The 144,179-nt window shown below is 44.2% G+C and overlaps 1 protein-coding gene across 2 annotated transcripts; it reads right to left on the bottom strand.

The window, feature by feature from the left end:
* Positions 1 to 17,670: 17,670 nt before the first annotated feature.
* Positions 17,671 to 72,293, bottom strand: LOC134337862 (glycoprotein endo-alpha-1,2-mannosidase-like). 2 transcript variants are annotated; one of them, XM_063033181.1, is made up of 6 exons: positions 72,205 to 72,293; positions 58,664 to 59,740; positions 48,528 to 48,637; positions 26,361 to 26,434; positions 24,465 to 24,520; positions 21,620 to 22,043 (listed from the first exon to the last, which is right to left on the bottom strand). In XM_063033181.1, the coding sequence occupies exons 2-6, from the start codon at positions 59,211 to 59,213 to the stop codon at positions 21,751 to 21,753; spliced, it is 1,083 nt and encodes a 360-aa protein (XP_062889251.1). In that variant the 5' UTR covers positions 59,214 to 59,740; positions 72,205 to 72,293; the 3' UTR covers positions 21,620 to 21,750. The 2 variants fall into 2 exon arrangements, with proteins under 2 accessions (XP_062889248.1, XP_062889251.1); XM_063033178.1 differs by lacking the exon at positions 24,465 to 24,520 and having other exon boundaries at positions 17,671 to 22,043.
* Between the last annotated feature and the right edge of the window lie 71,886 nt (positions 72,294 to 144,179).

A 144,179-nucleotide genomic window follows, 5' to 3' on the forward strand; every position in this document is an offset into this window, starting at 1 on the left:
CTTTTAGTTTCCCTGTGAGCCTATCTCATACTTTATTTTATCCCTCTTTTATAATTCCATCATTAAGGATCTTCGTCACTCTCTTCTCATTGCTAGCATCAGGAAGGAGGTACAGAAGCCTGAAGACACACACTCAGCAATTCAGGAACAGCTTCTCCACTGTCAACAGATTTCTGAACAGACAATGAACCAAACCATGAACACCACCTCACTAAGGTTATTCAGGCAAACTATATGGTTGTACACACTGTATAAAGCTGAGGCTTCACATTATCGACTGATAGAAACCTGCACTGTAAGGTGACTGAGCCAACTGTTTCATTACCATGTTGCCTACCTCGTCACTGTCGTACCCCACTAGTCAACACTTGCCATCCTGAAAAAGATCCATTGATTCTTACCACCTCTTTCGGTACTCTGTAATGTAGATAGTCATAGTCATAGTCATACTTTATTGATCCCGGGGGAAATTGGTTTTCGTTACAGTTGCACCATAAATAATAAATAGTAATAAAACCATAAATAGTTAAATACTAATATGTAAATTATGCCAGGAAATAAGTCCAGGACCAGCCTATTGGCTCAGGGTCTGACCCTCCAAGGAAGGAATTGTAAAGTTTGATGGCCACAGGCAGGAATGACTTCCTATGACGCTCTGTGTTGCATCTCGGTGGAATGAGTCTCTGGCTGAATGTACTCCTGTGCCCACCCAGTACATTATGTAGTGGATGGGAGACATTGACCAAGATGGCATGCAACTTGGACAGCATCCTCTTTTCAGACACCACCGTCAGAGAGTCCAGTTCCATCCCCACAACATCACTGGCCTTACAAATGAGTTTGTTAATTCTGTTGGTGTCTAAGACCCTCAGCCTGCTGCCCCAGCACACAACAGCAAACATGATAGCACTGGCCACCACAGACTCGTAGGTCATACTCAGCATCGTCCAGCAGACGTTAAAAGACCTCAGTCTCCTCAGGAAATAGAGACGGCTCTGACCCTTCTTGTAGACAGCTTCAGTGTTCTTTGACCGGTCTAGTTTATTGTCAATTCGTATCCAGGTATTTGAAATCCTCCACCATGTCCACACTGACCCCCTGGATGGAAACAGGGGTCACTGGTACCTTAGCTCTCCTCAGGTCTACCACCAGCTCCTTAGTCTTTTTCACATTAAGCTGCAGATAATTCTGCTCACACCATGTGACAAAGTTTCCAACCGTAGCCCTGTACTCAGCCTCATCTCCCTTGCTGATGCATCCAACTATGGCAGACTCATCAGAAAACTTCTGAAGATGACAAGACTCTGTGCAGTAGTTGAAGTCCGAGATGTAAATGGTGAAGAGAAAGGGAGACAAGACAGTTCCCTGTGGAGCCCCAGTGCTGCTGATCACTCTGTCGGACACACAGTGTTGCAAGCACACGTACTGTGGTCTGCCAGTCAGGTATATCAAGAATCCGTGACACCAGGGAAGCATCCACCTGCATCGCTGTCAGCTTCTCCCCCAGCAGAGCAGGGCGGATAGTGTTGAACGCACTGGAGAAGTAAAAAAACATGACCCTCACAGTGCTCGCTGGCTTGTTCAGGTGGGCATAGAAATGGTTCAGCATTTAGACGATGGCATCCTTAACTCCTAGTCGGGGCTGGTAGGCGAACTGGAGGGGATCTAAGTGTGGCCTGACCATAGGCCGGAGCAGCTCCAGAACAAGTCTCTCCAGGGTCTTCATGATGTGGGAGATCAATGCCACTGGTCTGTAGTCATTGAGGCTGCTGGGGCGCGGCGTCTTCGGCACAGGGACGAGGCAGGACGTCTTCCACAGCATGGGAACCCTCCGGAAATCATCATGACCTTGGCTTTTCTTGGTTTCAGAGCCACCATTGAGCACACCTACAAGGAGCATTGTCGCAGGAAAGCATCATCAAGGACCTCCACCATCCAGGTCATTCTCTTTTCTCACAGCTGACATTAGGAAGAAGGTACAGGAGCTTCAGACCCCACACAACCAAGTTCAGGAACAGTAAATACCTTACAACCATCAGGCTCTTGAACCAGAGGAGGTAACTTCACTCAACTTCACTTGCTCCATTACTGAACTGTTTCCACAACCTATTGTCTCACTTTCAAGAACTCTTCATCTCATGTTCATGATATTTATTGCTTTTTTGGTTTTTTTCCTTATTATAATTTGCAGTCTGCTGCCTTTTGCACATTTGTTTGTTCACCTTGGGAGCGGTTTCTCATTGATACTATTATGTAGTTTTGTATTTACTGTGAATGCCCTTAAGAAAATGAATCTCAGCGTTGGATATGGTGACATGTATGTACTTTGATATTAAATTTACTTTGAACTTTGAACTCCCTGTGGTATTAGGCGAAAAACAAAACAATGCTGGAGGAGAAGGAAGAGTTAGCAAGATATTTATCATCATGGCATCTCAGCCAAGAAGCTCTGACAATCTTTTGTTGAGCTTTGAAACCAAAGATTTGTGTCAGTCAGTTGTGTGAAGTCTCAGCTTTACATGATATATACAACTGTATGGTTTGCCTGAAAGATCCTGGGCATAATTCTTCTGAATTCAAAATGGTTCTGCTTGAGGGAGTAATTTACAAGTTTACAGAATCAAACCCCAGCTAATGCAATTGTTAAGTGCAAATTTTAACCTTTGACAATTTCTGTTTATTTTAGTCAAAAATAAATTTTACAAATCAGAATTACATTAGTAACACCTTGTGATAAAGAAGCAATCCATTCTTCATTCTAATTACATAGTGTATATCTGTTCATTCTGGTGGATGAATCAAATTTAATTAAATGCCAAGTAAGCAAAATAATTCACTTAATAACAACAAATAAATCATAGACCCAAGTGAAGAATTAAGCAATGGGAGAGCTGAATAGCATTGGAGTTAGTGTAATGCTGCTACAGGGGTGTTTGGTGGGGTAGCACCTCTGGTGAAGGGGCTTGTGGAGTCCATTCTGGGGCAACTCACTCACCTTTGACTCCCCCCCCCCCAATGGACACTCCGCTCTCAACTGTGGCTCCGAGTAGCTGTTTGTATGTGACAGCAGCCACACCCCGGTACACCGTTTCGACAGGCAGGCTAAACCAGGTGGGGTGGCCAGTGCCCTCATGCTCTGGTGAGATAGGGACATGCTTGTCCAAGCATAGGAAGTCAGCTCCGGCAGACTGGACGGATGAGGTCTACAGTGAGATCCAGCGGCCAGGAAGCTGGCTCTGCAATGCTTCATCGAGAATAAAGGGCATAGTAAGGCTCAGAAGTCACGGTCATCCACTGCAACTGAGGAAGGTCCCAGCTGTGATGAGTACTTGTATCACTGGACCTGGACTTCTGAGATAAAGAGTATGGAACTGTCCCAGTGCAGTGGCTTTTCCACTTTAAAAACTCTCCTGCACAGGCTTCCTGCCATCTTCGGGTACAACAGACAGCCACCACCCACATTACAGTGCCAGTGACTTGGGTTCAATTCCCGCTGCTGTCTGTAAGTGTCTCCATGACTATGTGGATTTCCTCCGGGTGTCCTACATTCATCCCACATTCCAGAGACATATGGGTTGGTGGATTAATTGGTCACAGGGGTGTAATTAGGTGGTACAGCTCTTTGGGCCAGAAGGATCTGTTACCATGTTAATCTCTAAATAAACAAAATTAAAATTACAGTCATCTAATGTCCTGAGCTGCGTATATTTCAATATCATAGGAAAGGCGGATGAGCTCAGGGCCTGGATCAACACCTGGAATTGTGATATTGTAGCCATTAGTGAGACTTGGTTGCACGAGGGGCAGGACTGGCAGCTCAGTATTCCGGGGTTCTGTTGTTTTGGATGTGATGGAATGGGAGGGATTAAATTGGGAGGGGTTATGTCATGACAATGCTCATTCAGAACAGATTGAAGAACACGTCTATTGAAGTGTTATGGATGCAACTGAGAAATAGGAAAGGTGTGACCATGTTAATGGGGCTACATTACAGATCACCCAATGGTCCTTGGGATTTAGTGGAACAAATTTGTAAAGAGATTGCTGACTGTTGCAAGAAATATAAGGTTGTTATAGTAGGTGATTTTAACTTTCCACATATTGACTGGTACTGCCATACTGTAAGAGGGCTTGATGGGATAGAGTTTGTCAAATGTGTTCAGGGAAGTTTCCTCAATCAGTATATAGAAGTCCCAAAGAGAGAGTGTGCAATACTTGATCCCCTGTCAGATGAGGCAGGTGATTGAAGTTTGTGTAGCAGAACACTTTGCACCCAGTGCTCATAATACCATTAGTTTCAAAGTAAATATGGAAAAAGACAGGTCTACTCCTTGGGTTGAGATTATAAACTGAAGAACGGCTCAGTTTGATGGTGTCAGGAAGGATCTGGCAAGTGCGGATTGGAAGAGGCTGTTTCTGGCCAAGCTGGTCTTGGAAATTGGGAGGCCTTCAAAAGTGAAAATTAGAGAGTGAAAAACTTGTATGTGTCTGTCAGAATAAAAAGGCCAAGTTAACAGGCTTAGGGAACCTTGGTCTTCAAAAGACATTGAGGCCCTGATTCAGGGGGAGAAAAAGGTGTATGGGCAGGTAAGAACAAATGAGGTGCTTATGGAGTATGAGAAATGCAAGAGGATACTTATGAAAGAAATTGGGAGGGTAAAAGAAGGCATGAGGTTGCTGTAGCAAGCAAGGTAAAGGAGAATCCTAAGGATTGCAAAGGACAAAATTGGTCCTCTGGAAGATCAAAATGGTAAGCTATCCGTGGAGTCAAAAGAGATGGGGAGATCTTAAATGGATTTTTTTGCATCTCTATTTACTTAGGAGATGGATACAGGGTCTATTGAAGTGAGGCAAAACAGCAGCAAGGTCCTGGGTCCTATACAAATTACAGAGGAGGAGGTGTTTGGTGTCTTGAGACAAATTATGGTGGATAACTCCCAGGGCCTGGCATGGCATTCCTTCAGACCCCATGGCAGGCAAATGGGGAAATTGCTGGGGACCATAGCAGAGATGTTTAGATCATCTTTAGCGCCAGCTGAGTTACTAGAGGACTGAAGCATAGCAAATGTTTTTCCGCTGTTTAGGAAAGGCTCTAAAATAAACCAGGAAGTGACAGGCCAGTGAGCCTGGCATCAGTAGTTATTGGAATGTATTCTAAAGGATCAGATATATAGATACATATATTTGAAACATAGAAACATAGAAACATAGAAAATAGGTGCAGGAGTAGGCCATTCGGCCCTTCGAGCCTGCACCGCCATTTATTATGATCATGGCTGATCATCCAACTCAGAACCCCGCCCCAGCCTTCCCTCCATACCCCCTGACCCCTGTAGCCACAAGGGCCATATCTAACTTCCTTTTAAACATAGCTAATGAACTGGCCTCAACAGTTTGCTGTGGCAGAGAATTCCACAGATTCATCACTCTCTGTGTGAAGAAGTTTTTCCTAATCTCGGTCCTAAAAGGCTTCCCCTCTATCCTCAAACTGTGACCCCTTGTTCTGGACCTCCCCAACATCGGGAACAATCTTCCCGCATCTAGCCTGTCCAATCCCTTTAGGATCTTATACGTTTCAATCAGATCCCCCCTCAATCTTCTAAATTCCAACGAGTACAAGCCCAGTTCATCCAGTCTTTCTTCATATGAAAGACCTGCCATCCCAGGAATCAATCTGGTGAACCTTCTTTGTACTCCCTCTATGGCAAAGATGTCTTTCCTCAGATTAGGGGACCAAAACTGCACACAATACTCCAGGTGTGGTCTCACCAAGGCCTTGTACAACTGCAGTAGTACCTCCCTGCTCCTGTACTCGAATCCTCTCGCTATAAATGCCAGCATACCGTTCGCCTTTTTCACCGGCTGCTGTACCTGCATGCCCACTTTCAATGACTGGTGTATAATGACACCCAGGTCTCCTTGCACCTCCCCTTTTCCTAATCGGCCACCATTCAGATAATAATCTGTTTTCCTATTTTTGCCACCAAAGTGGATAACTTCACATTTATCCACATTAAATTGCATCTGCCATGAGTTTGCCCACTCACCCAACCTATCCAAGTCACCCTGCATCCTCTTAGCAACCTCCTCACTGCTAACACTGCCACCCAGCTTCGTGTCATCCGCAAACTTGGAGATGCTGCATTTAATTCCCTCATCCAAGTCATTAATATATATTGTAAACAACTGGGGTCCCAGCACTGAGCCTTGCGGTACCCCACTAGTCACCGCCTGCCATTCTGAAAAGGTCCCGTTTATTCCCACTCTTTGCTTTCTGTCTGCTAACCAATTCTCCACCCACACCAATACCTTACCCCCAATACCGTGTGCTTTAAGTTTGCACACTAATCTCCTGTGTGGGACCTTGTCAAAAGCCTTTTGAAAATCCAAATATACCACATCCACTGGTTCTCCCCTATCCACTCTACTAGTTACATCCTCAAAAAATTCTATGAGATTCGTCAGACATGATTTTCCTTTCACAAATCCATGCTGACTTTGTCCAATCATTTCACCGCTTTCCAAATGTGCTGTTATCACATCCTTGATAACTGACTCCAGCAGTTTCCCCACCACCGACGTTAGGCTAACCGGCCTATAATTCCCCGGTTTCTCTCTCCCTCCTTTTTTAAAAAGTGGGGTTACATTAGCCACCCTCCAATCCTCAGGAACTAGTCCAGAATCTAACGAGTTTTGAAAAATTATCACTAATGCATCCACTATTTCTTGGGCCACTTCCTTAAGCACTCTGGGATGCAGACCATCTGGCCCTGGGGATTTATCTGCCTTCAATCCCTTCAATTTACCTAACACCACTTCCCTACTAACATGTATTTCGCTCAGTTCCTCCATCTCACTGGACCCTCTGTCCCTTACTATTTCTGGAAGATTATTTATGTCCTCCTTAGTGAAGACAGAACCAAAGTAATTATTCAATTGGTCTGCCATGTCCTTGCTCCCCATAATGTTTCTGTTTGCAGGGGACCTACATTTGTCTTTATCAGTCTTTTCCTTTTTACATATCTATAAAAGCTTTTACAGTCCGTTTTTATGTTCTCTGCCAGTTTTCTCTCATAATCTTTTTTCCCCTTCCTAATTAAGCCCTTTGTCCTCCTCTGCTGAACTCTGAATTTCTCCCAGTCCTCAGGTGAGCCACTTTCTCTGGCTAATTTGTATGCTACTTCTTTGGAATTGATACTATCCCTAATTTCTCTTGTCAGCTACGGGTGCACTACCTTCCTTGATTTATTCTTTTGCCAAACTGGGATGAACAATTGTTGTAGTTCATCCATGCAACCTTTAAATGCCTGCCATTGCATATCCACCGTCAATCCTTTAAGTGTCATTTGCCAGTCTATCTTAGCTAATTCACGACTCATACCTTCAAAGTTACCCCTCTTTAAGTTCAGAACCTTTGTTTCTGAATTAACTACGTCACTCGCCATGTTAATGAAGAATTCCACCATATTATGGTCACTCTTACCCAAGGGGCCTCTCACGACAAGATCGCTAATTAACCCTTCCTCGTTGCTCAAAACCCAGTCCAGAATAGCCTGCTCTCTAGTCGGTTCCTCGACATGTTGGTTCAAAAAACCATCCCGCATACATTCCAAGAAATCCTCTTCCTCAGCACCTTTATCAATTTGGTTCACCCAGTCTACATGTAGATTGAAGTCACCCATTATAACTGCTGTTCCTTTATTGCACACATTTCTAATTTCCTGTTTAATACCATCTCCGACCTCACTACTACTGTTAGGTGGCCTGTACACAACTCCCATCAGCGTCTTCTGCCCCTTAGTGTTACGCAGCTCTACCCATATCGATTCCACATCTTCCCGGCTTATGTCCTTCCTTTCTATTGCGTTAATCTCTTTTTTAACCAGCAACGCCACCCCACCTCCCCTTCCTTCATGTCTATCCCTCCTGAATATTGAATATCCCTGAACGTTGAGCTCCCATCCCTGGTCACCCTGGAGCCATGTCTCTGTGATCCCAACTATATCATAATCATTAATAACAATCTGCACTTTCAATTCATCCACCTTATTACGAATGCTCCTTGCATTGACACATAAAGCCTTCAGGCGCTCTTTTACAACTCTCTTAGCCCTTTTTAATGCTTGCCCTGGATTTGTCGGCCTGCCACTTTTACTTTTCCCCTTTGTACTTTTTGCTTCTACGCTCACTTTACACCCCTCTGTCTCTCTGCACTGGTTCCCATCCCTCTGTTGTGAACTAACCTCCTCACACCTAGCCTCTTTAATTTGATTCCCACCCCCCAACCATTCTAGTTTAAAGTCACCTCAGTAGCCCCCGCTAATCTCCCTGCCAGGATATTGGTCCCCCTAGGATTTAAGTGTAACCCGTCCTTTTTGTACAGGTCACACCTGCGCCAAAAGAGGTCCCAATGATCCAAAAACTTGAATCCCTGCCCCCTGCTCCAATCCCTCAGCCACGCATTTATCCTCCACCTCATCGCATTCCTACTCTCACTGTCGCGTGGCACAGGCAGTAATCCCGAGATTACTACCTTTGCGGTCCTTTTTCTCAACTCCCTTCCTAGCTCCCTATATTCTTCTTTCAGGACCTCATCCCTTTTCCTACCTATGTCATTGGTACCTATATGTACCAGGACCTCTGGCTCTTCACCCTCCCACTTCAGGATATCTTGGACACGATCAGAAATATCCCGGACCCTGGCACCAGGGAGGCAAACTACCATCCGAGTCTCTGGACTGCGTCCACAGAATCGCCTATCTGACCCCCTTACTATCGAGTCCCCTATCACAACTGCCCTCCTCTTCCTTGCCCTACCATAGGGCAAGGAAGACATGAACTGATTAGGGATAGTCAGTATGGTTTTGTGTGTGGAAAGCAGTGTCTAACCAATTTTATGGAGTTTTTCAAGGAAGTTACCAGGAAAATTGATGAAAACAAGGCAGACAAATTGTCCACGTAGACTTTAGCAAAGTATTTGACAAGGTCCCTCATGTGAGGCTGGCCAAGAAGGTTCAGTCACTCAGCATTCAAGATGAGGTATTAAATTGGATTAGACACTGGCTTTGTGGGAGAAGCCAGAGAGTGGTAATAGATGGTTGTCTCTCTGACTGGAGACCTGTGACTATTGGTGTGCTGCAGAGATCGGTGCTGGGTTCCATGTTGTTTATCAACTATATCACTGATCTGGATGAGAATGTGCTTAATTGGATCAGCAAATTTGCAGATGACACCAAGAGTGAGGGTGTACTGAACAGTGAGGAAGACTATTAGAGGTTGCAGCAGGATCTGCAGTAGTTGGAAAAGTGGGCGGAAAAATGGCAGATAGAATTTAATGCAGACAAGTGTGAGGTGTTGCATTTCGGTAGGACCAACCAGGGTAGGACTTACACAGTGAATGGCAGGGCAATGAGGACTGTGGTAGAACAAATAAATCTGGGAATACAAATCCATAATTTATTAAAAGTTGCAGCAAAGATAGATAGGGTCTTAAAGCAACACACATAAAAGTTGCTGGTGAACGCAGCAGGCCAGGCAGCATCTCTAGGAAGAGGTACAGTCGATGTTTCAGGCCGAGGCCCTTCGTCAGGACTAACTGAAGGAAGAGCTAGTAAGAGATTTGAAAGTGGGAGGGGGAGGGGGAGATCCAAAACGATAGGAGAAGACAGGAGGGGGAGGGATGGAGCCAAGAGCTGGACAGGTGATTGGCAAAAGGGATATGAGAGGATCATGGGACAGGAGGCCGAGGGAGAGGGAGAAGGGAGAGGGAGGGGAAAACCCAGAGGATGGGCAAGGGGTATAGTGAGAGGGACAGAGGGAGAAAAAGGAGAGAGAGAAGAAGAATGTGTGTATATAAATAAATAACGGTGGGGTACGAGGGGGAGATGGGGCATTAGTGGAAGTTTGTAAAGTCAATGTTCATGCCATCAGGTTGGAGGCTACCCAGACGGAATATAAGGTGTTGTTCCTCCAACCTGAGTGTGGCTTCATCTTTACAGTAGAGGAGGCTGTGGATAGACATGTCAGAATGGGAATGGGATGTGGAATTAAAATGTGTGGCCACTGGGAGTTCCTGCTTTCTCTGGCGGACAGAGCTTAAAGCTTTTGGCGTTGGCCTTCTGAAATCAATATGTTGTGAACAGGAGATGGGATGTTATGTTGAAGTTGTATAAGACATTGGTGAGGCCTAATTCGGAGTATTGTGTGCAGTTTTGGTCACCGACCTACAGCAAAGATGTAAACACAGATGAGAGAGTACAGATAAAATTTACAAGGATATTGCCAGGTCTGCAGGATCTGAGTTATAAGGAAATATTGAACAGGTTGGGACTGTATTCTTTAAAACATAGGAGATTGAGAAGAGATTTGATAGTCATACAAAATTATGTGGGGTATAGATAAGGTAAACGCAAGCAGGCTTTTTTCACTGAAGTAGAGTGGGACAAGAACCAGAGGTTATGGATTAAAGATGAAAGGTAAAATGTTTAAGGAGGACAATATCCTGGCAGGGAGATTAGCGGGGGCTACTGAGGTGACTTTAAACTAGAATGGTTGGGGGGTGGGAATCAAATTAAAGCGGCTAGGTGTGAGGAGGTTAGTTTACAACAGAGGGATGGGAACCAGTGCAGAGAGACAGAGGGGTGTAAAGTGAGCGTAGAAGCAAAAAGTACAAAGGGGAAAAGTAAAAGTGGCAGGCCGACAAATCCAGGGCAAGCATTAAAAAGGGCTAAGAGAGTTGTAAAAGTGCGCCTGAAGGCTTTATGTGTCAATGCAAGGAGCATTCGTAATAAGGTGGATGAATTGAAAGTGCAGATTGTTATTAATGATTATGATATAGTTGGGATCACAGAGACATGGCTCCAGGGTGACCAGGGATGGGAGCTCAACGTTCAGGGATATTCAATATTCAGGAGGGATAGACATGAAGGAAGGGGAGGTGGGGTGGCGTTGCTGGTTAAAAAAGAGATTAACGCAATAGAAAGGAAGGACATAAGCCGGGAAGATGTGGAATCGATATGGGTAGAGCTGCGTAACACTAAGGGGCAGAAGACGCTGATGGGAGTTGTGTACAGGCCACCTAACAGTAGTAGTGAGGTCGGAGATGGTATTAAACAGGAAATTAGAAATGTGTGCAATAAAGGAACAGCAGTTATAATGGGTGACTTCAATCTACATGTAGATTGGGTGAACCAAATTGGTAAAGGTGCTGAGGAAGAGGATTTCTTGGAATGTATGCGGGATGGTTTTTTGAACCAACATGTCGAGGAACCGACTAGAGAGCAGGCTATTCTGGACTGGGTTTTGAGCAATGAGGAAGGGTTAATTAGCGATCTTGTCGTGAGAGGCCCCTTGGGTAAGAGTGACCATAATATGGTGGAATTCTTCATTAACATGGAGAGTGACGTAGTTAATTCAGAAACAAAGGTTCTGAACTTAAAGAGGGGTAACTTTGAAGGTATGAGACGTGAATTAGCTAAGATAGACTGGCAAATGACACTTCAAGGATTGACGGTGGATATGCAATGGCAGGCATTTAAAGGTTGCATGGATGAACTACAACAATTGTTCATCCCAGTTTGGCAAAAGAATAAATCAAGGAAGGTAGTGCACCCGTGGCTGACAGGAGAAATTAGGGATAGTATCAATTCCAAAGAAGTAGCATACAAATTAGCCAGAGAAAGTGGCTCACCTGAGGACTAGGAGAAATTCAGAGTTCAGCAGAGGAGGACTAAGGGCTTAATTAGGAAGGGGAAAAAAGATTATGAGAGAAAACTGGCAGAGAACATAAAAACGGACTGTAAAAGCTTTTATAGATATGTAAAAAGGAAAAGACTGATAAAGACAAATGTAGGTCCCCTGCAAACAGAAACAGGTGAATTGATTATGGGGAGCAAGGACATGGCAGACCAATTGAATAATTACTTTGGTTCTGTCTTCACTAAGGAGGACATAAATAATCTTCCAGAAATAGTAAGGGACAGAGGGTCCAGTGAGATGGAGGAACTGAGCGAAATACATGTTAGTAGGGAAGTGGTGTTAGGTAAATTGAAGGGATTGAAGGCAGATAAATCCCCAGGGCCAGATGGTCTGCATCCCAGAGTGCTTAAGGAAGTGGCCCAAGAAATAGTGGATGCATTAGTGATAATTTTTCAAAACTCGTTAGATTCTGGACTAGTTCCTGAGGATTGGAGGGTGGCTAATGTAACCCCACTTTTTAAAAAAGGAGGGAGAGAGAAACCGGGGAATTATAGGCCGGTTAGCCTAACGTCGGTGGTGGGGAAACTGCTGGAGTCAGTTATCAAGGATGTGATAACAGCACATTTGGAAAGCGGTGAAATGATCGGACAAAGTCAGCATGGATTTGTGAAAGGAAAATCATGTCTGACGAATCTCATAGAATTTTTTGAGGATGTAACTAGTAGAGTGGATAGGGGAGAACCAGTGGATGTGGTATATTTGGATTTTCAAAAGGCTTTTGACAAGGTCCTACACAGGAGATTAGTGTGCAAACTTAAAGCACACGGTATTGGGGGTAAGGTATTGGTGTGGGTGGAGAATTGGTTAGCAGACAGGAAGCAAAGAGTGGGAATAAACGGGACCTTTTCAGAATGGCAGGCGGTGACTAGTGGGGTACCGCAAGGCTCAGTGCTGGGACCCCAGTTGTTTACAATATATATTAATGACTTGGATGAGGGAATTAAATGCAGCATCTCCAAGTTTGCGATGACACAAAGCTGGGTGGCAGTGTTAGCAGTGAGGAGGATGCTAAGAGGATGCAGGGTGACTTGGATAGGTTGGGTGAGTGGGCAAACTCATGGCAGATGCAATTTAATGTGGATAAATGTGAAGTTATCCACTTTGGTGGCAAAAATAGGAAAACAGATTATTATCTGAATGGTGGCCGATTAGGAAAAGGGGAGGTGCAACGAGACCTGGGTGTCATTATACACCAGTCATTGAAAGTGGGCATGCAGGTACAGCAGGCGGTGAAAAAGGCGAACGGTATGCTGGCATTTATAGCGAGAGGATTCGAGTACAGGAGCAGGGAGGTACTACTGCAGTTGTACAAGGCCTTGGTGAGACCACACCTGGAGTATTGTGTGCAGTTTTGGTCCCCTAATCTGAGGAAAGACATCTTTGCCATAGAGGGAGTACAAAGAAGGTTCACCAGATTGATTCCTGGGATGGCAGGTCTTTCATATGAAGAAAAACTGGATGAACTGGGCTTGTACTCGTTGGAATTTAGAAGATTGAGGGGGGATCTGATTGAAACATATAAGATCCTAAAGGGATTGGACAGGCTAGATGCGGGAAGATTGTTCCCGATGTTGGGGAGGTCTAGAACGAGGGGTCACAGTTTGAGGATAGAGGGGAAGCCTTTTAGGACCGAGGTTAGGAAAAACTTCTTCACACAGAGAGTGGTGAATCTGTGGAATTCTCTGCCACAGCAAACTGTTGAGGCCAGTTCATTAGCTATGTTTAAAAGGAAGTTAGATATGGCCCTTGTGGCTACAGGGGTCAGGGGGTATGGAGGGAAGGCTGGGGCGGGGTTCTGAGTTGGATGATCAGCCATGATCATAATAAATGGCGGTGCAGGCTCGAAGGGCCGAATGGCCTACTCCTGCACCTATTTTCTATGTTTCTATGTCTATGTTTCTATGACATGAGGTGAAACTTCTTCACTCAGAGGATCACGAGTGTGGAACAAGTTGTTGGTATAAGTGGTGCTTGCCAATGTTTAGGAGAAGTTTTGGATGGGTAGGGATATGGAGGGTTATGGTCCAGGTTCAGGTGGATGGGAGGAGGCAGTTTAAATGAATGGCCAAAGAGCCTCTTTCTGTGCTGTACGTTCCTAAGACTCTGACATCAAAGTCATGATTGGAGCATTTGAAAAAGAAAGAAAGATTAGTTTTGACACATATACATTGCAGCATACAGTGAAATAACCAATACAGCTCAAAGATGTGCTGGGGGCAGCCTTCAAGTGTCCAAACCAATTCAGTATGCTCACAACTTATGGGTGATTCATAGGGGGGGGACTATTTAATACAACTTAGCATCAGGATCAGCATAAGATCACGGGCCGATTGGCCTGCCCAGTGTTGTGCTGTTCACTGTTTTGTGTCATAAGGAAACATGAAGCCATGTTGATTTCCAAGGACAGCTCTAACTAAGCAGCCACCCATTATATCTCAAAATGACAGGAATTATCAACTCCCAAAATATTGTGTATATTGCTAACTTGCAGAAGTACCGATCAGTAGATGTAAATAAAGATTTACCTCAGATGGTAAGAAAGTCATAAGATGAAAAGTTGAATTAGTTTGGAGCATGCTTTTACAAGCTACCTTCAATGGCAATGAAAAATAAAAATAATAAAACGACATTGATTTTCTCTGGGCCCTTCGATACATATTGAGCAACACTTCAGAGATTTTGCTCGATGCACTAGTAGCCTGGACCACGTGCATTAGAGCTGATCTCATGTTCCTTCCCGTGATATACTTAGTTCATCAAGTCAAGTCAAAGTTCAAAGCAAATTTATTATCAAAGTGCATATATAACACCCTGAGATTAATTCCTTTGCAGGCATTGCCAGTAAATACAAAGAAACACAATAGAATTGGTAAAAGACCACACACATCAAAGACAGACAAAAAACCAATGGGCAGAAGACAACAAATTGTGCAGATACAAAAGAAATAAATCAGCAATTTTGGGTAGAAGGAGCTCGTCAGCCTAGGAAGGCAGTCCATCTAAGAGAGGGAAAACTCTGATTTCAAACCTCCGCTGCCTTGCGGCCATACCCACTCATGGGAAAGGCTTTGGGAGTAAACCCTGAGGACAAATCCGGAGCTGGGGTCCCTAAGGCAGTCCGACGTTGCCTTCAGCTTCATTCTGGCAACTCCTGTGATGACACTGGTGCCAAGCTGTATCAGCCCTTGACCTTCCCTTGGACAATATTGGTGTCATGGAGAGGGGAGACTTGCAGCATGGGCAGCTGCCGGTCTTCCATACAACCTTGTCCAGGCCTGCGCCCTGGAGAGGACAAGCAAGACTTTCCAGGCGCAGATCCATGGTCTTGTGAGACTAACGGATACCACTGAAATGAGCAATATTAAATGAGTTCATTAGTTGTGGGATCAGTGTAGGGGGGAGTAAAGTTGAGTGAAGTTATTCCCCTGGTTCAAGAGTCTGATAGTTGAGGGGTAATAACTGCCTCCTGAACCTGGTGGTGAGAGTCCTGAGACTCCTGTGCCTCCTGCATGATGGTAATAACAAGAAGAGAGAATGTTCTGGATGATGGGGATCCTTGATTATGAATGCTGCTTTCCTGCCACCACACTCCTTCTGGAAGTTAATCGTGGGGAGGGCTTTACCCATGATGGACTCAGTCTATGCCAGGTCTTAGCAGTAACTCCAATGTTTTCCATTGTCTTTCCACTTGACCCGGGGGAGCTGGCTCCAGGACTCTCTCGATCCTCACACCTTAAAAGATGATTGCACCCCCATCCTCCCCAATAAGATTCTTAACATTATGGAGGAACAGATGGACCTTGGGCTCCATGTCCACAGATCCCTCAGCAACCGTGTAAGCTAATATGGTGGTTAAGAAGGCATATAGTGGGTTGGCCTCCATTAATCAGGGGGTTGAGTTGCATTTCTATAAAACCCTGGTTAGACCACACTTTGGAGTATTGTATTCAGTCTGGCTGACTCATTATAGGGGAGAATGTGGAAGCTTTAGAGAGGGTGCAGAGATTCATCAGGATACTGCCTAGTTTAGATAACATGTCTTATGAGGAAAGGTTGAGAGAGCTCTTTGGAATGGAGGGGGATGAGATGTGACTTGATAAGAGGCATAGATGGAGTGTACATCCAGTGCCTTTTCCCTGGGGGAAATGGCTCATATGAGGGGGCATAAACTTAAGGTGATTGGAAGAAAGTATTAAGGGGATGTTAGAGGTAGCCCATTTACACAAAGAGTGGTGGGTCAGGGTGGTGGTAAGAGACAGATACATTAGGGACATTTAGCAGACTTGTAGATAAGTACACGTGAAAGACAGTGGAGGATTCTGTGTGAGGAAGAGGTTAAATCAACCTTAAAGTGGGTTGAAAGTGTTGACACATTGTGCGCCAAAGGGCCTATACTGTGATCTATTGTTTTTATGTTCTAAAACCCTTCTAACCAGAGATCTGCCAACCCTTTGAACACACCCACCACCTTGCCAGACTGAACAGCCCAATCAATCTTAACCCTAATACACCTCCTAACCTCCCTTACCAACAATAGATTCTGATCCCTTTGCCTAGTAATTGACTTCAATTTTCCCACTGATCCATAACTCACCTCTTCCTAATCTCTGTCTCCTTCCCACACAACTTCATTCATCCCACCTCACTGTTGCTTACCCGACACCCTTTAAAGAGCAGGCTGATGGGAGGCCTTCAGTTGTGTAGGGACTGTTCATTCATGCACAATCCCATAAGGCTTGCCTGGACCATCTGCTTGCTGGCATGCCGTGAATTGGTAGTTTAACACACCTTTTAATTTCTGGACAATATTACGCTCTGTAGACGGTTTACACCGACAGCATAAGATTGGCACTATCACAGAGAATGCGATGGACTCAGTAGTAATCAGGACTTGAGTTCAAACTATACTCTGAGTAATGTTAATACACACAATCTCCAGTGGATGAAAATCTAACCACCTCCCTTTAAATTTCAAAATGCTAAATCTGCAGATGCAGGAAATCTGAAATAATAGTACAAGAAGTCCAGACATAAAGGATTAAGATTTAGCAAAAAAGATCTTGACCGTGTACCCTATCTATGCTAGATACAGAATCCCTGTCAATGATTTGGTCACCTCCTTCTTTATGCCTACCCCATCTACTCTTCTGGCTGCCTTGATGAAGCAGCCAGCATGATCAAAGATCCACCCACCTGGATTATTCTCTCTTCTCCCCTCTTCCGTCATGCAGAAAATACAAACCTGTGAAGCCGCATCCCACCAGGCCCAAGGGCAGCATTTATCCTGCCATTGGAAGACTACTGAATGATTTCTTTATATCATAAAATGGATTCTTGACCTCACTTCTCTTGGCCCCAGGCGTTGACTGTACTCTTCTTCAGATGCTGTCTGGGCTGCTGTGTTCCTCCAGCATTTTGCGTGTGTTCTATGCACCTCGCTGGACTTCACTGCAGCTGTACTTTACTCTGCATTCTTCCATCATGCAGAAAATACAAACGTGTGAAGCCGTGTCAATTCTGTTATTGTTTCACCTTGTACCATGTCAACGCACTGTGTAATAAATTGATCTGTATGGGTGACATTGTTAAAGACATCCACTCCCCAGGACATGCCCTCTTCTCAATACTACCATCAGAGAGGAGGTACAGGAGCTTGAAGACACATACTCAACATTTTAAGATCAGCTTCTTCCCCATTACCATCAGATTTCTGAACAGAAAAAGAACCCATGAACACCAGCTCACTATTTTTGCACTACAGGAATAATTGATACAAAGGCTTTGTTATCAAAAAAAAAACCTCATGACAATAAATCCCACACAACATATACCATTTTTCAAATGCATTAATACATTGAACACTTAGTTCTTCATGTGCAGGTAAATAATAACAAAGATCAAATTGTAGTGGTATTAAACTTTATTTTTTGAATTTTAAAGGTTCATGCACCATAAACATAGCACAAAATTTTACAATCTTTTGATTGGTTTTATATTATAGAAGTAGGAGTTCAGTCTATAAATGTATTTACATGATAGGGGTGACAAGTATGACTGAAGTGTTAAGTCTGAGATTTAGATGCACTCTGAAAATCTTTGATTGATTTATCGAGCTAGAGCCCAAGGCATTTACCCCTTTGACACATACCGTGACAATAAACATTTTTTCTTTACATAACATACATCTGACATCTTTAGCAATATTTCATCCAACAAAAACTTGGATTGTAAGTAATGGTATAGAAATGAAATAATTTATGATAAAGTGTGCTTGCTTGTGTTAAAATATTTGAAGCTCCACTACATTTACTACCCATACGCGAGCCTTTCTTCATAATTAAAACCCGCAAGAACATCTATAAAGACTGGAATACCAGACGATACAGTCATGTAAAGTTAAGCATAAGCTGGAATTTCACAAGCTTTCAATGTTAACCATCAATACAAAATATGATCAGTACGTTTCCAGAGCAACACACTCAAAATGCTGGAGGAACTCAGCAGGTCAGGCAGCACCTAACAGTCGATGTTTCAGGCTGAGACCCTTCATCAGGACTGGAAAGGAAGGGAAAAGATGCCAGAATAAAATGAAGGGAGGGAAAGGAATACAAGCTAGAAGGTGATAGGTGGGGCAAGTAAGAAACTGGGAGGTAACAGATGGAAGGTAAAGGGCAGGAGGAGGAGGAATCTGATAAAAGAGGACAGTGGACCATGGGAGAAAGGAGAGAGACCAACAGGGGAAGGTGATAGGCAAGTGCGAAGAGAAGAGGTAAGGGAGTCAGAGTGGTGAACTGAAGAGGGAAGGGGGAAGGGTGTGTAATGCTCTGTGAGGTTTCACTGCTAATGATATGGTTTCTCCGTAGCAGCACTGTTTGGGTTATGACTCGAGATAACGAGGGCTTTGGAATGTGTGCCACCCAATGAGAGGCGTGTTGTTTCTTTTGTGTGTCTGAGAGGAGGTATTCGCAGTCCTTTGTCAAGGACAGATGAAGAAAGAAGACATGACAGGAGCGAGCTGGTGGACTGCAGGATGGAGTAAGGGTTTGGGAGTTGATGACACTCGGAGGAAATGGATGGGACGGAAAATCGTGAGCTCCAAAGTGCACAACAGACTGTTTCATTAAAATGGGCCTTTTTTCTCTTTGTTTCTGTACTAACTTAAGAATTATAAAGCTCAACTGTTTGATTGCATCTGGTGTACCGTCTGATCTTTCGTGGTACTGAGTTGTAACGGGAACACATCACGCAGCATCCGTAGAAATGAGATTTCATCAGTTTGGCAGGGGAGGCGACTGTCTTCCCCTAGATTAACACAGCCCATCGAATCTGGCGGTTACAGGTGAAAATTACCAGAAATTTCCACTCTGGTCAATATATTTTCAAAATTAAACTTGGGGGAGAAAAATAAAACAAAATTATACTGAACTAGTCCACCCAAGTGCAATTGAAGGCTGTCCTTTGGCATGCATTAGTAGAGGTATAATTCCAAATGTTCAGGATGGTTTATTCAGTATGTGGGCATTGAGGTTAATACAAAAGGTTATCTACTAACAGAAAAAATGCATTTTTTCTTTAGTATTACTAAATGAACTTATATTGTAAAATATAACCACTATATACTGCAGCTTTTACTGTTAAAGCAGAGAACTGGGACTTGTGAAAAGTAGAGTAAACCCTCAGACAATTATGTATGCTAGTGTGCTAGAACACAGTTACCTCAATTCACAGACAAAATGAAAATATCCTTATTCATCGTTAAACAATAAAAACCTTGAACCTTCAGTTTACAATCTGACAGTAATCAATCCTTTACCAACAAATAAATGAGAAAATCCACAGGTACGGTAAAAAGTAACAACAAAAATTATTTCAAGTGTTAATTTCACATGTAGTAGCCCTCCCAATCATAAGTCTATATTTTAGCCACACAGTAGAGTACGGTAAGTTTAAATAATGCCAATATACAGTAGTTTTACATGTTGAGAAACATCTTAAGAAATGCAAGCCGGCATGCGGTTTCCATTGCCCAGCTGAAACCACGAGATAAACATTTTCTCAAATTCTTGTCCACAAGAAACACAAGTAAACTGTGACATTATCTGCATTGTAACAAAACAAAATTAAATGATTCTTTCCCCAACCCATTACATCGCTGAAAACATAGTGAAATTCTTCAATATTAACTGTGACTGATAGCCTAATCATCCCCAAAGGCATTCAGTGTCACAACAATTAAGCATTCATAATTCAAGTAATTTGATAGTTAGCGCCTACAAGTAGCTCAAAGTCATGATCCTCATGTTGTATGAACCGATTATCAAATGGTACAGGGAGGTCTAGAGTGGACACTTGGATTGTGCTGGGGTACTGAGCAACTGGGCGCTGAGTAGGAGAGATTACTCAGATCATTATGACACCATTAACAGGCAAAGGTGCCTGCAGCCTGCTCTCAATGGCGGAACTATTTGCAAACACTCAATTAAGATTGTATATTAACGGTAACTCAAAGCTGTTGACAACCATTAGATTGTACCTAGTTTTACGTTACCACTTCACAATTGGAGAAACTTATAACTTCTAAGTTTATAGTGCTTTGTAAAAGTACCCTAATTTCCATCCACTGTCATAGAATCTTTGTAAAACATCCCATGGAACTATTAAATAGCAGGAACACAAGAAAATCTGCAGATGTTGGAAATCCAGAGTAACAGACACAAAATGCTGGAGGAACTCAGTAGATCAAGCAGCATCTATGGAAAGGAGTAAACAGTTGACATTTCGGGCCAAGACCCTGCATCAGGACTGAAAATGAAGGGGGGGGGTGGAGTCAGACTTAAGGTGGGGAGAGGGGAGGAAGAAGTACAAGTTGGCAGATGATAGGTGAAACCGCAAGAGGGGAAGGGAGGGAGAAGAGCTGGGAGGTTGGTTGTGAAAGAGATAAAGGGCTGAAGAAGGGAGAATCTGATAGGAGAGGACAGAAGATCATGGAAGGAAGAAGAGCACCAGATGGAGCTGATGGGCAGGTAAGGAGATAAAGTGAAAGAAGGTAACAGGAATGGGGAATGGTGAAGGACAGGAGGGAGGGAGAAGGCAATTACAGTAAGTTCAAGAAATCAAAGTTATTGCCATCAGGTTGGAGCTACCCAGATGGAATATAAGGTGTTGCTCCTCCAACCTGAATGTTGCCTCATCGTAGCAGTAGAGGTGGCCATGAACTAACATGTCAGAATGGGATTAAAAGCAGAGTTATCTGCAATATCCTGGTTATTAGTTTTCTCTTGCTAGATTTACTAAAATAGACTACTTGGTCACTACCACATTGCTGTTTGGATCAGCTTGCTATAATCCAAGTAATTCCGACATTTTCTACAGCACTATTTTGGGATACTTGGACGTCATGCACTCTGGAATATCCTGAAATATACTATAAAGAATACAAGCATTTCCTCAACTCAGTACGAGTATGATTTTATCTAGTCACTGAACATTGAATTTTGACCCTTGGCTGACACCATTAAAGTACAAGACTGAGCGATGACTTCCATTCCCCCACCGCTATAAACCCTCCCCTCACCTGAAAAAAAACTTAGTTCTTGATTGCACAGATCAATATTACTTTATTCCTTTATGAAAGCAAGATTGAAAACATTCACATCAGCCACTGTTCTTTCTCTTTGTGAAACTTTTCTGCCCATTTCCGAGTTATCTCCAGGTAGATGTCTGGCTTATGAGGCAGGTAGTCCAGATAAACCACTTGACTTGTCTTCTTGGGAACAGCTTTCTCAATCTGAGTTCCTTCATGCCACTCATTAAATGAAGTTATAGTGATTATTTCTGGACGAATTAGAAGGGCTGTACTTAAAGCAGTCTCATAATATTTGCCATTGACACGGTTTCTTGTATTATGGTTGTTCCAAGCCCTAATGCTGGTGTCTATATACCCAGGTCCTACACTTGGGATAAACATAAGGTTATTGCTGTCACAGAAATCTTTTATTGCTTGCCAGTTTTGATGAGAGGAACCATGAGAGAATCCATTTGTTGCAAAGTATGTGTACATGCCATCAAATCCACCCTGTAAAATTTCATTTTTGTGTTGTTCTTCGACAATAAGGGCAATGAACAGTGCGTCGTATTGAGTGTTTCGAACTGAACTCGATCCTGAAGCAGAGAAAAGGTTGGCCCAAGATCCTGGGCTAGTGATATACGAATCATAAATGTAGAACATCGGAAGGGATTTTCCCGAGTTAGTTTTGTGTCTATAAAATGCAGGGTGGGATCCATACCTGTAAAAAGGAAAAGAAAGAAAACTAAGTTCACTTTCAAGTTTGATTGTCTTTCAACAGTACATAAATACCGATGAATGCAACCAAATGAAATAGCGTTAATCTAGGGCCACGGTGCTGACACAGTACCAACAGTCACACACAGCACAAAACATAGTCCAAGTCCCTGAGTCTATGGATGTTGCAACAGTCTACAGTTAAACACAATACAGGCTTTCTTCTGCTGAGCAAACACTGGAGGGCAGCACTGACTTTAGCATGGCCGCAGTGCCACACCACTTACAACATTTTGTCCTGGGCAGCTGCAAGCAGGTGATAGCGTGGTCTGAGGCCTATCCTCGCTAGGACCAAGGTTATGCAGCTTCCCCGCTGTGTACTAACAAAACAGTGAATCAAACTTGTAGTTTTCAATATTAGCAATGTCCAACAGGGTTTTGCAATCACCAGAAAATGAATAAGACGATCACCCGCTGTTCAACTGTACACCGCCTTGGCTGACTGACTCCTCTGTTGCAGGCAGCAGCACAATCCGCACCAAGTCCACTCCTGCAGTTTCTCTGCCAATGAGCAGCTTGCCAACGTTGTGGCTCAGACTGTTGTTTATTTTTAGGTTCGTAGGGAAGGTTTTGGGGACTGTGTGGGGAGTTAGGGGTCAGGTTGGCTTTAGGGAGGGTTAACGGCAGTAAACGAAGAGTCTGGGCAGGAGTTCAATTTCAGGTGATATTGATCCATGGTCGAACATCTGCGATCTCGGAGACAGGGTCAGCAGGCACTGACAAGATCAGCAGTCCCCAGGTTTGGTGAGTTCTGGATCTGGGTAAGAGGCCTGTATGGGCAGCAAGTCCCTAGTACGCGAAGGAGATACTAGGGATCATGCCCCAACAGCCCCAACTGTTGGAGTCAGCCCATGTGAGTCTGGGCATCAAGATCCAAAGGTCAAACCCATGTCCTTGAGTGAAGTCTGAAGTTGCAGGCCTGAAGTCTGCGAGTCTCAGAGTACAGGGTCAGGGCCTGGAGGTCTGTGTGTATGAGTAGGTGGATAGCGAAGGAGGGAAAAGGGCTGCTCCTAGCACATGCTTGCGTGCGTTGGTTGATAACATAAACGACACATTTGTATGTTTGAATGGACTGTACATGTGACAAATCAATCTGAATCTGAATCTAAACACTGTTGGGTGGTAGGCACATGTCTGGATTCCTGCCCTGCTGCCACCAAGCCCTGGGTGACAGGAGACAGGAGTGGAATAAGGTCATTCGGTCCATCGAATACTCCTCCATTTGATCATGGTAAAAGGTAGGAAGAGCAGCGTACCCATGGTCAGACTTTTCCCCCCAGAATGGAGGTAAAGTGTGGTGGGTCAATGAAATACATTAGGGCCTCTGCTGTTCACATTAGATTTTAATGACATGAAATTTGAGGATGTACAACTCAGTGAGGCAAAAGGAACAAGTTTCAGAATGAGACAAACAGTGAAGTTATGCATTTTTGGAGGAATACCCCAGTAGCGTAGCAGTTATCATGAGGCTATTGCAGCTTAGAACATCGGAGTTTGGAATTCAATTCCATCTCTGCCCGTACGGGATTTGTACATTCTCTCTGTGTCCACGCAGGTTTCCTTCGGATGCTCTAGTTTCGTCACACAGTCCAAAGATGTACATGGAGCTTAGAAAAATAGAGGGCTATGGGTAAGCCTAGTAATTTCTAAGGTAGGGACATGTTCGGCACAACTTTGAGGTCTGAAGGGCCTGTATTGTGCTGTAGGTTTTCTATGTTTCTATGGTTAGTAGGTTAACTGGTCATTATAAATTGTCCTGTGATCGGAGTCGACCATGGATGTGTTGTCCCAGCTGTGTACAGAACAGGCAAATCATTACACAAACCGGAGGAGGCGGCCCCCATCAGTCAGAGCTGACCATGGACACTGCAGCCCAGCTGCCTAGGTATGTGAATCAGGGCAGTACCTTATGGACACTGTTGCCCCCCCCACCCCCCACGCAGCTGATGGATCCAAAGGGATGGCAGAGACCGATAGAATTTGGTACCAGTGGCGACACAGGAATCGCTGGTCAGTGTTGAACTCAGCTTAGGACTGCCTTAGAACCCCGAGCTCTGGAATTTTCCATTGGGGGTTTACACCCGAAGCCTTCTTCATGAGTGGGCATAGCTGCAAGGCAGCAGAGGTTTGAGGTCAGAGTTTTCCTTCTCCTAAATGAGCTGCCAACCACGGCTGATGAGCCTGATCTGTCTGAAATGATTGGTTTTATGGTGCCAGTAATCCACCTTTGCCCCTTCTCTTGCTAGTAGCTTCCTGCGATTAAGCTAGGATTAAACAGACAGGTTGCTGGACAACACAGCTCGTTGGGCCTGTTTTGTACTGTATCTCTAAATAAAAATAAATACATAAAATGCAGCATACCCACCTCTCCACTCACCACTGGCTCTGTTGCTAACTAGCTTGAGGGTTACAGGAGGAAGCCTGGGGTATTGGGTTGAAAAAAAAAACAGCTGTGATTGAATGATGCACCATACTTGAAGCCTAATTCTGTTCCTATATCTTATGTTTTAACTTTACGTAGTGTTGTTTCAGGACGGCTAACAATATTGCCCGGGAGGACTGCCACTCTGGCCATTCCCTTTTCTCTCGTCTGCCTTCTAGGAGAAGATACAGGAGCTTGAAAGCTTGGATGGCAAGACTCAAGAACAGCTTTATCCCCGCTGCTATCAGACTCCTGAACCAATCACCCCTTTCACATCCTCTTCCCAGTGGTGTCACCACAAGAAAAATGGAGTACAATGTGCAGGGAAGATTCATGTATAGGTCAGCACAACACCGTGGGCCGAAGGGCCTGTACTATGCTTCGTGGCATTCTACGCACAGTGGCACAAAACTGCATATGAAATGCTTTGAAGTCCTTTGTGCAAGTCGCTCAGCGCATATGCAGAACAGGAGACCTGCACACATTTTAACTGGACTGCTAAGGTTTGTGGGGCCTCACCGGTCTGACGTCTGCTGCAGGTGAGAGGCCCAGGTGTCCCCTGTCTCTCACATCAGTTTTCTCTTTAGTGTTTTTCATCACTTATCCCAGCTCTACTCCATGTCATCAACCATACCCTCAACTATGACTGATTATCCCTAAACCCGGAGAAGCAACTAAGAAAACATGGACGACCATAACAAAATGTTTAATTTTATTATAGCAAGAGAATAAACCACTGATTGTTGAATTCAGGAAGAGGAAGGAGAGTGAAAAGGCCAATCTGCTGTGGGATCAGAGGTTGAGAGAGTCAGCAGCTTTAAGTTCCTGGCTGTTAACTTTCCGGTGACCTAGCAGCACAGAAGCAATCATGAGGAAAACGTGGCAGTGTCTCAGCTGGTTCATCAAACATGCTAACAAGATGTAAGTGATGTGAGGAACAGGGGACACCTGGGACTCTCACCTGCAGCAGAAAGGTGACGTCCAATTAAAATGTGTGTAATTTTCTTGAACTGCAAATGTTCTGAACAGTCTTGCACAAAGGATTTCAAAGTTGTAAGTATCCTGACTAGTTGCACCATGGCCTGATACAGCAATTTGCAAGAACACAAGAGGCTGCAGAGAGGATTGAAGTCTGCTTAATAAAACAGGGACACATCCATCCCCACCATTGGTTTAAATCTACAGGAGATGCTGTCTCAAGATTGCAACAACATACACCACTGGGCCATGGCATCTTTTCAGGTAGCAGGTACAGAAGTCTGAAGTACCACACTAACAGATTCGAGAAAAACTATTTTCCTTCAACCATTCGATATTGATCCAATTGGCAAAACCCTAATCACTACGGTTTGCAAACACTATGAACACTTTGTACTTAAACAGTTTGGTTTTATTTCGTCTAAAAGTGTTTACTTGTAAAAATTGTGTATAACTTATAATTTAATTTAATTTAGAGATAAAGCATGGTACACAGGTCCGACGGTCCCAATTACACGCATACGTCTTTGGACTGTGGTAGGGAACCAGAGCACCTGGGGAAACCCATGCTGTCACGGGATGGATGTTACATGCTCCTTACAGACAGCTGCAGGAAATGGACCCAGATTACTGGCGCTACAATACTGCTGTGCTAACCGCTACACTACTGTGCTGCCATACAAGCCACTTGCTCACGCAAACAAGGTTTTCCATCGCACCATTTATTGTCACGTATGCAAATGCAAATATGTACATATGACAATAAACTCAACTTTGATTTTGATTTACAAAAATGGCAACAAAAAAGTCATTGTTTTTTCCAGATGTAAATACTGAATTAAAATCGAGTAAAAGACTTACTTGTGAATGATGTATTTCAGATTACGGTGGAAAGTATGCTCTCTTCCTTCATACGGCTCAATGTGAAAGGTGACCTTTGAAAAGAAAAATGAAATACTGGATACATTGGCAGTCATCATTTCAGGATAATTACTGTTTCCTCATATCAATTTTCAAATGCTGGAAATCCAAAATAAAAGCAAAAAACACTAGAATAACACACACAGCAGCAGCCGAAGAGAAAACAGAATTGAAAAAGGAAACAAGCATGTTTCATGTTGTGAAGAATTAACACAGGGAGGGTCCATAATATTATCTCAAATGATTTCATTTATCCACCTTGCTCGTGTTACCCCAAGGTATCCACAATGGCTGTGACCATTTATTTCCATTTCTGATATCAATTTGGCCAGCTTGTTATCTGAATTGAATTAGCATTGTATGGAGCCTTTAATTTTGCCTTTCTGTCACCTTTTCCATGTACCAATTGCAACGGCACTTTGATAATTTGGCATTGAGGGTCCAGAGGTGGTTCACAAGGATGATTCCTGAGAGACCTCCAGCCTCCCTGATGGCCACATCTGCGCCAGGTGCACCGAGATGCAGCTCCTCAGAGACCGTGTTAGGGATCTGGAGCTGCAGCTTGATGACCTACTGCTTATCAGGGAAAGTGAAGAGGTGATAGACAGGAGCTACAGAGAGGTAGTCATCCCTCGGCTACAGGAGTCAGTAGTCATCCTTAGGCTACAGGGGTAAGAAAACTGGGTGACTGTCAGGAGAGGGAAGGAAAATGCCCAGATAGTGGAGAGCACACCTGTGGCTGTCCCCCTCAGCAACAAATATCTTGTTCTGGATGCTGTTGAAGGAGATGACCTGACAGGGGACGGCCACAGTGACCGGGTCTCTGGCACTGAGCCTGGCGCTGTTGTGCAGGAGGGAAGGAGGGAAGGAGGGAGAAGAGGAATGCGGTAGTCATAGGGGATTCCACGGTCAGGGGAACAGACAGGAGATTCTGTGAGCCTGATAGAGATACCCGCATGGTGTGTTGCCTCCCAGGTGCCAGGGCACAGGATGTCTTGGATCGGGTCAAGAATATTCTGAAGGGACAGGGCGAGCAGCCAGTTGTCTTGGTACATGTTGGTACCAATGACATAGCTAGGACAAAGGAGGAGGGCCTGAAGAAAGATTTCCGGGAGTTAGGATGAAAGCTGAGAAGCAGGACCTCCAGGGATTGGGATTGCTACCTGTGCCACGTGCCAGCGAGGGCAAGAATAGTAGGATCAGGCAGATGAATGTGTGGCTGAGAGACTAGTGCAGGGGGCAGGGCTTCAGAATCTTGGATCATTGGGATCTCTTCTGGGGGAAGTATGACCTGTTCAAAAAGGACGGGCTACACCTGAACCCAAAGGGGACCAATATCCTGGCGGGAAGGTTTAATAGAGCTGTTAGGGAGGGTTTAAACTAATTTGGCAGGGGGATGGGAACTGGAATGATAGAGTGGAAGAAGGGGAAAACAGAAATAAATCTAAGATAGTGAGTAGTAAAGATGTGAGGAAAGACAGGGAGGTGATGAGGCAAATTTGTAGCCATTGGGATGAGTTGCAGTGAAATCAAAGCAAAAAGTACCAAAATACTGGTCCTAAGGCGTTATACTTAAATGCACGCAGCATAAGGAATAAGGCGGATGATCCTGTCGTACAGCTACAGATTAGCAGGCATGATATTGTGGCCATCACTGAGACGTGGCTAAAGGATGCATGTCTCTGGGAGCTGAACGTCCAAGGATACACGGTATATCGGAAGGATAGGAAGGTAGGCAGTGGGGGTAGCGTGGCTTTATTGGTAAGAAATGATATTAAGTCATTAGAAAGGGGTGACATAGGATCGGAAGGTGCAGAATCTTTATGGGTTGAGCTAAGAAATCGCAGGGGTAAAAGGACCCTGATGGCAGTTATATACAGACCTCCTAACAGCTGCCGTGATGTGGACTACAAATTACAACAGGAAATAGAAAAGGCTTGTCAGAAGGGCAGTGTTATGATAACTGTGGGGGATTTTAACATGCGAGTGGATTGGGAAAATCAGGTCGGCACTGCATCTCAAGAGAGAAAATTTGTAGAATGTCTATGAGATGGCTTTTTAGAACAGCTTGTTGTTGAGCCCACTAGGGGATCGGCTGTACTGGACTGGGTATTGTGTAATGAACCAGAGATGATTAGAGAGATTGAAGTGAAGGAACCCTTCACTGAGGAAGACATCAGCAGTATACCGGACACTCAAGGGTGGCAGGGAAGAGAAGTGTGCGCAGTCACAATTACGACAGAGAAAGAACTCAGGAAGCTGAATAGTCTAAAGGTGGATAAATCTCCCGGGCCAGATGGAATGCAACCTTGTGTTCTGAAGGAAGTAGCTGTGGAAATTGCGGAGGCATTAGCAACGATCTTTCAAAAGTCAATAGATTCTGGCATGGTTCCGGAGGACTGGAAGATTGCAAATGTCACTCCGCTATTTAAGGGGGCAAGGAAGCAAAAAGGAAATTATAGACCTGTTAGCTTGACATCGGTGGTTGGGAAGTTGTTGGAGTCAATTGTCAAGGATGAGATTACACAGTACCTGGAGGCATATGACAAGATAGGCAGAACTCAGCATGATTTCCTTAAAGGAAAATCCTGTCTGACAAACCTATTGCAATCTTTTGAGGAAATTACAAGTAGGCTAGACAAGGAGGATGCAGTGGATGTTGTGTATTTGGATTTTCAGAAGGCCTTTGACAAGGTGCCACACATGAGGCTGCTAAACAAGATAAGAGCCCATGGAATTACAGTTAAGTTACATACGTGGATAGAGCTTTGGCTGATTGGCAGGAAACAGAGCGGGAATAAAGGGATCCCATTCTGGTTGGCTGCCGGTTACCAGTGGTGTTCCACAGGGGTCCGTGTTGGGGCCGCTTCTTTTTACATTGTACATCAACGATTTGGATTATGGAATAGATGGCTTTGTGGCTAAGTTTGCTGATGATATGAAGATAGGTGGAGGAGCCGGTAGTGCTGAGGAAACGGAGAGTCTGCAGAGAGACTTGGATAGATTGCAAGAATGGGCAAAGAAGTGGCAAATGAAATACAATGTTGGAAAGTGTATGGTTATGCACTTTGGTAGAAGAAATAAACGGGCAGAGAATGGGGAGAGAATTCAAAGTTCTGAGATGCAGCGGGACTTGGGAGTCCTCGTGCAGGATACTTTTAAGGTTAACCTCCAGGTTGAGTCCGTAGTGAAGAAGGCGAATGCAATGTTGGCATTCGTTTCTAGAGGAATAGAGTATAGGAGCAGGGATGTGATTTTGAGGCTCTGTAAGGTGCTGGTAAGACCTCACTTGGAGTACTGTGGGCAGTTTTGGTCTCCTTATTTAAGAAGGGATGCGCTGACGTTGGAGAGGGTTCAGAGAAGATTCACGAGAATGATTCCCGGAATGAGAGGGTTAACATATGAGGAACGTTTGACCGCTCTTGGACTGTACTCCCTGGAGTTTAGAAGAATGAGGGGGTACCTCATAGAAACATTTCGAATGTTGAAAGGCATGGACTGAGTGGATGTGGCAAAGTTGTTTCCCATGGTGGTGGAGTCTAGTATGAGAGGGCATGACTGAAGGATTGAAGGGCGTCCATTCAGAACAGAGATGTGAAGAAATTTTTTCAGCCGGAGGGTGGTGAATCTATGGAATTTGTTGTCACGGGCAGCAGTGGAGGCCAAGTCATTGGGTGTATTTAAGGTAGAGATTGATAGGTATCTGAGTAGCCAGGGCATCAAAGGTTATGGTGAGAAGGCTGGGGAGTGGGACTAAATGGGAGATTGGATCAGCTCAAAATGGTGGAGCAGACTCGATGGGCTGACTCCTTTGTCTTATGATTCCGGGAATTAAAGGGTTAGTGCACTAGGAGTGTTTGTCGTCTCTCGGCCTGTACTCACTGCAGTTTAGAAGAATGGGGGGGGGGGGGGTGGTGGCTGGGATCTGATTGTTCTATAAAATGTTGAAATGCCTAGATAGAGTGGATGTGGAGAGTATGTTTCTTATAGTGGGTGAGTCTAGGATAAGAGGACACAACCTCAAAACAAGGTGTCCCTTTGGAACAGAGGAGTAGAATCTGTGGAATTCATTGTCATTGATGGCTGTGGAGGCAAAGTCATTGGGTATATTCAAAGCAGAGGAGATAGGTTTTGATTAGCCAAGGAATCAAAGGTTACAGGGAGAAGGCGGGAGATGGGGTTGAGAGGGATAATAAATCAGCCATAAGACCATAAGACAAAGGAGCAGAAGTCGGCCATTTGGCCCATTGAGTCTGCTCCACCATTTTATCATGAGCTGATCCATTCTCCCATTTAGTCCCACTCTCCCGCCTTCTCACCATAACCTTGGATCCATCCTATCCTGAGTCCCTTCACTCTGGTTTCCAACACCCTGCCAAATTAGATCAAACTCTCCAACAGCTCTAACAAAGCTGCCAACGAGAATGTTGGTCCCTCCTCGGGTTCAGGTGCAACCCGTCACTTTTGAACAGGCCATACCTCCCCCAGAAGAGATCCCAATGGTGCAAGAACTTGAAGCCCTGACCCCTACACCAGCTTCTCAGTGACACATTTATCTGCCAAATCATCCTGTTTCTGTCCTCACTGATGCATGGCACAGACAGCAATCCAGAAATTACTACCCTGGAGGTCCTGCTTCTCAGCTTTCTACCTAGCTCTCTAAATTCTCTTTTCAGGACCTCTTTGTTTTTCTTTCCTATGTCATTGGTACCAGTATGTACCAAGATATCTGGCTGCTCTCCCTCCCCCTCCAAAATGTTGTGGATGCAATCTGAGATGACGCTGACCCTGGAACCTTGGAGGCAACATACCATCCGGGTGTCCATTCATGTCCACAGAATCTCCTGTCTGTTCCTCTCACTATTGAGTCCCCTATCACTACCACTCCCTTCTTCTCCCCTTTCCCTTCTGCACCACAGACCTATGCTCATTGCCAATAACCCAGTCTCAGTGGCATTCTCCTGAGAGGTCATCCCCCACAATAGTATCCAAAATGCTATACTTATTCTTGAGGAGAATGGCTACAGTGGTGCTCTGCACTAACTGCCTATTCACACTTCCATTTCTCCTGCCAGTCACCCAGCTACTTGCCTCCTGCAACTTCGGGGTGACTACTTCCCTGTACAGAGGCTGTGATCAATTATCTCCTTACTCTCCCGTACAAGCCGAATGTCATTCAGCTGCTGCTCCAGATCCCTAACACGGTCTTCAAGGAGCTGCAGCTGGATGCACTTCACTCTGGGTCTCCCAGGACTCCAACATCTGGCATGAAGAACACACAACAGCCACTTACTACGCTAGATACAGTAACAGGGAAAAAAGGGAACCTTAACAGAAGCTTACCCAGAACCAAGTCTCCTTTGAGTCAAAGCCTGACGTTGCTACTTTCAGCACTGGTCTGCTCCTGACAACGGCCACCCCGCTTGTCCCTTCCTTCCTTTAAACACGCGTTGCCAACCTGCGAGAAACCTCACTGCTGTAGCCTGGTGCTGTTGAATGGGCTTCCGAGACCATACCAGAATCAAGTGATTCTTGAAAGATCATGACCAATGCATTCATTATTTCTTCAGCAAAGTCCCTCAGGATTCTGGTATATCATCCATTTGGTCCAGGTGATTTATCCACCTTAAGACCTTCAAGTTTGTCTCTTCAATTTTACATACATCTGCTCTAACCCAATCCCCCAACCACCCTACCAGGGATAAGGTTCCTCTTGTCCTCTCCTACCACCAGCTTCCGCATCCAGCACGTAATTCTCCAAAACTTCCGCCATATCCAACAGGACCCACCACCAAGCATATCTCCCCCCTCTCCCCTCCCCACTTTCTGCTTTCCCCAGGGATTGCTCCCTACGCGACTCCTTTGGCCATTCGTTCCTCCCCACTGATCTCCCTCCTGGCATCTATCCTTGCAAGCAGAACAAGTGCTACACCTGCCCCTACATCTCCTCCCTTACTACCACTCAGGGCCCCAAACAGTCCTTCCAGGTGAGGTGACACTTCACCTGTGGGTCTGTTGGGGTTGTATACTGTGTCTGGGTGTGACCCTGTGTTTATCAGTGAGACCTGACATAGATTGGGAGACCGCTTCGCTGTGTACCTATGCTTTGTCCACGAGAAAAAACGGGATCTCCCAGTGGCCACCCATTTTAATTCCATTTCCCATTCCTACTCCGATACTCTATCCATGGTCTCCTCCACTGTAGTGATGAGGCCACACACAGGTTGGAGGAATAACACCTTATAATCTGTCTGGGTAGCCTCCAACCTGATGGCATGAACATTAATTTCTCGAACTTCCAGAAATGTCTCCCCCTTCACTCTCCTTCAGCATTCCGCATCCCCTTTCCCTTCCCTCACCTTATCTCTTTGCCTGCCCATCACCTCCCTTTGGTGCTCCTCCCTCCTCTTCTTTCTTCCAAGGCCTTCTGTGTCTTTCACCAATCAACTTCCCAGCTCTTTACTTCATCCCTCCGCCTTCTGGTTTCATTTATCACCTTGTGCTTCTCTCTCCCCTTCCCCCACCTTTTAAATTTACTCCTTAGCTTTTCGTCACCTATCCTGTCGATGGCTATCGGCCTGAAACATCAACAATATTCTTTTCCATCAATGCTGCTTGGCCTGCTGAGATCCTCCAGCAGTATGTGTGTGTAGTTTGGATTTCCAGCACCTGCAGATTTTCTCTTGTTTGAGTCGGCTAGTCCCTTTTCGTTTGTAATAACAATGGCACTCACTCTTGCTCCCTGACACTTATGGACCTCTGACACACTGCTGCAGTGAAGACTGATGCAAAGTACCCTTAAGTTCACCCATTACTATCTCACCAGCATCATTTTCCAGTGGTCTAATATCAACTCTTACCTCCCTTTTATTCTTCATTTAACTGAAAAAGAACTTCTGGTATCCTGCAAGCACCAGGAAATTTGCAGATGCTGGAAATTCAAGCAACACACACAAAATGCTGGTGAACGTAGCAGGCCAAGCAGCATCCATAGGAAGAGGTACAGTCGATGTTTCAGGCCAAGACCCAGATGCTGCCTCACCTGCTGCGTTCCATCAGCATTTTGTGTCTGTTGCTTTTGGTATCCTGCTTTATATTATTGGCTAGTTTGCCCTCATATTTCATCTTTTCCCTTCGTATAGTTTATTTAGTTAACTTTTGTCGGATTTTAAAAACTTCCCTATCATCCAACTTCCCACTCACTTTTGCTACCTTATATGCCCTTTCCTTGGCTTTATGTAATTTCCCTCGTCAGTCACGGTTGCCTACCCCTGCCATTTGAGAACTACTTCTGTGGGTCATATCTATCCTGTCACTGGAAAGCAGCATCCATCATCAGGGACCCCCACCACCCAGGTCATGCTCTCTTCTCACTGTTGCTATTAGGTAAAAGGTACAAGAGCCTCAGGACTCGTACCACCAGATTCAAGAACAGTTACTACCCCTTAACCATCAGGCTCTTGAATAAAAGGGGATAATTACACTCATTTTCCCCATCATTGAAATGTTCACACAACCAATGATTTCACTTTAAGAATCTTATTATCTCATGTTCTCATTATTTATTGCCATTTGTTTATTTTTGCATTCACACAGTTTGTTACACTCTGGCTGATCTTGCATTGATCCTGTTATAGTTAGTATTCTGCAGATTTGCAGTGAATGCCCAAAAGAAAATGAATCTCAGGGTTGTATACGGTTACGTATATATGTACTTTGATAATAACATTTATTTGAACTTTATACATTTGATAAATAAATCTGAACCTCTGATTCCTCGCTGTCCAGCATTAGTCATATTTCTTCCGCTCTAAATACCTATCAAAGCCCTTCCCCTATACACCAGGTACTTCAGCATCATGCACTCAATAGGACACTGCACTCTTGTGCCCTTCAGAATTGCTACTTGGTCCAAGGCCAACACTGTATTACTCATTTCTATATTTATTTGAATTTCAAAAGGGTCCTCCCTCAAGTTATTAGGTACTATTCAAGAATTAAAATTAACCTTAGCAAATTCTACCTACACAGTTAATTTTTCAAATGGCATACTTGGGCTTAGGTTACATAAATCCCTTTCAGGGCTGACATTTAACTTCAATGTTATTTTAGAGTCTACCAATAGATTGAAACAGTCATCAATTTTTGTTAAGATTTCCACTTCAGCGCATCTGGTTTTACAATATAGGATCAAACTAACGGCTGGCATAAACCTTGTGCTTCGCCTATTTAAGTGTTTTGTTCATATGTCAATAAAGTATGTTTAGTGGATCAATTTCAATAAAACTTCAAATTGGAGATCCTCTCCTATCTAAACCAGTGAGAACTCCGACCAAGAATTCAGGAACATCAAAAATGCCTGATTTGATGCAGAATTCCATGGGATCTCAGCACAGAAGTGATGTTCTGGACACCACTTGGGGCATTGGAGTTAAGAGCTCAATCCCAGGGTCCTTTGTAAGGAGCCTGCACATCATCCCGCTGAAATGTGTCAGTTTCCTCCCCAAGTCCAAAGACATACTGGTTAATAGGTTAATTGATCATTGGAGACCTTTCTGTGATGAGGTCAGGGTTAAATCAGGGGTTGCTGGACTGAAACACAATGGCTTTTATTGGGCCAACGAAAGATTTATTTTTAAAACTTAGTTTTAATGATCGCAAGACCATGCTGGACATTAAAAACTTAAAAGTACTGCAGGTCTACCGCATCAGCGAGTTGCTTGTTGGTGGAGAAACTGAAGGAGCTGGATGGTGCAGATCACACCATTGCCTGCCTACGTTGGAGAGTTGGACTCAGTGCACAAAAGTGGTGTGCAGTCTAACAGCAAGCGATGTTCACTTTTTATGTGATCACAAGATCCTGCTGAACACAGTCAATGTGGAATGCTGTAAGTCCAATTCGCTGATTTGTTGGCGAACGGCTGGGCTGGATGATAGGGGGAGGTGTGTGGCCTGAGTCGTGGCGAGGGCTCGTCCTCAAGCCGCAGTATTGCTTGTTTGCAGGCGCCTATGGGGGAGGCGTTGGAGTCGGTGCGCTCCACCAGAGAGTGACTGCGGTGTACATATTGGAGTTAGTGCTGCCCTCTGGTGTTTGCTTGGCAGAAGACAAGCTATATTGTGTTCGAATGGAGACTGCTGCAATATTTTAAAGAGAGAGGGTGAGCAGCCAGATGTCTTGGTACATAACAGTACTAATGATATAGGAAGTAAAAGCAATGAGCTCCTGAAGACAGAATTTAGACAGCTAGGCAGAAAGCTGAGAAGCAGGATCTCACAGATAGTAATTTCTGGATTTCTGCCTATGCCACTTGCCATTGAGGGTAGAAACAGGACAATTTGGCAAATTAATAGAAACTTAGAAAACCTACAGCACAATACAGGCCCTTCAGCCCACAGAGTTGTGCCGAACATGTCCTTACCTGAGAAATTACCTTGGGTTATCCATAGCCCTCTATTTTTCTGAGCTCCATATACCTGGCCAGGAGTCTCTTAAAAGACCCTATCGTTTCCACCTCCACCACCCTTGCTGGCAGCCCATTCCATGCACTCACCACTCTCTGCATAAAAAACTTACCCTTGATATCTCCTCTGTACTTACTTCCAAGCACCTTAAAACTGTGCCCTCTCGTGCTAGCCATTTCAGCCCTGGGGAAAAGCCTCTGACTATCCACACAATCAATGCCTCTCATCATCTTATACACCTCTATCGGGTCACCTCACATCCTCCGTCGCTCCAAGGAGAAAAGGCCGAGTTCACTCAACCTATTCTCATAAGGCATGCTCCCCAATCCAGGCAATATCCTTGTAAATCTCCTCTGCACCCTTTCTATGATTTCCACATCCTTCCTGTAGTGAGGCGACCAGAACTGAGCACAGTACTCCAAGTGGGGTCTGACCAGGGTCCTATATAGCTGCAAATTACCTCTCAGCTCCTAAACTCAATCCCACGATTGATGAAGGCCAATGCACCATATGCTTTCTTAACCATAGAGCCAACCTGCGCAGCTGCTTTGAGCGTCCTATGGACTCGGACCCCAAGATCCCTCTGATCCTCCACACTGCCAAGAGTCTTACCATTAATACTATATTCTGCCATCATATTTGACCTATCAAAATGTACAACTTCACACTTATCTGGGTTGAACTCCATCTGCCACTTCTCAGCCCAGTTTTGCATCCTATCAATGTCCCGCTGTAACCTCTGACAGCCCTCCACACTATCCACAACACCTCCAACCTTTGTGTCATCAGCAAACTTACTAACCCATCCCTCCACTTCCTCATCCAGGTCATTTATAAAACTCACGAAGAGTGAAGGCCCCAGAACAGATCCCTGGATCATGGAGGTCACTAACCTCCATGCAGAATATGACCCATCTACAACCACTCTTTGCCTTCTGCGGGATCCACAAAGCAAGATCCCCTTGGATCCCATGCCTCCTTACTTTCTCAATAAGCCTAGCATGGGTTACCTTATCAAATGCCTTGCTGAAATCCATATACATTACATCTACTGCTCTTCCTGCTTCAATGTGTCTTAGCATTAATACTATATTCTGCCATCGTATTTAATGTGTGGTTGAAAAGCTCATGCAGGGGTTCTAAGTTCTTGGGATCTCTTCTGCGGAAGGTATGATCTAGTCAAAAGTGACAGGTTGTAACTGAACCAGAAGGGAATGACTATTCTTGTGGGCAAGTTTGGTAGAGCTGTTGGGGAGGGTTTAAGTGAATTTGGCAGGGAGGTGGGAACCAGAGTGAAGGGACTCAGGATAGGATGGATAGTTAAAAAAAAGCAGGTGTAGTGTGCAGTCAGACTGTTAGGAAGGGCAGGCGGATGAAAGGATATAATTGCAGCCAGCAGGGTGAGTATCAGAGCATCAGAGATGCAGAATCAGAAAGGATAGCAAATACAGTACTCAAAGTATTATATCTCAATGCACGAGGTATAAGAAATAAGGTGGATGATCTTGTTGCACTATTACAGATAGTCAGATATGATAGTCATAGTCATACTTTATTAATCCCTGGAGAAATTGGTTTTCTTTACAGTTGCTCCATAAATAATAAACAATAATAGAACCATAAATAGTTAAATAGTAATATGTAAATTATGCCAGTAAATTATGAAATAAGTCCAGGACCAGCCTATTGGCTCAGGGTGTCTGACCCTCCAAGGGAGGAGTTGTAAAGTTTGATGGCCACAGGCAGGAATGACTTCCTATGATGCTCTGTGTTGCATCTCGGTGGAATGAGTCTCTGGCTGAATGTACTCCTGTGCACAACCAGTACATTATGTAGTGGATGGGAGACATTGTCCAAGATGGCATGCAACTTGGACAGCATCTTCTTTTCAGACACCACCGTCAGAGAATTGTGTTGTGATGTTGTGGTCATCACTGAATTGTAGCTGAAGGATGGTTATAGTTGGGAGCTAAATGTCCAAGGTTGTATTGGAGGGATACAAAGGTAGGCAGAAAAGGTGGCTTGACTCTGCTGGTAAAGAATGGCTTCAAATGGTAGAAAGATGTGACACTGGATCTTCAGATGTTAAATCCTTTTGGGTTGAGTTGAGAAACTGCAAGGTAAGAGGACCCTGATGGCAGTTATATACAGGCCTCCAACAGTAGCTGGGATGTGGACCACAGATTACAACAGGAAATAGAAAAGGCGTGTCAAAAGGGCAATATTATGACAGTTATGGGAGATTTCAACATGCAGGTTGATTGGGAAATTCAGGTTGGTAAATTAAACTACAAAGTTTAAATTTTTCAAGATTAAAAATATTGCGGAATGGAACCAAATTTGTAAAGAATACTTAATCACAGGATATAGGTTTAAATTAACAACATTAGCTAATTGCATAGGTAAAGCAGCTCCCAATAACGAGGTTAAATAAAACTGTTTTACAACTTTCAGTTCCAGGTCTACCCAAATTGGCCGATCACTCTTATCAACCCAGGATAACCAAAAAGACATGTATCGCACATTAACAGCCCAATAATACATTCTTAGATTAGGCAAAGCAAGACCTCCATCCTGTTTCAATTTTTGTAAATGACATTTACTACGCCTTTTTAAAGCCTACTTTGAGTGATCCAATGTTTCTACTTTGGAAAAATAAAGGTATTAATTCTTTTTTGGATTTACTTAAAGAAGATAGATTGATGTCTTTTGAACAATTAATTGATAAATATTCTCTTTCATACTCACACATCCAGTTGTTTACAATATATATTAATGACATGGATGAGGGAATTAAATGCAGCATCTCCAAGTTTGCGGATGACACGAAGCTGGGTGGCAGTGTTAGCTGTGAGGAGGATGCTAAGGGGATGCAGGGTGACTTGGATAGGTTGGGTGAGTGGGCAAATTCATGGCAGATGCAATTTAATGTGGATAAATGTGAAGTTATCCACTTTGGTGGCAAAAATAGGAAAACAGATTATTATCTGAATAGTGGCCGATTAGGAAAAGGGGAGGTGCAACGAGACCTGGGTGTCATTATACACCAGTCATTGAAAGTGGGCATGCAGGTACAGCAGGCGGTGAAAAAGGCGAATGGTATGCTGGCATTTATAGCGAGAGGATTCGAGTACAGGAGCAGGGAGGTACTACTGCAGTTGTACAAGGCCTTGGTGAGACCACACCTGGAGTATTGTGTGCAGTTTTGGTCCCCTAATCTGAGGAAAGACATCTTTGCCATAGAGGGAGTACAAAGAAGGTTCACCAGATTGATTCCTGGGTTGGCAGGACTTTCATATGAAGAAAGACTGGATGAACTGGGCTTGTACTCGTTGGAATTTAGAAGATTGAGGGGGGATCTGATTGAAACGTATAAGATCCTAAAGGGATTGGACGGGCTAGATGCAGGAAGATTGTTCCCGATGTTGGGGAAGTCCAGAACGAGGGGTCACAGTTTGAGGATAAAGGGGAAGCCTTTTAGGACCAAGATTAGGAAAAACTTCTTCACACAGAGAGTGGTGAATCTGTGGAATTCTCTGCCACAGGAAACAGTTGAGGCCAGTTCATTGGCTATATTTAAGAGGGAGTTAGATATGGCCCTTGTGGCCATGGGGATCAGGGGGTATGGAGGGAAGGCTGGGGCGGGGTTCTGAGTTGGATGATCAACCATGATCATAATAAATGGCGGTGCAGGCTCGAAGGGCCGAATGGCCTACTCCTGCATCTATTTTCTATGTTTCTATTCTGCAATACCTTCAAGTTAGACATTTTTTACAAAAATATTTAAGTAATTTTCCTTACATATTGGAGGCTGACCTGTTAGATACTATTATGAGTATGAATCCTTCGATCAAGGGTTCTATTGGAAGAATTTATAATGTATTATTACAATGGGATAAGTGTCCTTTATCTAAGATTAAACAGGATTGGGAAAAGAAACTTAATTTGACTTTTATGATGGAGGATTGGATGCGGATTTTCAAGTTGGTTAACTCTTCTTCAATTTGTGCTAGCCATTAATTGATTCAATTTAAAATTGTACATTGTTATCATTTGATGAAGGAGAGACTTTCTAAAATCTTTCCTAATGTTGATAGTCATTGTGATAGATGTAAAACTGAGATAGCTACACTGACACAGATGTTTTGGTCTTGTTCTATATTGGAACAGTCCGAGAAGTCGGTTTTTTCAACAATTTCTAAAGCACTTAAAATTAATCTACAACCTGATAAATTAATTGTGCTTTTTGGAATAATTCCTCAAAATATTCATGGTATTTCTGTGTCTGACCAACATGCTATTGCATTTGTTACATTGATAGCTAGAAGGGCCATTTTGTTGAAGTGGAAGGACACATCAGCTCCCACTTTGTCACGATGGTTCTCTCAAGTGATGTTATGTCTTAGTTTGGAGAAAATTAGAAGTCGGACCTTTGAATCTTTATTTGATTTTGAGAAAAGATGGGGCTCATTTGCTCGTTATTATCATTTGAGCTAATTGATAGTATTTTTCCATGATCTAATTGTAAATTTTTTAGTATATTTTCTTTTCTTGCTGGCGGTTTGATGTTTATTTTTAAAAGCTTTTTGTATGACGCATGACTCAGGGGTTGTACACCTAATGGGTTCTTTTTTTTTCTCACTTTTCTGCTTAGTAGGTTTTTTCTCGTTATCACAAAATTTTTTTTCAAACTTTAAGATGTCTTTTTTGAGACATTGTAAGTGTTGTTACTTCAATGTACTCACGTTATTTTTTTTGTATAACAATAAAAAGATTTGAAAAGAAAGAAAGGAAATTCAGGTTGGTAATGGACCTCAAGAGAGTGAGTTTGTTGAATGGCTATGAGATGGTTTTTTTAAAGCAATCTGTTGTTGAGCCTACTCGGGGATCAGTTATACTGGATTGGATGTTATGTAATGAACTGCAAGTGATTAGGGAGCTTAAGGTAAAAGGACCCTTAGGAGGCAGTGATTACAATATGATTGAGTTCAAATTGAAATTTCATAGGGAGAAAGTAAAGTCTGATGTAACAATTTTCAGTGGAGTAAAGGAAATTATAGTGGTATGGGAGAAGAACTGGCCAAAGTAAATTGGAAGGAGATGCTGGCAGGGTTGCCATCAGAGTAGCAATGGTTTGAGTTTCTGGGAAAAATGAGGAAAGTGCAGGACAGATGTATTCCAAGAACAAAGAAATACTCAAATGGAAAACTGTGTTTGACAAGGGAAGTCAAAGCTGATGTAAAAGCAAAAGAGAGGGCATACAACACAACAAAAAGTAGGTGGAAGACAAAGGATTAGGAAGCTTTTACAAATTTACAGAGAACAACAAAAAGAGTCATTAGGAGGGAAAAGATGAAACATGAAAGCAAGCTTGCAAACAATACCATAATGGATAGTATAATTTTCTTCCAAGGATGTAAAAAATAGAGATGAGAGCAGATACAGGACTGCTAGAAAACAAGGCTGGAGAAATAATAATGGGGGACAAGGAGATGGCAGATGAACTAAATGAGTATTTTGCATCAGTCTTCACTGTGGAAAACACTAGCAGTGTGCCAGATGTTGAAGGATGTGAGGGAAGAGAAATGAGTGCAGTAATTTTTACAAGGGAGAAGGTGCTCAAAGAACTGAAAGACCTAAGGGTACGTAAGTCACCTGGACCAGATGATCTGCACCCTAGTGTTCTGAAGGAGGTAGTGGTAGAGCTTGTGGAGGCATTAGTAATAATCTTTCAAAAATCATTGGATTCTGGCATAGTGCCAGAGGACCAGGAAACTGCAAATGTCACTCCACTTTTTAAGAAAGGAGGAAGGCAGCAGAAAGGAAATTATAGGCCAGTTAGCCTGACCTCAGTGGTTGGGAAGATGTTGGAGAAAATCATTAAGGGTGAGCTTATGGCGTACTTAGGACAAGATAGGACAAAGTCAACATGGTATCCTGAAGGGTAGGATAGATAAAGGGGATGCAGTGGATGTTGTATATTTGGACTTTCAGAAAGCTTTTGACAAGGTGCCACATGAAGCTGTTTACCAAGTTAAGAGTGCATGGTATTACAGGAAGGTTACTGGCATGATTAGAGCACTGACTGATTGGTAGGAGGTGTGTGGGAATAAAAGGATCCTTTTCTGGTTGGCTGCCAGTGACTACTGATCTTCCACAGAGGTCGGTGCTGGGAAAGCTCCTTTTAATGCTGTGTATCAATGATTTAGATGATGGAATAAAGGGCTTTTTTGCTAAGTTTACAGATGATACGAAGATTGGTAATGTTGAGGAAACAGGTAGGCTGCAGAAGGACTTTGACAGACTAGGAGAATGGGCAAGAGAGCGACAAATGACATACAATGTTGAAAAATGCATGGTCATGCACTTCGGCAGTATAAATAAATGTGCAGACTATTTTCTAAATGGGGAGAAAATTCAAAAAAAAATGAGATGCAAAGGGACTTGGGAAGTTCTTGTGCAGAACACCCTAAAGGTTATCTTGCAGGTAGAGTCAGTGGTGAGGAAGGCAAAGTTATCATTCATTTCAGGTTTACTAGGATATGATACTGAGGCTGTATAAGGCAATGGTGAGGCCTCACCTTGAGTATCAGGAACATTTTTGTGCTCCTAATCTAAGATGTGCTAGCATTGGAGAGGGTTCAGAGGAAGTTCACAAGGACGATCCAGGAATGAAAGGGTCAGCATACAAGGAACGTTTGATAGCTCTGGCTCTGTACTTGCTGGAATTCAGAAGGATAAAGGGGAAACCTTTCCAATGCTGAAAGGCCTGGACAGATTAGATGGGGAAAGGATGTTTCCCATGGTGGGGGAATCTAGGACAAGAGGGCCTAGCCTCAGGAGAGAGGGGTTGTCCATTTAAAACAGAGGTGCAGAGAAATTTCTTTTGCCAGAGGGTAGTGAACTTATGGAAACTGTGGCAGCTGTGCAGGCCAGGTTGTTGGGTGTATTGAAGGCAGAGGTTGATAGGTTCTTGTTTGGACATGGCATCAAAGGTTACAGGGAGTGGGGATAAGGAGGGGATAAAAGAATCAGCCATGATTGAATAGCGGAGCAGACCTGACAGGCCAAATGGACTAATTCTGCTCTTATGTCTTATGGTCTTAATATTCATGATCTCAGGGATCTGGATTTTTTTTTGTATCTTAATGCCATCTTACATGTGCTCTCGGTGCCTTGTGCTGTGTGTGACTGTTGGCACTATGCTTTGCACCTTGGGCATGAAGTAACGCTGTTACGCTTAGCTGTATTCATGGGTATTCATGAGTGGTTGAATGACAATTAAATTTGAACTTGGCCCAAAGGCCATTTGCCATGCTCTCTCTCTCTCTCTCTCCAAATAAACAAACATAAATATCCAGGGAAGTCACAAGGTTGGTGACTCACACCTTCTAAATAAAAATATTGTTCTATTCCGACAGATACAGCTATAATTGACGGTTGGTAGATTAGATGATCTGGCTCATTATTCAGTGAGTGATGTTCTTGGCAAAGCATTTGGCTCTTTGCTTCCTCTTCAATAAACAAATTAGAACATAGAAACATAGAAAACCTACAGCACAATACAGGCTCTTCGACTCATAAAACTGCCCTGAACTAGGCTTACCCATAGCCCTCTATTTTTCTAAGCACCACGTATCCATCCAGGAGTCTCTTAAAAGACCCTATCGTTTCCGCCTCCACCACCGCCACCGACAGCCCATTCCATGCACTCACCACTCTCTGCATAAAAAAACTTATCCCTGACATCTCCTCTGTACCTACTTCCAATCACCTTAAAACTATGCACTCTCGTGCTAGCATTTCAAGCAGTTTTAGCTATATCTGAAGCAGTGCTATACATACAAGTTCAAGTTTATTGTCATATTGTTTATAAAACTAAACAAAACACTGCTTCCCCGGATCACAGTGCACCCATAAAACATCTATTGCACACAGAACATAAAATAAATTATTATTAAAGTTAATAAAATGAAGAAAAATGACACAACTGTGGCTAACAACAGAAGTCAAAGCCAAAATAAAAGTCAGAGAATGCACATAATAGAGCAAAAATTATTGGGAAGTTAGAGGATTGGGAAGCTTATAAATTCCAACAGAAAGCAACTAAAGAAATCGGTAAGGTGGAGTACAGAAGTAAGCTAGCCAATAATATTAAAGGAGATACCAAAAGTTTCTTCAGATATGTAAAGTGTAAAAGAGAGGTGAGAGCTGGAAAATTATGCTGGAAAGGTACTTATACTTTATTGTCGCCAAACAACTGATACTAGAACGTACAATCATCACAGCGATATTTGATTCTGCGCTTCCCGCTCCCTGGATTACAAATTGATAGTAAATATTAAAAATTGAAATTATGAATCATAAATAGAAAATAGAAAAATGGAAAGTAAGGTAGTTCAAAAAAATCCGAGAGGCAGGTCCGGATATTTGGAGGGTACGGCCCAGATCCGGGTCAGGATCCGTTCAGCAGTCTTATCACAGTTGGAAAGAAGCTGTTCCCAAATCTGGCTGTACGAGTCTTCAAGTTCCTGAGCCTTCTCCCGGAGGGAAGAGGAACGAAAAGTGTGTTGGCTAGGTGGGTTGTGCTTGATTATCCTGGCAGCACTGCTCCGACAGCATGCAGTGTAAAGTGAGTCCAAGGACGGAAGATTGGTTTGTGTGATGTGCTGCACCATGTTCACGATGTTACCCAGTCTGGCAGCTCTAGTCCTGATGGGAGTGGGTGAAAAAGATTGTGGGATGGGTGGTAGGAATCTTCAACAACGCTTTGAGCCTTTCGGCTGCAACGTGCTTGGTAAACGTCACAATGGGGGAGGGAGACCCCGGAGATCCTTTCGGTGCCTTTTACTATTACATATTTAATAGCAAATATTTATAATGATTTCCAGAGGATCTTGCCCGTACGGATTCAAAATGGACTTGCTCATAGAAGAGAGGGTAGTTGTAGATGTAATGCATTCTGCCTGGAGGTGGGTGACCAATGGAGTTTCAAAGGAGTCTGTTCTGGGACCCCTGCTCTTTGTGATTTTCATAAATGACAAGTCAAATGGTTCGCAGATGACACCAAAGTTAGTGGTGCTGTGATAGTGTAGAAGGTTGACGAGGGATATAGCCAGAGTGCATTGCCACAGACTTTTTCCCTAATATGAGGAGGCATTATTTTAAGGTGACTGAAGGAAAGTGTAGGAGGATGTCAGAGGTATTTTCTGTTCTTTTAAACACAGTGGTGTGGAACACAATGCCAGAGGTGGTGGAGCAGGCAGACACATTAGGAAAATTTAAGAAACACATGGATAAAAGAAAAACAGAGGAAGTGCTAGATCAGGGGTTCCAACCTTTTTTATGCCATGGAACTTTACCATTAACCAAGGGGTTTGTGGACCCCAAGCTGGGAACCCCTGTATTAGATTGATCTTATTGTTGTATGTTGTATACTAACAGATGAGTAGTATTAGTTTCAGTCATTCTAACACTATCACGTGTTTATCTATTGACCCTTTCAAGGTTCTACAATCAGTTTCTGCACTAAGTGATTATTCTGGACCACAATCCTGCACACTGTAGTCAGACCTGTTGATACGCAATCGCTGCCTACTTCGCAGCACTGTCTTTTGTACTTCCAATCACCAAATTTGCCTGCAAGGGCTCTGTCAACGTGTCTTATATCAGGGGAACTCTGTGGATCGGGAAGTAAACAGCAGTTCATCAGAAACTGCAAAACAAATCTTGGAAACCGTACCAGTGCAATTGGCCCTGCAGAAATACCATGTTTCAGATTCATTTATGTATCTCATGTACATGGAAACAGTGAAATGCGTCATTTGTGCTAAGAACCAACACACTAAAGTGTGTGCTGAGGGTAGTCACATATCATGCCCACAATACTCAGAAGAAGCAACAAAGCAACTTCCAGACTTCTGATTGACAAAGGAGAGTCAGTGGATGCCATTTACTTAGATTCTCAGAGGCATTTGAGTCATACCTGGGGATGTTTAAAATCCTATGGCGTTACAGGAAAGATACTGGCACGGATAGAGGAATGGCTGACTGGGAGGAGGCAGCCAGTGGAAATAAAAGGGGCCTATTCTGATTGGCTGCCAATGACTAGTGGTGTCCCTCGGGGTCAGTATTGGGACTGCTAGTTTTCACATTGTCTGTCAATGAACTGGATAATGGTATTAATGGCTTTTGGCACAGTTTGTGGATGATACTAAGTTAGGTGGAGGGGTAGGTAGTGCTGAGGAACAATGTGATTGCAGCAGGACTTGGACAAATTGGAAGAATGGGTAGAAAAGTGGCAGATTGAGTAGTGTTGGGAAATGTATGATAATGGTAAAAGAACAACAGTGTGGACGGTTACCTACGTGGGGGGAAGGTTCAAACATCAGCAAGACTCCCGTAAGGTTAATTTACAGGTCGAGTCTGAGGTAAAGAAGGCAAATGCAATGTTGGCATTTATTTCAAGGAGAATAGAATATAAAACCAAAGGGATAATGCTGAGGCTTTCTAAGACTCTAGTCAGGCTGCTCTTGGAGTGTTGTTAACAGTTTTGGGCCCTGTATCTCAGAAAGGAAGGGTTGTCATTGAAGAGAGTCCAGAGGAGGTTCACGAGAATGATTCCGGGAATGAAGAGGTTAACATGTGAGGGGTGTTTTGGTAGCTTTGGGACTGTACTCACTGGAATTTAGAAGAATGCATGGGAATCTCATTGAAACCTACTGAATGTTGAAAGGACTAGACAGGGTGGTTGTGGAGAGGATGTTTCCTGTGGTAGGGGTATCCAGAACTAGAGGGCACAAACTCAAAATTGAGAGGTGACCTTTTAGAACAGAGGTATGGAGGAATTTTTTTTTAGACAATGTAGTGAACTTTTTTTAGACAGTGTAGTGGAATGCTCTGCCACAGTCTGCGGTGGAGGCAAGTCTGTGCATATATTTAATGTGTAAGTTGATGCTTCCTGATTGGTCAGGGCTTCAAAGGATATGGCGAGAAGGCAGATGTATGGGGTTGAGTGGGATCTGGGATCAGCCATGATGGAATGACAGAGCAGACCCGATGGGCTGAATGGCCTAATTGTGGTCTTATGGACCCTTGTCCTAGCTGATGATAAGATGCCAAACTCTCATCTTGCTGACTGCTCGACCAGACATCCAATCCCAGAACCAACAGACCCGACATCCATAGATGCCCTTCATTCCCAGGAGTGGAGGCCTGACCTCTAACTCTTTTACATCCCTTTTCCTGGATTCAGAATTGGCTTGTCTGCAGAAAGCAGAGGGTCGTGGTGGAGGGAGTACATTCGGATTGGAGGGTTATGACTAGTGGTGTCCCACAAGGATTGGCTCTGGGGCCTCTACTTTTCATGATTTTTATTAACGACCTGGATGTGGGGGTAGAAGGGTAGGCTGGCAAGTTTGCAGACGACACAAAGGTTGGTGGTGTTGTGGATAGTGTAGGGGATTGTCGAAGATTGCACAGAGATATTGATAGGATACAGAAGTGGGTGGAGAAGTGGCAGATGGAGTTCAACCCGGAGAAGTGTGAGGTGGTACACTTTGGAAGGACAAACTCCAAGGCAGAGTACAAAGTAAATGGTAGGATACTTGGTAGTGTGGAGGAGCAGAGGGATCTGGGGGTACATGTCCACAGATCCCTGAAAGTTGCCTCACAGGTAGATAGGGTAGTTAAGAAAGCTTATGGAGTGTTAGCTTTCATAAGTCGAGGGATAGTGTTTAAGAGTCGCGGGGTAATGATGCAGCTCTATAAAACTCTGGTTAGGCCACACTTGGAGTACTGTGTCCAGTTCTGGTCGCCTCACTATAGGAAGGATATGGAAGCATTGGAAAGGGTACAGAGGAGATTTATCAGGATGCTGCCTGGTTTAGAGAGTATGCAATATGATCAGAGATTAAGGGAACTCGGGCTTTACTCTTTGGAGAGGAGGAGGATGACAGGAGACATGATGGAGGTGTACAAGATAATAAGAGGAATAGATAGAGTGGATAGCCAGCGCCTCTTCCCCAGGGCACCACTGCTCAATACAAAAGGACATGGCTTTAAGGTAAGGGGTGAGAAGTTCAAGGGGGATATTAGAGGAAGGTTCTTTACTCAGAGAGTGGTTGGTGTGTGGAATGCACTGCCTGAGTCAGTGGTAGAGGCAGATACACTAGTGAAATTTAAGAGACTACTAGACAGGTATATGGAGGAATTTAAGGTGGGGGGCTTATATGGGAGGCAGGGTTTAAGGGTCGGCACAACATTGTGGGCTGAAGGGCCTGTACTGTGCTGTACTGTTCTATGTTTTACAACTCTACCTTCCCTCTATATCCCCACATCAGTGTTCCTTAAACCTTAACCTAACCCTTAACTCCCCTCTGTCCCTAAAACCATCCCGATGAACTTCAAAACCATCTAGGTTTGAGTACGATCTCAGCATAGACCACAGCTTGACATCTTCTTGACTGAAATGAGATTACCCAAGGTAGTCACATGGATTAGTCCTCAAAACTACTGGAGCTACATTGTCAAACTGCTTTGCAAGACAAGTTCTGCTTCTTTGAGTTTTTACACCAGGTGCGTCCCACATGGGTAATAAAGCCTTTTATTTTCAGCTTAAGGTGTAAAAATACATTTTAAAAATACCTTTAATTGATATTTATGTGCAGCTTCCAGTATGGCTGGCACTAGATCGTCGGTGGGCTCGCCATTATCATCGGACAATCCAGGTGGATACCAGGACAGGGCCAACACACCTACATGGTTGCAGGGAACAGAATGGATACCCTTACCAGTACCGTTTTAATAGACACGGTGGGAGCTCTGCTAAATATACTGAAGAATATTAATGTAAACCAAATAATTCTGTATTAGGTCAGTTCAGTTTATGAAACACTAATATTCCCATTAAGCACTTGCAGTTTAGAGAGCTGGAGGGGTAGAGGAGAGAGTAGTGTTGAGGGAAAGTGGGGTGGAAGGAAGATGGGGGTTCAAAGGAGACGAGGAGGAATGAAGGAGTAAAGGAGAGACTGAGAGACCATGGCTGAGATCAACTGCAAGCTTTTGTTAATGATACAATTGAATCACAAAACATATTGGCAAAGGTATTCATGAAAGACTCCATATCATGTACACAGCAAACAAGAACTCAATATATCTTTAATAAAGCTAAAAAAAATCTTTGTCATTGTTATGAAACTTTCAACTCTGAACTCTTCCCCACGACTTGCACAATATAACTTTGATGTGAAGGATGTGTCAGGGAGCATGTATAACACCCATAGTATATGCATTCTGAGTGATAAGTGAACCAAACATTTAGCTAGTTTTGTAAACCCCCCTTTTCTGTAGTGCATTACATGGACACAGTTTGGACTGATTTCTCTGATGTGCACCTCCACCCTCATTCCCTGTAAAGATTAAAGATTAAATCTATTTGTCACATGTCAGAAGCCACAGGGTTAATCAACCATCTGTTGGCCCAGGATAGAGAACACTTGTGAGCTGCAGCTGGCGGCCTATGCCAAGTAGGAGTGATGGGTTTAAGAAAAATTTGTCACATGTACTTGGAAGCACATAGTGGAATATGTCTTGAGACTTCCGGTAGCGCTCATGGAGTGAAGTCGCGTTCTTGACTCGCTCCATTACCTCTGAGTTTTTTTTCTCTATGGTCAGCTATACTTTAATTAACCATTAAGGCATCAACTCTTACAATACTTTGAATTAAACTGAATTCTCCGACAACTGGATGGAACTTAGATCTGCTATGTCTAAGAACGAGAAAGACGGCAAGGATGGTAAACCTCCGGTTAAACCGAAAGCTACGGATCTCCCTCCGACTGAATCACCGGTGACTTTGAAAGCGATATCGGAGTTAATTCAGAGGGAAATCTCAACCTCTGTTAGGGAGATGATTCGTGCGGAAATTGCAGGCCCTGTTAAAGACCTGATTCATACGGAAATCTCAACTAATTTCCAGAAAATTGCCGCTTTAATTGATAAGATGCAAACATGTATTGCGGAACATCAGTCGGCTATATCTGATCTTCAAAAATTTGCGCAACAAAGTGAGCTTAAGATGGGGAAAATCGAAGAAACAATTAATGTAATGAAGAAGAAACTTGACTTTTTGACTTTTAAAAACTCTGACTTGGAATCTAGAATGCGACGGCAGAATTTACGAATGATTGGCGTGAGGGAAGCCGCTGAAGGTAACAACCCCATGAAATATTTCTCCCAACTTTTAAAAGATGCATTCCCTACTGTATTTCCTGACCAACCACCGCTACTGGATCGTGTTCACAGAATCCCATCATACTCGTCTAGGTCAGATAGACCTAGGCATGTTATCTTACGTTTTCATTACTTTCAAGACAAGGAGAGACTGTTTCGATTCGCTCGATCTAAAGGTTTCATTGATTTTTCGGATCTTAAGTTCCGATTCGTGGAAGATTTCAGTAAACCAATCTGGGACCAACGGGTCCGTTACAGATCCGTGATGTCGGAATTCTATAAGATGGATTTAAGACCAGCGCTGCTGTACCCTGCACGTCTAAGGATTCGCATGGCAGATGGAGCCCTTCGTTTTTTTGATTCTCCATCGGATGCCCAGAGTTATCTGGATCAACTCTCATCTCCAACATCTTAATTGCTTTCTTTTTAATTTTCTCCGTCGATCGGAGGCTGTGAATTGGTTGGTTTTAACTTTTCTGTGCCCTATTTGGGCAGAAAAGTTTACTTTCGATTTCTTAATATGGCTACTAAACTTTCTTTTTAACTGCGTCATTTCTTTCTTTTCCCAGGGGATTCTGGGTGGTTACTTCCCTTTTGTCATCTTACGTATTTCCTGTGCGGCCTTAAATTTTGTAGTTTTTGTTTAAATTTTATTCTGTTTTGCTTTCTATAATCACTTTATGTTAATAATCCTATTTTTTTTTGTTGCTGTGTCTATTCATGAGTTTGAGGTTTATTGTGGTTTTTTTTAATATATATTTTCCGGCTTTTGTTCTGTTCTGTGTGTATTCTAATTGAGTTAACTTTTTTTTACTTATTTTTTTACTGTTTTACAATTAGCTGATCCTTTTCATATTTATACCTTTTTTTTAGGGAGCGTATACCGGAAGTCATGGGGGTAGTTTTAGCGCTTGCTTCTTTCTGGCGGGTCTGCTTTAGATTTTGCCTTGGGGTCTTGGGCTGGGGGGTGGCGGGAGGGGCTTCACGTTTTAGTTTGTTTTTCTTTGGGCTATATACATTATTGAAGTACTGGTTGCGTCCTTTTCCCCGGTATCTTTTGTATGTTCTGTTTCCTCTCCGGGTTTGTGGGTCGTGCCTATTGTCAATCCTCCTTGTCGTGGGTTGACTTTAGGATTTATGGAGTCTATTATTAATTTTGTCTCCTGGAATACTAATGGTCTTAATCATCCTATTAAAAGAAAAAAAGTTTTTAAAGTGTTCCGGAGACTTAAAGCACAAATTTTATTTTTACAAGAGACCCATGTACGGAGGGGGGACAGACTACGTTTTTTCAAATTCTGGAAGGGACAACAATTTCATTCGAACTCCAATGCTAAGATTCGAGGCGTCTCTATTTTTATAGATTCCTCAGTTACTTTTATACAACAGGATATTATCTCTGATCCGAATGGTAGATTTTTATTGGTTAGTGGTTTACTATTTAATAAAAAAGTAGTTTTGGTTAATGTTTATGCTCCTAATATGGATTGTCCGGAATTTTATAAATCATTGTTTGATCAGTTTCCGAATTTGAACGAGTTTTCATTGATTTGGGGCGGAGATCTTAATACCTGTTTATCTCCAGCTTTGGACCGTTCGGCTCCTTTACGGACTTTACCTAATAAATCTGCAAATTTGATTAATTTTTTCCTTTCTGATTCTGGGTCGACGGATATTTGGCGTTTTCTGCATCCTCAGGAAAAAGATTTTTCCTTTTTTTCACATGTTCATCATTCCTATTCAAGAATTGATTATTTTTTTATTGATTCTCGTCTCATTCCTTCAGTGATTAAATGTGATTATGATTCTATAACCATTTCGGATCATGCTCCACTTAAGCTTTCTATTAAAATTATGGCCAATATACCAAACAATAGACAATGGCGTTTTAATTCGCTGTTGCTTCAGGACTCGGACTTTGTTAATTTTACGAATGAACAGATTGAGCTTTTTTTTATAATTAACCATACAGAAGATATTTCGGTTAACACTCCTTGGGACACTTTTAAAGCCTATATTCGGGGTCAGATTATTTCGTATTCCGTTGCTTTGAGGAAGAAACAGAAGCAGGAGGAGATGGCAATTGTGGACAAGATTAAAGAAATTGATAAGAAATATGTTATGGCTCCTTCTGAGGAGCTATACAAACAAAGAACTGAACTTCAAATGGAACACAGTTTACTACTCTCGTCCTTGATTGTAAACCAATTAAAGAAAACAAGAAGTGATTTTTATGTTCACAGTGATAAAATTGGCAAGCTGCTGGCTAATCAATTGAAATCTAATTATGTTAAATCTCAAATCAATCAGATTTATAACCAAAATGATCGATTGATATTGGATCATGTGGGGATTAATCAAACCTTTTGTGATTTTTATTCTTCTTTATATCAATCAGAGTCTCCTCGAGATTCTAAATATATGAATGATTTTTTAGATAAGTTAAGACTTTCCTCAGATTTCACAGGATATGTCTTCTTTATTAGATACTTCCATTACAATGGATGAGATTAAGAATGTTATTTTTTCTATGAATCTGGGGAAAGCTCCTGGCCCTGATGGGTTTACCGTTGAATTTTATAAATGTTTTGCTTCTTTATTGATTCCTTGGCTCTATAAGGTTTTTGAGGCTTCTTTGAAACTTGGTAAACTTCCGGAATCTTTTAATAGAGCATCAATTTCTTTAATACTAAAGAAGGATAAAGACCCTGCTCAATGTGCATCTTATAGACCAATATCTTTATTAAATGTTGATTCTAAAGTTTTTTCTAAGTTATTAGCAAATAGACTAGAAAAAGTACTTCCTTCTATTATTTCGGAAGACCAAACGGGTTTTATTAAAGGTCGTTACTCTTTTTATAATATTCGTACATTGTTAAATATCGTTTATACTCCCTCACAAAATGTTCCTGAGTGTGTTATTTCTTTAGATGCCGAGAAAGCTTTTGATAGAGTAGAATGGCCTTATTTATTTAAGGTGCTTGAAATGTTTAATTTTAGCCTGAAATTTATATCCTGGATTAAACTGTTATATCACTCCCCTGTAGCCTCGGTTCGTACTAACTCTTTAAACTCACCTTTTTTTCCTCTCTTTCGTGGTACTCGACAAGGCTGTCCTCTTAGTCCCCTATTATTTGATATTGCATTAGAACCTCTTGCAATTGCTATTCGAGAATCTTCAAATATTACTGGGATAACTCGGGGATTAAAGTCCCATAAATTATCACTCTATGCTGATGATTTACTTTTATATATTTCCAATCCTGAGAGATCTATTCCTGCTGTTTTAGAGTTATTAGCACAATTTGGTCTTTTCTCAGGTTATAAATTAAATCTTAGTAAGAGTGAACTTTTTCCGATTAATAAACATCTTCCCTTATATTATAAATTTCCATTTAAATTGATTAATAATTACCTTTCATATCTTGGGATTAAAATTACTTGTAAACATAAAGATTTATTTAAGACTAACTTTTTACCATTAATAGACCATATTACTCAACTTTCATCTAAATGGTTTCCTTTATATTTAACTTTGATTGGTCGTATTAATGCAGTTAAGATGTTTTTTTTGCCAAAATTTTTATATGTGTTTCAGGCATTACCAATTTTCGTTCCTAAATCTTTTTTTGATAAAGTCGACTCTAAAATTTCTTCATTTATTTGGCAGAATAAGAATCCGAGACTGGGTAAAATACATTTACAGAAAGCTAAGAGAGATGGAGGTTTAGCATTACCTAACTTTAGATTTTATTATTGGGCTATTAATATTCGACATATGAAATTTTGGTTACTTGACCGGGATATACTATCTATTCCTAAATGGGTAGCATTGGAATTACAATCTGTTCAGGGTTATACACTTGGTTCTATTTTAGGTTCATCTCTTCCTTTTGATTCGAAACGCCTTAAGCAGGTCTCTAACCCGATCGTTAAATATGCTTTGCGTATTTGGTTTCAATTCAGAAAATTTTTTGATCTTAATCAATTCGGGTTAGCGATTCCTATTTTAGGTAACATATTTTTTCCTCCCTCTTTTACGGATCGCGCTTTTCAAACTTGGAAGACTAAGGGTATTTTACGGTTTTTGGATTTATTTTTAGATGGTTCCCTTATGTCTTTTGAACAATTATCTAATAAATATAACCTATCAAGAATACATTTTTTTAGATATTTACAAGTTAGAAATTTTCTAAGTACTATACTTCCTTCCTTTCCAATGCTTCCTCCTATATATATTTTAGATTCGATAATTAACCTTAATCCATGTCAGAAAGGTGCATCGGCTATGATTTATAATATTATTATGAAACTCAGGAAAGCTCCATTTGATAAGATTAGGGTAGATTGGGAACAGGAATTGGGGCTTACCATTTCTGTGGATGATTGGGGGCAGATTTTACAATTAGTTAATACTTCCTCTATTTGTGCTAAACATTCCCTAATTCAATTTAAAGTGGTGCATAGAGCACATATGTCCAAAGATAAGTTAGCGCGTTTTTACTCGCATATTAATCCTTTTTGTGACAGATGCTCGGGGCAGATAGCCTCTTTAATTCATATGTTTTGGTCTTGCCCTACTTTGGAAACTTTTTGGAGAGATATTTTCAATATTATTTCTAAGGTATTAAATATAGATATCTCTCCTCACCCTATTACTGCTATCTTTGGACTACCTAAAATTTCTAGTAATCTTTCCCCTTCAGCCCGTAGAATGATTGCATTTCTTACTTTAATGGCGAAAAGATGTATTTTACAACATTGGAAAGAGCTTAATGCTCCAACTACCTTTTTTTGGTTCTCTCAGACGATTTTATGTTTGAATCTGGAGAAAATTAGAAGTAACCTTTATGATTCTTCATTTAAATTTGAACAGATTTGGGGACCTTTTATTCGATATTTTCATTTAATGTAATATTTACCCTTCTTGTTTTTTTTTCACTGTTTTAATGGAGGTCGGGATTGAGGACGTGATTTTAAGGTTAACTCTGTTTGGTTTCAAGTTAGCCCATTGCTTTGCTTTGCTTTTAGTTAGTTGCACGGTGGGTTTTTTTTTGGGGTTTTTTTTTTCTTTTTTTCCATTGATATATATAAAATCTTGTATACTATTATGTTATCTTGGTTTCTTATGCTTAAATTACATTGTTTGTAGTATTTTCTTTTTGGTATTGTTATCTTTTGGAATTTTATTATACTTTAACATTGTATTAATGTTTATATGGCTTACCTTTTTTGTATACTTACTCAATAAAAAGATTTAAAAAGAAAGAAAGGAATATGTCTTTATGGTCAACAACTAACACAGTCCGAGGATGTGACAAATCACAAACACAAGGAAATCTGCAGGCACTGGAAATCGAAAGTAACACACACAAAATGCTGGAGGAACTTAGCAGGTTAGGCAGAATCTATGGCAATTAATACCCAGTCAACGTTTTGGGCCGACACTCTTCAGCAGGACTGGAAACTATGGGGGAAGACGCCAGAATGAAAAGATGGGGTGAGGGGAAGGAGGATAGCTACGTGACAGGTGAAGCCAGGTGGGTATGAAATATAAAGGGCTGGGGAGGAAGGAATCCGAAGATCTGCTGCGGATAGCCTGCAGGTGTCACCATGTTTCTAATGCAGCATGCCCACAAGTTACTAACCCAAATCCATACGCCTTCAGAATGTAGGAAGAAACTGGAACATACAGAGGAAACCCACACAGTCATGGGGAGAACAGACAAACTCCTTACAGACAGTGGCAGGAATTGAATTCCCATCACCAGTGCTGTAAAGTATTGTACTAACCGTTATGCTAGAATGTGGCTTCACTATCACAATATCGCACAGCTACAGGTTGTAGAGATAGTTGCCAATCTTTTCCCTCAAAATGATTCCAGGATCGCACTGCATGTCATTTGAAGAACGTTTGGTGGCTCTGGTCCTATATTCACTAGATTTCAGAAGATTGAGGGGTGACCTCATTGAAATCTATCAAGTAGTGAAAGGTCTTGATAGAATGGATGTAGAGACGATGTTTCCTATGATGGGAGGTAGTGAAAGGGGGATTGAACATCGATTTCTTAAAATTCCACTAAAGCCTCCATCCTCCTTCACCATTTCCTACTGTATAACCATATAACAATTACAGCACGGAAACAGGCCATCTCAGCCTTTCTAGTCTGTGCCGGACTCTTACTCTCACCTAGTCCCACCGACCTGCACTCAGCCCATAACCCTCCATTCCTTTCCTCTCCATATAGCTGTCCAGTTTAACTTTAAATGACAACATTGAACCTGCCTCAACCACTTCTGCTGGAAGCTCGTTCCACACAGCTATCACTCTCTGAGTAAAGAAGTTCCCCCTCATGTTACCCCTAAACTTTTGTCCTCTAACTCTCATCTCAAATACTGTAATTGGTATACTTATTTATTTTTTTTCTTCTTCTAGATTATGTATTCCATTGAACTGCTGCTGCTAAGTTGACAAGTTTCACGTCACATGCCAGTGATAATAAACCTGATTCTGATGGGGAAATTGAGTTGCCAGTGACAATACTCTCTGGAAATCAGAAAAATGAGAGGGGATCTCATAAAAAAAACATTTAAAATTATGAAAGAGATTGATAAGAGAGTCTGGGACCTTATTTCCACTGGTAAGCAAGAATATAACTAGTGGACATAGCCTCAAGATATAGGGGAATAGGTTTAGATCAGAGATGAGGAGAAACTGCTTTTCCCTGTGAGGAATTCTGTGCCTGGGGAAGCAATGGAGGCCAGCTCATTAAATATAATTAAAACACAGTTAAGTAGATTTCTTGCATAGCAGGTGAATTAAGGGTTATGGTGAAAAGGTAGGTAGGTGGAGCTGGCCACAGCCAAATCAGACAACCTTATTGAATGGAAGAGCAGGTCTGATGGGTCAAGATGGCCGACTCCTGTTCCTATTTCTTTTGTTCTTACAGTATGTCCACAGAAAACATTCTGTCTGAATACATAACAGCTATCTGACCACAAGAAACTGCTGAGAGTTGTGGCCACAGCTTACAGGAACCTGCCTTGCCCTCTATGCACTCTGTCTATACTTCTTGCTACCTCAGGAAGCAGTCAGCATAATCAAAATCTCCACTCACCCATCTCCCATCGGGCAGAAATACAAAACCCTGAAAGCACATACCACCAAACTCGAGGACAGCTTCTATCCCACTGTTACCAGATTCATGTACGATAAAGTGAACCCTTGGCCTTACAATCAACCTCGTTATGATCTTTCACTTTACCATTTACCTACACGCCACTCTTTTGGTAGCTTTTACACTTTACTCTTTTACAGCTATATAGGACCCTGGTCAGACCCCACTTGGAGCACTGTGCTCAGTTCTGGTCACCTCACTACAGGAAGAATGTGGAAACTATAGAAAGGGTGCAGAGGAGATTTACAAGGATGTTGCTTGGATTGGAGGGCGTACCCTATGAGAATAGGTTGAGTGTACTTGACCTTTTCTCCTCGGAGGATGAGAGGTGACCTGATACAGGTGTATAAGATGTTGAGGAGGATTGATCGTGTGGGTAGTCAGAAGGTTTCTCCCAGGGCTGAAATGGTTAACACGAGGGGGCATAGTTTTAAGGTGCTTGGAAATAGCTAACGAGGGGATGTCAGGGGTAAGTTTTTCACACAGAGAGTGGTGGGTGCGTGGAATGCACAGGACCCTCTTAGATAGATACATGGAGTTTAGAAAAATAGAGGACAATGTACTAGGGAAATTCTGGGCAGTTTCAAGAGTAGGTTGTGGGCCGAAGGGCCTGCAATGTGCTGTAAATTTCTATGTTCTATGTACTCTGCACTGGGTAACGATTTGACACTGTACATGTGACAATAATAAATCAATCCCAACACCACTGCACCTTCACTGTAACCATAACAACATGCTCTGCATTCTGTTATTGCTTTTCCCTTGTACACCATGGTTAAAAGACTATTAAGTAGTTCCCTAGTACAGTAAGTTGGATTCTTGACTTCACAATCTACCTCATTGTGAACTTGCACCTTATTGTTTACCTGTGCCTGCACCTGTAGCTTTTACACTTTACTCTGCATTCTGTTATTGTTTTACTTTGTTCTACCTCAATGCACTGTGTAATGATTTGATCTGTATAAACAGTATGCAAGACAAGCTTTTCACTTTATCTTGGTACATTTAACAATAATAAACCAATTCCAATGTTCTAAAGTACAGAGATATTTGTTTTGTAATTACCTAGTTTTCTTGTGCTTAAGTACCAATTTCAATAGTTGGGCCATGCATAAAAATGTCAGAGCAACTTCTGCCATTTTTCAATTACTTTTCACTTAATAGGGTTTTGCCTGCAGGCTGGTCAACAGTGTTCAAAGCACAACAAATATGAATCTTTCTAGTAAGCTGTCTTTTCTCACAATACGAGCAACATTTTACCTGCCAGCTATTCAAAAAGGCAAGTGTGGGGAAAGAGAACTGATAGTTACTTTAAATTAAAGATATATACATCAACAAATTGCTCAACTTTAACGATAAGAGTTACATTACCTATTGCTGCCGCTCGAAATTGTCTCATGTGCTCATCGAGGACTGCTGGATCCCTGGAACTGTAAGGTCCTAATTCAGGATAGAAATTGGAGCTAATGTCGTCAGGAGGATTATGCCTTCCTTTGGGATAGCTGCTTGCTATTTTAGGATCCCAGTGGGGAACTAGTGGATGATTCCAGTGTATGTATTTACCATCAATCTGTTGATTTCCATACCACGAGTAATAAAATGCATGTAGATCATAATTCACTGCAGGAAGCTGGTCACGTTTTTCATCAGACATGGGACTGAGTGTCGCATGCTGCCGTCCGTCCATATTTGAATTACCAGGAAGAGGGCCACTTTCCGCTGACCTTTCAGTACTGGGGGTATTTGCTTTCCGGTTATTGACTGCAGCTCGATGTCGAATTTGTGGCAATAGTTCAAGTCCTACACCATCTATAAATCCAGCGCCCTCAGGTCTCAGGGCCTTCAAGCCCATCATGACACCAAAAACAAACAAAAGGAAGAGCAGTAAGGTGATCCACATTTTCCTCCGAAATCTAGCCATGATGACATGCTCCAAATGTTGACGATATCCACGAGTATATATTGAGTTCAAGAAAAAGTGATAGGGAAAAAGAAAATACCTCTCTTGGAGTCTCACAAGCACTTTAAGGGAGTGGTTTAGTAGGTGGACAAAAATTAGTTCTCAAACCAAGCAATTGATCAGGGAATGGAAGAGGAATTTTCTGATGATTACATTAAAAATCTGGATTTTTCTGAAAATCTAAAAAATTTATAATTTTTCTCCAAAGCCAGTTAGCAAAGAAACTAAGCAATTGTTTTGCTGTACTGAGCCACTTGACATGAAGTTCTGGTTTTTGAATAGATTATTTCCTGATCATTAGTTCCAGTACACTTAAAAACATAGTGATTATCAGTTACCTCTCACAAACCTTCTTGAAGGTTCTATGCTGGAGATTTTTAATGCTGCATTTGTTTGAATGGATGCTTAAGCTTGTGGAGGTTGAAACTGGAGAAATCGTATCTAAGTTAAAATGGCCTTTCTGCAAATGTATTTCATGGGTTTACAACCTGCAATAAAACAAAAATAGATTTCAGTTCATTTCCTCTCTTGCCCAAAAATTGAACACCTTTTCAGAATACACAGGGAATATGAATGAAATGGGCAACTGTGAATGTGAAGGGATTATGAAGGATCTGATATTGGAAGCAAAGTGGAAACTAACCACAGTAAAGGGAAGAGGAGTTAAAACAAGTACAGTGGACTCCGATTAATTGAGCCATTGGTTAATCAGAGCAGCCGCTGATTTGGGACAATTCTTAAAGAACAAAAACTAAAGAAAACAGCGTTTAGGGCGGCAATGAAGGTCCTCCACCTCTGGAGGTATTCCGGGCTTCCTCTCAGTTTTCACTACTGTCAATCATGCAAGTCCCTTGTGGAGACTCAGGAACACCATCGCACTCAGATGTATTGCTTTCCCGTAACAATTTTGTTTTTCCAGTTGTTAGCCCTGAGCTGAACCCCAAACCTGGAGAACCGGTGGACTATTCATAGTCATGCGTCTACTCTTTGACCTGTCTGGCATGGGTGACCCTACCAAGAACCACAACATAAAGCCCTGACTCCAGCCAATGGAGCTCTCCAGGATCTTGAAGCATGCAAGCCTCCAAACCCAGTGGCAAGGTTGTGGTCTTGTAGGATTTGGAACACTATGTCACTTAATTGAAGGAGAATGTTGCTGAACAGTTTCTAACTAGCATCAGTCACATGCACTTGTGTGATCATTACACACTAAGTGCTTAGAGTGAACAGATTTTAAGTAGCATCAGTTGAGTGTGCTTGTGTTCAAACAGGATTTTTTGTCACTGATAGGTGAGAAATAAGCAAGACAATTTAGAATTATATTGTTCACTGCACTTTTAAGCATTCAGGCTTGGAGATGCCATAAACAGCCAGGAGTGAAGATAAAATGATTTCACTACTTCAAGTTAGGAACAACAAAGAATTTGAAGATATCAAAAATCAACTTGAATGTTGCAATGAAAATGAAGATATGTAGGATGCAACTATTGATAGCATTATTTGAAGGCAGTCTATTATCTACACTAGGTGTCTGCACTGATATTCATTTACGGTCAATCAAAAGAACATAGTAGTGTACTCTGGATAAATTCATCTCTCTATAACTATTAGGAACTAATGTACACTTCTATACAACTATAATAATATTGATAGTGTTCTAGTTTTTCTGAATTTCATTTAAGTACATAATTTTATATCAGTTAAACAATAGTTTATCATTTCTATATATCTTTAACTATTTTCTCTCTATCAAAGGAGGAGTAAGGCACTCTTTCCCTCCACTAGCCTGCAGATCACCCTTGGGCAAGGTGTAAACACACTGCCCAGAAGAAGGCAATGACAAACAAATTCTGTGGAAAGATTTGCCAAGAACAATCATGGTCATGGAAAGATCACCCACGTCATCAGCATGCTACGAACGAATGAACAAACTATTTCCATGAAACCTCGGATAATTGGGGCAGACGCTTAATTGGGCCAAAATATCTCCCAATTAATGAGAATCCACTGTATTCTGATTAGGAGATAGGACTTTAAGTGACACAGGGAGGCCAACTGGTAGTAGATTTACATTGCATAATTTTACACAAACACTAACCTATTAACTATACAAAAGAAAAGAAATCCATTATTGCTTCTGGAAGAAACGCTAAAATGAGCAAAAATATACTTTTGATCAATAGGTGTTACAAAGATCAACAAAACTACATTTTCACTAGAAGCAACCGTACTACTTAATAATTTTGCAATAGAATAAACAGATCCACAAACTTCTGGTTAAATGTTGTGATCATTCAGTCATAGAACACTACAGCAAAAAAAACTGCCCTTCAGTTCATCTAGTCTATGCTGAACTATTTCCAGTGACCTACATCCAAACCATAGCCCTCCACACCCTACCATCCCTGTAGCTATCCAAATTTTTCTTGAACGCTGAAATCAAACTCACATCCACCACTTCCGCTGCCAGCTCGTTCCACACTCTCACCATTAGCTGAGTGACAAAGTTCCCCTTAAACATTTCACCTTTCACCCTTAACTCAAGATCAGCTTTGCTCAGCATATCCTTCCCAGGGTAGTACAAGTAACTTTTCATCTGGGAGCCTGGTATAAGTGAATGACAGCATAAACTCCAGCGAAAACGAGCCACTGTGGCCTGAGTGCAACTGCACCAAAGATGCATCAGAAACTGGTGGACACAACTCTGAACATCACAGAAAAAGTCCTCACACCATTGAGCACATCTACAAAGAGATTGGACAGCAGCGCAGTTGAAGTAGAAGCATTCACGCGCAGGTCTAGAGCGGAACTTGAAAAGCCCAGTCTCCATAAAAGAGGTACTGTCTAGTGGAGTAGGAGTGGTCTGAATCAGGCTTTGACTCAACAGGCAGAGGTGAGTTTATTTCTTTTTTTCTCATTTAATTCTTGGGAGAATAGTGGGCATGTCTGCAGGGCCAGTCTTATGTTCTGGGTGTCAGATGTGGGATTTCCAGGAGACTTCCAGAATCCCCTGTAGCCACATCGCACCAGGTTCATCGAGATACAGCTCCTTAGAGACCGTGTCAGGGAACTAGAGCTGCAGCTTGATGACCTTCAGCTTAAGGAAAGTGAGGAGGTGATAGACAGGAGCTACAGGGAGGTAATCATACAAAGCTGCAGGAGACTGTCAAGAGAGGGAACGGAAAATGTCAGAGTGGAGAGCACCCTGTGGCCATCCCCTCAACAGTAAGTACTCCATTTTGAGTACTGTTGGGGGAGGGAGGGGGCGACCTACTTGGGGGAAGCAACAGTGGCCATGCCTCTGGCAGAGTCTGGCCCTGTGGCTCAGAAGGGTAGGGAAATGAGGAGTATGGCAGCAGTAACAGGGGACTCTATAATTAGGGGAACAGACAGGTGATTCTGTGCCCCCCAAGTCCGTGATGTTTCTGACCGTGTTCTCAATATCCTGAAAAAGGAGGGTGAGCAGCCATAAGTCTTGGTACATATTGGTACCAATGACATATGCAGAAAAAGGAAGAAGGTCCTGAAAAAAAAAAATACAAGGAGTTAGAAAGGAAGCTGAGAAGCAGGATCTCAAAGGTAGTAATCACAGGACTGCTGCCTGTGCCACACGACAGTAAGGAAAGGAATAGAATGAGCTGACATGTTAACCGTTATTAATGTAATCCCAATCTCTTTGTATCATTACTATTATCGTTATGTTTATCAATTTCGAAACTTAATAAAGATTGAAAAAGAATGAGGTGACAGATAAATGTGCGGCTGAAGGATTGGAGCAGGGGGCAGGGATTCAGATTTTTGAATCATTGGGACCTCTTCTGGGGCAGGTGAGACCTGTACAAAAGGGGCAGGTTGCACTTGAATCCAAGGGGGACCAATATTCTTGCGGGCAGGTTTACTCTAGCTGTTGGGAGTGGCTTAAACTAATATGGCAGTGGGATGGGAATCAGTATGATAGAGCTGAGGATGAGCCAGCAGGTTTACAAGTAGATGATGGGTGTAACATGAATGTAAGGAAGGACAAGCCAATGATTGGGTACAAATGTAGACAGAGCTGAGTTAAATTATATCACAGAGGCAAAATTCATAAGGGCGAAAAATGCAGGTGTGAAGGTGCTGTATTTAAATGCACGTAGTATTCGGAATAAAGTGGACAAACTTGTGGCGCAATATCACGTTGTGGGCATCACTGAGTCGAGGCTAAAAGAAGGTCATAGTCGGGAGTTTAACATCAAAGGATATACTTTGTATCAAAAGGACAGGCTGGAAGGCATAGGTGGTGGTGTGGCTCTGTTGGTAGGAGATAGAATTACATCTTTAGAAAGAGGTGACACAGGGTCAGAGAGTGTTGAATCTTTATGGATGGAGTTAAGAACCTGCTAGGGCAAAAAAAAACATTATGGGAATCATACATAGGCCTCCAAATAGCAGCCAAGATGTGGGGTTAAGATTGTAAAGGAACTGGAAAAAGCATGTAAACAACAGGAATTCTGCAGATGCTGGAAATTCAAGCAACACACATCAAAGTTGCTGGTGAACGCAGCAGGCCAAGCAGCATCTATAGGAAGAGGCGCAGTCGACGAAGGGTCTCGGCCTGAAACGTCGACTGCGCCTCTTCCTATAGATGCTGCTTGGCCTGCTGCGTTCACCAGCAACTTTGATGTGTGTTGCTGGAAAAAGCATGTACTAAGACTAACACCACAACTGTAATGGAGGACTTCAATATGCAACGGAATTGGGAAAATGAGTTTGGTGTCAGATCACAAGAGAGGGAATTTGTTGAATGCCTACGAGATGGATTTTTAGAGCAGCTTGTGCTTCAGCCTACTCGGGGAAAGGCCATCTTAGATTGGGTGTTGTGTAATAACCCAGATCTTATTAGGGAGTTTAATGCAAAGGAACATTATATGATTGAATTTATACTGCAATCTGAGAGGGAGAAGCACAAGTCACATGTATCAGTATCACAATTATTGTCAAGGGAATTACAGAGGCACGAGAGAGGAGCTTGTCCAGGTGAATTGGAAAGGGATACTGATGGGAATGATGGCAGAGGAGAGATGGCTAAAGTTTCTGAAAATAGTTTACAAAGCGCAGGAGTAGTAGTTCTCAAATGGCAGGGCCAGGCAAACATGGCTGATAAGGGAAGTTGAGGACGGCATAAAAGCCAAGGAAAGGTAGCAAAAGTGAGTGGGAAGTTGAGTGATTGGGAAGTTTTTAGCCAATATTATAAAGCAGGATACTAAAAGTTTATTCAGTTATATAAAGAGAAAAAGGGAAGTGAGAGTTGATATTGTATCACTGGAAAATGATGCTGGTGACGTACTAATGGGGGACAAGAAATGGCACAAGTACTTGGCATCAGCTTCACTATGGAAGACACCAGCAGTGTGTCAGAGATCCTTGAGTGTCAGGAATGAGTGCTATTGCTATTACAAAGGAAAAAGTGCTACGCAAACTCAAAGGTGGATAAGTCACCTAGACCAGATTGACTACATCCCAGAGTTCTGAAAGAGGTTGCTGAAGAGACAGCAGGTGCATTGGTTATGATCTTCCATTTGATTCTGGCATCGTTCCAGAGGACTGGAAAATTGCAAATGTCACTCCACTCCTTAAGAAGGGAGGAAGGCAAAAGAAAGAAAACTACAGGCTAGTTAGCCTAATCTCAGTGGTTGGGAAAGTGCTGGAGTCCATTTTTAAGGATAAGGTTTCAGGGTAATTGGAGACAAATAATAAAATAAGACACAGTCAGCATGGTTTCTGCAAAGAAAAATCTTGCCCGACAAATCTGTTAAAGATTTCTTCAAGGAAGTAACAAGCAGGGTGGACAAAGGAGAGGCAGTGGATGTCATTTACTTGGATTTTAAGGTGGTGTCTGATAAGGTGCCATACATGAGGCTGTTTAACAAGATTAAAATCCCATGGCATTACAGCAAAAATACTGGAATGGACAGATGAATTGACAGACAGGAGGCAGTGAGTGAGAATGAAGGCTGCCTTTTCTGGTTGGCTGCCAGTGACTAGTGGTGTTCCTCAGGGGGTTGGTATTAGGACTGCTACTTTTCACATTGTTTCTCAATGATTTAGATAATGGAATTGATGCAAAGTTTGCAGATGATACAAAGATAGGTGGAAGGGTAGTTAGTGCTGAGGAAGCAATGAGATTGCAGGAGGACTTGAAATTGGAAGAATGGGCAAAAAAGTGGCAGATAGAATACAGCGTTGGGAAATGTACAATAACACATTTAGGTAAAAGGAACAATAGAGGTGCAAAGGGACTTCGAAGACCTTGTGTAAGACTGCCAGAAGGTTAACTTACAGGTTGAGTCTGTGGTAAAGAATACAATGTTGGTATTCATTTCAAGGGGAATAGAATGCAAAAACAAGCAGACAATGCCGAGGCTTTAGAAGACACTGGTCAGGCTGCACTTGCAGTACTGTCAACAGTTCTGGGCCCAGAAAGGATGTGGTGTCATTGGAGAGAATTCAGAGGAGGTTCACGAGGATGATTCCAGGAATGCTGGGGTTAACATATGAGGAGCTTTGGGCCTGTACAAACTAGAATTTAGAAGACTCTCATTGAAACCTACTAAATGATGAAAGAACTATATATATAGATGTTTTCTATGGTGGTGGTGTCCAAACTAGAGGACATAGCCTGAAAATTGAGGGGTGACTCTTTAGAACAGAGGCAAGGAGAATTATTTTTAGCCAGAGTAGTGAATCTGTGGAGTGCTCTGCCACAGACAGCTGAGGAGGCTAAAACTATGGATATATTTAAAGTGAAAATTGATAGTTTCCTGATTTAGAAACATAGAAAATAGGTGCAGGAGTAGGCCATTCGGCCCTTCGAGCCTGCACCGCCATTTATTATGATCATGGCTGATCATCCAACTCAGAACCCCGCCCCAGCCTTCCCTCCATACCCCCTGACCCCTGTAGCCACAAGGGCCATATCTAACTCCCTCTTAAACATAGCCAATGAACTGGCCTCAACAGTTTGCTGTGGCAGAGAATTCCACAGATTCACCACTCTCTGTGTGAAGAAGTTTTTCCCAATCTCGGTCCTAAAAGGCTTCCCCTCTATCCTCAAACTGTGACCCCTCGTTCTGGACTTCCCCAACATCGGGAACAATCTTCCTGCATCTAGCCTGTCCAATCCCTTTAGGATCTTATACGTTTCAATCAGATACCCCCTCAATCTTCTAAATTCCAACGAGTACAAGCCCAGTTCATCCAGTCTTTCTTCATATGAAAGTCCTGCCATCCCAGGAATCAATCTGGTGAACCTTCTTTGTACTCCCTCTATGGCAAAGATGTCTTTCCTCAGATTAGGGGACCAAAACTGCACACAATACTCCAGGTGTGGTCTCACCAAGGCCTTGTACAACTGCAGTAGTACCTCCCTGCTCCTGTACTCGAATCCTCTCGCTATAAATGCCAGCATACCGTTCGCCTTTTTCACCGCCTGCTGTACCTGTATGCCCACTTTCAATGACTGGTGTATAATGACACCCAGGTCTCGTTGCACCTCCCCTTTTCCTAATCGGCCACCATTCAGATAATAATCTGTTTTCCTATTTTTGCCACCAAAGTGGATAACTTCACATTTATCCACATTAAATTGCATCTGCCATGAGTTTGCCCACTCACCCAACCTATCCAAGTCACCCTGCATCCTCTTAGCATCCTCCTCACTGCTAACACTGCCGCCCAGCTTCGTGTCATCCGCAAACTTGGAGATGCTGCATTTAATTCCCTCATCCAAGTCATTAATATATATTGTAAACAACTGGGGTCCCAGCACTGAGCCTTGCGGTACCCCACTAGTCACCGCCTGCCATTCTGAAAAGGTCCCGTTTATTCCCACTCTTTGCTTCCTGTCTGCCAACCAATTCTCTATCCACATCAATACCTTACCCCCAATACCGTGTGCTTTAAGTTTGCACACTAATCTCCTGTGTGTCAGGGCATCAAAGGTTATGGCAAGAAGGCAAATGTATGGGGTTAGAAACATAGAAAACCTACAGCACAACACAGCCCCTTCAGCCCACAAAGCTGTGCCAAGCATGTCCTTACCTTAGAACTACCTAGGCTTACCCACAGCCCTCTATTTTTCAAAGCTCCATGTACCTGTCCAGGAGTCTATCTGCCTCCACCACCACCACTGGCAGCCCATTCCACGCACTAACCAATCTCTTTGTGAAAAACTTACCCCTGACATCTCGTCTGTACCTATTTCCAAGAACCTTAAAATTATGCCCTCTCGTGCTAGCCATTTCAGCCCTGGGAAAAAGCCTCTGATTATCCACACGATCAATGCCTCTCATTATCTTGTACACCTCTATCAGGTCACCTCTCATTCTCCGTCGCTCCACGGAGAAAAGGCCAAGTTCACTCAACCTATTCTCATAAGGCTCCCCAATCCAGGCAACGATCCGGTGTTGAGTGGAATCCGGGATCAATCACGATGGAATGATGGAGAAGACTCGGTAGACTGAATAGCCTAATTCTGCTCCTTTGTCTTATGGTCCTATGGTCTAAGGAGTGTTGCCACAAGAAGGCAGCATCCATCATCAAGAACTCCCACCATCCAGGCGAGGCTCTCTTCTTGCTACGGGGGGGGGGGGGGTAGAGAAGCATTAAGTTCCACACCACCATGTTCAGCAACAGTATTACCCTACAATCATTAGCTCCTGAACCAGAGTAGATATCTTCACTCACCTCAACCCTGAACTGATTCCACAACTTATAGACTCAATTTCAAAGACTTGAAGTAAGAACATAATACATCATGGCTGATCCATTTCCCTCTCAGCCCATCTCATACAGCTCATTCTCTCAGTCTGGACGTAGGTGCCACTGGGGAAAAAAGCAATTACTTCCCACCCAGAGTTCTCTTTAAGAGCCTCATAGTTCTATACCTACTGGAACATTCGCTCTGGTGGAGGTCTACTATAAAAACAGGTTCCAGTTCCATAATGTTACAATACCGTAACAGTTTAGCGCTATTCCTGAAGCAGAAACCTGTGCTCAATTTGTGTCGGTTGCTCGAAAAGTGTCTGTACATTTTCCCAGTGACTGTGTGGGTCTCCTCCCACACCCAGACATACAGGTCAGTAGGTTAACTGGTCACCAAGTGTAACTGGGCAGTGTGGGCTTGTTGGGCTGGAAGGGCATATTACTGTGCTGTATGTCTGAATAAAACAAAAATAAACTTAACAAGGCAAGAATGAATAACAAAATATTGCCAAGCTCAAGTTCAGCATGTGATCAGAAAGGGAACATGCAAGACGAGGATGAGCGACACATCCTCAATCTTCTTGGTGGCAGATGCTGTAGCTACTGTCCAACTTGGGTGGAAGGAATGAAAGCTTTGGGTCTTCCGGTAAGATGGTGGTGCATTCGATCGCAGCAGCTCCTATGGGGCCAACCAAAGGTGTTATGGTCTTTTTAAGATATTTTACAATCTCAAGACTCTGTTGGATATTAAGAACTTAAAGTACCGCAGGTCTACCCCATTAACCAGTTTCTCGTTAGTGGAGAAATTGAACGAGCTGAACTTGGTGCACAAAGGAGGTGTGCAAGGCAACAGTGACTTTTCTTGTGATCGCAAGATCCTGTTGGACAATGTTAATGTGGAGTGCTGCGGGTCCAATACACTGATTTATTGGCAGACGGCAGGGGAGCTATGCGACCTCGGTCGTAGCGAGGACTATGCCTCAGGCTTCAGTGTTACGGTGACCCAGGAGAGAGGCATCACAGCCGGTGTGCTGCACCGGAGGCTGTGTGGAGTGGTGACCAAGCTGGGGGTCAGAGCTCCCCCCGCCATCCCCGGTGTTTGCTCAGCAGAAGACAAGCTGTATTGTATTCAACTGCAGGCTGCTGCAATGTTTATGGACTCAGGGACTTGGACTATATTTTTTTTAGTGTGGATGTATTTTACTGATATCTTACACGTTTTTGCTACCTTATATGTGCCTTGTACTGCGTGTGACTGTTGGTACTGTGTTTTACACCTTTGCCCGGGAATAACACCATTTCGTTTGGCTGTATTCCTGGGTTCATGTATGTACGTTGAATGACAATTAAACTTCAACATGAACGAGCTGCCATTCAAGCAAACTGCTTTACCATGAATGAGGGTGGATTCCCTTCACGGGGAATGCCTGGGCATGAATTTTTTTTTTAATGTAGGGAGACTGATGCCCGGGCAGCCACCACATGGTACTTGACAGATTGGGGCCAGAGTCCAGTGGTATGGAATGCAAGGTGGCCTTCCTCTGCCTTCACTTCCACCAGCTCCACCACTGAGGTCGCGGTTGGATCGCTCTTTGTCTGGAATCTTCCCCCTTGACCTTACCGCCATGGGTGACCCTACCAGGAGCTAAGCTCCAGACAGCATCGCTTTCAGGAACTCAAAAGCTTCTCAAGGTGATCATCCTCCGAGAAGACCATGGATGAAATCAAGCCTCTCAATCTTTCCCAGGACTGTTGTTTGAGGATTTGAGCCTCTTGCTGCAAGACACCCAGCCACAGATCTCCATTTGTAGACACAGTCATTATCATCAATGGTTCCCATTGTTCATCTCTGCCATGGATGGTCCCAAGCCCAGCTGCCAAAGGAAGAGGGATAGGCATGGGGCCAGCAAACACATCCCGTAAAACAGTATTAAAGAAATGCCAAGATAAGCTCCAAAGACCTCATCCCTGGATGAGGAAGGATCGTTACCTAGAAAGAAGATGGTGACCTCACTGGGGACAATTTGTAAGACTATTCCCTAATTCAATTTAAAGTGGTTCATAGAGCACATATGTCCAAAGATAAGTTAGCGCGTTTTTACTCGCATATTAATCCTTTTTGTGACAGATGCTCGGGGCAGATAGCCTCTTTAACTCATATGTTTTGGTCTTGCCGTACTTTGGAAACTTTTTGGAGAGATATTTTTAATATTATTTCTAAGGTATTAAATATAGATATCTCTCCTCACCCTATTACTGCTATCTTTGGACTACCTAAAACTTCTAGTAATCTTTCCCCTTCAGCCCGTAGAATGATTGCATTTCTTACTTTAATGGTGAAAAGATGTATTTTACAACATTGGAAAGAGCTTAATGCTCCAACTACCTTTTTTTGGTTCTCTCAGACGATTTTATGTTTGAATCTGGAGAAAATTAGAAGTAACCTTTATGATTCATTTAAATTTGAACAGATTTGGGGACCTTTTATTCGATATTTTCATTTAATGTAATATATACCCTTCTTGTTTTTTTTTTCACTGTTTTTAATGGAGGTCGGGATTGAGGACGTGATTTTAAGTTTAACTCTGTTTGGTTTCAAGTTAGCCCATTGCTTTGCTTTGCTTTTAGTTAGTTGCACGGTGGGTTTTTTTCTTTTTTTTTCTATTGATATATATAAAATTTAGTATACTATTATGTTATCTTGGTTTCTTATGTTTAAATTACATTGTTTGTAGTTTTTTTTTGGTATTGATACCTTCTGGAATTTTATTATATTTTAACATTGTATTAATGTTTATATGGCTTACCTTTTCGTATACTTATTCAATAAAAAGATTTAAAAAGAAAGAAACAATTTGTAAGACTGACTCTGGACAGAGGACTCTGGACAGCTTCACGCAGTGGCGTATGCCCCAGTAGGGGTGATGGCCTTGAGAAGAAATAGTTTCCCTCACTCCCCACACAAACCTCTTCCCCTGCAGGATGCAGGCGGCAGGTAACTCTGCTGTTGAATATCAAAGATAAAGGTTCAATTCTTGTTGCTGGTCACATCTAGTATTTGTGACATAAATATAACTTGCTACTTGGCAGACATCATCAGCCCTAGCCTGAACATTATCATGAGTTGGTTTGGTTTCTCAGATGCACCAAATACAATTGGGTGCTGTGTTATCATTAAATGTGCCCACTTCTAAGATCAGGAATAGAAATTTTGTGGATATGGCATACAGATTCCAAAATGTACTCTATTTCATCACATCCCACAGAGAGAGAGAGAGGAATTCAGTTACGTAAACAAAAAGTAAGGTATCTGAGGTCAGCAGCATTTACATCTGCGCACTTGGCCTGCTGCCCACCCAAACCACAGCCGTATGACTGAAGAGGTGTCTCAGTGAACAGTCCGGAGATTAATAGTCTGACAGCTTCTCACGCCAGTCCCCAGAAAGAGCTACCAGCGCCAAACTTCCCTTGACACTACCCCAAACAAGATTCTGAACTTTAACCAGTTGAAGTTCTTTGTGTCCACCAGTCTTCCAAACTTGAATGTAACAGTCAATTTTAGTTTCTACACCTATCCCCCCCAACCATTTAGAAACCCCAACAGCCAGTTCCTCAGGTAACATCATTCCAGCCCCTTGACTACTAAATGGCACTGAAATGATCAACAACCTCCACCATCTCTGTACTCAGATCTCACCCCCCCACCCCCCATCACACAGCTCCAGGGTCCTTCTCCCCAACTGCAATGTGCCAGGAATCATCCCCCACTCAGGGGTTAACAACCAAAACCCACCCAGCTCCCAGGGTTACACCTCACCCACCCACCCAGCTCCCAAGGTTACACCTCACCCACCCACACTGTTCTCAGGGTTACAACCCACCCACCGCTCCGGGGGGGGGGAGAGGGTGTCACACACCCCACTTCTACTTGTACTGCTCCTGGGTTTTATTTTCACCCTTCCCTTAGACACCCTCCTCTCCAACACTGCCCCTCTCTTTCGCTCAGCCTCAGTCCGTGCTCCCCCTCCTTTACTGCTCGCTCTCCCACTATCCCTACTCCCCGTTTCCCCATGCCCTCACGTTAGTCCCCTCCTCCCTATCTCGGGTTCACTCGCCCCTCACTCTGATTCATTCCCCCCCACTCTACCCTACCCTACCCCAATGCCTCCGGTTCACTCTTCCCTTCTCCCGACCCTATCCCCTCGCTCACCTCCTCAATTGGCGAAGGGCAGCACAGGACCTGCCGCCACAAACATCCGGTCACGTGGCGTGCAAAGGCACAGGCGCAGCAGCGCGCGAATGGGGCGGAGCTGTCCACCCGCTGTCAATCAATCGGCCGCCGGCGCCTAACACCGCGCCCCCTGTGGCGGGGCTTGGTCCCGCACCCGTCCGACGCTCCGCGGCTCCGACTTGGCTGCGGTGGGGAAGGTGTGGGGGTGGAAACACCCGCATCCCGCCCAACCACCGACGTTCAGCTGCGGTTCTCTTTACGAGGCTGGTCTGACTTCACCAGAAAACATTTTAGACCATCGGACATTAGGCTGTTCCCCATCGTTCTCTCCTCTATTCCATTATACACACAAACTGCTGGAGGAACTCAGCAGGCTAGGCAGAATCTACGGAAAAGAGTACAGCCGACATTTCTGCCCGAAACTTCTGCTGGGTCCTTTTCCATTAAATGCTGCCTGACCAGCAGAGTTCCGCCAGTATTTTGTGTCTGTACCTAATTATAATCTTCCCTTTCCTACAGTATGTAAGGGGTTTCTTCTTTTATGTTACTGCGAAGGCTCATAAAATAGCTTCTTTGTTATGTTAGAATAAAAATGGCTTTTCTGTAATAATAAATACGATGTAAGGAGTTCTCTCTCTCTGCTTGTTTAGGTTATACTATCGATAAGAGAGAGAACGAACCAATGAGTGTCCATGTTATTCTTTTAGTGGGTGATATTCTGTCTCATATGGCTGGGAACCGTGTGGTTTGGCGGGTTTTTCGGGAGGAGACCCGAAGAGGAAGGACGTGCTGGCAGCGCTCTTGTCGACCACCGTGGCTGGTCCCGAGTGGCGAGTCGAGGGGGTCGGAGGGGATCGAAAGGCGGAAAGAGGATCCCGTTATTTGAGCTCCAATTGTTGTGCACGAAGTGGTTGAACTCTGATAAGTTTGGCGCCTTTTACTTTCCCTTTTATGTTGTATCTCTGTTAATTACATGGTTCCAGTAAGATTTATGAAGTGTAATCTGTAAATCGTACATTGTGTGCTGTCTGATATTTGATGTGTGAGTTTCTACTGTACACAGCGACGACGCAACCGTGAGACACGGTTTGGCGGGCGGACGGGGTTTCCCCTGGATAAACCCGAGCCGATAGCGACTGGGATAAGGTTGTCGGCTGGTGTGAGCTGGAGGACGTGCTGGTTCATCGTGCGTGCGTGTTAAGTGGGTTGGATTTCCGCACTTCGGGAGATGTGCTGGAGCGGGGGTTGCGTCTGATCACCGCTACCGGCCGGGCGGAACTGGTGGCGAGGCGGTGCGGCAGGGAGATGGAGTCCGGCTGGGTGTTGGTCCGGACGAGCGCCGACGTCGGTCAGCGTCCCGGGGGCGGCGGCGGGGCCGTGGGGCCTCCACACCCTTCTGGACCTGGGGGCCGAATGTGAGGGGACGCCGTTCGCATGGACGGGAGACTCCTGGGCGCTCTTAGCGGACTTCCAAAACATGTGGCAGGGAAGAGGGGAAAAGCTCTCAGAGTACATTTTCCAGCTGGAGATAATGCTTGCTAGGTTGCGGCGCCGAGGGGTAGTGAAGGGGAACGAGGTGGCGAGGTTGAGGATGAGTCAGATATTTAGAGGTTCCCTGGAGGAGGACAAGGTGGCCTGGGGTCTCCGGCTGTCCTATAAAAGGAGCCCCCCTCCATCGTTCATCCAGCTGATTAGAGAGGTGCAGGAGGATGAGAGCGTGTTGGCCCGGAAAAGGGTCTCGGGCCACTGGGGATGGTCCTCATCGGTACGGGAGGTGGTGGCAGGGTTGAGAACCGAGCGATCCAAGGGGGCCCAGGTGGGTAGGGACCCCTCACGTGAGTGGGTTGACAAGGAGAGCACCCCCTTCAGGGGCGGGCCACGCAGTGGGCTGGGAGTGGGGGGCGTCCCGGGAGGAGAGGGGCGGCGGGTAGCCTGTGCTATAACTGTGGGAAAGAGGGGCATCTCCGGCGGGAATGTGAGCGGCAGGGTGTGTGCTACCACTGTGGGCAAGAGGGACACTTCAAGAGGGATTGTGAGAGACAAGGCACCCTGCGGAGGGCAAGCCGCCGGGCGACCAAGAAGGAAGAGGTGTTGGGAAACTTAGGAGAGACTCAGTGAGGGAACGGACTGGAGTCTCTGGAGGAACACGTTCCCCGAAATCTGCCATGGGAGTCCGGCAAGCCCAAGCCCTTATTCCGGACGGATTAGTGGGACCCCGCTCCAGCATGTCCCTACGGATAGAGGGAATCTTTGCAAGGGCCATCCTCGATACCTTGTCGCAGGTCACCTTATTGTACTGGTCGCTCTACAACAAGTAACTAAAGCATTTTTAGATTATGAGGATACGCAGTCCTCTTTTATTGTCATTTAGTAATGCATGCATTAAGAAATATAAAATGTTTTTACAGAATCATATCACGAAAACACATGACAAACCAACTTAAAAACTAACAAAAATCACATAATTATAACATATAGTTGCAACAGTGCAAAGCAGTACCGTAATTTGATAAGAACAGACCATGGCACAGTAAAAGTCTCAAAGTCTTTCGAAAGTCCCATCATCTCACGCAGACAGTGAACCTCCAGCGCCGCCAACTTGCCGATGCAGCATCCTGGAAGCATCCGACCACAGTCCGACTCTGAGTCCATCCAAAAACTCTGAGCCTCCGACCACCTCTTCGACACTGAGCACCATCTCTGCCGAGCGCTTCGACCCCAGCCCCGGCAACAGGCAATACGCAAAGCCGAGGATTTGGGGCCTTCGTCTCCGGAGATTCTCGATCGCACAGTAGCAACGGCAGCGAAACAGGCATTTCAGAAGATACTCCAGATGTTCCTCCGTGCTTCTCACGGCTGTCTCCATCAAATCAGGATTGTGCATGGCATCCTACTTCACAAATACGATATTCATTCAGAACGGCTGCGTGCGTTTGCCAGTAACCCTGTTTAATGCCCTGGAGATTTGGGGTATAAGTGATGGTGATTACCCGTACGATGGGTACCTGTCGGTGAGATTGGAATTCTCGGAAGGCGATGTGGGAGTGTCTAAAGCCCTTGAGATGGTGTTGGTTTGTCCATATCCAGTGGAAACAGGTGGCACTGCGCTTCTGGACTAACTCCCCTCTGGTGCGACGGCTCTTGGGAGCCTGTAAGGAGAAGGCGGGGGAGAACTTTCTGGAGACCCTCTCGGTACACCCAGTGGTTCGAGCTGTGTTTGAGGAAGCGGGTGGCCACAGGGGGCTGGATCCTGAGTTCAAACGAGGTGCGTTGTGGTGTACTCAGGCGAGGCCTAAAGTGATATGGCTAGGGGAGGTGGCACTAGTGCTGGGGACCCCCAGATTCCCCGGAGTACCAGCGGGCAAGACCCTGTTAGTAGACGCCCCGGAAGACCTTGAAGGGGAGTCCCGGTTCCTGGCTGGGGTGCTGGTGAGACCTGAATTGCAGAGGCCCTCAGTTGTACAGGCACGCTGGATGGGGGTGATGGTAAGGAACACAACGGAGTGGGAGATCACCTTTAAGCGCGGGATGCCCCTCGCGCTCTTGTTCCCGGTTATGGTGATGTCTAGCGCCCCTGTGAGGCCCACTGGAGGAGAACTATTGGAGAATAAGGGGCGGCTGACGGAGGAGGCCTTTAATTTTAAAGACTCCCCTGTACCGCCGGAGTATAAGAGCAGGCTGGTGGAGAAGATGCTGAAGCTAGGGGATGTCTTTTCTCAGGGCGAGTTTGATGTGGGATGTTCCAAGAGCACTCGTCACACTATCCGGGTGACAAATGACAGCCCGTTTAGAGAAAGGTTGTGATGGCTGGCCCTGGCTGACGTAGAAGATGTGCGGCAGTTGAAGGATTTAGGGATTATCGAGGAGTCCCGGAGCCCCTATGTGTCCCCCATAGTGGTGGCTAGGAAGAAAAATGGGAAGGTACGCATGTGCGTGGACTATACGACCCTGAACCGGCGCACTGTCCCTGACCAGTCTACGGTCCCGAGGGTTGAAGATGCGTTGGCCTGTTTGAGTGGTGCACAGTGGTTTAGTGTATTGGATTTGCAGAGTGGGTATTACCAGATTCCGATGAGAGACTGATAAAGAGAAGACAGCCTTTATCTGTCCCCTGGGATTCTTTCAGTTCGAACGAATGCCCCAAGGCATATCGGGGGCCCCAGCCACCTTCCAGAGGGTCATGGAGAGGACAGTGGGGGATATGAACTTGCTGGAGGTGTTGGTGTATCTGGATTGTGAGGGGATCCAGGAGTGCCCCTATTAACTGATTGAAGAGAGACAGAGAGATACATTCATCATTGATGCTTTGTTTGGAAAGGAGAGAGAGACAGAGTTATTTACCACCGATATGTTGCTTTTGTAAAGAGAGAGAGGGAGATGAAGATTAACGGTTGGACTGTCATTTTAAGGCATTGGAAGTAACTTTGGATTTTTACTGAGTTTGGAGTTGGAGACAGCACTGAGCAGCTCGAAAGTTGCTATGGTGACCGAAGGCAGGTTGTTGATGTTACTTCCAAGGACAGGTTGCCTGCTTGTGCACTACTTTGCAGACAAAGGAAGGAGGGACTCTTTAAATGACAGGTGATGCTCAGCCTGGTGAAATAAATGGGAGATCAGATGATACAGACCTCAGGACACATGATCTAGACACTGAATGAGCATTGTTGTGCCCGCAAAGAAAGTGGGTTTTGGAGGATCGATCAGGCGGATCGATCCAAATTGCTATTCCATCGGTGAAGAAGGGGTTGACTGGTGGGGAGTTGTCTATGTCCACCCTTGCCGGGGTGATAGCTCCACCACAGGAAAACTGGTCCCCCTGGTTAAAGTCACAGTCGGTGACTTGTAAAGGATTTCGGAGGACGACGAGGAGATCAACGGCATCAGCTCACCTGAAAACTCAACTCACTCTCTCACTCTCTCTCCATCACTACTCAACTAAATACCACGAACTGAACTGAACTGAACTTTACTTATCATCGTAAGACTGTATCTTTTTACCCCTAGACTTAAAGAAGATTGGTTTTTCATACATATATATTCCACACTTACCTTTATACATAATCATCACTAACCTGTTTGATTTATCTACATTTATATTACTGTATTGCGTAGTTACTAATAAATATTAGTAGTTTATAGCAATACTGGACTCCAAAGTGTTTTCTATTTCTGCTACACCAGCAACTTTGATGTATGTTGCTTGAATTTCCAGCATCTGCAGAATTCCTGTTGTTTTCTATTTCTGCTGGTTTCTTTATCCCCGTCACGGGGTACGTGACAGGATGACTTGATAGTGTTTGGATCTACTTTGGAAGAACGTGAGGAGCAGCTGCTGAAGGTGTTAAGCCGGCTGAAGGAGGAAGGGTTGAAACTTTCCCTGGATAAATGCCAGTTCTGCAAGATGTCGGTCGGCTATGTTGGACACATAATCTCACGAGATGCAGTGGCTACTGATCCGGCTAAGATAGATGCAGTGACCACCTGGCTGAGACCCCAGACTGTGAGCGCCATGCGCTCGTTCTTTGGGTTCTGTGGGTATTACCGGCGATTCGTGAAAGGATACGCTAGAGTGAGTCACCCCTTGAACAAGCTTTTGTGTGCCTATCCCCCCATGGGGAAGATAAGGAAGGGGGACCGAGGGCAGGAAGCAGGAGGATATCTGAACCCGTCGGAGCCCTTTGGATCGAGGTGGGATGCTCAATGTGAGGAGGCGTTCCAATTGCTGAAAAGGGCGCTGACACAGGCCCCGGTGTTGCCTTTTGCCGATCCCCTGGAAGTCGTATGTGCTACACACTGATGCCAGCCGAGAGGGGCTGGGGGCTGTCCTGTACCAGGAGCAGGGCAACGGATTGAGGCCGGTGGTGTTTGTCAGCCAAAGTTTGTCGCCTTCTGAGAGAAACTATCCCACTCACAAGTTGGAGTTCCTGGCACTGAAGTAGGCAGTGGTGATCAAGTTGAGCGACTATCTATACAGGGCCAAGTTTGAGGTGAGGACGGACAACAATCCTCTCACTTATATTCTGCCCTCGGCAAAACTGCATGCTACTGGGCACCGGTGGTTGGCAGCCTTGTCTGCCTATGTGTTCAGCCTGAAGTACCGGCCAGGGAGCCGGAACGTCGACACAGATGCTTTATCTCGTCGGGCACATGAGGGGTCGGGCACAGACGAGGAGTGGGAGAGCGTCCCTGCACCGGGAGTAAAGGCCATGTGTCAATTTGCGAGCGACACTAAAGCAGGAGCCCCGATGGGGCCGGATCGGGCAGTGGATCAATTGGGGGTTGGTGATGACGCACTACCCACTCTTTACTGTAATTTGACTGCTCTGAGGAACAGGCAGCTGCCGGAGTTGAGCCCCCAGGAAGTGGGGGCAGCTCAGCAGGATGACCTGGGCATTGGCACTATCTGGTACGCAGTTAGCCGGGGTGATATGGGGCAGGTGGAGAAAGTGAAACATGCCTTCGTTCCCCTATTACTGAAGGAGTGGCCTCGGTTGAAGCTGAAGAACCTCGTCCTGTACCGGGTCACGTCGCCCCCGGACCACCCCCGCCGCTGGCAGCTGGTCATGCCTGAGAAGTATCAGAAGACTGTACTCCAGGCTCTACATGATGATTCCGGGCATTTGGGGGTGGAACAGACCTATGGATTACTCAAGGACCAGTTTTACTGGCCCCGGATGAGGGGGGAGGTTGAAGAATACTGTAAGACCTGCGGTCATTGCATCAGGAGGAAGACCCTGCCTGTGCAGGCGGCCCCGTTATCCCATTTGCAGAGTGCGGGACCCATGGACCTGGTGTGTATGGATTTCCTGTCTATTGAACCAGACACCAGCAGCACCGCGAATGTCTTAGTCATCACGGATCACTACACTAGGTAGGTTCAGGTGTTTCCCACTAAGGACCAGAAAGCGACTACAGTGGCGAAGGTGTTATGGGAGAGGTACTTTGTTCATTATGGCCTTCCCCGGCGGATCCACAGTGATCAGGGACAGGACTTCGAGAGCAGGTTTATACATGAATTACTTGGTATGCTTGGGGTCAAGAAATCCAGGACCACCCCCTATCACCCGCAGGGTGATCCTCAGCCCGAGAGGTTTAACTGGACCCTGTTGGACATGCTCGGGACTCTGGAGATCGGTCAGAAGAGTAAGTGGAGTCAGGACATTGGGCATTAATTGCACCCGCAATGACGCTACGGGGTACTCGCCTTATTATCTGATGTTCGGGCGGGAAGCGATGTTGCCTATTGACCTTTGTTTTGGGACTGAAGCAGGTGAAATACCTTCGAAGCCATATCTGACGTATGTGTCGATATGAGGAGAGAGTTGAAAAGGGCTTATGAGTTGGCTGAGGCGGCAGCCACCAAGCAGAATCAAAGGAACAAGAGGAGGTATGATCAGAAAGTGAAGTTCGCCCAACTTATGCCAGGAGACCGGGTCCTCATACAGAATTCAGGACTACCTGGTAAGCACAAGTTGGCGGACCGTTGGGCAGCCACCCCCTATGTGGTAGAGAGTCAGGTGCCGAATCTACCCGTTGATTGGGTGAGACCAGAAGATGGGAAGGGGCCTGTCAAGGTACTCCATCGGAACCACCTATTGCCCCTGGGTCAAGAGGTGCAGGTTGACTAAGAGTCCAAATTGGAGTTTATGCTTAGTACAAGGACCCTGCAGAGGCGCGGGGCGAGGGAAGAGCCCACCGCGAAAGAGACGGGCCTGGGCTCCGCCCCGGAAGGGGATACTGAATTGGAAGACGATGATTCGGATGTGTGGTACCTACTTCCATTTGTTAATTCCCCGGTACCGGGAGAAGAGGCTCCTGACCCTTCCCCCACTGAGTTAGGTGAGAAGAGGGAGAGTGTTGGGGGGGCAGCCTGGGATACAGCTGGCCTTGGAGGGAGAGAGGGTGGAACCTGAACCCGAGACAGAGGGCTCCGAGTAGACAAGGGGTCCCAGTGAGGGAGCGTGCGAGGATTCGACAGGTAGACCCAGGGTGTCTCCAGTGGTATCTGAGCCAGAATGGTCAGCAGAGGAGGTACAGAGGTCTTCGAGAAGTAGGAATCCCCCGGTGAGGTTGACCTATGTAGCACCCGGAGAACAGGGTGTGATCTCTACCACCCTGGGAAATTATGTCACTGATTTATGCACCTGGGTTGGGTTTTGTGTTTTGCAAGGAGGATTGGTGAAATCCTTTAATGTCATGAGGACATGATTTTCTTTGGTGGGGGGAGAGTGTAAGGGATTTCTTCTTTTATGTTACCGCGAAGGCTCATAAAATGGCTTCTTTATGTTAGAATAAAAATGGCTTTTCTGTAATAATGACTGCGATGTAAGGAGTTCTCTTTCTCTCTGCTTGTTTGGGTTATATTATTGATAAGGGAGGGAACGAACCAATGTCCATGTTATTCTTTTAGTGGGTGATATTCTGTCTCATATGGCTGGGAACCGCGTGGTTTGGCAGGTTTTTTGGGAGGAGATCCGAAGAGGAAGGACGTGCTGGCAGTGCTCTTGTCGACCACCGTGGCTGGTCCCGAGTGGCGAGTCGAAGGGGCTCGGAGAGGATCGCATGGTGGAAAGAGGGTCCCGTTCATTGAGCTCCAACGGTTGTGCACGAAGTGGTTGGACTCTGATAAGTTTGGCGCCTTTTACTTTCCCTTTATGTTGTATCTCTGTTAATTACATGGTTCCAGTAAGATTTATAAAGTGTAATCTGTAAATCGTACATTGTGTGCTGGTCTGATATTTGATGTGTGAGTTTGTACCGGGTGGCATTACACAGCAACTGCTCAAGCTTGAGACACAGTTTGGCAGGTGGACTGGGTTTCCCCTAGATAAACACGAGCCGATAGATCTGAGCGTTACAAGTATAATTACTGAAATATAAACACTTAATATAAGTTATAGAAAGACTAAAGGGGAGAAGTGGAAAATATATTCAAAAACAGAATGACAATCAGGTTAAATAACACTGATGTAGAAACATAGAAAACCTACAGCACAATACAGGCCCTTCGGCCCACAAAGCTGTGCTGACCATGTCCCTACCTCAGAACTACCTAGGCTTTACTCATAGCCCTCTATTTTTCAAAGCTCCATGTAGCCTCTTAAAAGACCCTATCGTTTCCGCCTCCACCATTGCTGCCAGCAGCCCATTCCACGCACTCACCACTCTCTTCATAAAAAACTTACCCCTGACATCTCCTCTGTACCTACTTCCAAGCACCTTAAACCTGTCCTCTCTTGTGGCAGCCAATTCAGTCCTGGGAAAAAGCCTCTGACTATCCACACAATCAATGCCTCTCACCATCTTGTACACCTCTATCAGGTCACCTCTCATCCTCCGTCGCTCCAAGGAGAAAAGGCCGAGTTCACTCAACCTATTCTCATAAGGCATGCTCCCTAATCCAGGCAACATCCTTGTACATCTCCTCTGCACCCTTTCTATGGTTTCCACGTCCTTCCTGTAGTGAGGTGAACAGAAATAAGGACAGTACTTCAAGTGGGGTCTGACCAGGATCCTATATAGCTCTAATATTACCTCTCGGCTCTTGAACTCAATCCCATGGCTGATGAAGGCCAATACACCATATGCCTTCTTAACCACAGAGTCAACCTGCGCAGCAGCTTTGAGTGTCCTATGGACTTGGACCCCAAGATCCCTCTGATCCTCCACACTGCCAAGAATCTTACCATTAATACTATATTCTGCCATCATATTTGACCTACCAAAATGAACCACCTCACACTTATCTTGGTTGAACTCCATCTGCCACTTCTCAGCCCAGTTTTGCATCCTATCAATGTCCCGCTGTAACCTCTGACAGCCCTCCACACTATCCACAACACCTCCCACCTTTGTGTCATCAGCAAATTTACTAACCCGACCCTCCACTTCCTCATGCTGGTCATTTATAAAAATCATGAAGAATAGGGGTCCCAGAACAGATCCCTGAGGCACACCACTGGTCACCAACCTCCATGCAGAATATGACCTGTCTACAACCACACTTTGCCTTCTGTGGGCAAGCCAGTTCTGGATCCACAAAGCAATGTCCCTTTGGACCCCATGCCTCCTTACTTTTTCAATAAGCCTTGCATGGGGTACCTTATCAAATGCCTTGCTGAAATCCATATACACTACATCTACTGCTCTACCTTCATCAATGTGTTTAGTCACATCCTCAAAAATTTCAATCAGGCTCGTAAGACACAACCTGCCTTTGACAAAGTCATGCTGACTATTCCTAATCATATTTAAGGCGTCCGTTAGTCTTGCGAGACCATGGATCTGTGCCTGGAAAGTCTTCACTCTCCAGGGCACAGGCTTGGGCAAGGTTGTATGGAATACCAGCAGTTGCCCATGCTGCAAGTCTCCCCTTTCCACGACACCAATGTTGTCCAAGGGAAGGGCATTAGGACCTTCACAGTTTGGCACCAGTGTCATCGCAGAGCAATGTGTGATTAAGTGCCTTGCTCAAGGACACAACACGTTCCCTCGGCTGGGGCTTGAACTCATGACCTTCAGGTCGCTAGTCCAATGCCTTAACCACTTGGCCACGTGCCCACACTAATCATATTATGCCTCTCCAAATGTTCATAAATCCTGCCTCTCAGGATCTTCTCCATCAACTTACCAACCACTGAAGTATGACTCACTGGTCTATAATTTCCTGGGCTATCTCTACTCCCTTTCTTGAATAAGGGAAAAACATCTGCAACTCTCCAATCCTCCGGAACCTCTCCCGTCCCCATTGATGTTGCAAAGATCATTGCCAGAGACTCAGCAATCTCCTCCCTCGCCTCCCACAGTAGTCTGGGGTACATCCCGTCCGGTCCCGGAGACTTATCCAACTTGATGCTTTCCAAAAGCTCCAGCACATAACTCTTTCTTAATATCTACATGCTCAAGCTTTTTAGTACACTACAAGTCATCCCTATGAACGCCAGGATCGTTTTCCATAGTGAATTAATGAAGCAAAGTATCCATTAAGTACCTCCTCTATCTCCTTCGGTTCCATACACACTTTTCCACTGTCACACTTGATTGGTCCTATTCTCCTATTCTTATCCTCTTGCTCTTCACATACTTGTAGAATGCCTTGGGGGTTTTCCTTAATCAAGTCCACCAAGGCCTTCTCATGGCCCCTTCTGGCTCTCCTAATTTCGTTCTTAAGCTCCTTCTTGTTCGTCTTACAATCCTCTAGATCTCTATCATTACCTAGATTTTTGTACCTTTTGTAAGCTTTTCTTTTCTTCTTGACTGGATTTTCAACAGCCATTGTACACCACGGTTCCTGTACCCTACCATCCTCTCCCTGTCTCATTGGAATGTACCTATGCAGAACGCCACACAAATACCCGCTGAGCATTTGCCACATTTCTGCCGCGTATTTCCCTGAGAACATCTGTTCCCAATTTATGCTTCCAATTCCTGCCTGATAGCCTCATATTTCCCCTTACTCCAATTAAACACTTTCCTACCTTGTCTGTTCCTATCCCTCTCCAACGCTATGGTAAACAACAGAGATTTGTGATCACTATTTCCAAAATGCTTTCCCACTGAGAGACCTGACACCTGACCAGGTTCATTTCCCAATACCAGATCAAGTACAGCCTCTCCTCTTGTAGGATTATCTACATATTGTGTAGGATACCTTCCTGAACACACCTAACAAACTCTACCCCATCTAAACCCCTCACTCTAGGGAGATGCCAATCGATATTTGGGAAATTAAAATCTTCCACCACAACAACCCTGTTATTATTACTTCTTTCCAGAATCTGTCTCCTACCTGCTCCTCGATGTCCCTGTTACTTTTGAGTGGTCTATAAAAACATCCAGTAGAGTTATTGTCCCTTCCTATTCCTAACTTCCACCCACAGAGACTCTGTAGATAACCCCTCCATAGACATCTGTTGTGAAATCTGATGTTTTGCGGTCGCATTAAGGGCAATGTATAAAATAATACTATACTATAAGTTACAATAAGATCACTCTGCCGTCGGAGAGGGGAGATTGCCTTTTGATTGCTGGTGGGATCACTCTGCTGCCACAGAGGGAAAGGCCTACTACTGTATCCAGAGAATGTTACCCAGGTTTTCTGCATTTTGGATATGGACTTGGACGAGAGACTTTTCCCATCTTATAGATTTATATATTCTGTGTTTCCCACTCTATCTTTCTCGGGGTTTTTTTTTGTGTGCTGGGGAGGGGGCTGTGCCTGTTCTGTTTTTGTTTGTGATTTTTATATGGAGGAAGGATTTGGGTGTTTATCATTTTGCTGCTGTTCTTATCTTTCTTGGTTTCATATCTACCTGGAGAAGAAAAATTTCAGAGTTGTGTACTTTGATAATAAATGAGTCTTTGAATAATATATAGTAGTAGTAGGCAGCCGTCGATCCCAGGGGATCATGGGTTTGCACCTCTGGTGGACTGTGTCCTCTCCAGGGCAAGAAGATTTGAAGAACCAGCTGTTGCCCATGCAGTGGGTCCCCCTCTCCACGTCACTGATGTAGTCCAAGGGAAGGGCAAGTGCCAATACAGCTTGGCATCAGTGTCATCGCAGAGGTTGCCAGAGTGAAGTTGTAAACAACATCAAACTGCCTTAGGGACACCAGCTCCGGATTTCTTCCTCGGAGTTTACTCCTAAAGCTTTTCCCATGGGTGGGTATGGCCGCAAGGCAGCGGAGGTTTAAAATCAGAGTTTTAAACACAAAATAATCTGCAGATGTTGGGGTCAAAGCAACACTCACAACACGCTGGAGGGACTCAGCAGGTTGGGCAGCATCCGTGGAAAAGATCGGTCGACGTACGAAGGGTTCCGGCCCGAAACATTGACCGATCTTTTCCACGGATGCTGCCCGACCTGCTGAGTTCCTCCAGCGTGTTGTGAGTGTTAAAATCAGAGTATTCCTTCTCCAGTCTATCTACCCATGGATGGATGTAACTGTGGATGTTAGTTGCAGTTGTCCCAAATGGGAATATTTGATAATTCCCTTCAGAGCTGCATGCAAGATGTAAGCACTTTCTGGCACCTTGGTCGGGACTGGAACCCACTCCCTGGAAAAACAATGGAACATAGAAACCATCACCACATTAAATCAAAGTGCAAAATGATCTGCAGGACGTTGGACCCCAAAATACCTCTGTACTTTAATGCTATTAGAGGGTTTACCATTAACTGTATATGTACTTTCTCCTTTCATTTGACGTCCAAAAGAGGAAGTTCTCACAAATGAGTGGCTAACCCTTAAGGTAACCTGCACCCTAAGACACAGAACTCTTCAGTCTTTAACAATCATTTGTCTTGAATTATATCCACAGTGGCTATACTTTATTAGCTGCTTGAAGCGATTTGGCATCTCAACAAATATGCTCAAAAACTTCTCTAGATGTACCATGGAGAGCATTCTGACAGGCTGCATCACTGTCTGGTATAGAGGGGCTACTGCACAGGACTGAAAGAAGCTGCAGAAGGTTGTAAATCTAGTCAGTTCCATCTTGGGCACCAGCCTACAAAGTACCCAGGACATCTTTAGGAAGTAGTGTCTCAGAAAGGCAGCGTCCATTATTAAGGACCTCCAGCACTCTGGACATGCCCTTTTCTCACTGTTACCATCAGGTAGGAGGTACAGAGGCCTGAAGGCACACACTCAGCGATTCAGGAACAGCTTCTTCCCCTCTGCCATCCAATTCCTCAAGGGACTTTGAAGCTTTGGACACTACCTCACTTTTTTAACATACAGTATTTTGCATATTTTTTTAATAATCTATTCAATATACATCATTGATTTCACAAAATAATCTGCAGATGCTGGGGTCAAAGCAACACTCACAACACGCTGGAGGAACTCAGCATGTCGGGCAACATCCGTGGAAACAATGAGTCGACGTGTCGAGCCAGAACCCTTCGTCAGGACTGTAGAGGGAAGGGGCAGAGGCCCTATAAAGAAGGTGGGGGGAGGGTAGGAAGGAGAAGGCTGGTAGGTTCCAGGTGAAGAACCAGTAAGGAGAAAGATAAAGGAGTGGGGGAGGGGAAGCAGGGAGGTGATAGGCAGGAAAGGTGAAGAAAGAATAGGAGAAAGCACAATGGGTAGTCGAAGGAGGCGGAACCATGAGGGAGGTGATAGGCAGCTGGGGGAGGGGGCTGAGTGACATAGGGATAGGGGAAGGGAGGGGGAGGGAATTACCGGAAGTTGGAGAATTCTATGTTCATACCAAGGGGCTGGAGACTACCTAGACAGTATATGAGGTGTTGCTTTTCCAACCTGAGTTTAGCCTCATCATGGCAATAAAGGAGGCCATGTATGGACATATCCAAATGGGAATGGGAAGCAGAGTTGAAGTGGGTGGCTACTGGGAGATCCTGTCTGTTGTGGCGGACGGAGCGGAGGTGCTTGACGAAGCAGTCCCCTAATCTGCGTCGGGTTTCACTGATGTAGAGGAGGCCACACTGGGAGCTCCGGATGCAATAGATGACCCCAACAGACTCACAAGTGAAGTGTTTCCTCACCTGAGGACTGTTTGAGGCCCTGAATGTTGGCAAGAGAGGAAGTGTAGGGACAGGTGTAGCACCTATGCTTACAGGGATAAGTGACGGGTGGGAGATCCATGGGGAGGGACGTGTGGATCAGGGATTCACGGAGGGAACGATCCCTGCGGAAAGCGGAGAGGGATGGAGATGGAAAGATGTGCTTAGTGGTGGGGTCCCGTTAAAGGTGGCGGAAGTTGCAGAGGATAATGTGCTGGATCCGGAGGCTGGTGGGGTGGTAGGTGAGGACAAGGGGAACTCTGTCCTGTCCCTGTTGTGGTGGCGGGAGGATGGGGTGAGGGCTGAAGTGTGGGAAATGGAGGAGATGCAGGTGAGGGCATCATTGATGACAGCAGAAGGTAAACCACGATCCTTAAAGAAAGAGGACATTTGAGATGTCCTGGAATGGAAAGCCTCATCCTGGGAGCAGATGCTGCCGAGATGGAGGAACTGGGAATAGGGAATGGCATTTTTGCATGTGGCAGGGTGGGAAGAGGTATAGTTGAGGTAGTTATGAGAGTCAGTGGGCTTGTAGAAGATGTCAGTGGGCTGTAGAAGATGTCAGTGGACAGTCTGTCTCCAGAGATGGAGACCGAGAGATCGAGAAAGGGGAGAGAAGTGTCCGAGATAGACCAAGTGAATTTGAGGGCTGGGTGGAAGTTTGAAGTAAAGTTGATGAAATTGACGAGCTAAGCATGGGTGCAGGAAGCAGCACCAATGTAGTTGTCAATGTAGCGAAGGAAAAGTTGGGGAGCAGTACCAGAAGAGGTTTGGAGCACAGACTGTTCCACATAACCAACAAAGAGGCAGGCATAGCTGGGGCCCATGCAAGTTCCCATAGCTACACCTTCAGTCTGGAGAAAGTGGGAAGAGCCTCCAGCGTGTTGTGCGTGTTGCTTTGACCCCAGCATCTGCAGATTAGCTGCCAACCATGACTGATTAGTCCTATTTGCCCAAAGCGACTGGTGTTAAAGCGCCAGTAACCCACCTTTTTCTCTTCTCTTTTCAGTAGAAGATAGATGGATAGATATTTTATTGACCCCAAAGGAAGTTACAGAAATGGTTCTGCTGGGCTTAGTAGCTAAGTCACCAGTGAAGCCTGGATTTGGACTTGGATGTCAGAGGCTATTGGAGCTGCACACCATTAGGAGTATTTAATAGGTAGTGGGAGCTTATCCCCACTACCTCCACCGGCTATAACAACTTTGAGGAACCACTCTGGATATAATTCAGATGAATACAGCCAGACTTCAAAATAGATCCATCAGAAGCTGGGATTAACCCGGATAGTTTTTGTTTAACTGCCTCAGGCAGTTAACTGCAAGATCTCATTCGGCATAGGAAATTTCATGTGACCCTGATTCTAAGTGAAACTGCAGTTAAAGAGAAGTTCGAGTAGTATCATCAAAATCATTATGTGCCATGTTTCCTGGGAGTTTAACAGAATGAGCAGAGATTTGATAGAGGTATACAAAATTATGAGGAGTATAGATAGGATAAATGCAAGCAGGCTTTTTCCACTCACAACACGCTGGAGGAACTCAGCAGGTCAGGCAGCATCCGTGGAAAAGATCGGTCGACGTTTCGGGCCGGAACCCTTCGTCAGGACAGACTACAACCAGAGGTCATGGGTTAAGGATGAAAGGTGAGAAGTTTAAGGGAAACATGAGGGGAGACTTCTTCACTCAGAGGGTGGTGAGAGTGTGGAATGAGCTGCCAGCGCAAGTAGCGCATGCAAGCTTGATTTCAATGTTTGAGAGAAGTTTGGATGGGTACATGGATAGTTGGGGTACAGAGGGCTATGGTCCCTATGCAGGTCATTTGGTTGGCAGTTTAAATGGCTTTTGGCTTGGAGTAGATGAACCAAAGAGCCTGTTTCTATGCTGTAATTCTCAATCTTCAGAGATTTTTTGGGGGTGAAGGATGAAACATACAAGTAGCATGTTGCTTCAATAAAAAAGACCTGTTTAAAAGTCTGAACCTAATTAGGGGCTAATTAGTCATTATAACTATAAAATAACACGATTACCGATGCCCACATTCCTAAAACTTTGAATTAGCTGAGATTGTTGCTCAAGGTTTAGTGACCAGTTCTCCTCAGGGGATCTCACATGAATGCTTCACATTTGGGACAATTTATCTGGACCATTGTAATCACAAGTGATTCCACAGATGCTGGAAATCCGGAATAGCTCTTCATCTGTAAGTGTATCAGTCTGAAATGTGAACTGTTTATTTCTTTACATAGATGCTGTCCAACTTGCTCAGTTCCTCCAGCATTTTGTACGTGTTACTTGGTTACTCTAGTGTCTGCTTCCACCGAAGATCTGGTGGGTACAAAGCGATTCAGCATCAGGATCAAGATTAATTTCATAGAAACATAGAAAGCCTACAGCACAATACAGGCCCTTTGGCCCACAAAGCTGTGCCGAACACGTCCTTACCGGAGAAATTACCTAGGGTTACACATAGCCCTCTATTTTTCTGAGCTCTATATACCTGTCCAGCAGTCTCCTAAGAGACCCTATCGTATCTGCCTCCACCACCATCGCCGGCAGCCCATTCCACGTACTCACCACTCTCTGTGTAAAACACTTACCCCTGACATCTTCTCTGTACCTACTTCCAAGCACCTTGTTCATGCTTTTTATTAACTCACTACAGAATGTGGCCCTTTATACAAATCTACACGCTCGGTAGACTCTTGGTTTTCAGAGTGTTTTACTTTAAGCTTGTCTCTTCTTTACAGGCTCCAAATAAATCATTCCATAAGTTTCTTGCTGTATGAATGCTTATAGCATAGTATCTTGTATCATTAGGATCTCAATACCCTTCACCACTGTTGGTCTTGCCTTTTAGCTAAAAGATACAATGTTTTTAAAAGATTTTAGTGCTACCATCAATATTAGAATACCGACATTTCGGACACTTGGAGTATTGTGATCCGTTCTGGTCGCCTTATTATAGGAATGATGTGGGAGCTTCAGAGCTGGGGTTCCCAACTTGAGTTCCATGGCCCCTTTGCTTCATGGTAATGGACCATGGCGTAAAAAAGGTTGGGAACACCTGCTTTAGAGTGAGTGCAGAGAAAATGTTACCAGGGCGCTGCCTGGATTGGAGAGCATGTCTCATCAGGATAGGTTGAGTGAGCTAGGGCTTTTCTCCTTTCAATGAGGGAGGATGAAAGGCTTCTTGTTAGAGCTGTACGAGATGATAGAAGGCAGAGACCTTTTCCGAGGGGAGGTGGGAGCGGCTCATATAAGGGGGCATCATTGCAAGATAGTGGGTGAATGTATGGGGGATGTCAGAGGTAAGTGTTTTACACAGAGAGTGGTGGGCATGTAGAACGCATTGCCAGGGATGGTGGTGGAGATAGATACATTTGGGATATTTTAAGAGGCTCTTAGATACGCACATAGATGGTGATGGAAATATTGATGGCTATTTGGGAGGGAAGGATCTTAAAAGCTCAACATAACATTGTGGGTCAAAGAGCCTGTAGTGTGCTGTAATTTTCTGTGTTCTATAATCAGTGTTTCCCCATTTTTTTTAGCCTTAAACCTCCCCAAAGCATTTTTGTACTTGCCAATGCCCCTCCTAAAATACCTACATACTTGTCTTCTTCCCTCTTAGGCCCATAGAACCATTGAACCAGAGAACACGATAGCAAAGAATACAGGCCATTTGGTCCTTCTAGTCTGTGCCAAAACTTTATTCCGCTAGTCCCATTGACCCACACCCAGTCCATAACCCTCCAGACCTCTCCCATCCATGCATCTATCCAATTTGTTCTTAAAACTTAAGAGTGAGCCAGCATCTACCACATCAGATGGCAGCTCGTTCCACACTCCCACCACTCTCTGAGTGAAGAAGTTCCCTGTAATGTTCTCACTAAATCTTTCCCCTTTCACGCTAAAGCCATGTCCTCTTGATTTATCTCTCCTCATCTTAAGTAGAAGGAGCCTGCTTGCATTTACTCTGTCTATACCCCTCATTATTTTGTAAACCTCATTCTTCTATGCTCCAAGGCATAACGTCCTAACCTGTTCAATCTTTCCCTGTAACTCAACTCCTGAAGACCCGGCAACATCCTAGTAAATCTTCTCAGCACACTTTCAATCTTACTGATATCCTGTTGTTAAGTAGGGGCCATGCACAGTTCTGATTTGATGGAGACAGCCGTGAGAGCACAGAGGAACATCTGGAGTAACCTCTGAAATGCCCGGTTTGCTGCCGCTGCTACTGTGCAATTGAGAATCTCCAGAGAGAAGGCCCAAAATCCTTGGCTTTGCCTGCTGCTGGCAGCTGGGGCTGGGGTCGAAGCGTTCGGCAGAGATGGTGCTCGGTGCTCGGTGTCAGAGGGCTGGTCGGAGCTCGAAGTTTTCCGACGACTCAGAGTCGGGCTGTGGTCAGGTATGGCAGGGAGAGTTTTCTTCCTTCTCCCATCTGCATGAGATGTGGGACTTTCGAGAGACTTTGAACTTTTTACCATGCTAAGTGGCCTGTTCTTCATCAAGTTATGGTATTGCTTGCACTTTTTGTCAGTTTTTTAGTCTTGGTCTGTCCTGTGTTTCTGTGATATCATGCCGGAGAAATATTGTATCATTTCTTAATGCATGCATTACTAAATGACAATAAAGGAGGACTGCATGTCCTCATAATCTAATCTAATCCTTCCTATAGTTAGGTGACCAGAACTGCACACAGTATCCCAAATTTGGCCTCACCAATGTCTTATACAACCTCGCCATAACATCCCAACTCCTATACTCAATACTTTGATTTATGAATGCCAGGATGCCAAAAGCCTTCTTTACCAATCTGTCCATCTGTGATGCCACTTTCAGGGAATTATGTATCTGAACTCCCAGATCTCTTTGTTCCTCCACACTCCTCAGTGCCCTACCATTTACTGTGTATGTTCTACCTTGATTTGTCCTTCCAAAATGCAACACCTCACACTTGTCTGCATTAAGTTCCATCTGCCATTTTCTAGCCCATTTTTTCAGCTGGTCCAGATCTCTCTGCAAGCTTTGAAAGCCTTCCTCGCCGTCCACAACGCCTCCAATCTTAGTGTCATCAGCAAACTTGCTGATCCAATATTCCACATTTTCATCTAGATCATTGATATAGACAACAAGCAACAATGGTCCCAGCACAGATCCCTGAGGCACACCACTAGTCACAGGCCTCCAGTCTGAGAAGCAATCATCCACTACCACTCTCTGTCTTCTCCCACACAGCCAATTTTGAATCCAGTTTACAACCTAGTGTCTGAACCTTCTGAACTAACCTCCCATGTGGGACTTTGTCAAAAGTAGTCAACATCCACATCCTTTCCCTCATCTACTTTCTTTGTAACCTCTTCAAAAAACTACTCTGCAATATCCGTTAAACACGATCTACCATGCACAAAGCCATGCTGACTATCCTTAATCAGCCCTTGGCTGTACGAATACTTGTATATCCGATCTCTCAGAACACCTTCCGATAATTTACCTATTATTGATGTTCGGCTCACTGGTCTGTAATTGCCTGGTTTCTTTTTAGAGCCTTTTTTAAACAATGGAACAACATGAGCCACCCTCCAGTCCTCCGGCTAATGACATTTGAAATATTTCAGCCAGGGCCCCTGCAATTTCTACACTAGTCTCTCTCAATGTCTGAGGAAATATCCTGTCAGACCCGGGGGATTTATCTACCTTTATTTGCTGTAAGGCAGCAAGCACCTCCTCCTCTTTAATCTCTATCTGTTCCATGACACTACTGCTTGTTTCCCTTCCTTCCATATACACTCTGCCAGTTTCCTGACCAGATACTGATTAAAAAAACTGTTTAAGATCTCCCCCATCTCCTGAGGCTCCACACATAGAAGACCACTCTGATCTTCTTATACTTTTCAGCGCCCCATAGTGTAAAAACATGTCTACCATATGATAACATGAGAAAAATGATTCTGCTTTAAATTATTTGTCTTTAAGCCTAGCTTACACAGTACCTATGTGCTGTACAGCAGGTTTTATATCAATGTGATCTTTGAGCTTGATGGTTTTTAGTAAGAGTTGAAATATCTGGTTCAAGTTGTGACAGCAAAAGCCTTAAGTCCCCTTCAGTAACAATGTCCCAAGTGGTTTCTGTTCTTTGTGAGTGTCTGGCTCACTCCACAGAAGCCTTTTTCAACAGGGTAGGAGGATGGAAATGCAATGCAGTTTGGCTCTTCTCCAAAGACCAGGAAACTTCATATGACAGTATAGCCACATACCACAAAAGCTGACATTTTTTGAAAAGCATTTTTGCTTCTTCATCATTCTGGATTTTGATAATTTTTCTTGTGACCTCTCTTCCTGTTCTTCCACCTTGTGAAAAAAAAAGGTTAATTACCCAGTCCGGAATTTCCAGATCATTCAAATCCTTGAATTGATTCTGAAAAACCTTCTTCAATGACTGCAGGTATAAGCAGTACTCTTACAAATCACCGTCTATGAAAGAACATAAGAACATAAGAACATAAGAAATAGGAGCAGGAGTAGGCCATCTGGCCCATTGAACCTGTTCTGCCCATTCAATAAGATCATGGATAATTTGACCATGGACTCATCTCCATCTACCTGCCTTTTCCCCATAACCCTTAATTCCCTTACTATGCAAAAATCTATCCAACTTTATCTTAAATATATTTACTGAGGGAGCCTCCACTACTTCATTGGGCAAAGAACTCCACAGATTCACCACCCTCTGGAAAAAACAGTTCTTTCTCACCTCCATCCTAGATCTACTCCCCCGAATGTTGAGGCTTTGTTCCCTAGTTCTAGTCTCAACTATCAGTGGAAACAACTTTCCTGCCCCTATCTTATATATCCCTTCCATAATTTAAAAGCTTCTATAAGTTCTCCTCTCATTCTTCTGAATTCCAGTGAGTACAAGTCCCAAGTGACTCAATTTCTCGTCATTGTCTAACCCCCTCAGCTCTGGAATCAACCTGGTGATGTCATGGTCTGGTCCATTAACTACACATTTCAGTTCATTTCCTTTTCCCCGTGTTCCACTGGGCTCCTTGATTAGGGCACCTGATCCTCATTCGAACCGGCAGCATAAAAACTCTTGCTTTCATCTACTCACTGCCGGTTCGTCACCGTAGCCAGTGCGGCTTTGCTCGTCCCGCGGCAGCTGAAAATCGTGGACTCTAGTTGCTTCCGTGCCTGTGGCTGCTTAGTGAATTCAGTCGTTTTCGTATCCAGCTGAGTTGCCAGCCGTTTTGCCACTACTCCAAGCTAAGATGTGAATTCTGTTGTTTTCATGTTCGGCTGAGATTTGCTGGCCGATTGTAGCCACTCCGAACCACCAAGAATAAGGGACTGTCTTCCGAGCTGCCAAGAATAAGGGACCGTCTTCATGAGCTTCTCCATGTCTAGATACAAATGGACTGTCATGGTTTGGTTTCTGTCATCTCGTTTCCAGCTGAGTATGTCTGGCCATTTGCTGCTACTCCGAGATGGGAATTCTGTCTCTTCGTTTCCAGCTAAGTGATTGCCAGCTGTTTGCCACTTCATGAGCTATTGCACGTCAAGATTCATTTTGCCAGTCGTTGGTTGGTTTAGTCATCTCATTCCCAGCTGAGTAGGTCCAGCCATTTGCTGCTATTCCGAGTTGGGAATTCTGTCTCTTCGTGTCTAGCTGAGGATTGCTGGCCATTTGCCATTCCTCCAAACCAAGATATGGATCATCTGTCATTGTTTGGTGTTGTTGTCTCCATGTTCCAGGTCAAGGCTCCGAGTTGAGTCCCAGTCAAGGTTCCGAGTCCCAGTCCAAGTCAAGTTGCGAGTTCCAAGTCAAGTCCAAGTCCTGGTTCCGAGTTCCTAATCAAGTCCAAGTCTGTCTCCGTGCCTGTGTCCTGCACTTGGGTCCGCCTCCAGTCGCTCCAGCTGCCCAATTGTAACAGGTGAATCTCCTCTGAACTGCCTTCAAAGCCAGTATATCCTTCTTCAAGGAGATCAGAACTGCACGCTGTACTCCAGGTGAGGCCTTTACCAGTACCCTGTACAGTTGTAGCATAACCTCCCTGCTCTTAAATTCAATCCCTCTAGCAATGAAGGCCAACATTTCATTTGCCTTCTTGATAGCCTGCTGCACTTGCAAACCAACATTTTCCGATTCATGCACAAGCACTCCCAGGTCCCTCTGTACAGCAGCATACTGCAATGTTTTACTAATTAAATAATAATCTGCTCTTTCATTTTCCTTTCCAAAGCAGATTACCTCGTATTTACCAACATTGTACTCCATCTGCCAGGCCCTTGCTCATTCACTTAACCTATCTATATATCTCTGTAGTCTCTCCATATCTTCTGCATAAATTGCTTTTCCACTCAATTTAGTGTCGTCAGCAAATTTAGATCCACTACACTTGGTCCTCTCTTGAAAGAGTGTGCCATACTTTCCATGCAGGGAAATTGTGAGAATATTCTTCTTCCAATGTTTTGCTTAAATATTTCCAATTTTCCAATGCAAGTTGACAATACACTTGTTGCCTGGATTAAATTGAAATTCTCACCTGCAGTTTTACATTTTAGAATGTTCATTTTGTCATACAGATTACCAGGTGTGTCACATCTCTACGTTGAACAAGTTTAATCTTATTTCCCAAGCTCTTGTTCAACTTTGAGGGAAAATTCAACCACAGCATCAAAAAGACGAAAGAAACATTTTAGGCAGCAGCACTTTGACAGCCAACACTAGTGTGAAGAGGCAAGCGATCAAACTCTTCATCGTTATCTTGGCATAACTGGCAAAATATTCTGCTATTTAATGGATGAGCTTTAATTTTGTTGATAGCAGATATTACAAGAGGCATGCTTGAAAAAAGTCATTGGCTGAGCTTTTTGGCTGTGGGATGTTGATGATGAATTACACAATGGATTGCAAACAGAGTTGAAATTTCTCTTTTCAAAGATGTCACTAATCCAGCATGGCAACCTGTCATATATAGTACTCCATCTGTTGCAAAATAAATCACGTTCCTAATCAGAATACTTTTATCTTGAATATATATTTTGAGCTCATTGTAGATTGATCCTCCATTGATTTTTTTTGTTTTTTTTTAACTTTTTGCAAAGGAGAATTTCTTCATAAAGTTCTCCATTTTTGATAAACTGTACCATGCCATTAGCAATGCCCCACTGTCTCGCACAGTTGACTCATCCAGTTGTATCCCAAATTCTGCTTTTGTAGCTCTGTGTGTAGTTGATACTGTGTGTCTTCACTCACTTCATCAACACTGCGAGCTACAGAGACGTGGTTGCAGGGTGAAGAGGATTGGGAATTAAATATCCAAGGATATCAGGTAATACTGACGGATAGGCAGGAAGGATTGGAAGGCAGTGAATGTCACACCACTGTTCAAAAGAGGATGTAGGCAAAAGGCCTATAGGCCAGTTCTGTAGTTGGGAAAATGCTTGAAGCTATCATTAAAGAAGAAATAGTGAGGCATCTGGAAAGAAATGGATCCATCAGGCAGATGCAGCATGGACTCAGCAAAGGCAGGTCCTGTTTTACAAACTTACTGGAGTTCCTTGAGGATATAACAAACTCAGTGGATAGAAGGGAACAGATGGACATCATTTACTTGGGTTTCCAAAAGGCCTTTAATAAGGTTCTACATAAAAGACTTATCCATAAGATAAGGATACATAGAGTTGGTGGTGACATGTTTGCATGGATAGAGGATTGGTTAACTGATAGACAGCAGAGAGTTGGGATACATGAGTGTTACTCTGGTTGGTAATCAGTGGTGAGCGGTGTGCCACAGGGGTCAGTGCTGGGCCCGCAACTGTTCACAATTTACATTAACAATCTAGAAGAACAAATTTCATGTCACGTGCTGATGATAATAAATCTGATTCTGATTCCGATTCTTCTGAGGAGACCGAGTGTGGTGTATCTAAGTTTGCTGATGGCACTAAATTGAGTGGAAAAGCAAATTGTGCAGAAGGTATGAAGAGTCTGCAGAGAGATATAGATAGGTTAAGTGAGTGGGCAAGGCTCTGGCAGATGGAGCACCATGTAGGTAAATGTAGGTAAATGCGAGAAATGGAAGGAAAAATGAAAAAGCAGGTTATTATTTAAATGGTAAAAAATTGCAGCATGCTGTTGTGCAGAGGGACTTGGAGGTGCTTGTGCATGAATCACAAAAAGTTGGTTTGCAGGTGCAGCAGGCTATCAAGAAGGCAAATGGGATGTTGGCCTTCATTGCTAGAGGGATTGAATTCAAGAGCAGGGAGGTCATGCTGCAACTGCACAGGGTACTGGTGAGGCCGCACCTGGAGTACTGTGTGCAGATCTGGTCTCCTTACTTGAGGAAGGACATACTGGCTTTGGGTGCGGTACAGAAGAGGTTCACCAGATTGATTCCGGGGTGGGGGGGGGTGGTGTTAGACTACGAGGACAGATTGAGGTACTTGGGACTGTACTCGCTGGAATTCAGAAGAATGGGAGGAAATCTTATAGAATCATATAAAATTATGAAAGAGATAGACAAGATAGAGGCAGGAACGTTGTTTCCACTGATAGGTGAGACTAGAACAAGGGGACATAGCCTCAAGATTCGGGGGAATAGATTTAGGACAGAGGTGAGGAGGAACTGCCTTTCCCAGAGAGTGGTGAATCTGTGGAATTCTCTGCCCAATGAAGCAGTGGAGGCTACCTCAGTAAATATATTTAAGACAAGGTTGGATGGATTTTTGCATAGTAGGAGAATTAATCTTTATGGGGAAAAGGCAGGTAGGTGGAGATGATCTTAATGAATGGTGGAGCAGGTTTCATGGCCAGATGACCTAATCCTGCTCCTATTTCTTATGTTCTCATGTTCTTATTACTCAGAGGAATTGAATTTAAACTACAGAACACTGGTGAGCACTTCTGATAGAGCAGGTATTACTGTATTAATCTTTCACCAATTGTATGAGATATCATTTTGTAAATGTTATAAGAAGCAATGAGACTACAATCAAGGTCAGATTTAGATTTCTTGGCAAATTACTCGAGTTTGCAATTCTTCTCAAATGCTTCTTTCATCTTCTGGAACTGAGTAATACCATAAAAAGCTTTATCAGGATGTGTTGTACAGAAGTGTTCCTGCAATCTTGATGGTTTCATGGCTTCATTAGAGAGTACAGTATTCCAATTCTGAATCTTACTCAAGATAGAGCTGGTGTTCGGCAAATTACTTTTATACTATTCCATTTAGTGCGATTGACCAATCACCTAAGGTCTCATTAACCCCAAGGTGGTTCTTGACCGCACATTTGAAGCTGAGGTCACTTTGAATACCTCAAGAGGAATCCTCGGGGTCAGTAGGTTCACTGGTTGGCTCTATTTCACCGTTTGGTTCCGGCCAGTGCTGTATCATTGAGTGACCTGTTTTCTGTAGATCTGTAGAGAAAGTTGAGAGAGTGTACTTGACTTACCAACTGTTAAACTGCATGAACTCGTTCCATGCTGTGTGTCAAGGAGAAGTGTTGGGCACCCTGGCTGCTAATTTATGCATCCCCAATAATGTCGGCTTGGTTGGTAAACTTGGATGCGATTGCCGAGTTTCAGACATGTTGTGACAACAAGTGCTCACTGCCTGCAGAGCTATGGTTCTTCCTGTGTTCCAGTGCCAGCTCTGCTAACAATCAGTCAGGTCTCATGCCCCCCCCCCCCCCAGCAATTTCTATTTCTCCTAATGATCCCTTAGAACATGACCCATTGGGAATCACTGTTCTATATGTTATGAAATTTGTTGGATTGTGGTAGTAATATTGTGCAAACCATGGGAATTACCATAAGTTACAAAAATAAGTAAACAATAAATAATAAAGTTCAAAGTTCCAGTAAGTTTATTACCAAAGTACATATATGTCACCATATGCTACCCTGAGATTCATTTTCTTGTGAGCGTAAATAGAAACATAGAAACATAGAAACATAGAAAATAGGTGCAGGAGTAGGCCATTCGGCCCTTCGAGCCTGCACCGCCATTTATTATGATCATGGCTGATCATCCAACTCAGAACCCAGCCTTCCCTCCATACCCCCTGACCCCTGTAGCCACAAGGGCCATATCTAACTTCCTTTTAAACATAGCTAATGAACTGGCCTCAACAGTTTGCTGTGGCAGAGAATTCCACAGATTCACCACTCTCTGTGTGAAGAAGTTTTTCCTAACCTCGGTCCTAAAAGGCTTCCCCTCTATCCTCAAACTGTGACCCCTCGTTCTAGACCTCCCCAACATCGGGAACAATCTTCCCGCATCTAGCCTGTCCAATCCCTTTAGGATCTTATACGTTTCAATCAGATCCCCCCTCAATCTTCTAGATTCCAACGAGTACAAGCCCAGTTCATCCAGTCTTTCTTCATATGAAAGACCTGCCATCCCAGGAATCAATCTGGTGAACCTTCTTTGTACTCCCTCTATGGCAAAGATGTCTTTCCTCAGATTAGGGGACCAAAACTGCACACAATACTCCAGGTGTGGTCTCACCAAGGCCTTGTACAACTGCAGTAGTACCTCCCTGCTCCTGTACTCGAATCCTCTCGCTGTAAATGCCAGCATACCGTTCGCCTTTTTCACCGCCTGCTGTACCTGCATGCCCACTTTCAATGACTGGTGTATAATGACACCCAGGTCTCGTTGCACCTCCCCTTTTCCTAATCGGCCACCATTCAGATAATAATCTGTTTTCCTATTTTTGCCACCAAAGTGGATAACTTCACATTTATCCACATTAAATTGCATCTGCCATGAGTTTGCCCACTCACCCAACCTATCCAAGTCACCCTGCATCCTCTTAGCATCCTCCTCACTGCTAACACTGCCACCCAGCTTTGTGTCATCCGCAAACTTGGAGATGCTGCATTTAATTCCCTCATCCAAGTCATTAATATATATTGTAAACAACTGGGGTCCCAGCACTGAGCCTTGCGGTACCCCACTAGTCACCGCCTGCCATTCTGAAAAGGTCCCGTTTATTCCCACTCTTTGCTTCCTGTCTGCTAACCAATTCTCCACCCACACCAATACCTTACCCCCAATACCGTGTGCTTTAAGTTTGCACACTAATCTCCTATGTGGGACCTTGTCAAAAGCCTTTTGAAAATCCAAATATACCACATCCACTGGTTCTCCCCTATCCAATCTACTAGTTACATCCTCAAAAAATTCTATGAGATTCGTCAGACATGATTTTCCTTTCACAAATCCATGCTGACTTTGTCCGATCATTTCACCGCTTTCCAAATGTGCTGTTATCACATCCTTGATAACTGACTCCAGCAGTTTCCCCACCACCGACGTTAGGCTAACCGGCCTATAATTCCCCGGTTTCTCTCTCCCTCCTTTTTTAAAAAGTGGGGTTACATTAGCCACCCTCCAATCCTCAGGAACTAGTCCAGAATCTAACGAGTTTTGAAAAATTATCACTAATGCATCCACTATTTCTTGGGCTACTTCCTTAAGCACTCTGGGATGCAGACCATCTGGCCCTGGGGATTTATCTGCCTTTAATCCCTTCAATTTACCTCACACCACTTCCCTACTAACATGTATTTCCCTCAGTTCCTCCATCTCACTGGACCCTCTGTCCCTTACTATTTCTGGAAGATTATTTATGTCCTCCTTAGTGAAGACAGAACCAAAGTAATTATTCAATTGGTCTGCCATGTCCTTGCTCCCCATAATCAATTCACCTGTTTCTGTTTGCAGGGGACCTACATTTGTCTTTATCAGTCTTTTCCTTTTTACATATCTATAAAAGCTTTTACAGTCCGTTTTTATGTTCTCTGCCAGTTTTCTCTCATAATCTTTTTTCCCCTTCCTAATTAAGCCCTTTGTCCTCCTCTGCTGAACTCTGAATTTCTCCCAGTCCTCAGGTGAGCCACTTTCTCTGGCTAATTTGTATGCTACTTCTTTGGAATTGATACTATCCCTAATTTCTCTTGTCAGCCACGGGTGCACTACCTTCCTTGATTTATTCTTTTGCCAAACTGGGATGAACTATTGTTGTAGTTCATCCATGCAACCTTTAAATGCCTGCCATTGCATATCCACCGTCAATCCTTGAAGTGTCATTTGCCAGTCTATCTTAGCTAATTCATGTCTCATACCTTCAAAGTTACCCCTGTTTAAGTTCAGAACCTTTGTTTCTGAATTAACTACATCACTCTCCATGTTAATGAAGAATTCCACCATATTATGGTCACTCTTACCCAAGGGGCCTCTCACGACAAGATCGCTAATTAACCCTTCCTCATTGCTCAAAACCCAGTCCAGAATAGCCTGCTCTCTAGTCGGTTCCTCGACATGTTGGTTCAAAAAACCATCCCGCATACATTCCAAGAAATCCTCTTCCTCAGCACCTTTACCAATTTGGTTCACCCAGTCTACATGTAGATTGAAGTCACCCATTATAACTGCTGTTCCTTTATTGCACACATTTCTAATTTCCTGTTTAATACCATCTCCGACCTCACTACTACTGTTAGGTGGCCTGTACACAACTCCCACCAGCGTCTTCTGCCCCTTAGTGTTACGCAGCTCTACCCATATCGATTCCACATCTTCCCGGCTTATGTCCTTCCTTTCTATTGCGTTAATCTCTTTTTTAACCAGCAACGCCACCCCACCTCCCCTTCCTTCGTGTCTATCCCTCCTGAATATTGAATATCCCTGAACGTTGAGCTCCCATCCCTGGTCACCCTGGAGCCATGTCTCTGTGATCCCAACTATATCATAATCATTAATAACAATCTGCACTTTCAATTCATCCACCTTATTACGAATGCTCCTTGCATTGACACATAAAGCCTTCAGGCGCTCTTTTACAACTCTCTTAGCCCTTTTTAATGCTTGCCCTGGATTTGTCGGCCTGCCACTTTTACTTTTCCCCTTTGTACTTTTTGCTTCTACGCTCACTTTACACCCCTCTGTCTCTCTGCACTGGTTCCCATCCCTCTGTTGTGAACTAACCTCCTCACACCTAGCCGCTTTAATTTGATTCCCACCCCCCAACCATTCTAGTTTAAAGTCACCTCAGTAGCCCCCGCTAATCTCCCTGCCAGGATATTGGTCCCCCTAGGATTTAAGTGTAACCCGTCCTTTTTGTACAGGTCACACCTGCGCCAAAAGAGGTCCCAATGATCCAAAAACTTGAATCCCTGCCCCCTGCTCCAATCCCTCAGCCACGCATTTATCCTCCACCTCATCGCATTCCTACTCTCACTGTCGCGTGGCACAGGCAGTAATCCCGAGATTACTACCTTTGCGGTCCTTTTTCTCAACTCCCTTCCTAGCTCCCTATATTCTTCTTTCAGGACCTCATCCCTTTTCCTACCTATGTCATTGGTACCTATATGTACCAGGACCTCTGGCTCTTCACCCTCCCACTTCAGGATATCTTGGACACGATCAGAAATATCCCGGACCCTGGCACCAGGGAGGCAAACTACCATCCGAGTCTCTGGACTGTGTCCACAGAATCGCCTATCTGACCCCCTTACTATCGAGTCCCCTATCACAACTGCCCTCCTCTTCCTTGCCCTACCCTTCTGAGCTACAGGGCCAGACTCTGTGCCGGAGGCAGGGCCACTGTCGCTTCCCCCGGGTAAGCTGTCCCCCCCAACAGTACTCAAACAGGAGTACCTGTTGTTAAGGGGCACAGCCGCCGGGGTACTCCCCATCACCTTCCTTTTCCCCTTCCCCCTCCTAACCGTGACCCACTTGTCTGCCTCCCGTGGCCCCGGCGTGACCACCTGCCTTCCACTCCTCTCTATCACCTCCTCGCTCTCCCTGACCAGATGAAGGTCATCGAGCTGCAAACATAAAAAGAAACATAATAGAATCAATGAAAGACTACACCCTACAGGACGGACAAACAACTAATTGCAAAAGACAAGAAATTGTGTAAATACAAAGTAATTTCAAAAATAATAAAATATAAGCAATAAATATCAAAAACATGAGATGAAGAGTCCTTGAAAGTGAGTCCATAGGTTGTGGGAATAAATAAACAAATAAAAAAGCAGGTAGCTTAATAGATAAATCAGTAAATAAATAGTACAAAAGAAGATTAGTCAGGCAGTGGTCATGAACTGTTCAGAAATCTGATCCGCATAATGTTCTGGCAGAGAAAGGAGGTGACTGGGAGAGTGATGCTTTGTATTTGCAAGGTGAATTCTCAGCAAAAGAACCTAAGATTGGAGTGGGCTGTTTCGTTCCTTGTAGTTATTCTGCCATTTAATGAGACCACAGCTAACCACTGATATTGTTTCAATTCCAACCTTTTTATTCTAACGTCTTCCTCCTTCCTTCTCAGTCCTAACGAAGGATCTTGACCCAAAATGTTGCCTGTTTATTCCTCTCTATCAATGCTGCCTGACCTACTGAGTTCCTCCAGCATTTTATGTGATGTTGCTCTGGATTTCCAGCATCTGCAGAATCTAGTTCCAATTGTCTCCTTTTCTGTACAATGAATCAGTCAGTCAATCTGTTGAGTACAAATAGCAGCTGGGCTGGTTCGGTGCTTTTCTGCAGAAACATGTTCCAAACTTGTCCCACCTCTGCAACACAGAACTGCTAACTGTAAAGGATGGTAGATACTGGAATCTGGAGTAAAATAAAGTCTTTTTCCCTCTGCAGATGCTGCCTGACCTGCTGAGTCTCTCCAGCAGTTTGTCAGATACATTGGTATTTGATTTCCACCTTGCTTGGAAGCCAGGCATGAGTTAATCTGCACACTGCTGCCAGCCAGTGGTTCTCTGTAAACTACCAGCATAAATTAGACCAGTATTCTGGCTACCATAAGTCAGTAGGAGTAATGTATACATTCTTCAAAGCATTGTATTGGTATTGAGTCAAGATTTAACATTCCAGAGTCAAGATTGTTTAATGCCATTTCCAGCACACAATTGTAAAGGAGAATGAAATAATTGTTGCTCCAGATCTGATGCAGCACAACTGCCCCCCCCCCACAATAATATCATTTGTCATTAGAGATACAGTGCAGAATAGGTCCCTTTGGAGAAGGAAAACTGTGATTTTAAACTGCCACTGCCTTGCGGCCATACCCACCACCAGGGAGTAAACCCTGAGGAAGAAATCCAGAGCTGGGGTCCCTGAGGCAGGGGTCCCCAACCTTTTTTGCACTGCAGACCGGTTTAGTATTGACAATATTCTTATGGACCTGCCGACCCGGGCGGCGGGGGGGGGGGGGGGGTAGGGTTGCCAACGGACAAGAGTAGTAGTCAAATACATTTGTGTTTACCCCGAGAAAGACTACAGTAACCATGAAGCCTTGCGCGGGCACCAGTGTGCATGCGTGTACGTGCCGATTTTTTCCTCTACAAATCGTTTTTGGCGATTCTGTTTGGGGGGGGGAGGTGTTAATCACGACCGGAATATAGGTGATAAGTGGCTAATACACTCAATTTCGTTTCTAAAAGGGTTTATCTAACGAATTTAATATTAAACACACAGCGCATATTTTCCTCGCGTGAATATAGTGATAAGTCAATTATCAGGGGAGGACAGGGGAGCTTGAAGTAAGTGTTGAACGAACTTCCAGTAGAAGTGGTAGAGGCAGGTTCGATATTATCATTTAAAGAAAAATTGGATAGGTATATGGACAGGAAAGGAATGGAGGGTTATGGGTTCAGTGCAGGTCGGTGGGACCAGGTGAGAGTAAGAGTTCGGCACGGACTAGAAGGGCAGAGATGGCCTGTTTCCGTGGTGTAATTGTTATATGGTTATATAAGTCAAGAGCATCATAACATTTTAAGTAACATTTGGATATTAAACACACGGCACATATTTTCCCCGTATGAACATATAAAATCATTGCAACACACCAATATCGCTGAATCAGTAGGAGCCCTGGGCTTGATTTCCTGCAACAAGACGGTGCCATCGAGGGGTGATGGGAGACAGCGATACTTGAAGTGGGTTCCTTATGTCCAGTCTATTCCGCAGTTTAGTTTTCGTTGCATTCATTGCAGAAATACGTTGGAAATGGAAGCAACGTTTTCAGTGCTTTCGTGGCTACCTCAGAATACTTAGCCTTGACTTTGATCCGGAATGCCGGCAGAGATGTTATGTCAAACATACTTTTCAGCCTGTCGTCATTTGAAAGCTCGAGGAATTGATCTTCTTCCCGCCCTAACATGGATGACGTGCGGGTAATGACCTCGCATGTGTTCAAGCTCAACAGTGGGTGACAGGGAATGAGGAAAGATGCAGCTGACTCATATCGCCAAATCATATCATTTCCTCGCGGCCTGGTAGCACATGCTTTGCGGCCCGGTACCGATCCACGGCCCGGTGGTTGGGGACCGCTGCCCTAAGGCAGTTGGATATTGTTTACAACTTCACTCTGGCAACCTCTGTGACGACACTGGTGCCAAGCTGTATCAATACTTGCCCTTCCCTTGGACTACATCAGTGGCATGGAGAGGGGGAACCCTCTGCATGGGTAACGGCTGGTTCGCCAAATCTTCCCGCCCTGGCTTACGCCCTGGAGAGGACACAGTCATCAAACGCTCTCCATATGACAAGCCATTTGAAGCTGGAATCATTTTCGTGAACCTCCTTTGAACCGTCTCCAATTTCAACACATTCTTTCTCAGATAAGGGGCCCAAACCTTGCACAATATTCCAAGTGAGGCCTCACTGGTGCTTTATAAAGTATTAACAGTACATCCTTGATTTTATATTCTAGTCCTCTTGAAATGAATGCCAGCATTGCATTTGCCTTCCTCATCACAGACTCAACCTGCAAATTAACCTTTAGGGAATCCTGCACAATAACCTCCAAGTCCCTTTGCATCTCAGTTTTTTGTATTTTCTCTTCATTTAGAAGATAGTCAATGCTTTCATTTATTCTGCCAAAGTGTATGACCATACAGTTTCTGACACTGTATTCCATCTGACATTTCTTTGCCCATTCTCCTAATCTGTCTAAGTCCTTCTGTAGCTTCTCTACTTCCTCTAGTCTACTTGCCCCTCCACCTAACTTCATATCATTTGCAAACTTCTGGACCAGGATACTTATCTCCCTTCAGACCTTTCAGTTTCCCAAGAGCCTTCTCTCTAGTTATGGTGTCTTCACACACTTCATGCCTCCTGACACCTGGAACTTCCTCCATAATGCTAGTGTCTTCCACAGTAAAGGCCGATGCAAAATACATATTCAGTTCGTCCACTATTTCATTGTCCCCCATTTCTACCTTACAGCATTGTTTTCTTACAGTCGATATCGACCCTCGCCTCTCTTTTACTCTTTAGGTGTTTGAAGCAACTTTTGGTATCCTCTTTAATATTATTGCCTAGCATCGTTTTTTGTATTCCATCTTTACCTTCTTAATTACTTGTTTAGTTGCCTTCTGTTGGTTTTTAAAAGTATCCCAATACTCTAACTTCACAACAATCTTTGCTCTCTATGGATTCTATGTTTGCTTTGATTTCTCTGGTTAGCCTCGGTTGTGTCATCTTTCCTTTATAATACTTCTTCCTCTTCGGGATGTACGTCTCCTGAGCCTTCCAAATTGCTTTCAGAAATTCCAGCCATTGCAGTTCTGTTGTCATCCCTGCCAGTGTTCTTTTATAATCAATTTCCGGCTAACTCCTCTCTTATGCCTTTGTAATTCCCTTCACTCCGCTGTACTACTGGTACATCAGACTTTAGCTTCTCCTTCTCAGATTTTAGGGTGAATTTGATCATTTTGCCCTCAGGCTTCTTTTACCTCAAGCTCTCTAATCAATTCTGGTTCATTGTACACCCAATCCAGAATAGCTGATCCCCTAGTGGGCTCAACAACGAGCTGCTCTGAAAAGCCATCACGTAGGCATTCCAGAAATTCTCCCTCCTGGAATCCAGCACCACCCTGATTTCCCCAATATTGAATTACCATTACAGGTTCCTGCCCAACTTGTCTACTGTGCACCACTCCTTGAACTCATTTCTCCAGTTCAGTAAGAAATGGCAATGGACAAAGCAACGTGAGGTGGTATTCCAAAAGGTAAAGGAAATTATGTCGTCTGACATTGTACTCACACCATCCAATGAAATTTTCCTGTTGTGTCTCGCCTTATGGTCTAGGTGCAGTCATGTCACATGTTATGAACGATGGAAGTCTACACCTGCAGAGAAAAATTATGCACAGATTTAGACCATAAGACCATAAGGTCTCGGAGCAGATATTAGGTTATTTGTCCAATCGTGTCTGCTCCGCTATTTCATCATGGCTGATACTTTATACTTTATACTTTATTGTCGCCAAACAATTGATACCAGAATGTACAATCATCACAGCGATATTTGATTCTGCGCTTCCCACTCCCTGGATTACAAATATTAACTTTTAAAAATATTAAACATAGTGAAAATTAGTAAGTATTAAACATTTAAATTATAAATCATAAATAGAAAATAAAAAAGGGAAAGTAAGGTAGTGCAAAAAACCGAGAGGCAGGTCCAGATATTTGGAGGGTATGGCCCAGATCCGGGTCAGGATCCGTTCAGCAGTCTTATCACAGTTGGAAAGAAGCTGTTCCCAAATCTGGCCGTACGAGTCTTCAAGTTCCTGAGCCTTCTCCCGGAGGGAAGAGGAACGAAAAGTGTGTTGGCTGGGTGGGTCGTGTCGTGATACATTTCCCTCTCAAATTCATTCCCCTGCCTTCTCCCCATAGTCTTTCATGTCCCATCTAATCAAGAAACTATCAACCTATGTCTCAAATACACTCAAGGAACCTGTCCTCCACAGCTACCTGTGGCAATTAATTCCACAGATTCACCACCCAACTGCCTAAAGAAATTTCTCCTCATTTCTGTTCTAAACGGACGTTTGACCCTAGGCTCTCCCACTACATTCTCTTCACCTCCTCTTCATTATCTTTACATCCACTCTTCTAGTCCTTTCACCATTCAATAGTTTTCAATGAGGTCACCCCTCATTCTTCTAAATTCCAGTGAGTAAAGGGACAGAGCTATTAATTGCTCCTCACATGATAAGCCTTTCATTCCCAGAATCATTCTTATAAACCTCCTCAAACCCTTTATAATGTCAACCCATCCTTTCTTAATTAAGAGGCTCAAAACTGCTCACAATACTAACAACTGAGGCCTCACCAGTGCCTTATAAAGCCTCAGCGTCCTTGCTTTTATATTCTAGTCCCCTTGAAATGAATTCTAACATTGCATTTACCTTCCTCACCACCAACTCAACCTGCAAATTAACCTTTAGGGAATCCTGCACAAGGACTCCATAGTCCCTTTGCATCTTGCTTTTTGATTCTTCTCCCCATTTAGAAAATAAAATGTATTTATTCCTTCTACCAAAGTGCATGACTGTACACTTCTCAACATTATATTCCATCTGCCACTTATTTGCCCAATCATTCTAAGTCCTTCTGCAAGACACCCTGTTTCCTCAACTCTACCTGTCCCTCCACCTTTTTCAAATCATCCACAAATTAGGCCACTAAACCATCATTTCCAGCATCCAAATCATTGACATATAACGTAAAAAGAGGCGGTCCCAACACGAACCCCTCTGGTACACCACTAGTCACCGGCAGAAAAGGCTGCCTTTATTCCCACTCTTTGTCTCCTGCCCAACAGCTAATGCTCTACCCATGCTTGTATCTTTCCTGTAATACCATGGGCCCTTATCTTAGCAGTTTCATGCATGGCACCTTGTCTCTGAAACCACATCATTAACAATGGACTCCCAACAACTTCCCAATTACTGAGGTCAGACTAAATGGCCTATAGTTTCCTTTCTTTTGGCTCCCTCCCTTCTTGAAGAGTGTTTGACATTGCTATTTTCATCATTCCAGGATCCAGTGATTCTTGAAAGATCATTTCTCATGCCTCCATATTCTTCAGCTATCTCTTTCAGAACCCTAGGGAATCATCCAGCTAGTCCAGTAGACTTATCGGTTTCCCACCCTCTCCCTAGTAATAGCAACTGCACTCACTTCTGACCCCTATCTCAGAGTTGGCTGTGGTCGGGTGCATCCAATGCATCGGCAGTTGTCGGCGCCTGCAGGTTTATGGCAGGGAGAGTTTCTCCCTTTTGCCGCCTGCTATCAGGACTATCGGGAGTCGATCGGAACTTTGAGACTTTTTTTTACCATGCCCATGGTTTGCTCTTTATCAAATTATGGTATTGCTTTGCACTGCTGTAACTATATGTTATAATTATGTGTTTTTGTCAGTGTTAGTCTTTGGTTTGATATCATTCTGGAGGAACATTGTATCATTTCTTAATGCATGCATTTCTAAATGGCAATAAACGAGGACTGAATGTCCTTATAATCTAACACTCTAGAACCTTCGGCATACTGCTAGTGTTTTCTACAATGAAGCTTGTTTGGAAATACTTAAAAACAAGAGAAATCTGCAGATGCTGGAAATCCAGACCAACACACACAAAATGCTGGAAGAACTCAGCAGGCCAGGCAGCATCTATGGAAAAGGGTACAGTTGAACTTTCAGGTCAAGATCCTTCGGCAGGACTGGTGCTCCCGGTGTGGCCTGCTGTATATTGGTGAGACCCAGTGTAGATTGGGAAAGTGCTTCACCGAACACCTATGCTCCGTCTGCCAGAAGAAGCAGGATCTCCCAGTGGCCACCCATTTTAATTCCACTTCCCAATCCCATTCCGATATGTTTATCCATGGCTTCCTTGTGATGAGGTCACACTCAGGTTGGAGGAACAGCACCTTATATTCTGTCTAGATAGACTCCAACCTGATGGCATGAGCATCATGCCCTTCACCATGATTTCTTGAACTTCTGGTAAAGCCCATCCTGCCCTTCACCATTCACCATCCCCCATTCCCTTTTCCCTCTCTCACCCTATCTCCTCACCTGCCCATCGCCTCCCTCTGGTGCTCCTCCCCCTTTTCTTTCTTCCATGGCCTTCTGACCTCTCTGATCAGACTCCCCCTTCTCCAGCCCTGTATCTCTACACCAATCAACTTTTCAGCTCTTTACTTCATCCCTCCCCTCCTGGTTTCACCTATCACTTTGTGTTTCTCTCTCCCCTCCCCCATCTTTAAAATCTACTCCTCATCTTTTTTCTCTCGAGTCCTGCCGAAGGGTCACGGCCTGAAATATCGACTGCACACTTTTCCACAGACGCCGTCTGACCTGCTGAGTTCCTCCAGCATTTTGTGTGTGAGTCGCTTTGGATTTCCAGCATCCACAGAATCTCTTGTTAGTGTTCTCATCCAATCAACTTTTGCAAATTCCACTCTCATGTCTCTGTAATTCCCTTTACTCCAGTGTAATACTGATACATCTGACTTTGGCTTCTCCCTCTCAAATTGTAGTGTGAATTCTATCATATTATGATCAGTGCTTCCTAAGAAGTTCCATAATCAAGTCCGGTTTATTATACAACAACCAATCCTGAATAGCTGACCCCTAGAGTGCTCAACAACAAGTTGCTCTAAAAAGCCAACTTGTATGCATTGTAAAAATTCTGACTCTTGGGATCTATCTGGTTACTTATGTCTGATTTTCTCAATCCACCTGCATATTGAAATCCCACGTGACTATCATAACATTGCCCTTTTGGCATGCCTTTTCTATCTCCCTTTGTAACTTGTAGCCCACATCCTGGCTTCTGTTTGTAAGTATGTATATAATCAGGGTCTTTTTATCGTTGCAGTTTGTTAACTCTATCCACAAGGATTCTACATCTTTCAATGCTATGTCACCTCTTTCTAAGGACTTGATTTCATAGAAACATAGAAAACCTACAGCACAATACAGGCCCTTTGGCCCACAAAGCTGTGCCGAACATGTCCTTATCTTAGAACTACCTAGGCTTTACCCATAGCCCTCTATTTTTTTAAGGTCCATGTATCCATCCAGGAGTCTCTTAAAAGACCCTATCGTTTCCGCCTCCACCACCGCCGCCGGCAACCCATTCCACGCACTCACCACTCTCTGTGTAAAAAAACTTACCCCTGACATCTATCCTTGGATGTTAAGCTCCCAACTATAATTTTCTCTCAGGCATGACTCAGCGATGCTATCATCTTCATACCTGCCAGTTTCTAACTACAAGATCATATATCTTTTTCCATATACAGCCTGCATTCAAATATAACTCCTTCAGTCTTTTCATCACACTTTTCAATTTTGTCCCCTTGTTACAAGAGCTAGTAAGAGATTTGAAAGTTGGAGGGGGTGGGGGAGATCCGAAATGATAGGAGAAGACAGGAGGGGGAGAGATGGAGCCAAGAGCTGGACAGTTGATTGGCAAAAGGGATATGAGAGGTTCATGGGACAGGAGGCCTAGGGAGAAAGAAAAGGGGGAGGGGGGAAGCCCAGAGGATGGGCAAATGGTATAGTGATAGGGACAGAGGGAGAAAAAAGAGAGAGAGAAAATTAAAAAAATATAATAAAATATATAATAATAAATAAACAAATAAATAAATAAATGAATAATGGATGGGGTACGAAGGGGAGGTGGGGCATTAACGGAAGTTAGAGAAGTCAATGTTCATGCCATCAGGTTGGAGGCTACCCAGATGGAATATAAGGTGTTGTTCCTCCAACCTGGGTCCCATTCCCATTCTGATATGTCTATCCACAGCCTCCTCCACCTCTACCGTCAAGATGAAGCCACACTCAGGTTGGAGGAACATCACTTCTTTAGTTTAGAGGTACGGAACAGTAACAGGCCCTTCTGGGCCACATTGCCCAATTATACCCATGTGACCAATTAACCCACCGACTGTGGGAGGAAACTGGAGTTCCCGGAGGAAATCCGTGCGGTCACCGGGAGAACGTACAACCTCCTTATGGGGGCAGTGGTGGGAGTCGAACCCCAGTCGCCAGCGCTTTAAAGCAATGTGCTAACCACTACATTACCATGTTGCCCAGCAGCAAATTCCCGGCACCGAACATGCTCAATAAATTTTAAAAATTGCTTCATAACTCTCCTTTAACTTTCCCCATGTCACCTTAAACCTAACTCTACAGCATTTGACAATTAACTATGCAAAAGAGTTTTAACTTCCCACTTACCTTCTCATTCTTTGTGTACAATCACCGTTTAAATTTATTGTTCTTTGGATCTCTTGCCAGGCTTTTCTTAAATTAACAAAATAAACTTTATTTATAATAGAACTTATTTACAAGAATAAGCTGTGAAATGCATTTTCATTCTTACATTCCATAAGACCATAAGACCCATTTGGCCCATTGAGTCTACTCTGCCATTTTGTCTTGGCTGATCCTTATCCTTATCAATTCCAATCTCCTGCTTTCTTTACTAATCAAGAATATTTCAATCTCTACTTTAGATATACCCAGTGACTTGTCCTCCACAATGAATTTCACAGATTCACCACCCGCTGGCTGAAGAAATTCCTCCTCTTCATAGTCAATACTTTCAGAAGTGTTCTCTTACATTCCTTAAAAGGACTGTTGCCACTCATGTGCCCCCCCCCGTCAGATGCTACACTAACTACTACATTAACTTGAAGGGCTCCTTCATCCAACCCGGCCCTTCCGTCTCCAGCAGGAGAAGAAGCCTACACTGTGGGGCTCTCCTACTAAGCTTCAGTGCGTCGTTGAGCCCAAACTCGTGCAGCCTGCGCTGTGCCAGCCAGCCGCATTCCTCCATAGGCATCTCGATGTCCCGGCAGACCAAAGGCCCACTTTCACCGAGGAGATAATCTGCCTTGGGTGGAGGGGTGGGGAATCACCTGCACCAAAGGAGGTGTGAGGTGCTCCTTCCCTCTGCTAGCCTGCAGGTCACCCTTGGACAAGTTGTAGGTCCTGCTTAGCCCCCAGAACAAGGTCCTATGGACCCATGGGAGCAAGTGGTGGGTGATCGTATGCGAAAGTCATGGTTATGTGATCACTGATGCTAGACGGACAATCTCTGAAAAGTATTGATAATGGCTGGGATCACCCATCTTGTAAAGACACTGCCCAGAAGAAAGCAATGGCAAATCACTTCAGTAGTAAAGTTTGCCAAGAGTAATCATGGTCACCCACATCATACGGTGTGACACATACGGAACAAATGAATGATGGTCTGCCAGCAGCACTTAGTGTCTGTCTCCATGTGTGTCACTGGGAAAAGCCCATAGATCATACCAGCCTTGACGTGCTGTGGCATCAGATGGTAAACTCCCTTGCATGACACTGAAGGATCTCAGTAACACAGATTTATTCTTCTGGACTTCTATGTCAGGCAATTCCTTGCACCTGTCCACATTTCATGGTGGGTGTGTGGAGCTCCAGGAATGGTTAATCAATAATGGACCTGATCAGAAACACTGGTGGGGTCATTATCATTCACTGGCTGGTGAAAGTATCATTTACTGGCTGGAGTTAGTACCATTCACTGGCTGGTTATCACCACTCACTAGCTGGTTATTACTATTCACTGGCTGGTGTCATTACCATTCACTGGCTTGTCCATATCTTACACTGGCTTGTCAATATCATTCACTGGCAGGAGTCAGTATCACTCACTGTCTGGTCATTACCATTCACTGGCAGGAGTCATTACCATTCTCTGGCAGGAGTCAGTATCACTCACTGTTTGGTCATTACCATTCACTGGTAGGAGTCAGTATCATTCACTGGCTGGAGTCATTACCATTCACTGGCTTTTCCGTATCTTACACTGGCTTGTCAGTATCATTCACTGGCAGGAGTCAGTATCATTTACTGGCAGGAGTCAGTATCATTCACTGGCTGGAGTTATTACCATTCACTGGCAGGAGTCATTATCATTCACTGGCAGGAGTCAGTATCATTCACTGGCAGGAGTCATTACCATTCACTGGCAGGAGTTATTACCATTCACTGGCAGGAGTCAGTATCATTCACTGGCAGGAGTCAGCATCATTTACTGGCAGGAGTCAGTATCATTCACTGGCAGGAGTCAGTATCATTCACTGGCTGGAGTCAGTATCATTCACTGGCAGGAGTCAGTATCATTCACTGGCTGGAGTCATTACCATTCACTGGCAGGAGTCATTACCATTCACTGGCTTTTCTGTATCTTACACTGGCTTGTCAGTATCATTCACTGGCAGGAGTCCGTATCATTTACTGGCAGGAGTCAGTATCATTCACTGGCTGGAGTTATTACCATTCACTGGCAGGAGTCATTATCATTCACTGGCAGGAGTCAGTATCATTCACTGGCAGGAGTCATTACCATTCACTGGCAGGAGTCAGTATCATTCACTGGCTGGAGTCATTACCATTCACTGGCAGGAGTCAGTATCATTCACTGGCTGGAGTTATTACCATTCACTGGCAGGAGTCAGTATCATTCACTGGCAGGAGTCAGCATCATTTACTGGCAGGAGTCAGTATCATTCACTGGCAGGAGTCAGTATCATTCACTGGCAGGAGTCATTACCATTCACTGGCAGGAGCCAGTATCATTCACTGGCTGGAGTTATTACCATTCACTGGCAGGAGTCAGTATCATTCACTGGCTGGAGTCAGTAGCATTCACTGGCAGGAGTCAGTATCATTCACTGGCAGGAGTCAGTATCATTCACTGGCTGGAGTCATTACCATTCACTGGCAGGAGTCAGTATCATTCACTGGCAGGAGCCAGTATCATTCACTGGCTGGAGTTATTACCATTCACTGGCAGGAGTCAGTATCATTCACTGGCCGGAGTCAGTAGCATTCACTGGCAGGAGTCAGTATCATTCACTGGCAGGAGTCAGTATCATTCACTGGCTGGAGTCATTACCATTCACTGGCAGGAGTCAGTATCATTCACTGGCAGGAGTCAGTATCATTCACTGGCTGGAGTCATTACCATTCACTGGCAGGAGTCAGTATCATTCACTGGCTGGAGTCAGTATCATTCACTGGCTGGAGTCAGTAGCATTCTCTGGCTGGTTATTACTATTCACTGGCTGGTCATTGCCATGAAAGGTGCTTGCACAGTCACGAACGTGGAACAGATAACCAGGGTAGTCTTGACCCGGAGATGAGGTTTTTTTAGAATATCTAGAGACTGGAGATGAACTTAGAACTAAGGGTCCTAAGTGATCGGGAAACGAGGTTAACACGCAGGAATCGACCAACGAACTGGCGACCCGTGGTTGTGACGCCAGAGTTCTTATCCTGCAGTCTCTGATGGAAAACAGGTGCGCTGTAATTATGTGAACTAGCAGCAATTGAGAATCTAACGACTGGAATTAAAGCATAATCAAGGAGATAGGAGCGAGATGGGGGACAGCCAGACGGGATCATGACAGTACCATCACTGTCAGGTCATCACTGCTCACTAGCTAGTTATTTCTATTCACTGGTAGGTGTCAATAGCATTCACTGGTTGGTCAGTATCTTTCACTTGCGAGAGTCAGTACTGTTCACTGGCAGGTCAGAAAGTGAGCGAGGTCCTCAATGAATACTTCTCTTTGGTATTCACCAATGAGAGGGAACTTAATGATGGTGAGGACAATATGAGTAAGGTTGATGTTCTGGAGCATGTTGATATTAAGGGAGAGGAGGTGTTGGAGTTGTTAAAATACATTAGGACGGATAAGTCCCTGGGGCCTGATGGAATATTCCCCAGTCTGCTCCATGAGGTGAGGGAAGAGATTGCTGAGCCTCTGGCTAGGATCTTTATGTCCTCGTTGTCCACAGGAATGGTACCGGAAGATTTGAGGGAGGTGAATGTTGTCCCCTTGTTCAAAAAAGGTAGAAGGAATAGTCCGGGTAATTATAGACCAGTGAGCCTTACGTCTGTGGTGGGAAGGCTGTTGGAAAAGATTCTTAGAGATAGGATCTATGGGCATTTAGAGAATCATGGTCTGATCAGGGACAGTCAGCATGGCTTTGTGAAGGGCAGATCGTATCTAACAAGCCTGATAGAGTTCTTTGAGGAGGTGACCGGGCATATAGATGAGGGTAGTGCAGTGGATGTGATCTGTATGGATTTTAGTAAGGCATTTGACAAGGTTCCACATGGTAGGCTTATTCAGAAAGTCAGAAGGCATGGGATCCAGGGAAGTTTGGCCAGGTGGATTCAGAATTGGCTTGCCTGCAGAAAGCAGAGGGTCGTAATTGAGGGAGTACATTCAGATTGGAGGATTGTGACTAGTGGTGTCCCACAGGGATCTGTTCAGGGACCTCAACTTTTCGTGATTTTTATTAACGACCTGGATGTTGGGGAAGAAGGGTGGGTTGGCAAGTTTGCAGATGACACAAAGGTTGGTGGTGTTGTAGATAGTGTAGAGGATTGTTGAAGATTGCAGAGAGACATTGATAGGATGCAGAAGTGGTCTGAGAAGTGGCAGATGGAGTTCAACCCGGAGAAGTGTGAGGTGGTACACTTTGGAAGGACAAACTCCAAGGCAGAGTACAAAGTAAATGGCAGGATACTTGGTAGTGTGGAGGCGCAGAGGGATCTGGGGGTACATGTCCACAGATCCCTGAAAGTTGCCTCACAGGTAGATAGGGTAGTTAAGAAAGCTTATGGGGTGTTAGCTTTCATAAGTTGAAGGATAGGGTTTAAGAGCCGCGATGTAATGATGCAGCTCTATAAAACTCTGGTTAGGCCACACTTGGAGTACTGTGTCCAGTTCTGGTCGCCTCAGTATAGGAAGGATGTGGAAGCATTGGAAAGAGTACAGAGGAGATTTACCAGGATGCTGCCTGGTTTAGAGAGTATGCATTATGATCAGAGATTAAGGGAGCTAGGGCTTTACTCTTTGGAGAGAAGGAGGATGAGAGGAGACATGATAGAGGTGTACAAGATATTAAGAGGAATAGATAGAGTGGATAGCCAGCGCCTCTTCCCAGGGCACCACTGCTCAATACAAGAGGACATGGCTTTAAGGTAAGGGGTGGGAAGTTCAAGGGGGATATTAGAGAAAGGTTTTTTACTCAGACAGTGGTTGGTGCATGGAATGCACTGCCTGAGTCAGTGGTGGAGGCAGATACACTCGTGAAGTTTAAGAGACTACTAGACAGGTATATGGAGGAACTTAAGGTGGGGGGTTATATGTAAGGCAGGGTTTGAAGGTCGGTACAACATTGTGGGCTGAAGGGCCTGTACTGTGCTGTACTATTCTCTGTTCTATGGTCTATGTATTCACTAGCAGCTGGCAGCACCATTCACTGGCTGAAGTCAGTACCATTCACTGACTGGAGTCAATACCATTCACTGACTGCTGTCAGTACTATTCACTGTCTGTTGTCAGTCTAATTCACTGGCTTGTCAGTACCATTCACTGGCGGGAGTCAGTACCATTCACTGGCGGGAGTCAGTATGATTGAGAAATTTTGGAGAAGTCATTGATGTGAGGGTTATGGAAGGCATTAATCCTGGTGAAGATTGATGAAACTAGACAGAATAATAGTTCGTAGAAACTACTTGTGCCAATGTGCCTGTTTCTGGACTGTAATGTTTCATGACTCTATAACTAATTAATCACCCTCTTTTTCTGAATCAGTTTTCTCTATATTACATCGTAAATTGAGCTACTGTTGGAAAGCTGAAAGCTATTTCAACTTTTCACACTAGAGGTCTCTCTAGTCAAAGTGTTTTTAATGAGTTCAAATGATCAGTTTCCTGGTTTCCACAAATAACTTACAGAGCGAGGAAAGGTCAGGGATGTAATCAGCAGGGAAGGTAGAAATAACAAGAACAATGAATAACAGAAAGCATAATCCAGGTCATAAAGAGGTATGGGATGCATTTCATGACAGAAACTTTGGTGATCAGAGACACACACCAAGGTTATTGCGAGTGCCGTTGCTTCACTGGTAAATTGGCAGAGCAACTTGCTCATCCTCCATTCGACATTGCCTGGTGTTTCAGTGCAACAAAGCAACAACTTGGTGGGTCGTAGAAAAGAAGGAAAATCAATTTAGTGAGCAGACAGGAATGGTGAAAATGTGTTCCTTTATTTTTCTCCAGCTCTTGTGAACATGCTATGTGGGTGCTGGAATGAGTGGCACGTACAATTTAGGCCTTGAGATACAGCACAGAACAGGCCCCTCCAGCGCTGCCCAGTAACCCCAGGTTTAACCCTAGCCAATACATGGGACAATTTACAAAGACCAATTAACTTATCAACTGGTACATCTTCGGACTGTGGGAGGAAACTGGAGCACCCGGAGGAAACCCATGCATTCATGGGGAGAACATAAAAACTCCTTCCAGACAGCAGAGGGAATGGAGCCCAGGTCACTGGTACTGCAAAGTACTGTGTAGATTGCCAAATAAATAAATCTGAATCCCATGGGGAAGGGAGGATTTTTCTTTCTTTAGCGATACAGTGCAAAATAGGCCCTTCTGACCCTTCAAACTGCACCGGCCTGCATCCCCAGTTTTAATCCTAGCTTAATCACAGGACAATTTACAGTGACCAATTAACTCACTAACCAGTATGTCTTTGGACTGTGAGAGGAAACTGAAGCAACCAGAGAAAACACACATATTCCACAGGAAGGATGTATAAACTTCTTTCATCGGACACTGGGATTGACCTCTGAATTCCAACGCCCCAAGCTGTAATAGTGTTGCACTAACCGCTACAGTACTGTGGCACCCGATTATCTGCATCTTCTGATCTGATCATCTACAGTTCTTGAAATGCTATAGGACATAGAATATAAACAACATAGAACAAAACAATGTTTTGCCTTCCTATATAAAATTACACTTCTACACAGGCTCCATTTTGCTTTCATCAATGTCCTTATCTAAAAGTCTAATTCGTTTTCCCTCTCAACACCATTCTCCTGCCTTCTCCCCATAACCTTTCATGGCCTAACTAATCATAAGTCTGTCAACCTCCGCCTTAAATGCCCCCATTGAATTGTCTCCACAGCCGTCTATGGCACTGAATTTCACAGATTGACCACTCTCAGGCTAAAGAAATTACTCCTCATCTCCATTCTAACGGACATCCCTCTATTCTGTGGCATGTGCTCTTGTCCTACATTCCCCACTATAGGAAGCATCCTCTCCATATCCACTCTGTCTACACTTTTAACATTCAATAGGTTTCAATGGGGATGTTGTGGATAGTGTGGATGTCAGAGGTTACAGCGGGACATTGATAGGATGCAAAACTGAGCTGAGAAATGGCAGATGGAGTTCAACCCAGATAAGTGTAAAGTGGTTCAAGAGCGGAGAGGTAATGTAGCTATGCAGGACCCTGGTCAGACCCCACTTGGAGTACTGTGCTCAGTTCTGGTCAACTCACTACAGGAAGGATGTGGAAACTACAGAAAGGGTGCAGAGGAGATTTACATGGATGTTGCCTGGATTGGGGAGCATGCCTTATGAGAATAGGTTGAGTGAACTCAGCCTTTTCTCGTTGGAGCGATGGAGGATGAGAGGTGACCTGATAGAGGTGTATAAGATGATGAGAGGCATTGATCGTGTGGATAGTCAGAGGCTTTTTCCCAGGGCTGAAATGGCTAACACGAGAAGGCACAATTTTAAGCTGCTTGGAAGTAGGTACAGAGGAGATGTTAGGGGTAGGTTTTTTACGCAGAGAGTGGTGAGTGCGTGGAATAGGCGGCCGGCGACATTGGTGGAGGCGGTTACGATAGAGTCTTTGAAGAGACTCCTGGAAAGGTACATGGAGCTTAGAGAAATAGAGGGCTATGGGTAACCCTGGGTAATTTCTAAAGTAAGGACATGATCGGCCCAGCTTTGTGGGCCGAAGGGCCTGTATTGTGCTGTAGGTTTTCTATGTTCCTATGTTTCAATGAAACCTTCCCTCATTCTTCTAAATTTCAGTGAGTACAGGCTCAGAACTATAAAATGCTCCTCGTACAATAACCTTTTCATTCCTGGACTAATTTTAGTGAACCTCCTCGCAATCCAATCAATGTCAGCATGTCCTTTCTTAAATAAGGGGCATAGAATTGCTCACAATACGCCAAGTGAGGCCTCACCAGTGCCTTATACAGCCTCGACATTACATATTTGCTTTTATATTCTAGGCCTCTTGAAATGAGTGCTAACATTACATTTGTCTTACTCACAACTGACTCAACCTGTAAGCCAACCTTTGTGGAATCCTGCGCAAGGAAACACAAGTCTTTTTGCACCTTGGGTTTTTGAATTTCATGCCCATTTAGAAAATAATTTTCTGCCAAAGTATGTGACCATGCACTTCCTGTCACAGTTTTCCATCTGCCACTTTCTTCTGCAGTCTCCCTGCTTCCTCAACACTACCTGTCCCTCCACCTATCTTCATGCTGTCTGCAAGCTTGGACACATATCCATCAATTCTATCATCCAAATCAGTGGCATAGAACGTGAAAAGGAGCAGTCCCAACAATGACTCGTGTAGAACACCATTAATCACTGGCAGCCAACCAGTGAAGGTTCCTTTTATTCCCACTCTGCCTCCTGCCAATCAGCCACTGCTCTACCTCATTCCTCTAACATGTGGTGTGTGAGCCTCACATGCAGGTCCTGCAGGCTTCGATTTAACAGACGCCACAATCTGGGCAGTTTTCAGTGGGTTCTCAAAGATAAGGTGTCCTTTGAATTCAGTTATCGTTTATAACTAACTTGTTTCTTAACATCGGACTGCATGTGTTGTTATAGTTGTTTCAAGTTAGTTACATTACCATTTTATTTGATTAATTTAGAGATACAATGCAGAACAGGCTTTCTGGGCCACGAGCCACATTGCCCAGCATCCCACCTATTTATCCCTAGCCGAGTCGCAGGACAATTTACAATGAACAATTTTATTTATTTATTTTTATTTTATTTAGTGATTACACTGTGGAACAGGCCTTTTTTGCCCATTGAGCCACCCCATCCCCCCCCCCCCGTGTCCCATGTATTTAACCCTAGCCCAATCACAGGAGAATTTACAATGATCAATTAATCTACTAACCAGTACGTCTTTGGACTGTGAGAAGAACCTGGAGCATCCGGAGGAAACCCCTGGGGTCACAGGGGAGAACGTACAGACTCCTTGCAGATGGCACCAGAGTTGAACTCTGAACTCTGATGCCCCAAGCTGTGATAGCCTCTCGCTAACTGCTACCCCACCATGGCTTTGTTATGTGAATTAAACTTAAATCATTGAACTCTCTCCCTTCGATATGGTCTGAACAGATTCTTCAGCAAATCTGCCCAATCCTTCTCTGGGCTTAGCAACTTGCTCATTAAGTTACATGTAAACACTCCCATCACACTAATGAGGATAGATTTCTGTTTATTTTCATCAGCAATGAAGTCTGTAACAAAGGCATTCATGGTATCCAGCGATATTCCTACCATGTCTGGGTCTGAGAGTCCAATTCTGCAAGTGATCTTGCTATAATGGCCATTTTCCTTGTTTTTTTTTAAAGCAAAGGGTTCTTGGATTTTCCTTTAACTTATGCCATTAAACCATAAGCCATAAGAACAGAATCAGGCCATTTGGCCCATTGAGTATGCTCCACATTTCATCATGGCTGATTTATTTTCCTTCTCATCCCCTTTCTCTTTTTTTCTTTCTGTAACCTTTGACACTCTGCCTAATTGAGAACCTATCAACCTCCACTTTAAATATATGCAATGAATTGACCTCCACAGCTGCCTCTGGCAATGAATTCCACAGATTTGCTATTTTCTGACTGAAGAAATTCCTCCTCATCTCTGTTCTAAATGGACATCCCTCTATTCTGAGACAGTGAGACTCCAGAAATAATTATGAAAGTGTGCTGCTTAACATTCAACAATGAGGCTGGGTTTTCTTCTTTGGAAAAATTATTTACTTCCTCCAAACATGTTGAGTGCAAATGTCTGCAAATGCTGCCCCTAATCAACCTAAAATCAAATGACAATAAATAAGCCCACAAAGACAACATGAGCTTTGGTATTGTTGAGGAGAGCAGCTAATATCTATAGACGTACAGTTAAGTGTACATTTTCACATACATAATATGCATTGCAACAGGGAGAAAGCAGCACTGGGAAGTGATGTATTGGACACCATACCTATTGCATCTCAAGCTAATCAAATTTAATTCCCTCAGAATTATTACTAAACCAGGATGAATATAATGTCAAATACAATTCTACGTTCAATGTTGCTATTATGTCATTCTACTTACTGATCCATTAAAATTTGTTTCAAATTTTCAAATAAAGCTCAAAGCAACCAGAGTAGATTTTCTCTGTTTCTTATAAACTGAAGCTAAGAAAAAATATGCCCTTTGGTTCATCAATGACATTCGTTCGGTAAAACAACTTTATTATGGACTTGGTCTGTTTAATAGCTTGAGGTAAATTTCTGTAAAATACTTTGTGACTCTACTGTAGACCAAGCTTATTGACTTGAATTTCCCATTATAAATCCAAGAGCAGCACTTTACTTGACATAACATTTGTTATCATTTCTTTATCTTCTCTGCTGATGTCTGGATATTCACCCAGCTCACTTCACAGTTATCGATCTGCTCTGTACTGCTGTTTCAGTATTCATTATTCTGGTGATGTGAGGCTTAAAATCCCCAACATCTCCAGGGTATTTCTCTTTCATAAATGCTATGCTTGTGTTCTTCACTTCTGTTTATAATGAAAAAATATAAATACAAATAAAAAGAGGGTTATGGTCCACAATACTATGAAGAATGAGAAAAATGTGAGCGGCAACAAATTAGTTTTAATGAACTTCAAGCTTATATTTATTTTGGTAATGGCTTGAGACTAGTAGCCATGTTTTATTATACATAATTACCCATTAGTATTATTAATCTCCTCTACAGTAGAAGCAAAGGCTCCATACAACTATTTATAACATGAGATTCTGGAGATTGGATTCATCCTAATTGAAACCTATTGAATGTTGGAAGGTTTTGATAGAGTTGATATAGAAACATAGAAACATAGAAACATAGAAACATAGAAAATGGGTGCAGGAGTAGGCCATTCGGCCCTTTGAGCCAGCACCACCATTCACTGTGATCATGGCTGATCATCCACTATCAGTATCCAGTTCCTGCCTTATCCCCATAACCTTTGATGCTGCTATCTTTAAGAGCTCTATCCATCTCTTTCTTAAAAGCATCCAGAGACTTGGCCTCCACATGGTTTCCTATGGTGGGAGAGACTCTGGCCAGAGGACACAGCCTCGGAATAGAGGGGCGTCCTTTTAGGGCAGAGATGCGGAGTAATTTCTTTCGCCAGAAAGTGGTGAATCTGTGGAATTTGTTACCACGGGCAGCTGTGGATACTGTTTGGGGCCCAGAATGGTAGTGAGGGAGGAGGTGTAGGGGCAGGTGTAGCACTTGTTCCACTTGCAAGGTTAAGTGCCAGGAGGGATGAATAGACCAGGGATTCGTATTGAAACATATAAAATCCTAAAGGGATTGGACAGGCTAGATGCAGGAAGATTGTTCCCGATGTTGGGGAAGTTCAGAACGAGGGGTCACAGTTTGAGGATAAAGGGGAAGCCTTTCAGGACCGAGATTAGGAAGAACTTCTTCACACAGAGAGTGGTGAATCTGTGAAATTCTCTGCCACAGGAAACAGTTGAGGCCAGTTCATTGGCTATATTTAAGAGGGAGTTAGATATGGCCCTTGTGGCTAAAGGGATCAGGGGGTATAGAGAGAAGACAGGTACAGGGTTCTGAGTTGGGTGATCAGCCATGATCATACTGAATGGCGGTGCAGGCTCGAAGGGCCGAATGGCCTACTCCTGCCCCTATTTTCTATGTTTCTTTTCTATGTTTCTATAGGAAGCAATCCCCTTGGAAGGCAGGAAGTGGGGAGGAGGGAAAGGTGTGCTTGCTGGTGGGATCCCATTGGAGATGGCAGAAGTTCAAGATAATTTTGTGCTGGATGCAGAGCCTGTTGGATTGGTGGTGGGTGAGGGCAAGAGGAACCATATCCCTGGTAGGGTGGCACGAGGATGGGGTAAGAGCAGACGTGTGTGAAATGGAAGAGATGTGGTTGAGGGCAGCGTTGATGGTGGAGGAAGGGAAACTCCTTTCTTTGAAGAAGGAGGACACCTTCTTTGTTTTAGAATGAAAAGCCTCATCCTGAGAGCAGATGTGGTGGAGTTGGAGGAATTAAGAGGGGATGGCGTTTTTACAAGTAACAAGGTAGGAAAAGGTATAGTCCAGGTAGCTGTGAAAATCTGTGGGTTCATAATAGACATCATAGGTAAGTTGTTTCCAGTGATAGACATTGAGAGCGAGGAAGGGGAGGGGGGTGTCGGAAAGATATATTTGAGGGCAGGATGGAAGTTGGAGGCAAAGTTGTTGAAGTTGACGAGCTCAGCATGGGTGCAGGAAGCAGTACCCATGCAGTCGTCGATGTAGTGTAGAAAAGTGCAGGACAGTCACCAGTGTAGGCTTGGAACATAGACTGTTCAATGTAGCCGACAAACAGGTAGGGATACCGAAGACCCATGCAAGTGGCAGTGTCTAACCCTTTTGTTTGAAGGAAATGGGGGAAGCCAAAGGAAAAATTATTAACTTCCACTAGAATGAGGAGAGTAGTGGTGGAGAGGAACTGGTTGGGTCTGGTGTCCAGAAAGAAATGGAGGGCTTTGAGGCCTTCCTGGTGGGGGATGGAGGTGCATAGGGACTGGACATCCATGGTGAAAATAAGATGATTTTGCCAGGGAACTTGAAATCATTGAAAAGATCCAAAGTGTGTGAAGTGTCATGCATGTAGTTAGGAAGAGACTGAACTAGGGGTGATAAAACTGAGCCAAGGTATGCCAATATGAGTTCAGTGGTGCAGGAACAAGCTGAAACAATGGGTCTACCTGGACAAGCGGGCTTGTGGATTTTGGGTGGGAGGTAGAAATGGGAGGTGCGTGGTGTGGGAACTATGAGGTTGGTGTCGGTGGATGTGAGACACACAGAGCTAATAAGGTCAGTGATGGTGTGGAAGACAATGGCCTGGCACACCTTATTGGGGTCCTGTTCGAGGGATATGTAAGGGAGGTGTCTGAGAGTTGTCGCTAGGCCTCAACAAGGTTTGATGGTAGGGCTGGAATTAGTGCAGAGGGAGTGGAGAGCAGCACTCACAACACACTGGAGGAACTCAGCAGGTTGGGCAGCATCCGTGGAAAAGATTGATTGACGTTTCGGGCCGGAACCCTTCGTTAGGACTGTAGGGGGAAGAGGCAGAGGCCCTATAAAGAAGGTGGGGGAAGGGTGGGAAGGAGGAGTGCAGAGCAGAGTGTTCAGCAGGGGTGAAGTTGGAATTGGAATTGGAGAGAGGAGCGTTGAAGGTTGATGTCCCATCACAGTTGTCAATGAAAAGGTCCAGCGCGGGTAGAAGACTAGGGCGGGGTGTCCAAGAAGAGGAGAAGGGGTCATTGGTGTGGGGTGGAGAGTCCTTGCCAAAGAAGTAGGCACAGAGACGGAGGCAACGGAAGAAGAGCTCAACGTCATGGCGGGCATGGAACTCGCTGAGGTGTGGACGCAAGGAGACAAAGGAGAGGCCCTTACTGAGGACAGAATATTCTGCCTCAGAGAGGGGAAGGTCAGAGGGAATGGTGAAGAACTGGCATGGATGAGTACTGGGCTCCGAGGGGGGAAGATGTTGGTGGTGTCTGAGGTGAAGGGAAGTTTGGGGTGTTTAGGGATGGTGGGGTGAGAGGAAGATGGAGTCTCCGAGAGCCCAAGAGTTGGTGGTGGGACTTGAGAAAGATGGGATTGCAGAGTAGCGGTGGGAAGGGGAGATGGGGGTTCCAGTGGCAGCCCATGAAGACATGGCCTGGAGGTCAAGGCCGGATTCAGATTTGGAGATTGTGCAGTCAGCAACTTGGAGGTGTCTGAGGTAGCTGGAACCCGCATTGATGGCAGTGGAGTCCGGGTTCTGATTCTGCTCAGGATTGTTAGAGCTATTGAGGTCGGTAGCAAGGATCACAGTCTGGAGATATCTGGGCCTGCCATCGATAGTGCAAGTAAACTAATTTTGCTGCTATATCTTATGGTCTTATGGTTTTAATCTTTATTCCAGAGATAACCTCTGATCTCTCTTCTCTATTTTTATTCTTTGCCTCAAAGACTTGAGAAGAAGATGAATGATTATTTGGATATTGAAAGGACTAGAAAGTAAAAGCTGCATGAAATGCTAGGGCTTTTTATAAGGCCTCATTTGGAGTATTGTGAGCAGGTTTGGTCTCCATAAGAAAGGATGTGCTAAGTGGCAGTAGATGGTTGCCTCTCTGACTGGAGACCTGTGACTAGTGGTGTGCAGGGGATTGGTGCGCTGTCCATTGTTGTTTGCCAATTATCTGGATAATAATGTGGTTTACTAGATCAGCAGACTGGGGCTGTAGTGGACAGTGAGGAAGGCTATCATGGCTTATCGAGGGATCTGCATCAGCTGGAAAAATGGGCTGAAAAGTGGCAGATAGAACTTAATGCAGACAAGTGTGAGGTTTTGCATTTCAGTAGGACCAACCAGGGTAGGTCTTCCACAGTGAATGGTAGGAAACTGAGGATTGTCGTAGAACAAAGGAACCTGAGAGTACAGGAATCCATTGAAAGAGGTGTCACAGGTTGATAGGGTCATAAAGAAAAATTCTGGCATATCGGCCTTCATAAATTAAAGTATTGAGTACAGGAGATGTTCAAATTGTGTAAAACATTGGCGAGGCCTAATTTGGAGTATTGTGTGCACCTGCTTTCAGGAAAAATGTAAGTAATGTTGAAAAAGTGCAGAGAAAATTTGGAATCAGAATCAGATTTAACATCACTGGCATATGTTGTGAAATTTGTTAACTTTGTGGTAGCAGTACATCGCAATAAATGATGATATAGGAAAAAATTGTGTGTGTATATATATACACACACACATAGTATAAATAAAATAGCAAAATCAGAGTTAAAAAAGTAGTGTTGTAGTGTTCATGGGTTCAATGTCCGTTCAGAAATCGGATGGCAGAGGAGAAGAAGCTGTTCCTGAAGCACTGACAGTGTTTCCTCAGGCTTCTGTACCCTCTTCTACTAGGCAGAGGGGGTGACATGGCTCTTCTGGTAAAGAATGTTCTGGCCTGGTCACTGATACCCAACTCCTGAAACAGAACTTGTTTGAGGTGTACAATATGACAAGAGACCAAGATAGAGTGGACAGCCAACACCTTTTTCCCAGGGTGGAAATGGCCCCAATCAATTGGGATTGGCAACAACATCTCCTCCATGGTATCATCAGCAGGGCTGCACCACAAATCTATATGCTTAGCTCCCTGCTCTACTCACTTCATGCTTATAACTGTGCAGCTAAGCACGGCTCCAATGCCAAATTCAAGTTTGCTGACAACACCACTGTCATAGGCCAAATCAAAAGTGGTGATGAATCAGCATATAGGAGGGAGATTGAAAATCTGACTGAGTGGTGCAATAACAATAACCTCTTACTCAATGTCAACAAGATCAAGGAGGTGATTACTGACTTCAGGAGAAGGAAACCTGAGGTCCATAAGCCAGTCCTCACTGGAGGATCAGAGGTGGAGAGGGTCAGCAACTCTAAAGTCCTCTGTGTTATTGTTTCTGAGGAGCTGTCCTGGGCCCAGCACGCAGTGGAATTACAAACAAAGCACGGCAGTGCCTCTACTCCTTAGGAGTCTGCGAAGATTTGGCGTGACATCTAAAACTGAAAACTTTTATAGATGTGTGGTGGAGAGTATATTGATTGGTTGCAACATGGCCTGGTATGGAAATGCCAACGTTCTTGAACAGAAAACCCTACTAAAAGTGATAGATATGGCCCAGTCCATCATGGTTGAAGCCCTCCCCACCATTGAGCACTTCTACACAAAACGCTGTCGCAGGAAAGCAGCATCCATCATCTAGGACTTCCACCACCTGAGACATTCTCTCTTCTCACTGCTGCCATCAGGAAGAAGGTACAAGAGCCTCAGGACTGACACCAGCAGGTTCAAGGATTTGTGAGTGTGTGGAACACCCTGCCGGGATGGTGATAGAGGCAGATATATTGGAAAGATTTAAGAGATTCTTAATGAATGAAATAAAAAATAATTGAAGGCCATGATATTAGGGTTAGATTGGTGTTGGAATTGGTTAAAATGTCAGTAAAACATCATGGGCCAAAATATTGTGTTCTAAAATATCTCTGAACCCTTTTTCCTTTTAGAGACCGACTGCCCTTATATGTCCTCTAAAAGGTGGCATGGCATGTGGTTTATTGAGTTGGAAATCATAGTCAGATGGTCAGTCAATAAAGCCATTCAATACTATGACTTCCTTCACTGTTTCTTTGCTAGTATGAGGTTTGGGACATGTTAACTCCTCATATATGCTAGATATTAATGTTTTCAAAAGGCAGCTTGAGAAAGGCTAACACAAACAAAATACCAGAGGAATTCAGCAGGACAGGCAGGTTCTATGGAAAATAATAAAGAGTCAACGTTTTGGGCTGAGACCTTGCATCAGGATTGGAACAGAAAGGGGAAGAATCTATAATAAAAAGGTGGAGCATGGGTAAGGAGTACAAGCCAGAAGATGTTAGGTGAGACCAGGTGGGTGGGGAAGGGAGGTGATGTGAGAAGCTGGAAGGTGATAGGTGGAAGAGGTAACGGCTTGAGAAGAAGGAATATGATTGGAGAGAAGAGTGGACCAGAGTAGGCCAGGGAGGTGATAAGCAGACAGCAGAAGAGATGAGGTAAGAGGGGAGCCACAATGGGGAAAGGAAACAGAGAGAAGGGAGAGGAGAAGAAATGAATGTAAATTAGAGAAATCGATGTTCATGCAGTCAGGTTCATGCCTTGAGAAAGGCTGCTTTGTTATTTTTGACATTACTGATGCTTTCTTACTGAAGGAGTGTACTTTGAACAGAAACCAGGTTTCCCCCTTGTCACTAATGGTCTATTTTAGAATGTATTTGTACACATGGGAATAAAAGGAACAGGGTGAACGGGGACCATTTTGGATGCAAAGGAGCTGAGGTGTCACAGGATGCCGAATCAGAGTTAGTGAGAATGATGTATTCATTGGCCCTGAGGAAACGGAACCAACTCAGGAGAGAAGCCATGCCTGTGTATGGTTTAATTCCACTGGAAAATGACTCTGGAGCTCTGAGACATACCGGTATGCCCTAAGGCAAATATGGCAGTCAGACGAATGATGGTCTTAAATTTCAATGCATCTTAGTGGTATTAGTCTGTCTGAAGCACTTCATTTCTTTCAGTAGGTGACTGAAGCTTTACTAGAGCTAAGCAACATTATCTAAGCCACTAAAACTTAAAGAAGCAACCTACTCTAGTCTATAAAGCTTTCATACTATTAAAATAGTCTGCTGTTTAGTTGATGGTAGCTGTATAGGTTTTTAGACTTCTCTTGTAAAGAAGTTTTCGTACAGGGAAGACTGTAAGACCTAGGAGCAATTAAAGAGTCAACATTTTGTGCCCAGACCTTGCATCAGGATTGGAACAGAAAGGGGAAGAATCTATAATAAAAAGGTGGGGCATGGGTAAGGAGTACAAGCCAGAAGATGTTAGGTGAGACCAGGTGGGTGGGAAAGGGAGATGATGTGAGAAGCTGGAAGGTGATAGGTGGAAACCTTTATCTTTACCTTTCTCTTTACTGGTTTTTCACCTGGAACCTACCAGCCTTCTCCTTCCCACCCTCCCCCCACCTTCTTTATAGGGCCTCTGCCCCTGCTCTCTACAGTCCTGACGAAGGGTTCCGGCCCGAAACGTTGACCGATCTTTTCCACGGATGCTGCCCGACCTGCTGAGTTCCTCCAGCGTGTAGTGAGTGTTGCTTTGACCCCGGCATCTGCAGAGTATTTTGTGTTTACGATATTAAGCCAGTCGGCCGTCGAGCCTGCTCTGCCAAGGGATCGTGCAGATGCTGGAAGATCAGAGTAACACATGCAAAATGCTGGGGAACTCAGTTCATAGAGTCATAGAAAAGTACAGCACAGAAGCAGGCTCTTTGGCCCATCTAGTCCATGTCGAACCATTTAAACTGCCTATTCCCATCAACTAGCACCAGCTCCATAGCCCTCCATACCCCTAACGTCTTTGTACCTATCCAAGCTTCTCTTAAACATTGAAATCGAGCTGGCATGCATCACTCGCATTGGCAGCTTGTTCCACACTCTCTTCACCCTCTGAGTAAAGATGTTTCCCCTCAGGTTCCCCTTAAACTTTTCACCTTTCCTCCTTAACCCGTGACCTGTAGTTGTCGTCCAACCCAACCTCTGGAAAAGGCCTGCTTGCCTTATCTATACCCCTCATAATTTTCTATACCTCTACCTAATCTCCTCTTAATCTGAAGTCTGCGTTTATTGTCACTCAGCTATACCCAAGTATACAACCAAATGAAACAATGTTCTTCCAGACCAAGGTGCACAACACAGTACATGAATCTCACACACAGCACATTTTGTCCATCGTGTCTACTCCACCATTTCAGCAAGGCTGATCCATTTCCCTCTATAAGACTTTAGACATGGGAGCAGAATTAGGCCATTCGGCCCATCGAGTCTTCTCCGCCAAGAGATTCTGCAGATGCTGGACATCCGGAGTAACACAGGTAAAATGATGGAGGAACTCAGTTCAAATTCAAGTTTATTGTCATTCAACCATATACATGCATACCGCCAAATGAAACAATGTTCCTCAGGACCTGGGTGAACAATGTAACTCACATGTACATGTAACTCACACACAACAAATAAAATAATATTACCACAAATAAATCAACAAATAATAAAATTCCAGAAGACTGACATTCAGGAAGTTAGGCAGCATCTAAGGAAAGGAATAAAGATGTTTCTTTATGAAAGATCTCAGCTTGAGATGTTGCTAAGTCCTGATGAAAGGTCTTCGCTCGAATTGTCAACTCTTCATTCATTTCCATCGTTGCTGCCACCTGACCTGCTGAGTTTCTCTAGCATTTCGTGTGTGCTTCCTACAGAGAAATATAGGTCTTCTATTTAATCAGTACCCATGTTCACTATATAATGTTGGCAAAGGCACAAGTTTAGATTGAATTTTGTGATATTTTCAATTTAAGAGAGTGGATTGTTCTTGTTACTTTATTTTATTTTACTTTCAGCTGGTTAGCCTGCAGAGTAACATCTGTCCACTAGGCAGAATCAGAATCACTTTATTGCCAGTATGTGAGACATACCAGAATTTATTATGGTTCGGTGTCAAGCATAAAACACAGTACAACACCATAACAGACAACACAATAGCAACCAACAGTTTATAAGACAATAGTGCAAACAGCCATGAGCAATGGACAATTAGCAGAATGGTTACAGGCGCAAATGTCAACAATCAAACTGAAATAAATGTGAGCACTCTTTAGCCAGAGGGTGGTGAATCAGTGGAATTCCTTGTCACAAGCAGCTGTGGAGGCCAAGTCTTTATGTATATTTGAATGAATGAATGAATTGAATGAATTGACTTTATTTCTTACATCCTTCACATACATGAGGAGTAAAAATCTTTATGTTATGTCCCCGTCTAAATGTGCAATGTGCAATCATAGTAATTTATAATAATTTACTGTATAATAAATAGAACAATCAACGTAACATAGAAATACACTCAAATCAGCATGAGTTAATCAGTCTGATGGTCTGGTGGAAGAAGCTGTCCCAGAGCCTGTTGGTCCTGGCTTTTATGCTGCAGTACTGTTTCCCGGATGGTAGCAGCTGGAATAGACCATGGTTGGGGTGACTTGGGTCTTCAGTGATCCTTGGGCCCCTTTTTCATACCTGTCTTTGTAAATGTCTTGAATCATGGAATGCTCACAACTATAGATGTGCTGGGCTGTCTGCACCACTCTCTGCGGAATCCTGCGATATACCAGGCAGTCAGGATGCTCTCAATTGTGCCCCTGTAGAAAGTTCTTCGGATTTGGGATTCTTGATTAGTCAGGGCATGAAGAGATGGGGGGAAGGCAGGTGATTGGGGCTGAGAGGAAAAATTGATCAGCCATGATGAAATGGCAGAGCAGCCAAATGGCCTAATTCTGATCCTATATCGTACAGTCTTCTGGTCTTATATCAACAGACTCAATAATTACCAACAGAACCAGGAGAGCAGGAAAGACCATTTAACTGATGTTGTGCAGGGTCAGTCAGGGTATTACACCTGAGTGAGTTTTATTGAGAAGCTGGATAGCTACAGGAAAGAAGCCTTGGAGATGACGTCTAGTCCTGGTGGTGATGGACTTGTAGCATCTCTCTGATTGCAATTTGGTAATTTGGTGACTGCTAGGGTGGGTGGAGTCAGCAGTAACTCTTTTCAGCTCTTTTCTTGGCTCTGGTGATGAGCAGGTCTTTTAACGTTGGTAGCTGACAGCCGGTGATCTTCTCCACTGAGTGGACCTCTCACTGGAACATGGACCTGGAGAGGGAGACCAAACGGTGATAGAGGGGGTCACAACACTTACTTTGCCCAGTAGTTTGTTTATCAGAGGCCCCGCTATTTGTGTGGAGATGGAGGGGGCACAGTGGGGAAGCCTACCAGGTCTTCCCGCACTAAGCCAATTAGTGACGATTCTACTGACATTTCAAAAAGGTGGCACTAAGGCCAATGTTCAGAGAATGGAAAAGAATAACGATGATCATCATTATGTTCCATGCCATACGACATAAGTGATCATGTTGACCATGATTGCTCTTGGCAAACCTTTCTACAGGAGTGGTTTGCCATTGCCTTCTTCTGGGCAGTGCCTTTACAAGATGGGTGGCTCCAGCCATTATTAGTGCTCTTCAGGGATGGCCTGCCTGGCATCAGTGGTCATATAACCAGAACTTGTGATATGCACCAGCTGCTCGAACAACCATCCATCACCTGCTCTCATGGCTTCACGTGACCCTCATCGGGGGGGCTAAGCAAGTACGGCACCTTGCCCAAGGATGACCTGCAGGTTAGCAGAGGAAAGGAGCACCTTACACCTCCTTTGGTAGAGATGTATCTCCATCCCACTACCACAGAAGAAGAATGATAAATTGACTAAACTTTAGAACTTAGGAGTGGACACTGACAGAACAGCACTACTGCCTCACATTTCCAGAGACCCTGGTTGGGTCTTCAGATCTGCATGTTCTCCTTCTGACTTTGTGGATTTTTCCAAATGCTCTAATTCTCTCCCAGACACCAAAGATGGGATGGTTGGTAGTTCAACTAGCAATTGCAGATTGTCCCACATCAAAGTGGGAGGCAGGAGAATTGGTGGGAGGGGGTAGAGGAGATGATGGGAAACATAAACACAAGAGGTTCTGCAAATGCTGGAAATCCACATAACACACACAGAATGCTGGAGGAACTCAGCAGGTCAGGCAGCGTCTATGAAGAGAGGAATAAAGGGTTGATGTTTTGGCCTGAGACCCTTCAGCAGGACTGGAGTCTTGGAATCATCAGACCTGACTTCTTCCCCCTTCCCTTGCAATTCTGGTGAAGGGTCTTCCCTGCTTTCCCCATTTCGTTGGCATTTATCTGAAGTACACTACAACCCTTGTCATGAGCCCGGTGGGCCTCTGCGGAGAGCCGCAGTGAGTTGGGCTTCTAGGTTTCTAGAGCACCTGTATTTACTAATTGTTGTCTTAATGACAGATGTTAAACCCTTCTGCTTTCTGTTTAATCTTGTCAAGTTAATTGTGACTGGCTCAGGCTTTCCACTTTCTCTGATTATTGAATGTGAACTGTCATTTAATGCTGAGGTCAGGATCCTTGTGTATTGAGAATGATTTGTCTCGCGGTGTTGCTCAGTTGCACCTCCAGTGCACCATTGGTATTCCTATGTGTAACCTCTCGTTTCCTTCTCTACTTGGGAGTCTGCCGTTCCTCTGCCCCTGGGTTCATTCACTGCCTGCATTTACTGTGACAGACTCTGCCATCCTCTGCCCCTGGGTTCAGTCCTGCCAGTGACCACCTTGACAACAACCCCAGGATTTCTCAGTCCTGATGGAAGGTTATTAATCTGAAAAATTAAATACATTTCTCTTCACAGATGGTGACTTTGAGTATTCCAGTAGTTTTGGTTTCTGTCAGATTTCTGGAATCTTTCGTTTTCGTCTACATGAGAGATTATTGCTACTAAATTTTGTCCCACTTCCCACATCACTTTATTCAGAAATGTGAACCCACTTAACTGTTAGTATCTGTAGTCATAGTGTGTTCGCTCAAGTTGATTATGCTGCCTTCCTAAGGGGTTATTCCCTTCATGGAGGACACCTGTGCATGACTTTGTTTAACGTGGGGAGGTTGATGCTCGGGCAGCCACCTCACGGTCCTTGACTGATCGTGGTCAGGGTTCAGTGGAATAGTGTGAAAGACAGCTGGGGATCCTTCACGGCTGCAGCCTTCCTTTGCCTTCACTGTTGTTGCGATGCATCGTCATCTTCCACCAGCTCCACCGCTGAGGTCTTGGTGGATCACTTTTTGTCTGGAACCTCTCCCCTGACCGTACCAGGAGCTAAGCCCCAGACGCATCGCTCCTGGTATCTCAGGAACTCATTAGTCTCTCCACCGTGACAAGATGACGATCTGTTGTAGTTCAATCATTAGCCAGAAACTCATTTCTGATGTAGATTGGGAGCTTTACTCATTTCACTGAGGTTTGGAGCTCTTAGCAGACACAATTTGGGTAAATGAAAAAAATTCAACTCATTAATATGCAGCATAATTTTAATGCTGATGAGGAATCAATTAGAAATTTGTGTTTTTATTAACATTAAAGAGTTTCCAAATATGTTTAAATAGCTACTTAGTGGTTATAATTGCCAATCATTTGCAGAAATCTCATAAGAAAAATTTGTAATGTTGCTTATGCTGGCAGGCAGTGAAAATAATAGAAAATTTTCCTCGGAGGAATGTGGGGAAAATGATCTGTTATTCACCCCGTACTTCCTTTATCCATTTCTTTGTAGCTGCTAACAAAATCAAATGGTTGGAGAATTCTGCATCATTACCACCAGAACTGACATCCTACCACGGCACCGTGGATCAATTACAAAAAGCAAATAATACATTGATTTAAAATAGTCACAACATTCCGAACATCTGTTTCACAACAATTTGAGGTCACCTCGATGATTTGTTATGTGGCACAGACTGTTTGAAATCTGCTTTTATGGAAATGCTGCATTTTAAATGTGAATTAATGTTGATTTAAGTACATTAATCCACCAGGCAATAGGTTATTCTGGGAGAAATGATCATTGTTAATGAATATCTAAAGTAATTTACTGAGAGTACAGATGTTGATTATAGCATTGAATAGAATCTGGTTCTATCCTAACAGTCTGTTACAAATCAGCAATCTGCTTCATTGGGCAACTGATGCAGATATTAGCACAGCATAATCGTAGAAATAAAATACAGTATACACAAACAGGTGAGTTGTGAGAATTATTGTAAGACAAATTTTATTTATCTATATATTTATGTATGTATCTATCATAATGTAAAGATTTTTACTCCTCGTATATGAAAGATGTAAGTAGTAAAGTCAATTCAATCTATCTGTCTACCTATCTATCAATCCATTAATCTATTTATCTATCTATCTATCTGTCTGTCTGTCTGTCTATCTATCTGTCTGTCTGTCTATCTATCTATCTGCCTGTCTGTCTGTCTATCTATCTGTCTGTCTGTCTGTCTATCTGTCTGTCTGTCTGTCTATCTATCTATCTGCCTGTCTGTCTGTCTATCTATCTGTCTGTCTGTCTGTCTATCTATCTGTCTGTCTGTCTGTCTGTCTATCTATCTGTCTGTCTGTCTGTCTATCTATCTGTCTGTCTGTCTATCTATCTGTCTGTCTGTCTGTCTGTTTATCTGTCTATCTATTTATATAGCTAGCAAGCACAGTAACATGTCCTTCTGGCTAGATGCCACAAAATCCAGCCAGAAGAGCGGAGTGCTGCCACGCAGTCCTGCCCCTCCCTGGAGATCAGAAAGCAGACTCCCTTGCAGAAGGGTTGAGGAAGTGAGGCAATTTATCGATCTGCTTCAGTGTGCAACTTCAGAGCATGAGGTTTTATTTTATTTGAAGATACATCACAGTAATAGACCCTTCCGGTTCAATGAGTTCTCATTGCCCGATTACACCATGTGACCCATTAACATCCTGACCTGCGCGTCTTTGGAATATGAGAGGAAATCGGAGCATGTGGTTGGGGAAGAATGTGCAAACACTTTATAGACAGAGGAGAGAATAGGACTTGGATCACTAGCACTATATTAGTATTTTTCTAACCACTATGTTACCATGTCACCCAGTACAAAATCTTTCCTGCAAAATGATAAGATTCTGACAACAGTAATAATAATAACAGGGTTGTCGTGATGGGAGATTTTAATTTCCCCAATTTGCTTGGCATCTCCCAAGAGCAAAGGGTTCAGATGGGGTGGAGTTTGTTAGGTGTGCTCAGGAAGGTTTCCTGACACAATATGTAGATAAATCTACAAGAGGAGAGGCTGTACTTGATCTGGTATTGGGAAATGAACCTGGTTAGGTGTCAGGTCTCTCAGTGAGAGAGCATTTTAGAGATAGTGATCACAATTCTATCTCCTTTACCATAGTATTGGAGAAGGATAGGAACAGACAAGTTAAGAAAGCGTTTAATTGGAGTAAGGGGAAATATAAAGCTAACAGGCAGAAACTTGGAAGCATAAATTGGGAGCAGAGGTTCTCAGGGAATGTACGGCAGCAATGTGACGAATGTTCAGGGGATATTTGTGTGGTGTTCTGCATAGGTATGCTCCAATGAGACAGGGAAAGGATGGTAGGGTACAGGAACCTTGGTGTACAAAGGCTGTTGTAAATCCAGTCAAGAAGAAAAGAAAAACTTATGAAAGGTTTAAAAAACTAGGTAATGATAGAGATCTAGAAAATTATAAGAATAGCAGGAAGGAGCTTAAGAATGAAATTAGGAGAGACAGAAGGGGCCATGAGAAGGCCTTGGTGAGCAGGATTAAGGAAAACCCCCAAGGCATTCTACAAGTATGTGAAGAGCAAGAGGATAAGACATGAGAGAATAGGACCAATCAAGTGCTTCAGTGGAAAAGTGTGTATGGAACCGGAGGAGATAGCGGAGATACTTAATTAATACTTTGGTTCAGTATTCACTACTGAAAAGGACCTTGACAATTGTAGGGATGACTTACAGCAGACTGAAAAGCTTGAGCATATAGATATTAAGAAAGAGGATGTGTTGGAACTTTTGGAAATTATCAAGTTGGATAAGTCACTGGGACCGGACGAGATATACCCCAGGCTACTGTGGGAGGTGAGGGAGGAGATTGCTGAGCCTCTGGCAATGATCTTTGCATCATCAAGGGAGACGGGGGAGGCTCCGGGGGATTGGAGGGTTGAAGGTGTTGTTCCCTTATTCAAGAAAGGGAGTAGAGATAACCCAGAAAATTATAGACCAGTGAGTCTTACTTCAGTGGTTGGTAAGCTGATGGAGAAGATCCTGAGAGCCAGGATTTATGAACATTTGGAGAGGTATAATATGATTAGGAATACTCAGCATGGCTTTGCAAACGTAGGTAGTGCCTTACGAACCTAAGAAAGTAAGGATGCTTGGGATCCAAGGGGACCTTGCTTTGTGGATCCAGATCTTTGTGGGTCATATTCTACATGGAGGTTGGTGACCAGTGGTGTGCCTCAGGGGTCCCTTCTCTTCGTGATTTTTATAAATGACCTGGATGAAGAAGTGGAGGGATGGGTTAGTAAATTTGCTGATGACATAAAAGTTCAGTATCCGGCCTAATGCAGCCACGCACTTCCTGAAAAGCAATTCAAAACACCGGGTGCACGGACAATGTTCCCAGAAATCTCTTGCCAGCCTTCCCCTTGCAGGCCCCTATCAGACTCCTCAAAAGAGGGGTGTTGGTCCCCACCAGAATTGAAACGCCGCCCTTCTCAACAGGGTGCCGGACAAACCAGCACTAATGTATCAAGGACCTCAGACACTCCCACATTGACCTCCGAGAACTCCAACTTCACTGACAAATAACCGTCATGTGGATAATCACTAGCAGTAAGCCCCCAGATCTCCAGTGCCCTGAATGGGGTTAAGGGTAAATGCTTCAGATACCAGTTGTAAAACGAGCGGTACAACAACGTGACCTGTGACCCGGTCTCGAGTATGGCTTTAGCGTAAGTACCCTCTATCAATAGCAACACACTGGAGCGTGGTCCCACTAAGACTTCAGGAATTAGGTCTTTCACTTTCGGGGGTACCTTGGTACATTGCTGGGACTGTGTTCCTCCAGAGACACCAGGCCGTTCCCTCACTGGGTCTCCGCTAAGTTTTCCCAACGACTGTCTCTGCTTAGGTACCCGGGGGCTCACTCTCCTTCTCACGTGACACCTGCTGCCAACAGCCCTCCACGTTGATCGTCCCCTTAAGGGATCTGCCCCCCACATCAGCTCCATCATATGGGGGGGGTCACACCCATTGATAACAGCCAACATATCTCTGTTCTGAACTCTGCCACAATCTCCTCTACCGCTCCCCGGGGTAGGCTATCTGTGGTCACTTCACCGCAGGGGACAACTACTGAGGACTGTACCCTGCTGATAGAGGCCTCCTGTGCCTCCACTGCGTTCTCCTCTTCCCATAACTCTCTGATTAACTCAACAAAAGATGGAGAGGGGAGCATCTTATGAGACTGTCGAAGAACCCAAGCAATCAGGTCCTGGGACTCGGCGCCCCTGGCTATCTGGTCCATTCTATGGGATACTGTAACCTGACAGCTCTCACAACGTCAGCGGCCCGCCCATTCAAACTCTCAACCAATCTCTGTTGTTTTACGTCATCAGAGCACTGCCACTCATCTAACAACTGAGAGGTCTGCTCCGCCCACGTCTCAAACTCCTCCTCCACTTTAGGGGTGGGCATTACTCCATTACTCCATTACTCAGAGCCTACCACATCTGGGTCTTTGAACCGAGTTTTCCATTTATTCGCCAGCAAGGTAAGGGCGGACACTAACTCAGAATTCTCACTCTCCCCTGGGGGACATGGACTAATTAGACATTCCAAGTCCAACCACTCCTTCCCCTCACTCCTCAGAAATGATAAAACCTTGTCTTTGAAATCTCTGCCCCTAGCTACTACTACATCAGCGCTGGTCTGCATTAAAACGAGAGTTGTACCAGTCATTTTATTAAACCTCCGCCCACAATTGCAACTTTAACAGTAATTAACAGGCAAATTAACAATTCATCCGGAGTATCAATATCTATCCCACTCAAGGTAATCACACAGCATCCAACGAAATCAATCCCGGACGAGCCCCCACAATTGTAACTCTCGCTTCGGCTAGCAGCTTAATATAGGAGATGATAACCTCCACCCCCCCAGCTTGGCCAAACATAAGAAATCTCGTTTGGGTGGAGGCTGTGTGATGTGTCCCCTGTCACAAATCAGGACCATGAGATAACAAATAATACACAATATGCAATTAAACAATTGAGCTTTATAATTTTTAATTTGACTATATGGTTAGTAAAGAAAACAAAAAAAGAAAATGGGCCCATTCTCGTGAAACAGTCTATTGCGCAATGTTGGAACTCACTGATAAGGCCTTTCGTCCATCATTGATCTCCGATCATCGCTGACCTTCAGAACCTCGCTCCAAGTCCACTCTGTCTGAGGTCTACTAATTCTCTCCATTCGCGTCTTCTCTCCTCATCTATCCCGGGCAAAAGACCGCAAATTCCAGGCTCCCGGTCATACAAGAAAGAACAACATCCCACTCGTTGTCTAGCATGCCCCGTTATCTCTAGTCATAACCCAAACATTGCTGCTACAGAGAAACCATTACCTCAGCAGTGGAACATTACAGAGAAGCCATTCCATTAGCAGTGAAACAGTGGAGACATGCGTTGGTGCCTCCATTACTGTGAGAATGGCATAGGTTGGAATTGAAGAACCAAATCTTATACCGGGTCACGTCACCCCCAGACCGACCTCGGCGTTGCCAGCTGGTTCTGCCTGGAGTATCGGAGAATTGCATTGAAGTCACTTCATGATGATTCTGGACAATTGGGGGTGGAAAAGACTTATGGATTGCTCAGAGACCGGTTTTACTGGCCCCCTATGAAATCGGAGGTCCAAGAATACTGCAAATCATGCATTTGATGCATATGGCAGAAGACACTGCCTATGCGGGCAGCTCCCTTGTCCCACTTGCAGAGTGTGGGGCCCCTGGACCTGGTATATAGGAATTTCCTGTCAATAGAACCCAATGCCAGCAACACAGTGATTGTCTTTGTCATCACGGACCACCACACCAGATATGCTCAGGCGTTTCCTACCAAGGACCAGAGAGTGTCTACAGTGGCAAAAGTGTTATGGGTGAAGTATTTCATCTATTATGGCCTTCCCAGGCAGATACATGGTGGTCAGGGATGGGATTTCGAGACCAGACTCATCCATGAGATACTGGGCGTGCTTGGATTCGAGAAATCGAGGACCACACTCTGTCACCTGCAGGGCGATCCCCAGCCAGAGAGGTTTAATCGGACCTTGCTAGACATGTTCAGGACCCTAGATTTCAGCAAGAAGAGCAAGAGGAGTGATTCACAGTTCACAGTTCACAGTTACATGAAGTGAAGCTACTGGGTACTGGCCACTTTATTTGATGTTTGGGCGCGAGGTGAGGTTGCCCATTGACCTTTGTTTTGGGACTGACGAGGGTGACTTACCCCTGAAGACTTATCTGAAGTACAGTATGTGTCTGATATGAGAAGAGAGCTGAAAAGCAACGGAGCGACGGAGGATGAGAGGTGACCTGATAGAGGTGTATAAGAGGATGAGGGGCATTGATCGTTTGGATAGTCAGAGGCTTTTTCCCAGGGCTGAAATGGTTAACATGAGAGGGCACAGTTTTAAGGTGCTTGGAAGTAGGTACAGAGGAGATGTCAGGGGTAAGTTTTTTATGCAGAGAGTGGTGAATGCGTGGAATGGGCTGCCAGCCATGGTGGCGGAGGCGGATACAATAGGGTCTTTTAAGAGACTCCTGGATAGATACATGGTGCTTAGAGAAATCGAGGGCTATGGGTAACCCTAGGTAATTTCTAAAGTAAGTACATGTTTGGCACAGCATTGTGGGCCGAAGGGCCTGTATTGTGCTGTAGGTTTTCTATGTTTCTATGTTTTACTAGAGATTCTGCAGATGCTGGAAATCCAGAGTAACACGCAAAAAATGTTGAAGGAACAAAGCAGATCAGGCAGCATTTATGGAGAGGAATAAACTGTTGGGGCTGAGACCTTTCATCAGATTCTGACACAGAATTGTTAGGGAAGAGGCTTAATAATATCAAGAAGGTGGTATCCGTCACCATCCCCGTCTGCCGGGACATGCCCTCTTCCCTCTTCTCATTCCTACCATCAGGATTGAGGGACAGGAGCCTGAAGACACACACTCAATGATTCAGGAATAGATTCTTCCCCTCTGCAGGTTTCTGAATGGACAGTGAACACCTCACTATGCTCTTCCTCTCTTTCTGCATTAATCATTTATTTTTCTATGTTGTAATTTACTGTACAGTCATTATTTGTTGTACATCTGCCACAAAACAACAAATTTCATTCTCAGTGATAATAAACCTGATTTAAGTTCTGAATTTTCATATTTCAGTGGCATTGTGCGTATTGATGGGCTTGCCTTACCATTAACTGAGCAGTCCACAGACCCCAGGTTGGGAGCTTGACTTAATCCCTCTGAGCTTCTCACTTCATCCCCCTCCCCCACCCACTCACTTCCCCCTCCCCACCCACTCACTTTCCCCCTCACCCACCCACTCACTTTCCCCCTCACCCACCCACTCACTTTCCCCCTCACCCACCCACTCACTTTCCCCCTCACCCACCCACTCACTTCCCCCTCACCCACCCACTCACTTCCCCCTCCCCACCCACTCACTTTCCCCCTCACCCACCCACTCACTTCCCCCTCCCCACCCACTCACTTTCCCCCTCACCCACCCACTCACTTCCCCCTCCCCACCCACTCACTTTCCCCCTCACCCACCCACTCACTCCCCCTCCCTCACCCACTCACTTCCCCCTCCCCACCCACTCACTTCATCCCCTCCCCCACCCACTCACTTCCCCCTCCCCACCCACTCACTTCATCCCCTCCCCCACCCACTCACTTCATCCCTCCCCACCCACTCACTTCCCCCTCCCCCACCCACTCACTTCATCCCCTCCCCCACCCACTCACTTCCCCCTCCCCCACCCACTCACTTTCCCCCTCATCCACCCACTCACTTTCCCCCTCCCCACCCACTCACTCATCCCCTCCCCCACCCAGTCACTTCCCACCCACTCACTTTCCCCCTCACCCACCCACTCACTTCCCCCCTCCCCACCCACTCACTTCATCCCCTCCCCCACCCACTCACTTCATCCCCTCCCCCACCCACTCACTTCATCCCCTCCCCACCCACTCACTTTCCCCCTCACCCACCCACTCACTTCCCCCTCCCCACCCACTCACTTCATCCCCTCCCCCACCCACTCACTTCCCCCTCATCCACCCACTCACTTTCCCCCTCCCCACCCACTCACTTTCCCCCTCATCCACCCACTCACTTTCCCCTCCCCCACCCACTCACTTCCCCCCTCCACCACCCACTCACTTTCCCCTCCCCCACCCACTCACTTCATCCCCTCCCCACCCACTCACTTCCCCCTCAACCACCCACTCACTTTCCCCTCCCCCACCCACTCACTTCCCCCCTGCCCACTCACTCACTTTCCCCCTCACCTACCCACTCACTTTCCCCCTCACCCACGCACTTTCCCACTCACTTTCCCCCTCACCTACCCACTCACTTCATTCCCTCCCCCACCCACTCACTATCCCCCTCACCTATTTCCTGCCAACTTGTACTCCTTCTCCTCGCCCCAACTCCTTATTCTGGCTCCTTCCCCCCTTCCTTTCCAGTTGTGATGAAGGGTGTCAGGACTCCCCCAAGAGTCGTTGACTCTTTATTCCCCTCCATTGATGCTTCCTGACCTGCTGAGTTTCTCCAGCATTTTGTGTGAGTAACTCTGTCTCAATCTGCCTTTTGTAAACAGTAAAACGCAGAGCCCATTAATTTTAAACTTATAAGAGGAGGAATATATCCCAGACCTCCCAGCCTCACTTCATCCCCTCTCCCCCACCCATCTACCTTCCCCCTCACCTGGTCTCACCTGTCATCTGCCAGCTTGTACTCCTTCCTGTCTCCCTATCTTCTTATTCTGGCTTCTTCCCCCTTCCTTTCCCATCCTGATGGAGGGTCTCGGCCAAAAACATTAATGATTCATACGATTCCAAAGGCACTGTCTGACCTGCTAAGCTCCTCCAGCATTTTGTGTGTGTGTTCATTGTAAGCAATTTCTAGCTTGAGTTTCCCAGAATAAAAAAAACATTCAAATTAGCTGAGGTAACTTGCTTGAAAACAAAATCCTCATGTAAAAAACTTGAGAATATACTATAAATAAAACTATTTTACTGAGACGTTCATTGGGCTGCAGATTGATCAGCCAGGTGAGGGTGATTGTACAAAGGGGCTGCTAAAAGCACTATTCGTTGTTTTGACAGCATCTGGAAATCAGAATGTAAAGAGATGAGAGACGAGAAATAGCTTGAGACTCCATAGCCTGGTGCATCATATATCACAGCCTGTGCTTTCACAGGCCTAGTTTGATGTTCTTGGGGAACTGTTTCAGGCAAGTGCATAATTTGGAGAGGGAGTTAGCAACGGCAAAAGAAAAGAATCCAATGGTTCTAGTTCTCTTTTGAAAGCTCTAACTACTGCTGTGGAGTTGATAGGCAGGTGTAGTGGAGAGAAAGTGGGGAAAATAGAGCTCACACAGGATATCCAGATATGAAAAGCTAAACAACTGAGCACTACAGACTCTGCAGAAGCTGGCAATCCAGAGCAACACACATTAAATGCTGGAGCAACTCAGGAGGTCTCCAAATACTGTAGTAAATTCCTAAGGATGTATTGTGGAGAGCATTCTAACTGTTGCATCACCTCTTGTTATGGAGGGGCCACCGTACAGGATCAGAAAAAGCTGCAGAATGTTGTAAACTCAGTCAGCTCCATCTGAGGCACCGGCCTCTCCAGCATCAAAAACATCTTCAAAAGCTGATGCCCCAAAAAGCTGAAAAAGGTGGTATCCATCATTAAGGACCCCTATCACACAGGAAATGCTTTCTTCTCATATGTAGTATATACATATACTTCATATACAATATATCAGTGTGTATATATATATAGTTACGAGAATACACATAAAATTAAGATGTTTGCTGGCCTGGGCTAGCATCAGTGGCATCAGCAGTTGGTCTGCCACCTGCCCTCAGGGGAAGGAGAGATAAGGAACAATGGAGCAGCGTCTGGAGATGTGTAATGAAGGGATGTGGGAGGGAGAGCTGTCTGGAGCA

This window comes from Mobula hypostoma, chromosome 2 (genome assembly GCF_963921235.1).
Source record: "Mobula hypostoma chromosome 2, sMobHyp1.1, whole genome shotgun sequence".
NCBI classification, from domain to species: domain Eukaryota; kingdom Metazoa; phylum Chordata; class Chondrichthyes; order Myliobatiformes; family Myliobatidae; genus Mobula; species Mobula hypostoma.

Coding starts and splice junctions, on each gene's coding strand:
- LOC134337862 (XM_063033178.1), bottom strand. CDS start 59,213: ATGGCTAGATTTCGGAGGAAAATGTGGATCACCTTACTGCTCTTCCTT. Junction 48,638..58,663: donor ATTTCGAGCGGCAGCAATAG/GTAATGTAACTC, acceptor GCAACCATGTAG/GTGTGTTGGCCCTGTCCTGG. Junction 26,435..48,527: donor CACATAAATATCAATTAAAG/GTATTTTTAAAA, acceptor TTCTTTTCAAAG/GTCACCTTTCACATTGAGCC.